This window comes from Brassica napus, chromosome C5 (assembly GCF_020379485.1).
Source record: "Brassica napus cultivar Da-Ae chromosome C5, Da-Ae, whole genome shotgun sequence".
Lineage (NCBI taxonomy): Eukaryota > Viridiplantae > Streptophyta > Magnoliopsida > Brassicales > Brassicaceae > Brassica > Brassica napus.
The window spans coordinates 1,140,461-1,263,859 of NC_063448.1; the positions used below are offsets into that span (position 1 = coordinate 1,140,461).

Here is a 123,399-nt window from a genome sequence, read left to right on the forward strand (position 1 = left end):
TTTTTTTTTTTGCTGAAAGAAGGGTCATGTGCTATAAGTTTCTATCACCGTTTTGATTGTTACATTTTTAGGCCTACCCTACTGACAAATGTTAAAAGTTGCGTTGTTTTAAATAATTTTCTACTAATCTTGATTATTTATTGGATTATTATGTGTAATATAGTTCACACACACATGCCTCACATGTAATGCAAAGTGTGGAGAATGGTGATAATGCAAATGGGTTGGCAAGTAGGCTTAACACACGAACATGTAATACAACACAAAAACAAGGCCGACGACACGTGCGAGGTTTTGATTCAACACTCCAAATTCAGTACATCTTTGGATCCAAATCCCGTTATTACTTCATTACACTAAACACTTTCCAAAAAGAAAAACAAAAACAAAAGTTTATCTAATAAGCTTAAAAGGAATATATATGCAACGCTCACAAAGTTTTAATGTTATAGGGAAGCTTTAATAAATAGCAGTATTTTTGATAAATTTGTTAATCTATAAAACCTAATTTTTAAATACAATAGACAAACTTAAAAATCTTGTATGATATTGTTTGTTACTAAAAATGTATTTCCAATGCATTTGTCAACGAGTAAAATGGTTTATGAATAATAGATAATGAATAAGAGTTTAATTTTACAATGATGCAAGGAAATAAATACAAAATGATAGATTTAAGAGAAAGCAACACCAAATCTCTAATTACGATCTATTATCGTTTTGATTTGAACGACGTCGTTTAAATTTATTGGATAGATATTTTAGTCAATGCATTAGTTGGTCAAACAATTATTACCATTTGTCTACTAACGCAAGGTTAGTCAAAGTAGATTCGGTCTTAAATACTATATTCGGATAATTATCTTAATTGTTTTCAGATTTGTATAGGTATAAAGATCACCATTGCTTGGATGAGAAAGCTCAATTCTCTCAAATAAGTATATGTGATTAGAAGAAAAAAAACAAATTAGGCTGAAGACTATGATATTAAAATTACTTTAGAAAATAAATAAGAAACAGAGGAAAAGGTGAAGGAAAAGTCTCTCCGTTTTCTTCGTCGGCCTTCCTTTCTCCTTTTCTGTCTCTCCTTTGGCACCGAACCAAAACAAAAAACAAAGACAGAAGACAACAAACTACTACCATCAAAACAATGCCTGCGTTGAACAACTTTTCCGCCGCCGAGAAAGAAGACGACCAACTTGGTCGTACCACACAAGCTGAGGAGAAAGAAGAAGATCCGGACCACATGGATGTGATGGAAGAAGAAGAAGCGTTAGAAGAAGAAGGTAAAGGTTTGGTTTATAGTTGCATATTACTTGTGGATACGTATGTACGTGTATGTATAATGAATGTTAAAGTGATCGGCTTCTTTGATCAAATACAGGTTCCAAGGAGAGAAGTCCATCTTCTACATCAGAAGAGCAATCAGAATCAGAGTAACAACAATTCTCTTCCCTTTGCTTCTCGGTTCTCTGTACCAAATATTAAGCTCTCGTTACCAGATTTGACTTTTATGATTGTTAGTGTCACTGTTCTGCTTTGATGGGTTTGAAGCGGAACCAGTGTTCTCTGATGTCCTTAGATCTACATTCTAGAAACTGATCCGATGCATTGCATTGGTTCTTGCTTGCATGGTGTAGTTACTATCATGTTTTTACTCAAATATCAAAAAAAATTATAGCTCAAGTAGCATTGTGCTTACGTTTGATCACTAATAGGTGAGTATGACATTGTGTACATTAATCTTGATATGATTTGTCTTCCATTTTATTTAAGCTTTCTGTGTTATGATTCTCTTTTAGCTTAACGTAATTATTCTTAACATGACTATGAAATTGATTCGATGCATTGTATGGTTCTTGCTTGCATGGTATAGTACTGTCGTGTTTTTACTCAAATATCACAAAGTGTATAGTTCAGTGGCAAAATCGTTCGCCCTAATAAACCTCTCAGGCACAATTCTCGAGAAACTCCTTTGGTCACCGTTTCACGGCGTCGGCGGCGCATTTTCTCGCCAACGTCGCCTCTGTTTCCTTCCTCCCATGCTTCTCTTCACTTTGGTCTCTGTCTACTTAAGTTCTTTTGGAGTTTTTGTGTTGTCTTTTCCGTGCTCGGCTCCTCCCTCCTTTGAGATGACTCGTATGGCATTCTCTGGCGGTTTGGATACCACCGGAATTGTTTGTTTCTCCGGGGGTTCCCGGTCTACATCTCGTCCAAGCGTTTCCTCCCCTCGCTGCAGTCTCTACCTTGGCTCCTCGCTTGTCTCGTGCAGATCTGCGAGCCTTGTCTCCATCAACGTAACTCAGAGACTCTCAACCGAAGATTTTCGACGGATCTCTTCCTCCCTTCCACCGCAAGTCCTCCTTCCGCCTTTAGTTTCCGGTGACCGAACGTCTGCTGTCTGTGGGGCTCCACGCTTGACCCGCCGTTCAGATCTGGAAGCATTTTGGTTGATATGGACAATCTCACCTCGATTCACAACCACCACCTTCATCCCGACAAGGTCCCGTTTTAAAAGACTCTACTATGGATACGGCGAGGTCCGACGCGCTGACGACAGTTCTGCTCCATCTTCGATAGATGGTGGTGTGAGTCTTGTCGACTTCGGGGAGATTAACTTGCCATCAGCTGACACGCCGTGCTTCATAACCGGCGACTGCCCCTTCAAATCCGACAAGAACCCTAAGCTTTCAAGTCTCCCGATCAAGCAGGCGTTCAGTTTAAAGCCAAGAATGTTAATCTTCTGGGCCTGGCCATGTAAGATCTGTGAATCTGTTATTCATCTTGCTGGCCCACCAAATCTTAAACTCGTGTTTGATGATTTGTTAAGTGTGGCAAAGATGCAAAGGATTTCCGGTGGGTTCACCGGGGCCTTTATCTTGAGCTTAATGCCATATTTCCCTTTTACGAAGAATAGTTTACCGGTGGGTTCACCGGGTTGGTCTCTGTCATCACCATACCTCCTTTCTATGAAAGGAGAGGAATTCCCGAACTCGTTGTTGAGTTCCGGTTTCAGCTTCCTCGTCTATGAGAGCTGGTCTTCAAAGTCACTATATGTGACTATTTCTATGCTGTCCGACTTTGTCGTGAAGGTTACCCCGACGCTTTCAAGCTTCGTCTCGAATCCGCTGTCATCTTCATTTGAAGAATTATCTTGTTTAGTTTACATTGTTGTAGTTTATGTTTTCAATCAAAGAGGATGTTTAATTCCCTCTAATCGTTATAATCAAGCAGTTTGAAGAGTAATGGAATTAAGTTGTGTTAAAGAAAAAAAAAAAAAGTATAGTTCAAGCGGCATTGTGATTAGTTTGATCTCTAGAATGTGAGTATGACATTGTGTAGATTGATCTTGAAATGATTTTATCTTCCATGTGATTAGTTTGATCTCTTGAATGTGAGTATGACATTGTGTTATGAGTCTCTAGTAGTTGATCATCTCTGACTTTTGATGAATTATTTGCAGATTTATAGAAGGTATTGATCTAGAGGATATCCGTACGTACGTGCAGTGTCCGATATGTCTAGGTACTTTCTCTTCTGCACAATTTATATTTCAAAGTCAACCAGCTTTAACTGCTCTTGCCGCCCCCATTCGTGTCAGTGTTGACTATCTAATCAATCTGTTGCACAAACTTCTTTTAGATTGTTCTTACATTGTTGTCAACTTTTCTCATGCTCTTGTTTTTTTTTTCCATTATTGCAGGAATTATAAGGAAAACAAGGACTTTCATGGAATGTCTCCATCGGTTTTGTCAAGAGTGCATTGATAAGTCAATGAGATTTGGGTATGCTTTTGATTAGTATTACATAGGGAGCTTCTTGTAAAGCTTCTTGTGAGTTTTGTTTATTAACAAAATGAATTTTCAGGAACCATGAGTGTCCTGCTTGTAGAAAACATGTAGCCAGCCGACGTTCATTAAGACCCGACCCAAAATTCGATGCTTTTATTGCAGCTATATTCGGAAATATCGATAGTTATGAGGAGCAGGTGAAGCATCTAACACTTTTATTTTTCTCCTTTAGATTATAGAGAGAACGGTTTGCTTATGAGTTCACTTTTGTTCAGGATTTGGCTTTTGATGGAGATGAGTTGGCTCGTAATATGCAGGTTCAGAACCAAAGGCTTTTGCCTCTTAAGACACTCACTTAAGTAACATTTAATGCTTCTATTACAACTTGTTCTTCTTTGGCTGCTTTTTTTGTAGATTCAAGCAACTATAGCTCAAGTATCGCAACGACAATCTGAGGCCCTTGTGAAAACAAAGTCTTCTGGTAAAGATGCACCGAGATCACAGCCTAGTGGTAGTGGCTCCAGAAGAAGAAGGAGGAACAGCAGAAACATGGAACATGATACATCACAAGCCGCCCATGATGATGATGGTGATAACAACAGAGTCAACGCTTCGTCTTCTGCTGAAATACTGCCGAGAAAAAGAAACAGGCGCTCTGCAGCTCGTTCTACAGCTCAGCCTTCTTCTTCTTCATGTCCAAGCAACAATGATAATAACTGCGCTAATGATGTCACAGAGGAAGCGCATCATAGAGACAGCAGAGGCATAGCACATGGGTTTGCATGGGGAAAAGGCGGCAGAAGGAGTAACGCAAGACAAGGGAACAATAACCAAGGAGCTAGTAGTAGTAAGAGTGTTAGGAATGCTCGCTTGAACAGACTTGTGGATTATCTCAGTACCTTAGAGAGTAACAGTGTCTAAAGATTACAGATGTTCTCTTCAGATTTTTATTGGCTTGTTTAGTTTCAAACTCAACTAGTTCTAATCCTATTCATTGGGAATAACATAAAAAAAACTATAAGTTTTGGATAACTTCATAATTTCAAATAGTTTATAAACTGCCAGTCGTTACGAGAGTTATGATGAATCATGTAGTTATTATCCAAGTGTTTCCCCTCCGTTGGCTATTTGGTATCCTTCTACTGTATATATCTTATCCGAAGTCTCCGCCATAAACAAATCATTTCTTGTGTCTGTGTTGCTACTTTCTTGCATGATATCGTTTTTCATTAGTAGATTAAGATCATACATTACTTTGATCAGACAACTTGTGCTAGTATATGCCTTCACCAGCTTGTAAATAGTAATCATTTTGAAGCCTTAGCATGTGTACAGTAATGTTTTAAAATTAAAAATGTTTTCCCTCTTCCACTTCGTCCCTACCTCGCTCATATCACGATTATATAATGAGAGTACATTGTTTACTGAAAGGTATTACAATCCATAAGTTTTATAGTCTATCTTGTTTACTTCGGCTCCTACCAGATTGTTAAAGTCCCCTATACATTTCAGGTACGTATGCATCAAAGCATTTTCAGTCACTGTATCGATTTAAGTCTTGATTACTTATTGCATATTTGTATCGTCATACTTGTTAAGACATTAACCAGAAGGTTTGAGAGACAAGATCATGGGGAAGTCTGATATAGAAATTGCAGTTCTAAGGCATAGAAAAGCCAGGATTAGGGAATTACGCCACAGGCAACTGCTTCATACTGCTGACGTTTCACCCCCTGAGGCGATCAACTACATGGCACAAGGAATATATATGGTAGCCACACAAGGTAACATTAACGCATTTAATGCGTTAATATTAGCTCAGGGAAGAGCAGTTTCTGTTCTGACAGAAATAACTCCCCAAGGAAACACAATCCTGCACCTTGCTGCCGTATATGGTCATTCCCAACTACTTGACCGTATCATCAACCATGAGGAAAGAGTTTTGGGAATCCCACGCCTAGTTCCTAATAATTATCAAAGACTTTTGTTAAGACCAAACTCCAAAGGACCCTTCCTCTCCATGTAGCAGCTCCCGGAGGCCACGCACCGGCTGTGGTCGTTCTTATTAACCACATAAACCAACTTCCGCTTGGAATGCAAATTTTCCTGAGAGAAGGAAGACAGGTAGACGTTGGAGATGTTTGGGTAGTGCAGAACAATGAAGGAAACACTGCCCTGCACCTAGCCTTGAAAGCAAATCATCAACAAGTTGCTTTGCTTCTCGTTGGACTCGATCAAAGGGTTTCTTTCGTTCCTAACGAAGAGAGAGCATCGCCCTTGTACATGGCAGCTGAAGCTGGAGATGCGTTACTTGTGGGCCAAATGTTAAATCAACCTGCTACTCGCTTTGAAGGAAAATCAGTTGTGCATGCTGCAATCAAAAGCAGAAATATAGGTTAGTTTTATTTTTCTTCTTTGTGGTAAAAGGTTTCATTCTTAGAATTGTTTCTTGGTTCTTCAGTTCTTCTTTATCATACTTTTTTTGTGTGTAACTAATCATTTTTTTAAAAAAATATGGCAGCTATCTTAAATCTTCTGTTAGTTCCCAACCGCCAAAACCTCTTCAACGCAAGGGATGAAGAAAAAAGGAGCGTTCTCTCATATGCAGCTTCCGTAGGATATGATGATGGAGTACAACGTCTATTACAGGCGTTTGAAAATATTGCTTATGTTAGGGATCCTGATGGCTTCTTCCCCATCCATTCTGCTTGCAGAAGAGGTCATTTGGGCGCTCTGCAGGCTATCTTGCAATCCTGTCCTGACACTATAGAGCTACTTAACCTACAAGGTCAAAATGTCCTCCACGTTGCAGCTGAATGTGGGAAAACCGAAGTTGTCAAATACATTCTCAGAAACGAACAGTATGCAAACCTCATAAATCAGAAGGATCATACAGGAAACACTCCACTACACTTGGCTACAGTGTTCTGGTATCCAATGATTGTCCATATACTTACAAAGGATGAAAGGGTTAACGTGGGTGAACAGAACAAATTGGGCTTTACAGCTCTTGATGCAGCTGAGGAATGTATGGATTTGAACCCCACTTTCCGTGAGGTACACTCTTTAGCTTTGTATATCTTCCCTTGAGTCTCTCTAGAGTCAAGACTCACACTATCTGATAACCGCATAGGGCTACACAGGAAAGGTTTACATTTACTTTTTACATTGCAGCGACTGACATGGATGGCTTTAGTATGTGTTGGTACACCAAGAGCTCTAAAATTGATGCCCTATGACTCATTTTTGGCACCTGTGCCTCAGGAAGGAATCATCCAGTCCAATGAGATGCCATCTGCCAAAAAATACAAGGATAGAGTTAACACCCTGCTGTTGTTGGCTATACTCGTTGCGACTGTTGCATTTTCTGCAGGTTTCAGTGTGACAAAAGTACCTGAGGGAGAAAAACATTGGTATAAACCAGTTGCGTTGCAAGTCTTTGTGGTTTCAAACACAATAGCGATGTACAGTTCTGTTCTCACAACTGTTGCTCTCATATGGGCACAGCTAGGCGATCTGGTGTTGATCCTCAATGTCTTCAAGGTGGCGCTGCCGCTTCTTGGCATAGCTCTTATTTTCATGTCATTTGCTTTTCTAGCTGGTATGTTTGTAGTGGTGGGAAACCAGTTGTGGCTTCATGTGTTGCTCCTTGCATCAGGCGGCATCTTCTTGGGCATGCTTGTTCTGCTGGTTGTTCCTTTTGTCTGCCCTTATACTTCAAAACCATCCCTTTTCAGGTATGTCTGGCGTTACCCTTTTTGGCTTCTTCTTATGCTCATTGTGCGGGATGATAACGACGATGACTTGGAATGAAACCAGAAGCTCTCTATTGTTATATCCGTTTTTGTCTCGAGCATTATTTGATTTATTTCTGGTTTTTAGTTGTTTCTCTCTGCAATCTACCATGTAAAACAAAAAAAAAAATTATTCTAGAACATGTATTTCAAATTTTCAATGGATGAATCAATAACTTCTTCACAACAATTGATCTATTCTCGATGATAATATCAATGTTCTAATTTTGTAAAACCTTAAATCTGTTCTGCAGTTGGAAATTCATGTTAAGCTTATCTAATGAATCTGACAACTTTGCAGTAACATGAGCCTTTATACTTGTGATATCTGAATGCTGAACATTTGATTAAGGACACATAAGAGAACGACAAACATGAAACAAGTTTTTATATCATCACTGTAATCATTTCAAGTTTAATACATTTAAATAAGGGCATTGGGCACATAAGAGAATGTACTACTACAACTATATTAGTAAGTCCTAAGGGAATGTAGGGTTCAAGCATTCATGAACATTTCAGCTGCTTCCAGGAAAAGTCTGCTGCATGCAAACTATCTCATCTGACCAGCTGAAGCACTGGTAGCTGCAGACACAGTTGGAGGAGCCATCATAGTTCTTCTCTCGGTTCTTTTGATCACTCTAAGATTTGGTGATTTTGGTTTCGTTATCTCCTTGTTGGACCTGTGTTTGACATAATGTTTTAATCAATAGGTTTCTAAAACACCAGAAGATTGGTCTTGTTTTTCTTTCTAAAACAAGAGAACTTACTTCTGAGGTAAGAAGGGTTTGTTGAACTTAGGCACAGGTCTAGCATGAGGAACCATCGTCTTTCTCATTTGCTTTAGAAACCTCTCTTCCTCCACCTGGTCAAGAGTTTTTCCAAGTTTTTTTTATTACATTTGAGCAAAACTTTGTGAGATATATATTTACAAGTTAAGTGTGTGTTTGTCCATACCATTTTCGCAGCTTCACTCTCTTCACGGTATCTCTTGTACTGATTCTCCTTCTCTTTGATCTGTTGTTCCAGAAAGAATGATAATTTGTCAGTTCAGAGCTTGTGTAAGCAAGCCCTTCCTTTAATTGTTGAAATGACAGAAAGCCTTACTTTCTGATCAAAGTCTGCTCTCTCAACAGCTCGAGTCTCTACATGGAGGTTGAACTCCTGAATCTCTGTGAGAGGCTTTCGTACTTTCTCTGGAACAGGGATTGGGTCCCTGTGTTCATTACACAAGCTATAGTTAGCTTTTTCGAAAAAAAATTCTGGATATATGAAAGTAGCAAAAGGCGACTTACTCTTTTATAACTGGTTGTGCTTTGAAGAGTCTCTTCTGAGCTTCTTCTCTCTCCATTCTCATCCTCTCTTCCCTTTCTCTACGCACTTCATCTTCATGCCTCACTAGACTCTCTAACTGGAACGGTTCTGGCTTTGTGCATTGCTTGGGTTCTGGTTTTTGTGGTACCTGAGAGAGTTGGAACACGTAAGATTTTCAACACCATCATCTCTTTCCCAACTCCAAAAAATGAAGCAAGGAAGGTATTGCATACCACGGGATAGTCGGTTGTGTAAGGATATGGGTTTGCTTTTGGAACTCTGGCCCTTTCATCTCCTATCAGCTTCTGAGTGATCTCCATTACAAACTTTTTCTCCTTTTCAGCGCCTCGTTCCTGGATGTCACAAAGTAATAAAACAAACGGTCAGTAAAGTTTGGTGGCCAAGTCATGTCACTTTTGTTTGTTCGTAGTAGTACATACTTCTGTCCTTAGGTTGAAGGGATTTGGAGCAGTATTCCTTGGTAGAGGCTTTTCATGCCAAGAGTCAGAGGTCAATGAGAGCTGACAAGAAGAAGTTGTGTCAAACACGATTATATCCAGTCGAACATAAAACTTGCATAAAAAGCAGGTTCTATTAGTTGAAATATACTAAATACCTTGTCGAATATATCTACGACAGGACATGGCTGAGATATCCTCTCATCTGTCGCAAAGTGGAACTCTTGAGGTATGGTTATGTGCTTCTTCATGTTGCAAAAGATGCCCATCTCTCCTTTACTTTCAAATATCTGGATGGGTTTATGTGCTTACAAGTTAGATCGAGATATATATATGAAGTAGATGTAAGTTATCTATATCACTTGTTTAGTAGTACCTTTTTGTTTAAAGGTTTTGCTTTGAATTTTGGTGCCTTCTCTAGTTCCTCTTGCTCAAGTTCCGCAGTAGTTTTTGCTTTAGTAGGACGAGCTCTTAGCATCGTTTGGAGCACTGGGCTCTTTGGTGCAGTAAGGTGAGGAGGCCATAACCTACAATCATTATGCTGGGTGCAAGGAAAACAGATGTATCAGATGGCATGAAACCAAGTGTTATACACATATATAAAACATTTCTGTAGCCAAAGAGTAAGTTCCATACCTGCTTAGACACTTCGGTTGAAGCAATTGAAGATGTCTCTGCATGTTGGCTAGCCCTAGCCATTGTTTCAAGATGAAATTCCTGCAATTAGTAAGATATGAGCGTCTTGTAGATCAATAACAGATTCGTTTCTAAAATGATCACTCTCTGAATGTCTGTCTCTACCTGAAATTCTGGCAGTTGTGGTGTGCTTCTCTGAGGCGCAGGCAAAGCTGGAGCTGCCAAAATCTGCATCAAGAAAAAAGAGAACGCATTGTTTTGTTTTTAGATTACTATTTATGAGGTAGATATATACCACTGTGAAACCAGATGCATTACCTTCTTGTTCACAGGTCGAGCTTTAAATTTGGGAATCTTTGCCAACATCTCTTCCTCAAGCTCTGCACTGCTCTTCACTCTTACAGGACGAGCTCGTTGGGATGTCACAAATTCGGGCTCCTTTGGTCTTGTCAGTGTCAACTTAGTTCGGTTCTGCACAAGGAAAGCAGCAGCGTCCTGGAAGTTAATTGAAGATATTCCAAGAAAACAAAAAGATACGAGTAAATTAAAAGGATCAAGAGATTACTTGTGGAAGAGAAGGGTTGGCATGAGGAAGTGACAAGTCTCGCGTGCTTGTTTGGAACTTTTTCATCAACTCAGCAGTTGACATAAAAGGTGCAACTTGCCCACGGACATAAACCTAAAGAGTGAACATAAGAGTTAAGAACCAGGGCCTATCAAAAAACTTTATAAGCATCCATGAAGCAGAACGTACCTTCCTGTTCTCCTTCGGAGTTTGCTTAGTGACCGAAGGGCATACATTGAAACCGGTGTTAACGAGACCTTGTCTTGTCTTGTGGAGCAGAGTTGTTGGTTTTGGATTTAGAATCTAGAAAAAACAATGAGGAAACAGTTTCAGTCATGGAGTGAGATATGTAGTCAAGCTTGCTGTTATTGAAAATTTTGGCTCACCTGTCTTGATTTTCCATCATCTAGCTTTTGCTTTTTGATGGCTTGGTTATCCTGAATCAGACTGGTAGTGCCAGCTATGTTCTTAGGACTCGTTTCCCTGCAAGGAGGCATCATAACACATAACAAAACGATTAGTAGAGGAACGTGAAACCAGATTCGGGTGTGGAAAGTTTATGAAGAGAGTACCTTTTCACACTTTTCTGATTAGTTCCTTTCAGTTGAGACGACGAGTGTGGCTGATTTTTCGGCCTAAGCGCAGATGGATTCCTCAAAAGACTAGCTATCTTTCTAGCAGTTTGCTGCTTCTTAAGGTCCATTGACTTTCCCCCATGAGATGACTGCAGTGGTGGTTTGGGTGTCCAAGCTTCTGTCCTAGAAGGAGGAATGTTCTCCTTGTTTTCTATCTGCTTAGGCGTTTTCTCCCTGGTATTGCTGTTGAATGAACAAGAAGAAAGAGTATTAGAAAAGCCTCTCATCTCACTAAAACGCCATTAAAAAAAAAGATAAATAAATAACCTTGCATCTGCTGCGTCCTTGGAACGGCTGTGAGTTGGCTTAATTGTGCTTGCTTCAGTAGTATCAACTTCTTCTTTTATAGCCTCAGAGATAATATCACTCTCCGGTTGTGAAGCAATAGTTGCAGCTACTGGTTCTGAAGGCTCTTCTTTATCCTGCAAAGTGCTCATATTCAGAAAGATTACAAAATTGAATACTTGCAATTGATATATAATCATTGTTGAATTGAGGCAAAACCTTTATTCGTTTATCTTCTTCTTCTTCTTCATTGAAGTTACACATTGTCTCTACCTTGAAACATCTCCTTGCTTTGATTCTAGGAACCGATGCTACACACACACACACACACACAAAACTTGAATTAAAACTTTGAACATAAAGTTATCTTGATTCAACTTGCAATCCCTAATTTCGATTCTCAAACAGAAACCCCAATCATAGTTGAGACTCAAATCAGAACTCCAAACCCCAGATCTAACAACGATTCCGAAACCTAGGGATCTAGCGATCAAACGAAGATACTCACGAGAAGGAGCGCAGCTCAGAGCCGATGCAAACCAGAGCTCAGCTCGGCGAGCCTCGTCCTCCGTCTCGCCGTTAACGAAATCGAACCATCGCGGCGCCAAGAACTCGTACGTCTGATCAACGATCGCCGTCGCGGCACTGCCGATTGGTTCCTCCGTCGTTCCTTCCATGCCTATATCAGATCGAATCGCAGAACTAGGGGAGAGAGAGATGTTCTTTCTTTGGCTCCTTCTTTGCAGAGGGAATGTGTCTGCCTGTGTAATAATCTGAATAAAAAAGGGAGAAGGAACGATCACAACGGTCAGATTTTGAATAAAGATTTTTTTTCTTTTTCTGCATCGGCTCCTCCTGTCTCTAACGGCTATATTTTTCTCCAGCCATTCTTCATCCTTGAAACTGCGTCGTTTTAATGCTTATCTCCCTTGTTTCACGACGTCGTTTCATCACCAATGAAATTTTGTTTTATTGATCAACTAGGATGAGTTTTGCGCATGGTATGGTATGTTAATTTTATTTGTATATATTATCGATAATTTTTTTTTATATTTGGTCATTTTATTTATACATATACAATGTTTTTTGTTGTTATTATATAATTTCTTTCCGATGGACCGGATTAATTCTTATTAAAAATTGTGGAACTAAACTATAATTAATATATCATGGGTTGATCGGATTGGACATTAAATAAATTATGACACAAAAACTTTATTTTTTTTCACCGAACACATTTTTGAAAAAGTGAATAGTAGTATTGTTTTCATTTTCTACGGTTTAATTATTTTGACATTTATCTTCCATATGGTTTTGAAAGTTTTCAGATCAACCATCGAATTGATACATGTCATTTTAATGTTTTTGGTCGTATGCTTAAAGAAAACTTACATTTTTGTAATTTAGAGTCATTTTAAAAAATGAAAAATATAACATATAAGGTTTCCTCATTTTTGTAATTTAAAGTCGTTTTAAAACATTTAAAATATAACATATAAAATTTCCTCATTTTTGTAATTTAAAGTCATTTAAAAAAATAAAAATATAACATATAAGAAAAAAAATCTATTTAGTCAGTCATTAACTGTCATCAAATGATAAATTAGTCTTTATTAGTCATAGTAATTAATTGTCATATTGTCATATATATATATGTTAATCATATTATGTAATTTTGTACTCTCTCTGTTCTGAAATATAAGATATTTAGAATGATTTTTATGTTCAATATATAAGATGTTCTCATCTTTCTATGTAACTTTAAGTTTATCAAAAACTGTGTAGTCAATTAAATTTAATAGTTATATTTTGTAATTGGTTGAATATTTTTTAGTTTATAATTTTTATGATATTTTTTAGGTAAAAAGTAACTTTCTTGATAATTGTGTACTACCTAAAACATCTTATATTTAGGAACAGAAAGAGTAGCTTTTATTTAAGGAATTAATACACGCTTCTTATATTTTTGGTTAATATAATGTTCCGTATTAATTGGATTTGGACCAACATTTTTTTTCAATTGATTTTTAAAATGCCACGTAAGTTAAATTACCGTCCTAATTAAGTGACACCTAAACATAATTTTTTTTTAATTAATATAAATTTAAGATTACAACATATTTTAAATGATCTTTAATTAATATAGACGGGATTTGTTGCTTCAATATGTCTCTATTTAGCGCTTTATTACAGCAATCAGTGTCTCTCTTCACTAAGTGCGCAAACGTACTTCAAGGTCCCTCTGAACCGATTGCAATAAATCTTCATCAGATTATTACTACTAAACAAATTTTGCCGTGAAAACAATAAGATTGGATGACAAAGGAAAAAACAATAAAATTGTTTCCCTGATAAACACCAAATTTGAGCTAGTACTATCAATATAGAGTCCCTCTCTTTCCTCCATTCTCTCTCCAAAATCTTTCACGGAAAAGATGATGAGTGTACTCAGATTTTTTTTGTGTTTCTGATCAGTTGATCAGATGTTTGTCTCTCGGAAGCGGTGGTTTTTTCAACACTGTCTTCACCGGCTTTTGACTCCGGGAAGTGGTGAACCTTTTCATTGTCTTTGCCGGCTCACCACCGGGGTTTTTCCGGTTCCATTCGATCAGCGTTCTAGTGAGTCTTTGTTCAATCGATTCTCCCTCTCAATCTTCGATTCTCGATTCCTCTCCTTGTTAAAGGAATTTTTCATCTTCGAGCTTTTTCTCTATCTTTAAAGATGATCGGTGTGCATGTAGGAATCTCGATGATTGGATTAGATTGAAGTCGATTGATTTGTTTGAAGCGCTTGATCTGTCAAGCCTGACTCTTCGGCTGATCTGGGTTGAGAGCCGTTCGTTTTGAACGGTTTCTTTTTCGATTAGGTCTCGCTGACGGTAGAGCTTCGCCGTATCATCTTGCTGGCTCTGGAGAAAGCTGTCTCTTTCGCGTTTTGACGCGTGGCCATTGATTGCTGGACAATCGACCACGTGGTGGAAGCCTGAAGATCACTTCCCCAATGGTTTTTTTTTGGGTTTACGGCCTAAAAATTTTATCTATGATGGTCTTTTGTTTTAGGCTTTTTGTCTTCTTTTTTTTTTGGATCGGGTTTTGTCCTTGTTTGGGCCTTGACCTTTAATAAAAATTTTAGAAGCTTTGGAATTTGCAGAACAATGACGCACGTAAAGACATATAGACAAATTTAAATTCCAAATTAGAGTCACAGTGATGCCAAAATGTATACCGGTCCAAAAACATTGCACTTATTCTAACCGGAAATAATGGCACTAAACAAAAACAAAAAAACAAAAAACAATGTTCCTTTTGCCGTCAAACAATACTAGTATATTTATCGTTTAGTATTATTTACTGTAAAATACCGCTTCATTTGTATTTCTGTTTATATGATTCTATCCAATTCCAAAAGAAAACACATATTCGAACTTGATTTATTCTAAACTTTGGACGTAAAAGTCATCGAAAATATTAATATATGAGCTGAGACCATGAAGGTAGAAACCAAAAATGTATTTGCTTCCATCACAGCCACGCAACCAATCGAAAACGTGACACTTGTACATACACATGCATCCTGTCTTTGAGAAAATACAAGAATATGTATATTTAATTAATCTATAACCCGATGATAAATGGCGTATGAAATATAAAGACGTATTTTATGAAACATCTTTTGTAGCTGGATTTGTATTTAATCTTGTGCATATCCTTTCTGTGTTGCAGTCTTGTTAGATTCGACGTACGCAAATTATGAACCCTCTAAATTTATATAATATAAAATTAAATATGCCACTAAATTATTGAATCATGTACATTAATCAAACTAGTTCATTTTTAGGTTCGTACGATTTACAAATTTAATAAATTTTGTAATGAAAAAGGTTGTTTTTCTACTTATTTATTAATTTGACAAGAAAACAAATCGAAAAAGGAAGAGATAGTTAATGGATAATTGATAAGGGAGAGAGAAGAGGAGGTGGTGACTGCGATGATGAAAACATAAGCACATGTGTTAGGTCTGAAGCAAGGAGAGAAAGGCAGCTCCTGCTTCTTTGCATGAGACCTCTCTCTTGCTCTTCTCTTCTCTTGCCACGACTCCTCTCCCCATACCATATCACACTTCTCCCTTCAACTTTTGTCTTCTTATTACATCTCATCACCATTCATAAAATAAATGTAATAATCTAAATAAGCTAAAACTAACAATATTTTAATGCAAGTTATAACTTATTCTCATGTCTGTATCCATACTCAAACCCCCATATAAATAGACCGCATGCAATATCATGTTCTCTCATCTTGCACTCATCTCTCAAAACTATAACACAAGAATAAACAAAACACGTCTTCTTGTTATTAGTCATGGACATCGTGAGACCAACGGTGGAGATTCCACCTCGAAAGCTTCTCTCGTCTTCCAAGTCTTTTTCAGGGGAGGCTTCCCCTCGTTCTTCGCCGCGTAAACATAACTGGAACAACAAGAGCAACAAGACCTCTACATCTGAACAAGAAGAGGACAGCTTCAACGAAGACAACACCAACACCAACACCAACAACAACAAAGATGCTAAAGAGTATTGTTATGATTCCGACACCGATGATCCTTACGCGAGCGACCATTTCCGTATGTTCGAATTCAAGATCCGACGTTGCACCCGTAGCCGAAGCCACGACTGGACTGACTGTCCCTTTGCTCATCCCGGAGAGAAAGCTCGCCGTCGTGATCCTCGTAGGTTTCAATACTCGGGTGAGGTTTGTCCCGAGTTTCGTCGTGGTGGTGATTGTAGCCGTGGAGACGACTGTGAGTTTGCTCATGGAGTCTTTGAGTGTTGGCTCCATCCCATTCGTTACCGTACTGAGGCTTGTAAAGATGGTAAACACTGTAAGAGAAAAGTATGTTTCTTCGCTCATTCGCCACGTCAGCTTAGGGTTCTTCCGCCGGAAAATGATTCCGGCGGCTCATCAGCCTCTACGTCTCAAGCCAAGAATCAGAATCCTTGCTGTTTGTTTTGTAGCGGTTCTCCGACGAGTACTCTTTTGGGTAACTTGTCTCATCTTTCTCGATCTCCCTCCTCATCTCCACCTCTTTCTCCGGCTCACAAAGCCGCTGCCTTCTCACGGCTGAGGAGTTGCGCCGCTTCTGCTGCAGCCGCAGGGTCGGTTAACTATAAAGATGTTTTAAACGAGCTTGTTAATTCGTTGGATTCTATTACCCTAGCGGAAGCCTTGCAGGTGAGTTCCCCTTCTCCTTCGCCTGTTTCTGCGGCAGCTGCGGCGTTTGCCTCGTCCTGCGGTTTGAGCACTCAGCGTCTCCATATCCAACAACAGCAACAAAGCAGTCCTTTACAATTCGCGCTCTCGCCTTCCACTCCAAGCTACCTAACCAATTCGCCTAGGGCAAGCTTCTTCAGCGATGATTACACTCCTCGCCAGCGAGAAGTGAATGAGTTTACACCCTCGGCGGTTAGGGAGAAGACTAGGTTTGAGGATGGTTCTTGTGGCGACCCTGATATTGGATGGGTGAATGATCTCTTGACTTGATAGATCCACGAGTGTATATTCTGGTGGAGATTAATTTACGTTCATGAATCATGGGGAATATGATCAGTGCCAACGGTTTGGTCAGTATGCATGGAGGGATTGTTGTTGAAATTGTTTTCGAGATTTTATTGTTTTACGGATCTCCACGGGAGCTAATTAAGAATCGTCTGTATTGTCTTTGTTTCTAGAATTCTATCTTTTTGGTTGGATTTTACCCAATAATATGTTTGAACTTGTATCATGTGGACTCGGATTGTATAATGTTTCACTATTTCTATGAATATTTTCGCTTCAGTGTATATTTCTTTCCGTCACATCGTTAACAATGGATTTGGACTATTTACTGTCCATCATTATGGATTTTGATAACAGATGATATATTAGGAATGAAATAAATTGCAGGATGTTTAGGACGCGTAATAAGGACGTACGTATAAACTATAATTGAACAGGCCATGCTTAGGCTTAGTTAGAATCAAACAGAGTTGGAAAGTGGATGTATATGAATATTATACCCGTTCCTTTTGAAGAAAACGATGGTCGATGGTATATCATTCTTGAAAGTGTTCATCTAATTACAAAACGTGTTTGTCCATGAGTAATGAAATAAGTTATTATTGAATAGAATAAAACAGCTTGTTTATTCTCACAACTAAAGCTCTGTATTTATACATAGACGTTTCCTATTAGGATAAGGACTAGGAAACTAAACATCATTATCTATCTAGAAGTAGGAGTTATCTCCATATAACTTGTAGTTATCCCAATACTCCCCCTCAAGTTGGCAGTGTGAGATTGCGAACACCCAACTTGGACACGAATCTTTCAAATGCCGGTCCTGGTAATGACTTTGTAAGAATGTCAGCGAGTTGATTCTTTGACGTGACATGTTCAGTAGTAATGAGTTTAGACTTGAGTGCATCGCGGACATGGTGACAGTCGCGCTCGATATGCTTGGTACGCTCATGAAACACCGGGTTTGCAGCAATATACAGAGCGGATTTACTGTCACAGTAGAGCTTCATTGGCGTTGGATGCGCAATGCCAAAGGACTCGAGAAGGCCCTTCATCCATTTTAGGTCTTTGAGAGCAACAGACATTGCACGATATTCAGCTTCAGCCGACGAAAGAGAGACTGTATCTTGCTTCTTGGTCTGCCAAGCAACCGGAGACTCACCTAAGAAGGTAATATATGCACTCAGAGAACGCCTAGACAGAGGGCAAGATGACCAATCAGAGTCACAGTAGACACTTAGTTGCAGGTTATCATCGGCTTGAAGAAATATTCCCTGGCCTGGACTTCCTTTGAGGTATCGAACTACCCGTAACGCAGCTTCCCAGTGAGGTAATAGCGGCTTGTGCAGGAATTGAGACAGAGTATGGATAGCATATCCAAGGTCAGGACGCGTATTAGTGAGGTAGATTAAACGACCTACCAAACGTCTGTATTGTTGTATGTTAGCGAGAGGTCCTGTAGCCAAAGCAAGCTTGTGGTTGAGTTCCATAGGTGCAGGAGCTGGTTTAGCACCAAGAAGACCAGTCTCTGCAATAATATCAAGAGCATACTTCCGTTGAGAAACATAAAACCCTGTCTGATTCCTAGCAACTTCGAGACCCAAGAAGTATTTTAATGTGCCAAGATCCTTCATCTTAAAGCACCGGTGAAGATAGTCTTTGAATTCTTGTAGAACTTTAGCATCATTAGAGGCAATCACGAAGTCATCCACGTATACCAAGATATGCAAACATGTGGAACCCCGTACTTTAGAGAAAAGAGACTGGTCAGCATAGTCATGAGAGAAACCAAAGTCCTGGAGCGCCTTAGTAAGCTTAGAGTACCAACAGCGTGGTGCTTGGCGCAGCCCGTACAGAGACTTTTTGAGACGACAGACCTTGGTCGGATCGGAGCATTTAAAACCCTGCGGTAGTTTCATATATATCTCTTCTTCGAGGTCACCATGTAAAAATGCGTTTGTAACATCCATCTGGTGGACAAACCAATTCTTGACTGCAGCTAGTTTGAGTATGAAGCGGACCGAGGCGAGTTTAGCAACAGGCGCAAATGTGTCAGTGAAGTCTTCACCTTCGGTTTGATGATTACCAAGCACAACGAGACGTGCTTTAGGTCGTTCTAACGTGCCATCCGCATTATACTTGTTAGAGTAAAGCCACTGGTTGCCAAGGGCTTTCTTGCCCGGAGGTAGATTAGTGACCTCCCATGTATCAGTGGCTTCAAAGGCCGTGACCTCCTTGTGCATTGCATCGCCCCATATCTTGAGTTTAGAAGCCTCGCGATAGCTCTTAGGAACATCATCATGAATAAGAGCAGCCATAAACGCTTGATGCGTAACTGAAAATATCTTGTCAGTGAGATAGCTAGATATAGGGTATGGGGTCATACCTGAGACCGTTTCTGGAGGACCAAGATCAGGCGAGTAGAGTACGTGAGAGGGTTTATTATCATGTTGAGCTGAATGGGTCACATAGTCTTTGAGTAGAATTGATGTAGTTTTATGCCTTTGACCTCGACCAAGAATCTCTGGTATGCCTGGGGATGTAGTAAATTCATCTGTAGTAGGAGGCACATGAGTTACAGACTGGTGCGGTGATGCTGGAGAAGTATGAATAGCTGCTGTAGGCATTACATGATTTGTTTCAGACGTAGGCGGAAGACTAGTACTAACCGGTGGTGGGACTGTGTGATCTGAACTGGGAGGAGGAGAAGGTGGCAGAGGCAGCGAACTCCCCCTTGAGTCCAAGTTCGGTAGTAACCAATCATCTATAGTAGGGTCATAATGATTCATAGGTGGTGTAACATATGCATCAGTATGTACACCAGGGAACTTTGATTCAGAGAAGGCAACATCTCTGCTACTGAAGAACTCGTGAGTGTCAAGATCATATAATTTCCATGCTTTCTTACCATAAGGATAGCCAACAAAGATACACTTTCTGCTGCGATCGCCAAATTTGTCTTTGTCACGCGCCTTCCGATGAGAGTAACACAAACACCCAAAGACACGGAGCTTATCATAATCTGGTTTTGTTCCAAATAAAAGTTCATAAGGTGTTTTTCCTTGAAGAACTTGAGATGGCGTGCGATTTATTAAGTGAGCAGCTGTTAGTATGCTCTCACCCCAGAATGTGACTGGGAGATGTGCTTGAAATAGACACGCCCGAGCTACGTTTAGGATGTGGCGATGCTTCCGTTCGACTCGAGCGTTCTGCTGTGGTGTGTCTACACATGAGGTTTGATGGACAATACCTTGCTGTTTGAAGTAGGACGAGAGGGTGAGAAATTCAGAACCATTATCTGTGCGAACTGTCCTTACTGTCTTGCCAAACTGGCGCTCAGACAGAGCCATGAATTCTATGAGCAATTTCGAGACCTCTGACTTCTCTAACATCAGATATGTCCACACTGCCCGCGAGTAATCGTCAACAATAGTTAAGAAGTATCTAGCACCACACGAAGAAGTTGTTCTGTAGGGTCCCCACACATCACAATGAATCAGAGAGAATGGTTCAAAAGCTTTATGTGAACTATTATTAAAAACTTGGCGCGTTTGTTTAGCGCGAAAACAAATCTCACAACTCGAGGCTTGCTCAGAATCGAAAACCAGTTTATCTAAAACATGTAAAGATGACAAAACTCGAAAAGAAGGGTGTCCAAGTCTCCTATGCCAAAGTTCTGAAGTAGATGAATTCTTGTACTCAGTCCGATGAACACGTGCAGCCGTGACCCCTGTGAAGTAATAAACCCCCTCATGTTCTTCACCCGTTCCAATCAGGGTCTTCGTAAAACGGTCCTGCAAAACACATAAGGTGTCAGTGAAGATAGCAATACAGCCAGTTTGTTTAAGAAGACAAGACACCGATATCAATGTGCAGTTAAAATCTTCAACATATAAAACATCAGTTAGGTAGTAGTCTCGGCTGAGAACAAGTTTGCCCTTCTTTGTTGCTTTAGAGAAGCGGCCATTTGGAAATCTGACCGAGGAAGAATGTATATCAACGACATCACTCAGGATTGAAAGGTCTCCTGTCATATGATGCGATGCGCCTGTATCTATGATAACATCTTTAGGTGTAGGTTTACCCGAAAGTTTTTCAGAAGACAATGATTGTTGAGTGGTCTGAAGAAGTTGAAGTAGTTGAGTGATCTGATCGTTGTTAAGTGTTGGAGAGGGAGCCGCAGAGGCATTGTTTGTTAGTGCTCTCGAAGAGTTAGACCTGCCACGACCCCGTCCTGAGTTCTGAGAACGTCCACCACGTCCACGAGAATTATTTCCTGCATTCGTGGTATTCTTCTGTTCATACCACCATTCTGGATAGCCGTGCAAGAGAAAACATTCACTCTGATCATGTCCTTTGCGAGAGCAATGAGTACATGATCGATTTGGATCCCGACTTCGGGTGAAGACTGTTGTAGGTTGTTGCGTAGTGGTTTTGACAAGATCAGTTTGAGCAGCTTGAGCAGTGAAGCCGACTGCCTCTGTTTTGTGTTCCTTTGATCGTGATGTATTGTTGTGTTGTTCTTCACGGATGACGCGGGAGTACACATTGTTGATGTCGGGAAGAGGGTCCTCATCAATTATCTGAGATCTGATGTTACGAAACCGAGACTCATCCAGTCCAAATAAGAACTTGTGAACTCGTATCTCCGCTCGTTCTTTTTCTATATCTGCGGAAGCATCACAAGAGCAAGATCGAGGTGTCTTGAGATTATCAAGTTCCTCCCATAGTTTCGCGAGCCGGCCATAGTACTCGATCACAGTCTGACCATCTTGTTGACATGTATTAATTTCATCACGAAGTTGATGAATTCGGACCCCATTCCGAACAGAGAACCGACGCTGGAGGTTGTCCCAAAGCTTATGCGCGTCAGGTACAAAGGTTACGGTTGATCTGATTTTAGGGTCGATGGACGTTCTGATCCATCCAACAAGCATCGAGTTTGTAGCTAACCATCGTGAGAGATCTGGTTCTGTCGCAGGTTTTGGGATTGTTCCCTGGATGAAACTTAGCTTTCGCTTGGCTTGGATAGAGTTTGATAACTCTGTAGCCCATTCCGTATAATTATCACCGCGAAGCAAAACAGAGGTAATCAGTGCTCCAGGGTTGTCGGAAGGGTGTAGATAGTATATGCTAAAAGCATCATTAGGAGAGGGTAAGGTTGCCATAGGCGTAGAGGACAGAGCTAAAGTCGTGTCTCCCATGTTTCTTGAGTATCAAGAAACACGTTTTAGTAGTAGAAAAAAAAAATTAGGTTTCAGGTTCTTTTTGCTCTGATACCATGAAATAAGTTATTATTGAATAGAATAAAACAGCTTGTCTATTCTCACAACTAAAGCTCTGTATTTATACATAGACGTTTCCTATTAGGATAAGGACTAGGAAACTAAACATCATTATCTATCTAGAAGTAGGAGTTATCTCCATATAACTTGTAGTTATCCCAATAAGTAACGATCATATGTATAATCAGATTCATTTGCGCTATCCTCGAATTATTCATCTCTCATGTTGAAACGTGTTATGTTTTCGGTTGTGTTTGTCGACTAGAATATAGTTGTATACGGTTCCACAAGGAAATATGAACGATTTTATCATATACTTTTTTGTATAAACAATTCTATTAAGTTCTTTTTGTGGACACCTCACGAAACCAATTAGCTTTTCATAGGAGGCATGTGTATGTGGTGGACAGATGTACACAAATGAGACGTGTCCATTAACACTATAATATGAGATACATTCATGCATGTTTGGGATTTACAAACATGTAAATACTCCAGCTGTGGATTATAGTCCTTATTAACAATGGGGAAGAGAGAATAAAGTATAAATCCACAACTACGTATCGCCATGATTCATTAACTGAGTACCGCCACGATGAGAGAGGCGTTGATGCAGCGTATCTTTAGGAGGAGTTGGGTTTATTTCTTATTCTTTTATTTTGAATTCTAGTTAGTTGAATAAGTCATGTTCCTTTATTTGAGGAAGCGTGAGTTGTGGCTTGACCCGATCGTTTGTGACGGGATCTCTTTAAGTTAGTTTTCCTTCTTTGTGAACTATTCAGTTTTTATAAAATATTCAGAGCTTTACAGCTGAAACTTCCTTTTTTGATCAAGTTTGATCTTAGAGAAGAATCTCTCTTTCGGATATTCAAGTGAATCAACGAGACTTGAGATTTGTTACGCTTCTGCTACACCAGTTTGGTATCAGAGCCAAAGTTCCTTTAAATTTTTTTTTTTTTTTCCATGCCGCCGAGACGAGCGCAACCGATGAATGAATGGGGAGAACTGCGACAAACGTTGTTGGTAATGCAAGAAAACATACAGGCTACCATCCATGACTCGATACATGAGCTAGCTGAGGTATTGTTGCAACGGGAACCTCAACGTCGCAGATCCGTACGTGATGAAGATGAGGAGTCGGACGAGGACATCAATCCTTTTGCGGAGTATCGATCACGCCGTGATGATGAGGGCAGTGATGTGCCGCGGGAGAGAGATGATCGACGATGGGAAGCTGGGTTCAAGGTAGATATACCGGAGTTTCATGGCGGGAGCACGCAGCAGGTATAGCACATATGATGTGGAGTTTTATGCTATCATTCAGGCAATCAAACACTGGAGGCACTATCTGTTTCATCGTGAGTTCATCCTCTACACAGATCATGATGCCTTAAAACACCTGGATAGCCAAGTTAAAGTCTCAGCAAGACACGCCTCTTGGGTGGCCTTCCTGCAGCAATTTACTTTCTCTATTCGCCATAAAGCAGGGAAGTTGAATAAGGTTGCTGATGCGTTGAGTAGGAGACACAGTCTTGTCACGACCTTGCACACAACAGTACCAGGATTTGCTTCTTTTGCAGACCTTTACATCACAGATCCTTACTTTGCCTCGGTTCTGCGAGATGTTCAGGCGGGGTTGCGATCAGATTTCTCACTTCAGGATGGGTTTCTGTTCAAAGCAAATCAGATTTGTGTTCCGGAGAGCAGCCTGAGGTTACGGATCATCGAAGAGCTTCATGCAGAGGGTCATGTGGGACGAGACAGAACACTACAGTTGGTATCACAATCCTATTTCTGGCCGACATTGAGGAAGGATGTTGAGAGGTTCGTGGAGCGTTGCCGTTCATGTCAACTTGCTAAAGGACGTGCGTCGAATGCTGGGTTGTATCTGCCTCTTCCAGTACCCACGCAGCCTTGGACCGATTTGAGCATGGATTTCATTTTGGGGTTACCTCGCACCCAGCGAGGAAATGATTCGATATTTGTCATTGTGGACAGATTTTCGAAAATGTCTCACTTTGTGGCGTGTAAGAAGACGACAGATGCTCAGGCCGTGGCTCAGTTGTTCTTCAAAGAAGTCTATCGGCTACATGGCCTACCAACTTCGATAGTTTCTGATCGAGATACTCGATTTCTCTGTCATTTTTGGAGATCTCTTTGGAAGCTCTTGGGGACGAGCTTGGATATGAGCACTGCTTATCATCCTCAGACGGATGGGCAGACGGAAGTCACAAACCGTGCGTTGGGTAACATGCTGCGGAGCTTAGTAGGGGAAAATGTCAGGTCGTGGGAAACAAAGCTACCACAGGCTGAATTTGCCCATAACCATGCCAACAACCGCAGCTTGGGCTTTAGTCCTTTTCAGGTGGTGTATGGGAACATTCCCCGTGGTCCTTTGGCGTTAACAACATTACCTGACACGACTAGACTGCATGGGACTGCACTGGATTTCGTTACATCGTTGCATGAGGTACATTCTAAAGCCATTGCTAACCTTGAAAATTCAGCAGCAAAGTATAAGGAGGCAGCTGATAAGCATCGGCGTGAACTCATTTTGGAGCCTGGTGATTTGGTGTGGGTGATCCTTACAAAAGACCGTCTTCCTCTTCATGAGTACAACAAGTTGAAGTCGCGAAAGATCGGTCCGGTGAAGGTGATCGAGCGCATTAACCCAAATGCGTACCGAGTAGACTTACCTCAGCACATTCGAACAGCAAATGTATTCAACATCAAGCATCTCAGTCCTTTCAAAGGCGATACAGACACTGCAGATTCAGAGGCGAATCTTCTCATACCCCCGGAGACCTGATGCAGCGTATCTTTAGGAGGAGTTGGGTTTATTTCTTATTCTTTTATTTTGAATTCTAGTTAGTTGAATAAGTCATGTTCCTTTATTTGAGGAAGCGTGAGTTGTGGCTTGACCCGATCGTTTGTGACGGGATCTCTTTAAGTTAGTTTTCCTTCTTTGTGAACTATTCAGTTTTTATAAAATATTCAGAGCTTTACAGCTGAAACTTCCTTTTTTGATCAAGTTTGATCTTAGAGAAGAATCTCTCTTTCGGATATTCAAGTGAATCAACGAGACTTGAGATTTGTTACGCTTCTGCTACACCAGGCGTGAAGACTTTTTAGAAAAGGGAAGGAAAGAAAACTTTTGTTATTCTACTACGTGTCTTGTGGACGGCGAAAAGCACACGTGAACACCACCTGACACCAATACCTCATCTGCTCATCCCTCGTCAATACGAAACCCAAATGGTTAGGACTTTAATTAATTAGGTCCTCTTAAATAATTCAAATTACCATTTTTTTAACTTTTAAGCCTAGACTAAAATGTCACAAATAGTTAAGGTTTTTTTGTTGCTTTTGGTTTCTTTTTATCTTTAGTCTAAATTCGACCAACCTAAGTACAGTAGAAACATATTGACAACAATAAAACCCAAGTACATTAGAAACATGAATCTACCAATAGAAGTACAGACACAATTAAGAAATGACAAAATATATTTCTTCAAGACAAACTGAAAAAAGGATAATATTGTTAAATTAAAAATTAAGCTCGAGTACAAAAAAAAAGATCTAAACGTCCATCGATGGAGCTAAGCTAAGTTCTAGATTCAGATCCCTTCGCAGCTTATAATCAGCTGCATCCCTCTTGACTTCCACGGTGGTTCTGAGACCGATACTCAATCCCATTTCCATTGGCTCGAACCGGACTGGGAAACCTCGAACCAGCTCCTCTCTGGACGCAGTAGCATGCGGCAGATCTAAGAAAAACCCAGTAACCGTTGGAGCTAACACGCCCGAAACATTATTTCCACAAACTCCCTCACGCGCCGTCACATGGGTCCCCAAAGCATTCCCTGCATCGACGCCGCCGCTGAAAGGGAAGTTGGTTGTTGCCTTGGAACCACGGAACTCTCTCGCGGCGGAGTCGTAGGCTCTAGCGGCTTGCTCGGCCGTGTCAAAGGTTCCTAGCCAGACCCGAGTTTTCTTTCCCGGGTCACGGATCTCAGCCGCATATCTCCCCCAAGGTCTCTTCCTCACTCCCCTATAATGCACCTCCTTAACCTTTCTTCCGGCGGCGTCGTCGTGACCCACATTTTTCAGTGTTGGGGACATATCTTCGATAAAAGATGGTAATATTTTACAAAGAGTGAAAGTATCGTTTTATAAAAAGTGACGTAATCTTTAACAAAAGGATAAAGAGAAGGGGAGAGAGAGAGACGGCCAATGATGTAATCTTTAACAAAAGGATAAAGATAAGGGGAGAGAGAGAGACGGCCAATGATGTTTGAGTTTGACTGAGTCCGCCGCTTTAGAGAGAAGATTCAAGAGAGTTTGATGAGCTGTACAACTTGTACTTGTTATTACTTATTAGGTGACGGCTTTTATGTTGATGCGGCGTGACTTTCTTTTTTGGACTCTCCAAATCGCTTATTTTCTCCTAGCGGCTCCTTACAAATGGTATGCTTCTGGATTTGGACTTTGTAAGGACGTCCTAGATATTGGGCTCTTTTGTTTTATCTGAAAGCCTTTTAAATTTAGGGGCTTTAATTTTTTCTTTGTTAGGAAAAATTAATTTGAATAACTTAACAAATCTGTAAGTGTACATTTTTATTAATTTAAATTTGATATTTTAAAATATAGAACTTGCATCTTATACTTGACAGTAAAAAATTGATGAATTGACGTATAATAACACTCAAAATAAGCCTACTCATAAGTTCAAATAATATTACAGTTGAGCCCATTATTATAATAGTTCACTATTGAGCCCATTATGATGGTCAGTTTTTTTTTTTCTTGTAACATTAGAAAGAAAAAAAATAGTACAACTGATAAAATTAAAAGTGAAGAAGCTTTATTGTGAACCATTTTCTTCGAATAGAATTTCGATGCGATTATTTTCAGCAACATACAATCGAAAAAATTCCAAGCTCTACTTTGAGACTTCTTTTGTTATATAACATTGGCCAAACTCTAATTTATATCTATAGATATCCATCGATTAAGAATCCAATATACTGATTTTTCGAAAAAAATTGGACCTACCAATTTTCAACGATTTTAAGAACATTGTCATGCAACAAAAAACTGTTCCTCCAATCTTTGTTATTGAAACATATATACATGGTGATTTTCATACCGATAAGTTCTTTACCACTTACATATGGAAACATAATGATTGTCTCGTTAAATAAAATATATTTTTTATTTTTTAAATATAGCCCATTATGATATTCAGTTTTTTTTAAAAAAATATATAATTTCTTAGTGTAATAAATCTCATTAATTCAGTAAGATTTTCCATATAAATACCAATTAAGAGGATTAAAACCCTAAACAAGAAGACTGCGAGACGAATCTAACAGCGACTCTTGGTCACCCAAAGTCAGAAAACCCCCCTAGAATTCTACGTGAAAGCGGGCGAGTTACACAATGTCAACGACGACCGTGCAGCAGACGAAACCAGTTTTCGTGAAGGTGGATGAGCTAAAACCAGGAAAAAACGGCTATAACTTGACCGTGAAAGTAGTTGAATCCAATCCCGTCACACCAGCGACCCGTAAAAATGGTTCGTTGACGCGGCCATTTCGAACTCATCGTATCGCCGAGTGCCTTATCGGTGACGATACTGGATGCATCCTTTTCACTGCTCGCAACGATCAAGGTACGCTCATAATGGCTCAGTTTTTGCCTCTGTTTAATTGAACATTAATGATGTTCTATTGGGATTTGCTAATGTAGTTGATGTAATGAAGACTGGGGCAACTGTTACTCTGAGGAATGCAAAGATCGACATGTTTAAGGATACGATGAGAATGGCCGTTGACAAATGGGGACTCATTCAAGTCACTGATCATGTTTCCTTCGAGGTTAACCGACAAAACAATCTTTCTCTGGTAGAATATGAACTCGTCACTGTACCTGTTCAGTAACTTATGTATGTCACTGCTTTTCACGTTTTATTTTACTAAGTTTAACTTTTCATAGAATTCTCTAGTGCACCAGTGGATTAAATTCAGTATGGTTATGAATTTCTTTTAATCCGTTGGTTTAGTTTTAAGACGAGATTGTGTAATATATATTTTTTTCTGCACAGCTCTTGATGTTTTTACCTCAGAGCTTGTTGATTAAATTGGTGTTGGTCTTATGATTTTATTTTTAATGGAATTGTGGTTGTAATTGAGTTTAAGATAAAACATTAAAACTTTTAATATATAGTAATTTAAGTGATTTGTAGATTTTACATCTCTCATAAAATAAAGGTAAATTGAGATTTTACAATTACTCCAAAAGTTCTTTTGCATCTCAAACGAAATCGTATCGACTTTTCAAGGCTCAAACTCCTCATGACTACCTTCCAAGCTCTTGTAGTATTCCTCCATAGTGTCGAACTCGTATGGATGATCATTTCCTTGAGCGCTCTCATACCTGCGGCTAGGGGCATTTTCGGAGCTCCGACCTCTTGTGTTGGTGAAGTACTTACCGTTCTCTGCAAACCTTGTATCACGCATCCCTTGTCTCTCTTCTTCTCTACCGTAGCCTCTCCTATTATCATTATAATTGTTTGTAGTGTAAGTGTATCCATTATAGTTGTACTTGTCCTTTTTCTCACTAAGATCTTCTGATTCTCGGGACTCTTCTTCCTTCTCAAACTCTTCCGGTAGTTGGTTGTTGTTCTTTTCTTCGTCAAATGTAGCCATCAATTTCTCGAACTCCTCGTCTGTGGTCGTAGATGAGACCGGCCACGACTCTTTGGTTTGAGGAATCATACCTGAACCTGGTCCGAAAGGCCCATCACCGAGTCTTCCATTGGCTTGTGCTAGGCCCGGAGCGGGAGCTGAGGTTAGAGCTACCTCTTTGTTGTTTGGACGATCTACGTGAGTGAACTTGCTAAAGAAGAGGTTACCTTCTCTAGCTTCAACATTTTCTCCAATGAAGCAAAAAGCAGCAACAAGGAAGCAAAAGGTTAACTGGACAGCAAATGAAGCCATCAAAGAAGAGAGAAAAGAGATTTGAGGGTTTGAGATGTGTTTTGGTGTGTGAGTGAGTTTGTGTATTAATAGAATTAACAAGTAGTAAAATGGCCAAGCAACATGCGAGGATTAAGGAGGGAGATTTGTCATTTGCATTTGATTGGTCAAAAAGAAAAGAAAATATCATTACAAATCTATTAGTTATGTTATTTATACATGCCTTTTGACTTTTCTCTTTACTGTTTAGTGGTTGAGTTAGTTGAAATTGAAGGTTGGAATTAGATCATGATTTGTGGTAGCAGTGCTTAGATAATGTCAAAGCATATATCTACGTAGCTCTAAAAATGTTTCCTTCTATGAGTTATCACAAAGTTATTATGATAACTATGACTAACCAACTTGCTAAATTTTGTTGTTAATATGATTTATCACTGAATAATATGATAGCATTTTGGTAATAACAAGAAAAATTGATAGTAGATGTGATAGTTAGGTAGACCTTAAAGATAAAAAGCAATGAGTAAGAATGGGTGTGGGGTCCAATTTGAAAATAAAGGGGAAGTGTAGGCATTTACTGTGAATTAAAAGACTTTAGGGACCCATGGGACAATGCGTCATGAAGTTTTTTCTAATCTCAACGATTGCTTAGTGTGGAGTCGAAGCTATCACAGCTTTTGTCCCGTGATCGTCGGCAATTATGTATAGGTATTTTCAACGTTTGTCGGGAACAACTGAGCAGAATAAAAAAGTTCTGAGTTCATAATTTTCTCTATTGGGCCGTATTTATCAAAGGACCATAAGCGTAAGCCCATTTCTCATACCTTAGCAAGGGAGCAACCTCTTCTCTTTCCCATGTTTTGTTCTGGTTGTGTATTCAGCAAAAGCAAATACTCGATGACTTACTTCCTTTCGTTTCTTCTCTCGACAATATAAATTTTATAGTAGTAATTAATAAAAACAGCGCAGAAGCCCCGTAACCTATTTAAAGGCTTTTACACCCAGATATGAGGTTCGAATCCCATGCAATTTCTTGCAGATTACGGGAATCCAGGTTTCAAGTCCCGGAGAAAACGATTTATTAAATAATTATGCAGACGACGGAAAAAGGCTTACAAGGGATCTTCAACATGATGCAAGTAAATCTGGTCAAACATGGATCATCATAGGACGGCTCAGGTAATGCAGTTAGGCGTAGATCCTCATAAAACAGATAGTAATGTTGGTTGTCGAATCGTCTATGTAATCTTTCGCATATCATAATTGTAATATTTTAATAAATCACCGTTAAAAAAAACTAATAAAAACAGTATAAAAGAGCTAGGTTAGATGCAAACTTTACATTATCGTTGAAAAACCCACAACTATGATTCTATGAAGTATATATGACCCTAATAAAAATCATACAAGTATTTATTTGTGGTTTTTAGAAGTTTTAGTAAAGTATGTCACGTCATGTGAGATTTGAATATTCTGTTGCCAATAGTAACTCACATATCTAGCTAGCATAATAGCTTTAGATTAGACAAATGAATACACTGACTATGCCTCTTTTTTCTTTTCAATCTGTCTTCATTTTCATTTTCTTATTATTATCCTACAAGACCTCCACTATGAATTGCCCTGCAAGTTAAGCTAGAATTATTGAGCCAAAAAGCCTTCATCTTTCCTTTTGTCCCCACCACTTCTCGATACACTCTTTATATATGCAGATACAAAACTAATACGCACATACAAAATATAATACTATACTGACATACACTTATTAGCTAAGTAGCTATTTGTGAAAAACAAATCAAGACCTTTCTATACCTAATGAGTATGCATGAATCTTATTTTTATTCGAAAATACCAATGTGTGAATCACTACAATGTGTAGGCCTCGGCATTTTTATCCCAAACTCGAAGTATCTACTTAGACTTGAACCGGAAAAACTGAAACCGAATCCAAACTAGTATACAAAAATATCCGAGCGGAACTTATGAGTTTAGTATTTTGGGGTTTGGTTATAATCCGAACCGAACTGAAATTCAAAATAAGATCCGAAGATATCCGAAATTAGTTAAATATGTTAATGTTTTTATATATGTTAAGCTGATTTAGATATTTTAGAGTATTCAAAATATTTTTGTAATTTGTTTTATTTGTTATTTTGAATAATTTTTAGTTAGTTTAGATAATTTAAATTAGATCTGTGAATAATTTATGTATTTTGAAAAAACAAATTGTCAGTTTTTGAAGTTTAAAAAATATATTTTTGGACGATTTCAAATATTTGTTACAATCTGATCCGGAAGGAACCGATTAATAAAAACCGAACGAGACTTATGAGCATAACACCGAAAATCCGGATTAATCGAACCGAAACTGATGGCCCGAACGCCCGGGCCTAGACAATGTGTCATTCTGCTCTTCTCCGGTTGGTGTGGACTCTTTTCTATTTTTTTATGAATGTAGACTCTATTCTGAGACATCATTTTGAATTTGATAAATCGAGATACAGAAGAAATGTATTGCAGAAAAGTCTTCAGATTCTAATCCAAAACAGAGTTAAGAAAATTAATCAAATAATGTCGTTAAGTTAATCAGAATTCTGTACTGAACGTAACGTAACCACTGCATAGTTTCACGTCACCAGACCGTAGCATACCAAAAATAAGTTTAACTTTTAGTCAATAGATTACACTGATACATTACGAAATATCTAAAATCTTTGAATTAATGAACGAAATAACAGCTTTTATAAGCTCTTGACTGCTTGAAAAAATTCAAAAAAGCAAATTCATTACAAGTGTTTCAAATCCATCCATTGATAGAGGATGAATGATGGCACATTGTTTGTACACCAACTCCTAGGAAATCTCGAGTTTGCCCTCCTCCTCCTGCATCCACACTCTCAACTCTTCTACGTTTCAAGGGGTAGTTTTGTAACTCATCAATCCCCGAGGCTACCGTAACGCCACTTCTAGGGTTCTCGATCTCGTGTTGAAGACCATTGTTACTCATTAAACCGACGCTGTTCGGTCCAAACAAAGCGAAGAACTTATCGCTGCCACCTTCTTCTACAGTCTGATGAAACGTGGATTGTTTGGTGGTGATCGTCGTCGGAGTAGAAGAAGTCACGCCCATCTGAGCCGCTTTTTGAAGTAATGCAGTTGCTGACATGTTCGCAACCGCCGAGGAAGCTGCGTTTGCGTCTTGTGTGATGTGGTCGACGCTGCTAAAAAGAGAAGGCACGGAAAGTGAAGTAGCCGCGTTTGCGTTTTCCTTACTCGAAACTATGTTGATATTTTCATGAGTGATAAGTGAATCGCTAGTCGTTATTAACTCGCCGCGATTATTTGCGTTCCCGAAAACCCAATTGTAATCCTCTTGCGGTGCGATACCTTCGTCTACGGTCACTTGATGATGATTGTTGTTTCCTCCCATCCATAGGGAGAGCGAAGAAGCAGGTTTCATGACGTCATGATGATGATGATCGAAAGTGTTGGTCGTTATAGGGAAGTGGTGCTGTTGCAGTGGCTGTGGTGGTCCGAATGGAAATGGTGGTGGTGATGGTATAAGTGTGCCCATGAGATAATGGTAGTTTAGGTTATTACTGGTAAGGCTTTTGAGATGAGAAGCTGCGTTTAGCCTAGCGGTTTCTTCTGCTAAGGCGTCGCAAAATGCTCTATGCGTGATAAAGCTGTCTCTCCTGTATCCAAAAAATTAACAATTAATCAACACAATTATGCACACATACATAGGTTTATGTTTATGTATATATATAGCTACTACGGTTGTACCTCTTACTTTAACCAAAATATGCCAATCCAAGGAACTGTCTTATTCAAGAAAACAAGAAGCATGTACGCTCAGAGAATGACAAATAGAAAGACTAAAACTCTTCAGCTATTTCGTTTTAGACCCTATAAAAGCTGGCCACTTCCCACAAGTCAACAACAATACATTAAACTTATCTTCTCTTAGTTACAAACAACATAATAAAACAAATTTGTTTATATATAGTGTTCAGTGATATTGTAGACTATTTTAGTTGAAGTGATAGTAGTCTTTCATTCTTTTTTTCATTACCAGAATATATATTTACTAACTCAAGCTAATGTTACTAATAATAAAGTTATTCATGTTTGAATCATTGAATGCATATTGATCATGATAAGCGCTTTCACATAAGTTATAATACGTGATGAAGAGATGTAAAGATTTATATATTAAATACCTGGAGAAAATTGTACCACAGTCACATCTATACTCTCTAGTCCCACAGGTCTTTGAATGAGCCTTCCAATCGGATTGAACTGCATATCTCTTGGAGCATTTCTCGCACTTCCACTTCTTCTCTCCATGTTTCCGACAAAAATGTTTCTTGATTCCTGTAAGGTCACCTAGTGCCCTTGTCGGATGGTGATGAACGCAACTCTTCTCTGGACACACATACACTCGTTTCCGTACTTCTTTGGTGGTCCTCTGCTTTAGTTTCCATGGGAGGTTGTGTCCTCGACGGTGAAGCTGTAGATTCTGGTCTCTTTGGAAACCTTTTCTACATATCTCACAGAGGAAGCGGTTTGTGGCCATAAGCGTCGTTGGGGATAGAGCTATGACTTCGGCTTCTGGATCTGTAGAGATCGGAATAATCAAATAAAATTTATGATATTGATAATGGATCCTATGAATGATCTAATCTGTAAAACGTATGCATGTTTGTAGATCAAGATCGTATAGAAAACAAATCAAGAAGATCACTTTGCTGTTAACATTTTTTTTATCTTCTTAATTAGGGTTTAATTAATTGATCTATTTAACTTAATTATTACCAGGGTTTCCAGGGAGGTTTCTTTTCTTCTTAGCAGGAGGAGGATTAAAGGATTCAAGCTCATGATGATGATCAACATGACCAGTTGTTGATGAGCTTTGGACATATCCTCCACTACTTGAAATTGTCCGATCCTCAGCTGTCATGACTTCTTCTGGACCAAAGTTTTGTTGGAAGAGATACAAAAAGAGAAGCCTTAAGATTAGAGATGGGGGTGAAAGGATAATTAAGAGAGAGAAAAACTATAAACACTTAGAATCAGATGTAAATGCGAACGAGAGGAAAATACAAAAGAGAAGTTATGTTGGTTGCATACTTATATAGACACACTTAATATAAGCGCATATGTGCAATAAGAAAATAATATTCATCTTTCATTCAATAAATGTAGAAGCACCTTGATCAGTAAAAAAATTTGCAGCCATTTTATATATTACACTTTCAAAATGTTCTCATTTTAAAATTCCTACTTCTTACTTTAAAGTTAATGGCGGTGGAAACCAACTACATATTACCCCTAAACTTATCTTCAATATTTGATATTTGTTTTTCAGTGGCAGTGCGGTCATGACACACAGAAAGTTACTATGTCTGCCTTTTCTATTTTGAATGATGATCTCATTATTTATTTGGCCTTGTTTATTTTATCTTTATTCCTTTTTTGTCAACAAAAAGTAAAATAAAAATCACTTTTTTTTTCTTTTTCATCTTTGTGTCAATTACCTTTCCTTTTTCTTTTACTCATATATTTGTGTGTTATATTTAGTACTTGACAGAAGTGTTATTTTTAGTACAATATATCACGAACTAATAGCAATTCAGTCTTAAAAAAACATTTGAAAGGTAAAAATTAGTTTCATTCAAAATTAGATTTGGTTGAAGTTTCGTAAGAAGCGGACCAAAGTCTTCAATAACTATGTGGTAAGTACAGAGTTATAGTTATTTTGGTTACTACAACTATGAGAACTGAAGTACTGGCATCGTAATGCAATCTAGATGTTGAATAATGAATTTGTTTACATGATAGGTACTACTCTCTCCGTTTCTTATTGTAAGTAGTTTAAGGAAAATTCTTTTGTTTCAAAATGTAAGTAATTTCCAAATATCTAGATAACTTTTACATTTATTGGATATAGTGTAACCAATCAAATAATATCAATTTTTTTATAATTGGTTGAACTAATTAATTAAATATTATTTTTCTTAAAGTATCAACTTTCTTAATATTAATGTTTTTAGTCTAAACTACTTGCATTGCGAAATAGAGAGAACATTTCTTGATCCTTTTCATAATTGACCAATTGAGATTTACATTTTCCGTAAATTGAGGGTGGTCAAAGAAGTAAACAGATCCAACGGCAGTGATTGCATCTCTTGATCATTGAGAACAAAGCCTGCAATGCACGTGTACCCATGCACGTGTTCATAAGGTAAAATCCAACAACATACGACAAAGAAATTAAGAACCTAAATAGGTAAAAGAGAATAATCGTCTGGTTGACAGTGAAATCAAAACCCATGCGACATACTCCATAAACTCTTCTCAAGTACCCCACTTCAAATATTCTTTTTTCTTTTTATAGTTTCCTTTTAACTGATAGCCAAAATAATTCAAACTGAATTAACCATCATTATTGTAATTTTAAAATATTTCCATTGAGCAAATAAGATTAATATCACGATACAATAAATTTTATTTTGATGTTTGGAACATCATTTTCCTATTTATATGAGATAAAAACAATTACGAATGCTATCTGGAATTGATTTATAAAGTTGTTAGGAACGAGAATCTTTTTCATGCTTTACTACAAGGATCTTTTTGCAATGTTACCTTTTTCTTTAGCAAAGCGTTTTTCCAATATAAGAAAGTGTGTTTTCCTTCATAAAATGTTTATTTTCAACGTAACATGTGACTCTGAGTCGTATACTATCAAGAGTGCCAAATTAATTATATTATATTAGAAAAATATTATGTAGAACATATTTTTCTACTTAAATTAGATACTTTGATTTTTTTTGATATATCAAAATCTCGAATTCTCGATCATATCATTTTCAAACAAAAGTAAACTAAATCTGTTGCCTTTAGTCAAAAAAAAAACTAAATCTGTTTTTACCCCCCTCGCTGAAAAGTAAAATGATTATGGTGAATTAATTAATTGAAAGAAATTGAGAGACAGATAACTGACAAAATGCAGGTGAATTTTTGGAAGGACGAGACGTCGTCAGGTTGTGGGCTGACTTACTCACCAATTCTTTAGGTAATTTCCACTTTAATCATAATGTAATCATGTTTTAAGATTCCTATAAATGATAACGTTTCTTTAATGTTTTAGTTTTGGACTTTTCTTCTTGAACTTTGGCGGCACTAGAATATTCCCCTAAATTATCGAGACTTCGTTATATAGTATAGTATTGTGCCCTTTACCAGATAATCAAGGTACGCGTTTATGTGTGAATATGCATGTATCCAAAGAACGATAATATGACATCGACATATTTATTTAATCATGCAGATGGATTGTAGAGCTCTGTTGATTTGAATTTGATCAACCTAGTTTTGATAATAACAAACCTAGCTGTATACAGACAGCTCATACAGTTTAAATTTCAAAGAACTGTTAATTTGAATTCTTACAGTCAATATTTGTATTAGTTATAGTAAAAACTACAAACCTAGTTAGGCCCTTTCTCAAAAAAAAAAAAAAACTACAGACCTGGTTAATAAACAACAATGATGAAAGTTCGATATTATGGAGAATGCATCAATAGTTTAATTTACTTTAAAAAGATTAATTTACTTCAATTAAATCTTTTAAGTTCAAAAATGATTGTTCACATATCTTTAATAAAAAGTTTTTTTTTTTTGTTTTGAAACAGGTTTGCTAAATGTAAATGAATGTAAACACATGATTTTTCTAACTGGAAAATATTAACTGAAATTTGAAATGATTTTTTTTCGAACAACATGCATTAGCAGATTAATTTTTGTTCTTATGTTCCTAAATGGTTTAATTGATATATTTTTAGATCCATTTAAAAGAGAAAAATCAAATAAAAGTAACATTGATAAGACAGATTTTGATCTAGAGAGTACACTGCCGATATACCACATGCTTTTGGTCCATAAAAGTGAGATAATCATAGCTTATATATATATATACACACACATATCATCATCATAAATGGAAAACACTCTAAATAATAGGAACGAATTACTCGGCGGCATTGATAAATATTGTCACCAATTAAGACACCATTAGTTTGAAATGTTTGATCTTAAAAAAAAAAAACAAATGAGTTATTTTAAAAACATTAGACTTATGAAGTTCCTTAATTTAATATGTGGTTGCTAACTTATAAGAAATTCAAGAATGCCCTTTTTTTAAAAAAAAAAGAACTTATAAGAAATTCAACCAAAGTTTTTGCTAGCAAGTAGGCAAACTGCGGTGAAAATTGTCACTAGTTGAAGATTAAAAGCATAAGTACATGTATATACATTTCATATACATTTTCACATGTTTATATGTACTGTAGAATAATATTAGCATCGACTGTAAAGTCTTAAAATGGATTCACATAAAACAACAGTAGCTAGAATCCATACTCACATTCTTGGGAGGAAAATAAACAAAAAACGTAGCCAGGAATCACAATCTAGGAGATGTCTAAAGCTCTGGATTATTGTGGATACAATTATATATACCTGTTTAAACGTATGCGTATATAAATATAATGTAATAAACGACATTTCAAAGAAGACAAATGATAGATCCATACCATAGCATAGAAACTTGGAGATATATGAAATTAAAAATAAAGATATAATGGAGATATGATTCGACTTAAAGTATACATATGTCACTTAGTGGATGATAATGGCCTTCTTGTTTTTTCTACGACTTGACCAATCCAATACATTTTCCGTCAAATTGATATCGACATTCCACAAATCAGAATTGGTCTATTTCTTTTGTCTTTTTAATCTTTCAACGACCTTACCCTTACTATTCAACATTTTGTTTTACTTTTTTGTCAATATAAATGCACTTGAAAGCGTTACAATATAAACAAGGGAAATTGCACCCAATAGACACACAAAAAAAACAAAATTCACTGACTAACTAAAAACACATCCTCTCTACTAATGTCTCTTCCTATCTCTCTCTACTTTCTCTCTAAAAATCTAATTTTACTTTTTTTTTGCTATTTAGTAAATAAGCCCTATAAACAACTATAAAAACAAGAATAACAGTAAGGAGGACAATTCTCAGAGCATGATTAACTCACAAACTCCATTAGGTCTCTTAATAATTATTTTAGTAATTAAATGTTGATAAAAACTTTAGTGAAGAGACGCCTACAATTTGTGCTCCAATGCAAGTTTTTTATTTACGGGTCCTTAAAAAAATATTAAACATTGTTTTACTAAACATAAAATTTAATTATTAAATAAAACATAATAAAAATAACATTTAAAACATAGATTTTAAAATAAAAATATAAAAACAAAGATAAGTAAAATAAACGATAATAATTTGAAAGAAGCATTCGAGTTCAGTTGTTGTCTTCGTCACGCCCAAATTTATGACATACATGTTCAACCAAATCAGTTTTCAGTTGTTGATGTATTCGTGAAAAAGAAAGAACAACAATACAAGAGTTTATGATTCTTTTGGTATGGACTTGAAACTTTAAAGAGAGAACAAGAACAAGAGATTATGAAACTTTAAAGAGAGAACAAGAGCAAGAGATTATGAAACTTTAAAGAGACAACAAGAGTATTGTGAAGTTATATAGAAACTTTGAAAATTTTGTTAACCTTCACAAATTTCTTTTTTTTAAGGAATTGGATTGTGACTGAATAACAAGAAAATAAGCTTAAACATTTTAAAGATTGATTTTGTAGTTTGGTCAATAATACTAGAACAGGGAATTCAAGATGATAATTCGATATTCTACAAACATTAAAGCAACAAAACTTTGACATAAAACAGCCAAGTGCAAACCAAGAACCAATAGAACAAGCACAACCCAAGTGAATAATACAATATTTAGAAACTTAAAAGCGTTGATCATCAAAATTTTGTTTCAACGTCTGAGAGATCTACGCCTTCTCGGTAAAGCTCAAAGTCATTAGCGCTCCATCTGCAGACCAAGTTGAGTTTGAAATAGCCAACTTGATTCCCAACGGACACTGCAACAAGTAATTATAATAACTAAAGCATAAGCAGATTTTTCATAACACAAACGTGATGAAGAAAGACATTTGGATTCTTATTTACCAAAATACGAGAAAATTTTGGCGAAAGAGGCTTTCCTTCTTCACAAACTACAAAGTCGGAGAGCACCTCCACCGTACCTACATAGTGATTCATCAAGATTACATTCAAAATAGTGTATTGAATGAGAGATGTAATCACAAACCGTTTCTACTGCAGTGCTTCGGGTTCTTGAAAAGTCAGAATTCTCATAAGCGTTAAATAAGCTGCAACGAAGAAGGTTTGTGAAAAGTTGTAACAAAGAGACATGATACAATTCAAGACAAGAGGGGGTTCAAGAGATAAGATACCTTTCGACTTCTTCCTTTGGCATATTCGTAATAAGAAGTCCAGCAACACCATGAAGCAGCTGAAACAACATTCCACAACATAAGTAACTGACAGTAAAAAGTTCAAGTAAGAAGCAGAGTACACAACCTTGAAGGCTTTGAAGATACACAGACGGATTTCATCAGAAGCAGAACGACCTAGAGCAACCTGCATCACTTTGGTCGAACATAGGAAGAACCTAAACCAATAGAAAACAAATTATAAACAAAAGACACAAAGAATAGAGAAGAAGAAACATAGAAGAAGAAGCAGAGAAGAAGATAAATAGAACAGAGACGAATGACACTTAACTGTGCGAAGAAGAAGAAAAACGTGAAATCGCCATGATGAGGAGAAGAGGATTGGCGGAGAAGACGATAGAAGGTAATTAATACTAGATTCCAATCTCAAAATCCCAATACAATCACACGATTCTACCTTTCGATTCACAAAACAGCCTTTTGTTTTAATTGCCATTATTCTTTTTCTTTTAATCATAATTTGTCTTAAGACCCACCTAAAATACAAGGTTAATCTCTTAGAGCTCGAGTCATCAATAGCCACATAAAAAGACAAATAGCACGAACAAAATTTCTAACCACAAGCAGAACCAGGGATAAAGGAAATTAAAAGGTAGGCCTATGCCAACACCCTTAATAGCCGAAGGAACCAAGACAACCCACAAACTAAGAAGATATGCATTGTTGTTTTAATAAATAAAATGAACAAGTTCAAGCTGGCCAAAGGGCTGTTAAGTAGTCTTTAAAAGTTTCTATTCGATGTCAAAAAAAAAAAAAAAAAATGAACAAGTTATATATTCACACCTAAAAGTTATGGAGGGGGGGGGGGGGGAATAAATGCAACTACACGTGGAAAATGAAAAAGATATTCAAAAGATTCGTTCTTCATATGGGTCATAAAAGTTATTAAAAGATAAAGTAACACTATCTAACCATTTTCCACAAAGTTGATTGAAACTGTCTATGAGTGCAACGCGAGGAAAAGAGAGTAATACCTAAACATAGGATCAAGTGGATGTTAATTATCATATAACATAATTAACTGAAATGAGCATTGTTTTTTTGGTACGAATGTTAAGATTTGAAAAGGGCATTGGTCTATATATATGAATCTTCATTGTCAATGGTTTACACTTATAATACACATGAAACTTTGAAACATTTAGAGTTTGCAATAATCTTAATTCGTTTTCCAACACACGTATTAATTTGTTCAAACGTTATGTACAATAATATAGTTCAGTTGACACTGATCAAACGTATGATTCTCATGAACCATGATATCAAATTTTTTTAATAAAAGTTTCTGTGACTTAAAAATTAATATGCTTCATCGACAAATATACCTTACTAAAGTATAAACAATTCTTTATAACAGGTTCGCATATTTTTTTTGTAGATTTCCATATATTTAGCTAAGCAAGTCATATAAATAAGAATATAATCTTCGCCGTGATTTTGTTTGAGTGATCTACAACAATTATTGAGTGATGAGGACATTTTCATGTTACACATATATGGATAAAGACTGGAAAAACACTAGAAAGAATACCTTACATTGCTACTAAACGGTCAAACTTGGCCCACCTTCATCCATAATTGTTCGTAGATGCATTCGAGATTGTAAAAAGCATACTAAAAAGTTGATGATAATTACTTTAAAGCGGTCTTTTCGTAAGATATTATAGTAGTGTCACAAATGTTATTGGCTTCGTGATTGAAGGTAGGCCTCATCAAATATAGTTTAAATCAAATATGTTACGCACTTGTATGATTTCTTAATACCATTATTTTTTATTACAAAAATAATTTAGCACTACTCAAATGTATATGCGTATGTACTAAATTTATGAATTGACAGAATCTGCACATATCACTCAAGAAATATTTAGAAAATAATTTTCTTTTCCCCGTTTCCTTACGCTTCTGGAGAAAACAAAAACCTTACTCCTTCCGTTTCATATTAAGTGTCGTTGTAGAGAAATTTTTTAATTACAAAATAAGTGTTGTTTTCTATTTTCAATGCAAAATTTATTAATTTTATGCAGTAATTTATTTTTCTATTGGTTGAAATATGGTTAAGTATATAGGTAATTGTGTTTTTATATAGGAAATATACAAAATTAATTGTTTCCTTAATCTGTGTGCATGATTCCTTAATCTGTGTGCATGATGTCAAAATGACATTTAATATGAAACAATGGAGTAGTATTTAATGTGCATATGGAGTTCGAACTTCATACATAATTAAGAGTGTAGTATTTGTTCATCATTGAACAATAATGTATGTGAAAAAACTTTCGACGTTGAAAAACTTTTGTAGCTATTCGAGGCTTGTATGTCCAGATTTTTTTTTTTGCAATCTGTGACTTGTTCTTATGAACAAATATTACTTCCATCTAATCTATTAAAACATGAGTAAAAAACAATAACCTTAAATTTTTTTATATAATTACATACCTATGCCACTGTCTTTAAACTCTGTCGTTTTATGTTAATATACCATATCAATTATTTTGCTTTTTATCAAATCGTATTTGATGTTTCCTAGCCCACAACTTTCAGCGGTTTGGTTTGGAATAAAATCAAAAGTTTTGGGTACATCATGACCCAGATCCTAATGACAACTTATAGTATTCAAAATCAAACCGGGTTTAATGGTTGGTTGATTTACATCATAGCAACAAATCAAATAAACTTAGTGGTTAACAACTAAATGAGCCAATTATTAAGATACATGCAACAAATCAAATAAACTTAGTGTTTTTATTTAGGCCCATAATCATACTCTTATTTTAGAAAACTGTTTTTTTACAAAGGGCTTTATATTTAGAAACTGTTCACTCTTTTATTTTTACATTCTTTTTATTTTTGAATGTTGTTGTTTTTTTAACTTGGTTTCATTATTTTATTGGTTTGTCTAACTAATGTATTTGTTTTTAAAATCTCAATACAAAATTAGAATTTTATATTCGACTTTTAAACAAAATATGTATAATATAATTTAGAAATTGATTGTTTATGGTTTTTGGAATAGTTTTTGGTTTTTGTTTCTTCAAAAACCATTTTTCACCCAATTAAGATTTTTGAAAAATAGTTTTCATAAAATATAAGGAAACTAGTTTTTTAAATAACTGTCAATTTCTAAACAAAAACCAAAAACCAGTTTTTTTCTAGTTTTGTTGCTTGAAACTTCTTTTACGTTTATGTATTATTACAAATACAACTTACGTAAGTCATGATTTGGGTAATACCTAAGACACTTTACTATGATATGTATAATACGTAAGACACTTTACTAAGGCATTCTTAATTGCTCACTCCTATAAATTTTTCAGACTTATCAAAAAAATAAATTTAATTATTTGAAGTTAGTCATTACAAAAAAAAAATATTTTGTTGATAATTTATATTGCTTTTGCTGTTTTTTATTTAATATTTTTAACACCTCGAATTTTATTTAAAATAATGTTATTAAATAAGTTTATGTGTGTTTTGATGTTTGTATTTTATATTTTATTTTCAGACATTTTATTTTTATAAAAAATATTTTAAAAGCAAAAACCAAAAACTAAAAAACCAAAATCTAAAACAACCATTCATAACTTTCAAAAAACTAAAATCTACTGCAAAATCAAAAACCAAAAACTAAAAACCAAAATCTAAAAACCAAAAACTAAAAACTAGAAGCCAAAACCTAAAAAGTAACAAAACAATTATCACCTTAATAAAACCAGCAAGTACTTAAGTCTCTAATACTTTTTTTTACCAAATAAACTAAATAAAAACACAATAAAAGAAAACCACAATCTCATAGTTTATACATTAAGGCTAATAACATTGACAAGACACACCAATGTCAAACATGAAAACATGTGAAACTATAACATAATGAGTATAAAAACACTTGTTTACTAAGAACAAACTCCCGCGGATCAAAAGCTGGTTTTGATTTTATACAAAAGGCAGTAGGATTGAACGGGATATAAATTCTTAGCTTATATTGGGCCCTTACTATTTAGGCCACTATTGGGGTCCCATTTTATTAATCCATTAAAATATCAATAATGGGCTGTGAAGGTCTAATCGTAAGTGTCGTATTATGTTTGTCAATATTGCTGTCACAACGAGGCTGTTTAACAAAATTTAAATGGCAAAGCTTAAATTAAGGTCAAAGCTGAACTTAATAAAATCATTGTTTTTTTTTTGAATTTTTTTTATTATCTCTGTTGCCGGTAATCAAATCCGGGTCTCTCGGGTGAAAGCCGAGTACCCTTACCAGCTAGACTACAACGGAATAGATAAAATCATTGTTATCAGCTTAAAACGAAACGATATAATCAAAACCTCACAAGATTGATTTTGGTGTGGTGATCATTTGCTCGGAGAAACAATATGAGTCTTGGTGAAACCAAAGCAGATCTTGCAAAAGCCAAGCTTTATGATGAGTTCTGACCTTTCAAATTTGGCAGCTGGTTGGATGATACCATTTGACTTGTTAATCATTATACAGAAAAACAGATTTCAAGAGCTTTTAATTACAAGAAAAATGTTTTTTATTGTTCTTTGATAAACTTTTATGTGTTTCTTTATGATCCAACCAAATCACATAACAATCAATTAAAAATTCACATAGTTTAAAACATTGCTAAAAATATATTCACAAATAATGCAACACGGAAAAAGATTTAAGAGAAAAATCATATTGAATCAAAGCCATAAAGCCCCAGCTTGTCTGAGAGTAGGCACTAAATCACCATTAATATGAGCAGCCATCAGATTCTCCAATCCTCCAAACAACTTTCCTCCTATGAACATGACTGGTAAGTTCTCTTTATTAATCACAGTTTTACCCAAATCACTTATGATTATATCGTTATTGTCTTCTTCGCCAATCTCAACTACTAGTGGGTTCACGCCGTGTGTCAGTAGCAACCTTTTCACCACATGTCCCATACAACAACCCCTCCTCGCAAACACCACCACAGCATTCTCCATCACCAAAACGTTATAGCTTGATTTCTTAGTGCTTGAAGATGATGGTTTTTGTGGTGATGGTGATGATGTTAGCCATGATAATGATGATGATGGTTTATCTTCATTCTTTGGACGGAAAATGCTATTGGCCGGTGTGGTCTTCGTCCATGATGACTCGTATGGTCTTATTGCTTTCTGCATAATTGATTTAGAGAGAGAAGAGAGAGAGAGAGAGAGAGAGAGAGAGAGAGAGAGAGAGAGAGAGAGAGAGAGAGAGAGAGTCTTGTTTAGTTGTGATGGATTGGTAAGAGATTAGATTAAAGAATTTATATAGAGAATTCTAGAGAGCATTTCGTTTTGAGGTCAACGTAAACATGTCTAAATAGTATTCTCATTAATATCCGAAGCAACGTCACCGTATCTAAATTACATATCCATTACTGTACTTGTGATTATTCATTAATGTTGAGTGTTAATCAACTTAGGAGTGAAAAACAAGTTTTAAACTCATTGTCGGAATTCAAGTGCGACAACTCAATATTTTAAAGTATAATTATCATTATCTTATAACGTAATGTCATTTCTAACCTATTGTAATTTAGAGAATCAATGACTTGCACGATATAGTTTATTTCAAAAAATAATTGATGACGCCGACATAGTAAATGGCTGACGACAAGGCTGATGTCAACCGATTTCTTTAGTTGTTTTCGACTTATGTCACAATTACAATTGTCTTCGTATGGTTACGCCAATGGATAAATGCAAATCATTGAATGGACCATTAGATTTTAAGATCATCTCTATTACGTCATGACGATGACTTATTTTCTTCAACATTAAAAGAAAAATTAAACAATTCGTATATTATATATTCTAGTTGAAATTTGAAAGAAATTATTAAACCTACGTAGAATAAGTAAAAATTGATTTTCTGCATCAAAAAAAGATATATATGGTGACAGTATAGGCACATAATATAGATACCATTTCATCGAAATACCTTAACAACTAAACTTCATTTTGAAGCCTTTGATAGGATTAGTTAACCTTGCATACAATCTGTTGATCGGAAAAAAACATTGCACGAACGTCACGAGCTCCACAAAAGCCTTGTTGATGACGTGGTAATTTGTGGAAAAATCTAAACAACCCACACCCCGTCCACACCCCCTTTCGTCAAAAGGAAACAGCTGAGAAGAACGAGAGAAAATGACAGAAGATGGACCCTCACCGTGAGAAAATTACACGACATTTCCCTTTAACTTTACAAAACAACTAGCCGTGCCTCTTTAGTTTATACTACAACGCGTGTAATTTTGAATCACTTTTACTCAAACAATACAATACGGTCCATCTAATTTGTTTCCTCACGAAGTTAATTGGATAATACATGACATCATTAAGAAGAAGCAGCGGTCGGTTATTATATACGAAGACATCAAATAAGAGTTTTACTTAGTCAAATTTTTTAAATAAATTGTTTTCCATTTGACGTCATCTGACTTTGCCGGGGTATCGTCACCCCCATAAAACTCCACACCGGTAAAAAAGAAAAAAAAAAGACGTCTGTATCATGGTGGCGCCGGCATGGTGTCACCAAATATAAAGGGACCCATATTGCTATGCTCATACGAATCTTATAATACGTATGCGCTAAGATTATTTTTTCGACGATATAAATTTCTCTACAGGTAGATAACGCTGGCAACTAGTTGAGAACAGAAATTTTGAATAGCAAAGTTATAAGATTTTAAATATCGCAAGTAATATTAGGATCATAAATAAAAACGTATCTGATGTACATACACATAGAGAGAGAAGAAGGCAACAATTAAAAAAAGAGAGAGAAAAGAGATCTGAGATCGAATCCGGCGTACGGCCGGCGCGTGAGCGTCCGTGTCGGCGTCGGATCCTTTCTCCTACCGTCAAAGAGGTTTCTTTTTGCTTCTTCTTCGTCGCTTATCACCGAACGCCTTGTCGGAGCTCTGGATTGGAGCCATCCTCCAAAGGTGGTTCCCGCTTGGAGGGAAGACGCGCTCGCGTGGAGGCCCATGGCGTGAGAAGATAGGCTTGCATGTTCAAGTGGTGATTCCGGGAGATGGAGGCTATCACAGATCCGTCGACGCCGGCTTTTCTCCGGGAGGTGGAGGCTTCCTCAGCTTCGCCGTCGCCGGTTCAAGTTCCCGGGAAGGGGAAGTATTCTCTGCTCCGTCTTCGCCGGTTTTAGCTCCGGAGGGTAGAGGCTCACATAGCTCTACGCTGTCGGTTTTGGACCCGTAGTCTTTTGGGGTTTGGTTACTAGTTTGGCTTTGGTGGAAACTGCGTGGTGGCTCTTGTCGTCAGGGTGGTTGTTTGGGTCAGAATGGATGAGATCTCGGTATAAGGTGAAGCTCTCCATCATCGGTGACGACGATAAGAGAAGGAAAACTGAGGTCTTGAGTCTCGGGCTTAACATGCCCAATAAGCGACGTGTGATGATTGGGATGAGCTCTCGGTTAGTCCGATGACGCTCTCTGTGACAAGTTCGAAGGTGGTGAGCCGTTCGGCAGAACCGCCGGGATGAGACAAGAAGAAGATAAGCCGACACGTGCCGCTGGATCTGGACAGTGTCGGTGATGGGCCTTTCGGTTTTAAGCCCGTTTTTCTAGTTTGTTGTTGGTTTAGCTAATCAGGTCGTGGGCCTTTTTATTTTGTAAGGATATTGGGCTGGGCCCGTCTTTATTTAATAAACAAAAACTTGATGGAAAAAAAAAAAAAAAAAAAAACGTATCTAACCATAAGAATATGTTTGTTATTATTATTATTTTTTAAATCCAACCCAACAATTTTCCCGGAAAGCACAAGAAAATATAAACAATCAGTTCTCCACTGAACATGACGACCAAAGCTAATCCAAGTTTCAATGTCTCGACTTACAATAAGCAGTTCCAGGATCGATCACGATAATGGACAAAATAGTCATTTTGAGAGAAACGGCTGGAACTTACTATATAGTTCCTTGTTTTCACTTCTTAGAGCTAGGCTCCAAGTTCATCGCTTGAAGGTTAAGCAACAGATCGTTGGAGCTCAGGTACACCTTGTTAGCTGATTGTGCAATGGTCTGAGCAATCTCTCTCGCAGCTTCGATCTTTCTCAGAGTTATGAATGCCTGATTGTTCGCAATAGCTTGTCCGATTAGTTGAGCACTTTTAGCTTCTCCCTGCACAATGAATCACAACACACACACACACACCAAATGCTTTTAGCAGAGACACCCCAAGGACCTATAATCTCTGTCATTAGATTCCAATTAAAGATCAAATATCATTTACCTCCGCACGGATAACAGCACTTCTCTTGTCTTGCTCGGCTTTCTCCACAATGAACTTAGCACGTTCAGCTTCCTGAGCAGCGACTTGCTTTGCCTCGATTGCAGCTGTGAACTCTTTGCCAAATGTGAGAGTCGTGATGGAGACATCATCAAGAGCAATGTCGAAGTTCGAAGCTCTCTCCGTCAGAATCTTGCGTATCTCTCTGCTCACAGCCTAGAGGCGAGTTAAAAAATAAAGTCAACCATTATGAACAAAACAAAATTGTATTAAGAAGAATGTCGAGTTACATACTTCTCTCTGAGTGATCAGCTGGCTTGCATTGTACTGAGCCACCACAGCCTTCAGTGTTTCATGGATGATGGAAGGGAGCACCCTTTCACTGTAATTCTCGCCTAGGGTTCGGTAAATATGAGGCAGACGGTCACCCATGGGACGTGTGAGAACCCTGAGTCCAATTTTGATCTGTGCAACAACAAACAATAAGTTATTTTCTGTTCCAGCTCAAATAATATAACAAATACACAAAAAAAATAAAGATAAACAGCACACCGTCTGAAGATCATGACTACCGGTACTGCTCTCAACAAGATAGGGTCGTGCACGGACGTCATAGATGATTGGCCTCTCAAACCATGGCAACATAAAGTGCGTACCTTCCGGGTAGACCTTATTAAAAAAAAAAAAAAAAATACAAGAGTGAATTTCACACTTATCAAAAATAAGTACAGTTAAACATCTATAAATTAATAATGTTAGAACTACACCAAAACTATAATTTTTTTATTAATTTATAGAGATATTAATTTATCGATATACTAATTGAACCAAAAACTCAAAAATTATATTATTTTATAGAAATTTTTAGTATATATTAATTTATAGAGTATTAGTTTAAAGAGGCTATACGGTATTCGGATACAAACAAAAAATAAAATAAAATAACTATCCTTAGTTGTGAGGAATAATAATAATACAAAACCTTTTCCTTGATACCAGTTAAACGGTTGAACATGACAGCACGATGCCCACCCTCGACATTGTAGAGGCTGTTAGTGATGGCGTAGACGCCGAGGCCACCGATAACGCTGACCTTGAGAAGCGCGGAGAGAGCAGGAGATCCAGGGATGTTCGGCACTTTGTTGAAACTCATTTTCTTTTAAGATCTACAACAAACAATCAACACGGCACTGAGATCAAACAATCAACATTATAAAATCGATTAGTTTCAGCAGATAATCCAAAATCGATCGAGCCTTTGACCATTATCAAATAGACTTAGTAACTATACAGATCCATGAACATTCTAACTCTAAATCAGGCACATCGTAGACTTTATCGGCATACCAATAAACACGGTGAAGAATTGGAGATACGAACGGAGGAACCAGAGAGAGATAAAGGTACCTTAGCTCAGCTCTTAATCACCGGCGAGGCTAGGGTTTAGGAAGGATCACGATCGGAGATAGTCGGCGAAGCTTAGGGTTTTGGAATCGAGAATTAAAACACCTGTTATTCACACTATCTACGTGTATATTTGGGTCGAATTGAGAGGCCCATTGGTAAATATATACTTCATTCGGCCCATTATGTGAGTTTGCCTTTTCTTTTTGCTACGTGTGTGTGTGTGTTTACTAAAAGATATGCTTCATTAGGCCATTATGTCACTTCATTAGGTCTAAAGAGTACGAGAAAACAGTCACTACATTAAGAAAATGATTAATGGAAGATTATCAGGGCGTGGTTCTTAACGGAATATAAAAAACTGTCTCTTAACTTTTAACTAAAAAAATTAAAAACTGACTCTTAATAACTTTTTTAGTTAAAAGTTAAGAGACGGTTTATTATATTCCGCTAAGAACCACATCCTAATAATTCCCCCGTTAATCATGCTATAAAGATGTCATGACAATTGGTTAAAACAACTCTTGCTGACAATAAAACAACTCTTTGAACTCATTTCCTGTCTTTATTCAATACTAATCTCTAAGCACGTCAAAATATTAGATAATAGCATACAAACCAACAAAGAGTTATATGGTCCATGTCTAGTAATCGCATGTGATTGCTATTATTTCGGATCTGAGGGACCAATAAAAGAATCAAAATCATATTCTATCCATTTTTTAAATAATACAACGATAAATCAATTATTGTATTTTATTAGCTACCAAGTGGCTTAGTAATCTATCAGTATAGCAAGCCCACCGTTCTTTGCTCCGACTTTCACGTAGAGTTGAGATTATTGGTATAAATTCAGATTAGTAGTAACTTGTATTTAAACAAGAAAATATCTAACTTAGACATTACATGTGAACCAAGTTTTCTTCTTCAATATACCGAATTTATGTATAATCAAGTTAACTTAGACATTATACATTAGACATTAGACATTAGGACATTACTAATGACAACCATAGCTAGACTAATGTTAGATGTAGTAAATTAATAATCTCTCATTTCATTTCACGGAATTTAATGAACAAATTTCATAATCCAAACCGGGTGGAATAATCAGAAACAAATACAAGGCAACGAACACAATATAATTCAGAAGAGAAACTTCAAACACAAGACAACAAGTCCAAAACCAAACCCTAGTCCAGCTCTCCTCTCACCAGATGCTGACTTATCTGCCGGCGCTGCAGCCTTTTTAGTTGAGTTAGACTTGGTGTCATCATCGGAAACCCCAGTGGTCGGAGATTTCGGGGCAGGAGCGATCGGGGAAAGCTTGTGCTCTCCGAACATCTCACCAGGCAACAAAACCATGTCCACAACATATACCGCGAGGGGACGTTGTGTTCTCAACGCATTGCTGACACGTGTCTCCACGTAACCCGTTGAGACATTGACTTGGTTAGCTTCACCGGTGAAGTTAAGACCGTAAACACCGTTGTCTCGGCCAGAAGCTTGAGTCCTAACCGGGTTACTTACTGAGAGGAGATCGTCCAAAGTGTAGAATTTAGGGCTGACGTGGTAGAGAATGAGTTTGACCTGTTCGTCTGCGCTCAACTTGTTTAGAGTGCCGGCCTTGAGGTTTTGGAAAGCATTGTCCGTTGGCGCGAACACGGTCATGCCTTCGGATGAACTGTTGACTTGAGTGTTCACTTGTTCCCCAACTTGAGTGATTTTCAAAAGATGGATGAAGGTAGTGAATTGACCGCCTTTTTCGAGGATTGCCGTGAGGTTGATAGGACCAGCAGGGCCTGGAGCGGGTGCTGCCGGCTGAGCTGATGTCTCAGTCGAGAGAATCACGGCGGCGATGAGGAGGAGAGGAGCTAGAGTTAGACGTGTGATAGCCATTACTAGTTTGTTTACTTAATCTCTGAAGAGTGATTGGTAAAGCGAGATAGGAAGGGGATGGTTTATATGGAAGTATAATGTATGGAGGAGTGATGAGTTGTGACTTTGTTGGAATGAGATGGCCAAGTCAATACAAAATGTTAAAGACAAAATAATGTTTCATAGAGATCGTATTATTAATAGTATATGTACATATATAGCCGTTAAGATCCATTTATATGATTCTCAAAAAAAACATTTGAGAACTCTATTATAAATACAATATGAGGTGGTGCATCCGTGGATAGAGCCCACATCACATGTAATGGGATCAAGTGAATAATTCAAATCTACATACAGTTTATATATGAGATATTGAGATAAGGTTACACAAAACTACTTACGGTGGGTGTAAATCAAGATACGAATTTGAGGGGAACAAAAGAAATGAAAGATCCATAGTAAACGTAAAATTTTCTACCAATTGATAGCTCATAAAAAAGTCCTCCTTTTTTATATCATTTTAGAAGTTCCACAAGCTATAATATATACAACCTCTGAGGTTTTTACAAAAATCTTTTGTTACTAGTGAATTTTGACTAGAAGGAATGAATGGAGCAATAACATAAAATATAATTTTTTTGAAGACATTATTTTGTTAAAATTAACATAATGCACTGTATAAATATGCGTGTACATACACATAATGTACATTGATAGGTATAGATGCGTAGACATGTTCATATGTAGAAAGAATATATGTGTGTGTGGTCTGTAAAAAAGAACAAAATGAGTGGACAAACTGACTAATTGACAGCTGGGAAGCACAAGGTGGCATGTGGAAGAGTGGAAGAAGACCCATATATACAATTATACAAAGTGCATACAGTTTGTGTGAACTAGCACAAGGTGACTCATCACTTGCAATTATACAAAGTGCATACAGTTTTTATTCGATATGAAACAGGCAAACAGCACGCAGTTGGACAAAGTTTGTTCCACCCAGAGTTGTATTGGGCCTTGATAGTGGGTTTAGTTACGTTAGACAGTAGTCTGCGTGGAATGCTTATAATGGAATGATTTATAAATGTGGCCCAGATATCACCATCTCTAAATGGAAAAACGAGTTCCCCCTACTAAAGCAGAAGAAGACAGAAGAAGTTTTTAGAAAGTGGTGGCACCTGAGCAGCATGCAGCCCATACACTCGTCACGTCGGTTCGTCGCGTCCGCCACATCATCACGTGGCTCTCACGTGTTTTACTAGATTACACTAAAAATGTTATGACATCGAAGCTGATGTGTAAGAACATGCACTTTGATGAGCCATGCAACTTGAAATGTGTCTAGTGTTTACTCTCTCCATTCATAACTCATAAGCTCACCTAATTCTCATTTTCACTCGTAGTAATTATTTCATATTTCTCCATCCACGATAAATGGTTTCAAACGAGAGCATACATAATTTGAATAGTCATATTTTATAATTTTTCATTGTAAAACATTACGTAGGCTGTAACTCGATGTTAATAAAAAAAAGGGGAATTACAAAAATGATAATTTGTGGAATCCAATGAAATGGAATTAATATTCTATTTGTTCTAGAACTTTTTTTACGGGAATGTTTTTTTTTAAATGTTGTTATTTTTTTAGAATGGCAAAGAATAATGTAGAATCACTACAAAAAAATAGTTATATTGTGACCAAATTATTTGTCACAATAAAACACAATTCGTCACAATAAAAATATTGTGACATATTTGTGACAATTTCATAGTGGTTACAATACCGTCGTCACAAATTTTGTTGGTAACAAAAACCGTTACAATGTTATGACCATTACATATAGTAACTATTCCGTCACAAATAGCAACCATATATAAAAGTAATAAAAATGTTACAATTACCAACTACAATTAACATAACAAATTTGTCACATTTTGTGACTATCACAACGTGCTAATTTCGTCTCTGATTACCACTGAAATAGAGTCTCTAACCGTCACAAACTAATAGTAAAGAATCATCACTAATCCATCTTCATTTGCGACTCTTTTAATTGCTTTAATTTTATAATACTTTATAACTAATATATCACAGATTCAAATTAAATTTGTTATACCCCATCGATAAACTTTGGACTTAATTAGTTAACAATTTTTCATCACGATAAATTCAGAATTCACTAAAATATTGCTTTATTTTTATAGTTAAGATTTGTAATGATAGTGAAAGAATACAAAAGTAACTAGTATTTGAAACTAAATTAGTATAAACAACTTTAAAAGAATATTATAATATCGACAAAAAATTATAATATATGCTACTACATTCAGCTTCCGGTAATGGGCTGCGGTCGAGAGAAAACAGTTAGGGTTTCCTGAATTTTTATCTTCGGTTGATTCTTGCACAGGAATCGAAAGTTATGGCGGCTAAGGCATACAAACTCTTGCAATGACACAACTCCATGATGTGTTCTCGATTGGTGTCCATCTCAAAACAATGGTTTTCTCACCAATGCCTCAAATATTCTCTGCCTCTGTCTGACCTCCAGCTGATTGCCCAGTTCTTTCAAGATCGATCTCTTCCTCTCCTTATTAAAACCCAACGGCGAGACACACATACCACCACAAAACCAGAAACGAGGGTGCTCAACATCGGAAACGCACATCTCTCACTTTTTTTCTATCTCTCATTCCCTCTAAGGTGGTGGCTGCGGCTATTCTCTTGAAAGATATATATATTTATATATGCACACACCGACACACGTATCCTCATTATTGATTAGGGTTATAGGTTAATGGGCTGTAATTAGTTTTGAGTTCGGCTTAATGGATCGATCATACATAGCATCATTTATTTTCAATATGTTTCAGCTTTGAAGATATTACTAGATTTTGACCCGCGCTTAGAAAGCGCGGGTTTGTTTGTTTTTCATTTATTAATCGAAAACTGATTTACAAATTACCATTATTTTTCATTTCGAACCATAACAATTGAGTTTTTAGGTTTTTATCATTTATTTTTTTTCTCTTCAAAATATGGTATTTGTTCGAAATATGGTAGCTGTTCTATAATAATGTTTGAGTTTTAAAATTTGTTTTCATATCTGACCTAGATTCATGTTTGAACCTATAGACCCGATACATTGTATATAATCCTGTTCGGATTTAATGAAAAATTTGTTAATTAAAAATCCGATATAACCCGGTAAAAACCTAAAAACTCACTATTAACCCGCGATCTGATACTATTGATCCGATAACAAAATATCTTATAGTACTTTTTTAAAAAATTGATTAAATTACTCATATATTTATTAATATTACATAAATTAGTGATTCCTTAGAATTTGATAAAATTTTATCATGTTATCTAAATAAAAAATGATAATATAAAATAACTTATTGATATGACAATATTAGTTTATTTTCGTTATTAATAACCTATTATAAGTTTGTGTTTGTATTTTAGATTTAAAAATTTATTTTAAGATAGTTTTTAAAATATTCTTGAACACTCGTAATTGCCATATTAATATTATGTATAAAATGACATTATACACTGAAAAATGATATTCAAATATGTATATGATATATGGTGTAGGATATACGATTTTGGTTTGTATTGAAAATATGTATAATATTCAAATGATCTATTTTGAATATTGATACGTATATTTAAGAAAATAATATTTTCATGTTTCTTAATTCATTTATTGTTCATAATATATTTATACTTATATTAAATTTAAAATTAATATATATTTTAAATATATATATAGGCCTATTATTTATAGATCCATTTAGGTGTATCTGTAGGCCCAAAACCAAAAGACTTAAATGCCATTAATGAATTTTATTAATTCTTTGTAAAAATAAGGGTATTTTTGAGAAAACTGCAATTTTCATTAAGGATATAATTTGAGAATGATCCTCTTTTAATGGTATTGATTTTCTATCTCTTTTCATTTTGACATATGATCGATATCTAATAAGAAAAGTGTATGCTGTTCATATCATTTTTAACACACATCTAAAAAATAGTGACATCTAAAATAGATAGTAAATAACCATATTTTAAATTAGTATGAAATGAAGTAAGTTTAAAAATATTCAAGTATATAAAAATATATACATATCAAGTAAAAAGTATCAAAATATATATATATTTTTAAAATCACTGACTTAATAAAAATATAATTAAATCAAATTAGAAATGTTTTTGTAAAAGGAAGATAAAAAACATTTGTAAATAGATTTAATAATATGACGGATTTGTTATATTTTTCTGTTACATTTTATTACTATTTCTTTTGTCATATATTGTCACATAGTGAGACTATGTATTCCATCACAGGTTCGTAACTGATTTGCGACGGTGTGTATTGTCATAATATTGTCACAATTGTTACGACTGTTAGTTTTGTCTCAATTTTGTCACTGGCTGTGACAAAAGTAGATACGATTTAAAATCGTCAGAATACTGCGACGAAAAAGCTACTCATTTCTGACAAAAAACTTAAGTCACAATAACGTATTTAAAAAGTAACAAATTTGTGACAAATAATTTTTGCATCAAAATTTCGTCACAATAAGATCATTTTCTTGTAGTGAATGAGATAGAATATTTCATTCTTTTTTTTCATTGCAACTGGTAAAATTTTGGTGGAATGAAAATGAATTAAGCATTTAGAAAGTTTATATTCTAAAAAAATTACATCCGTAATGATTAATCACCTGATAGGAATAACCGTAATAATTTCTAAGTATAACATAACATACTAAATCACAACAACTTACGGGAATTACATACTTTATAGAGTAGAAATGTGCGTGTGTATGTTTCTATAAAAGCTAATTTGCCAAAGTGTTATGATGTTCTACTCGGAAAACAAGCTTAATTAATGTACAAACTAGACAACATAATGCATGTTGAGTGTCATTCCCATTAGCAATACCTATTTCATTAATTCGATCGTCTTAAACCTAAACCTTACCAAAACTCAACTCTTAAAGATCTTGATCCGGTTTCATTTTCTTGTATACCACGAAAAATCATATATAAATTTAACCAAGACCTCACTGAAAGCAAACAGAAAATACCTTTTCTTGCAAAATTCAATTAATATTTCGTTAAAAGCAAAATATAAACGGAGACGGTAAGAACATGATTAACCCGAGGTTCTTAAGATGGAGTTCTTAGCGGAAGTTAAGAAACTGTTTTTTAACTTTTAATTAAAAAAGGTAAAAACCGGTTTTTAAATAAAGATTTTAAAAACCGGTTCTTAGTTTTTTTAGTTAAAAATTAAGAAACAGTTTCTTAACTTCCGATAAGAACTTCCTCTAAGAACCTCGGGTTAATCATGGTCTAACAATTGTCACACCAACTAATATTATCAAATTATTTTAGCCGAAACCGTTTAATACTTTTAAACCTCGTTGATTCTTATATTTCTAACAGAATTAGGAAAAATAAAGGCTATTATGGTGTCAAAGGCACGCTGCACAACAAAAATCTCCTATAAATACCGAAACTCCATGCAGGCAAAAGTAGAAGCTTAACTCACGATTAAAGTAAAAAAAAAAGATGGGTCCAACCTCTCTTCTCTCCTTCTTTTTCACATTTTTGACCCTCTTCCATGGCTTCACTGCTCAGCAGTGGCCCAACGAGTGCCAGCTCGACCAACTCAATGCACTCGAGCCGAGTCAGATCATCAAGAGTGAGGGTGGTCGCATTGAGGTCTGGGACCACCATGCACCTCAGCTCCGTTGCTCTGGCTTCGCCTTTGAGCGTTTCGTCATTGAGCCTCAGGGTCTTTACTTGCCCACTTTCTTGAACGCCGGCAAACTCACGTTCGTCGTTCACGGTGCGTTTCCGTTAACTAACATATCGTCGATCCATATATTTAATTATAGTGTGTTACCAGAATTTCTGTATGTTTTTTTATTCATATAATTTTCTATTTCATGAATAATAGTAACCTACAAAATCAAATATACAAATCTATAAGGGTAATAAAATGTGTGTGTATATATTTAATTTTACTATATAAATAATAGTCAACATAAAACTGGTTTGATTATTAGAATAAGTTTGAGGTTAGTTGTGTAAACTTTAGGTTTGTTCTTCTGATGTTTTTAAGTTAAGACTATACGTACGGTAACCAAATGAAAAGTTATTCTCCGGTTCAGATCGGTTTATTTTTGTTTCATTTGGATTGAGCATTCTAATTTCCTTTTTTTTTAATGTTTTGAATAATATTTTTTCCTGTTATAATGAAATAGGACATGCTCTAATGGGAAAAGTGACTCCTGGATGCGCCGAGACATTCATGGACTCTCCTGTATTTGGACAAGGACAGGGCCAGGAACAAGGTCAGGGACAGGGTCAGGGTCAAGGCCAGGGTTTCCGTGACATGCACCAGAAAGTAGAGCACCTACGGTGCGGTGACACCATAGCGACACCACCTGGTGTAGCTCAATGGTTCTACAACAATGGAAATGAGCCTCTCATTCTTGTTGCAGCCGCTGACATCGCAAATAACCTGAACCAGCTTGACCGCAACCTCAGAGTAAGTCTAACAACAACAAAAGAAACACGAAAACGATTTTTTTCCTTAAGAGTGAACATTTTTCGGTTTGTGGTTGGAATAGTTCTTTTTCTTATCGAGAATAAAACTTTTTTTTTTTTGGTTAGCCCTCAACTACTTTTTATAGAAAACAAAGTATTAACATGATAGTTAGTATTAACTTCTAAGAAGATATTGTTTAAACAATTTATAGGACTCGAACATTTATATATCTGCTCGTTGTTCTTAGTTTATATTATTGTATATAATCGATTTAAAAATTGATAAACTCAAATGATTCACATATATTAGCTTTAAATCGACTTTTAATTTACCACCCCCCCCCCCCAATAATTAACCGAAAAATTAATAATCATATTTTTATGTTGAACTGCAGCCGTTTTTGTTAGCCGGAAACAACCCACAAGGACAGCAATGGCTACAAGGCCGACAGCAACAGAAACAAAACAACATCTTCAATGGCTTCGCACCTCAGATCTTGGCTCAAGCCTTTAAAATCAGCGTCGAGACAGCTCAAAAACTTCAAAACCAGCAAGTCAACCGTGGCAACATCGTCAAGGTCCAAGGTCAATTCGGCGTCATTAGACCACCCTTGAGACAAGGCCAAGGCGGTCAGCAACCACAGGAAGAAGGTAATGGTTTGGAGGAGACTTTGTGCACAATGCGATGCACTGAAAACCTTGATGACCCGTCAAGTGCTGATGTCTACAAGCCATCGCTCGGATACATTAGCACACTCAACAGCTACAATCTCCCTATCCTCAGATTCCTCCGCCTTAGCGCTCTTCGTGGCTCCATCCATAACGTAACCTCCACGAAACTTTTATTTAAATTTGTACTGACATTTTTTTCCCAAAAAAATAAATAATTAATTTCACAATTTGGATAAACAACGCAGAACGCTATGGTGCTACCACAATGGAACGTGAACGCAAACGCGGCGCTCTACGTGACAAAGGGGAAGGCTCATATACAGATGGTGAACGACAACGGACAAAGAGTGTTCGACCAAGAGATCTCCAAGGGACAGTTACTTGTCGTGCCACAAGGCTTCGCGGTCGTGAAACGTGCCACAAGCCAACAGTTTCAGTGGATCGAGTTCAAGAGCAACGACAACGCACAGATCAACACACTCGCGGGACGCACCTCAGTCATGAGAGGTTTACCACTTGAAGTTATATCCAACGGGTATCAGATCTCACCCCAAGAAGCTAGAAGTGTTAAGTTCAGCACTCTTGAGACCACATTGACTCAAAGCAGTGGTCCTATGGGCTACGGTATGCCTAGGGTCGAGGCTTGAAGCATGAGTTAGTGATGTAACAGCGTTTGAATGTTCGGTTTTGTACGGTTTGTGATAAAAATAATGTACAAAAGAAGTTCGACGCTTTAAGGCAACTGTTTTGTTTTTGAGCTTTTAAGGACGGCTAGTGTACAACAACGACCGTCGTATAGAAGCGATCGTTGACACAGGCATGTAACTCTTTGCTGAATAAAATCATAGTTAATCTTTCTCCTTTAATTATATATCTTTGTTAATTAGAATAAAATCATAATTAGTCTCTTAAGCTTATATGCTTCCTATGATTTAGGTAGATTTTCCAGAGAAATAAATAAGAATGCAACTAGCAATAGCCAAACTATCACAAAAGCTTTAGTGACAACATTTTAGTTTTATTTCCACCATAAGTGTTGCGAGTAAACAGAGACAAATGCAATAGGTTTCTTCAGGTTAAAATAGTAAAACAGGAGAAACGAGAAACATTTTTTTTTCACATGAAATCCTTCATTGGGTCCTCGTGGTGAACTCTCTTCATTCTGTAAGCTTCCATCTCTTCCGGAGTCACCTGCAATGAAATGTGAGATTATTATAAGCAACCGTTCAATTTAAGAGTATGATTGGATGCTACTAGAGTGCAAAGCTAAGATCATTACATCGTTGGTGTATTTGACATTGTATTTGCGCTTCCTCTCATCTTTTTCTTCCCTCTTACGCTCATCCTCCTGCACATTATTGTATGCGTATCAGATACGTCTGCAAGACATAAAAACGTCTTGACAGAAGAGAAATATAAACGGAGTCTACGGCCATCTTACCTTTTTAAGAGCATTAGCAAGTGCCTCCTCGTTCAACTCCAAATCTTCAGGAACATCGGTTCCCCATGCGGCCATCTTCTTCTCTTCAACCTTCTTTGGGCTATCTGATCACCAAAACACCATTCATTGTTTTGTTAGCACAGGCGTACAAACAAACCAAAAACGTATGCAAGCAAACAAAGTCACAAACCTTCACAGGCTTCTTTGCGAGCAATATTAGCCTTCATCAGATCAAGGGAAGCCTCTGCAGCCTCAATACCAGCAGAACCTGTGCAGTAACTATTGCGAATAGTCTGCTGGCAACATCTATATCCCCATTGATGGTCTCTCCACCACGAGCCCCAAACAGTAGTGTGATTGTTAGCGAGAACATCTTCCTCGTATTTGCTCTTTGGCAGTATAACCTCCTGTGAACAAAAACATCATGTATTAAGAACGAAACGAATCCACACAAAAGCACAATATACCACACGATGAGAAGGTAATTCGTGAAGTAAACCATCATAAACCGTACCTGTCCCTTTATGATCCTCCCTGCTCGGTCATACTCAACTTGTCGTTCGCTCTGCCCAAGCAAAAGCTCCATTGGGATTTCATCTTCTGTAGAAGCGTTCCCGTACTTCTCCATGATTGTGTCCTTCGTATGAGTCTTCAGCTTGTCCTTAGCCACCTTGAAATTCTTGTAGAGCAGCTCAGCTTGGGATGGAGCAGCTTGCATGTGCATGTCCTGCCCCTTGTCAAATGCTTCCCATGAGTGGATGTTCATCTGTTTGAACTCCAAAGCTTGGCCACTGTTTCTATACTGATTATCTCCCTGGATAGATGGTTAAGCAAAAATATGGTTAGTATCTTAGATTACCATAATATGAGATACAATAACGATGAACTACAACTAACCAAATAAAATTTATCATTCGGATCTGCATCTGGAAGTGGGTCTTCACGCATGGATCGAGTTTTAGGGTCATAATGAGCTGAGTTGATATCAAGGTTCAACAGGTATTTCGCTGTGTCTTCTCTGATACGCAGATTCCTGAAGTTAAGAAAAGGTTACATCGTTAGTGCATCAAATAAAAACACACCCAAATAAACATATGATAATAATTATAGAAACAGAGTAGTCTCCATACCTTACAGTTCCTGTACTACCACCACCAGTTGTCCGAACACGTTTTTCAACCTTTGCGAAGTCCATCTGCCTGCTCTCATCAACCTTAGCTTCATCGACCCTCAAGTCATCATCTTCTTCGTCCCCATCACTGGCTGCATCATCGCCTTCCTGATTATTGTTCTTCTCCTCTAGCTTCTTAATCTGCTGCTCCTTGAGATACTTCTTCCGCGCATCCTCTTTTGCTTCATAAAGGTCTACCACGCGATGGTAGGTCGAAGTATCGTACCCATTCCACCTGTCCCTCTTGCCATCATAGTCGAGCTCAAAACTCTCGATCTTTTCATCAGGCGCAATGTTCTTGTTCGTGTACTTCGCTCCAATCTTGCGAGGCCTATCCATACACGCCTTCGCAGTATGCGTCATCGCACCACAGCTTTAAAAAAAAAAAAAACGGGAAAAAGTTAGAAACTTGAACAAATTCAAAACAACTTTAACATCTTCAGAATCAGAGAAAAGAGATATACTTTTGACATGCTCCCTTGCGGTATTTCTCAGCTTGGTAAATCTTTGCACCTCTGTCGTACCATGACTTTGTGTAATTGGGATCACTCTTCCATTTCCTTTGATGCTTCAGACTCGGCTTCTCAGAGTTGAGGTACCATGGAGCAGAGGACATATACTGAGGAATGTGAGGATTGATCTCCTTTCCATCCTCATCTACCTCAGCTGGTGCAAGCCCGGCTTTACGAGCCTCCTCTAACTCTATTTGCTTCCTATGGTCTTCCCTAGACTTAAAAGCAACTGCAAAAAAAAACATTCAGAAACTTCAAACAAAATTGACAAGACTAGTGTTAACTACAAGAAACCCCCTAAATCAGATTGCAAAAGATCATCAAAACTAACCTAACAACAACACCTAAGCTAATAATCAAATCAGATACTCTAAATCAGTCTCTCTTTTAAGAATCCCAAACTGGATCCAACAAAAACAAAAAACCCCAAATTCCTGATTACAAAATACGAAAAATAAGATTATCAGAACCGAGATTCATGGCCAGCAAAGGAAATTTCACAGCCAAATCAAGAACCCAGCTTCCAAGTGGATCTAATGGAATCGTAGAAGAAAAAGCTGATTGGGATCGGTACCTGAAGCCGTCGCCATGGTTATCGAATTGTTATCCTTCGACTCCTCTCTCAGGCCAACAAGAGATATATAAAAGTGCGAGGAAACAAGGTTGATAAAGAAAAACAAAAACGCAAAACGGCATCGTTTAACGTAAGGCGGTCCACCGCTAAAACGGCATCGTTTTGTGATTAAGTTGATTAATATGTTTAGAGTAATTAATTAAATCTCTTAAGGATAACTAGATTTTGATCCGCGCTTGGAAAACGCGGGTTTGTTTTTCTTTTATAGATCGAAATCTGATTTACAAACTACCATTATTTTTCATTTGTTTTTTGTTTTGTTTTTTCTTTGGTATTTGTTCGAAATATAGTGATGTTTGAGTTTTAAGAATTGTTTTCATATCCGACCTACATTCGTGGTTGAACCTATAGACCCAATACACCGTACATAATCCAGTTCAGATTTAATGAAAAATTAGAATTAAAAATCCGATAGAACCTGATAAAAACCCAAAAATTCACTATTAACATGCGATCTGATACCATTGATCCGATAAAAACACAAAATATCTGATAGTATTCTTTTAAAAATTGATTAAATTACTCATATTTTTTTAATATTACATAAATTTGTGATTCTTTAGAATATTACGAAATTTCTTAATTTTGAATATTATGAAATTTCAAAATTAGAATATTACAAAATTTTGGTTAGAGTAATTAATTAAATCTCTTAAGGATATTGGTAGCACTTACCAAATAGTAATAACTAAATTTATATGAAAATTATTTAAGAAATATCGTATGGAAAAAAAATTATATTATTGATCGAATTAATATATTTGGCCCTTAAACAATTTTTTAAAAACTTTTTTGTTAATTACATAATTTGTTTACTAATGAACTGATCTCATTTTTAAAAATATTTTAGGTCAAAAAATTATTTATCGCATAAAAACCTAACGTTTAGGTCGAAGAATTCCATGTCTACCATTTGGTTACAATGAAACTATGTCAGCTCGGTTTTATATCATGATTTAGCAATTTAAAAGTTAATTATGGTTATGAGAAGTTTACGTTCACGTGTCAATCCTATCTATCTTCGATATTTTTTGCTCTTTTTGTATCATTTTGGTTATTGCTCGATATAAATATTTATTTTTGAGTTTATTCTCATTTTTTTCTTTTATTTTGGCCTAGGATTTAGAAAATGTTTAAGATTCAAAATTATTAAATAGATACATACTTAGTTAATATTTGCGTCTTGTGCAGAATAAATAATTATTTTATATTTTCCTGCATAATATAAAATAATAAAATAATAATTATATATTAAATAACTAAGAAATCAGTTACTATTATGTAATAAATTGACTTGCATATATAAATCAAATGACCGTTCTTGTTTATTCACAACCATTTTAGAATAAATAAATCCAAACAATCAATTTTATCTATCGTATATGATATATAGTTAAATTTAAACGATATGAAGTATATATATTAACATAAATACCTATTAAAATAAAATTATTTATTTATATGATTTTATTATCATTGTATATTATTATTGAAAAAAAATTAAACATTGATCACAAAAGTTTATGTGAGACTTTTAACATTTTAGTAATTTATACTCGTTTTGAAAAATTCAAAATACAACATATACAAAAAAATCTAAATTTTTAATATATGATTAATGTAATTGTGTAATTTATTTTAATAATAAATAATTAAACAAAAAAGATAGAAAGCATACATATTATTCGTAAATTTTCATTATTTAAAATCATTAATTATTATATATATCATAATCACATTAGGTAATTCAGTAGATTTTATTTAAGGAAATAATATATAATAAATAGTCACTTTACTTTAGTTAATATCATATGATATCATATAGTTGATATTAAATGTTTCTAGTGAGATATAAAAATCGAATTGAACCAACATGTTTTTAATTTCAATGTGAAGCTGACACGTATGATTAATTAACTAACTAATTGATTGACATATAAGCAATAAATTTTTTTTTAAATTATTACAAAATTGAGGTCACACGTATTTTTTTTGAGAGAATTCAATGTCGTATATGCTTCAAAATATTCCTCGATTAATAAACAGGGAATTCATTAAATTAAATTAAATTAAATTGAAAAAAAGGGTTCGTATATGCTTCAAAAGTCCGCAGCGATCGTCAAAGCTTCACACACGTCTTTCTCCATAACTCTCGTCTCAGCAGAGGTCACGCAGATTCTTCTCCGAGAATCCAATGTCGTTCGAGGGGGAAGAAGAGGAGGAGACCTTCGAGCACACGCTCCTCGTGGTGCGCGAGGTCTCCGTCTACAAGATCCCGCCGCGAACCACGTCCGGCGGGTACAAGTGCGGCGAATGGCTCCAGTCAGACAAGATCTGGTCCGGCAGGCTCCGCGTCGTCTCCTGCAAGGACCGATGCGAGATCCGCCTCGAGGACTCGAGCTCCGGCGATCTGTTCGCGGCGTGTTTCGTGGATCCCGCCAGGAGAGAGAACTCCGTCGAGCCGTCGCTCGATTCGTCTAGGTATTTCGTGCTCAGGATCGACGACGGGCGTGGGAAGTACGCGTTCATCGGGCTGGGGTTCGCGGAGAGGAACGAGGCGTTTGATTTCAACGTGGCGTTGTCGGATCATGAGAAGTATGTGAGGAGGGAGAAGGAGAAGGAGGCTGGGGAGACGAGTGAGAGTGATGATCACATTGATATTCATCCCGCTGTTAATCATAGATTGAAGGTAAGCGGATCTGTTCATAAGCTTTAGGGATTAAGATAAGATCATCAATGCGTAAAGCTGATGATCACTTTATGAAAAAAAAAACTGCCAAATTTAGTGTGAAGTTGATTCATTTCAGATGCGTTTTGTAGCACCGTTGTCATTGCTAGTAGATCTGCTCTTGTCGTCGTCTTTGGATTACATTGTTAGTGTAATTGGTAGTATTTAGATTGCCACAGGGTAAGTATTTCGCTGTAATTTTTATGGTTTGTGCTGAGATTTTTATGGGTAATGTCACCATGTGTTAGTCTCTGATCAATACTTTGTTGCATAAACGAGAGAATGTCCCACTTTTATATTCTGGTAAACCTTCATACTCACTATGAACGTCCGGATCCTTAGGCTATAGTCTTTATTTAAAAGAAAAAAGAATTGTTTTTGATGTGACTGGAGTTCCTGCTCATGATTTTTGGGTTATAAGTCGTGGAATCAAATTGAATGCTGCAAAAGTTCTCATTTTGCTCGTTTAGTCTTCATTAATGGTTCAGGATCTAGCATCTTTTCCCAGGAGTAGACATTGACCTTTTTGATTTTGTTGAGGTCATGCTCATATTAGTTTATCTGCTTTTGAAACCTAACTGTGGATTCAGTATCTTGCTACAATGAGGAGAGTCTCTGTTTTTATACTTAAAACTCTCTATATCTTACCTGCAGCAAAATTTTCGTATTAACTCTGTAGAAGCTAAAAAGAATGTTTTGTTTTTGATGGGTTTAAAGGAAGGTGAAACCATAAGAATCAACGTGAAGCCCAAACCAACGACAAGTGGCACTGGGATGCTCTCAGCTGCTCTTTCAGGGAACGGGAAGCCTAAACCTCTAGCACTTGCTCCACCACCAAGTGCTGCTACAAAAACCAGGTCTCCTTTACCGCCTCCACCAAATGATCCTATCGCTTCAAGGATTGCATCTGGTGGTTCAAAGGAACCAACGGATAACACAAGACGCAGGGACAATCCTCTGTCTGATCTATCTCAGCTCAAGGTAAGCAAACCGTTTTCATCTTAAAGCATCTTAACTCAACCAAAAACGACATTTGAACCACTGAATCCTTCATTTTGGTGTGTACTCGCTCTGCAGAAGAATCTTCCTTCAACAAAGGGATCAGGATCGTCAGGAGCTGCAGGTTGGGCAGCTTTCTGATCACAAAGGAGTGCGAAATATCTAAGGTCTTGGACCCGTCCGGCTTCATCTTCTTGTGACTTGAGAGCAAGAGACATTAGTGCACCAGGACAAACAGCAACCTGAAGTTTTTTCAATATAATGTATGTTTACTGGTAGATTGATGTGCGCTTCTTTGTGATCCCAACACTCCCTGTTGTATTATTTTTTTTTCCTTTTCAAATCATGTTTGTTACATCTGCTGGATCTTGAGATTTAATAAGTTTACAGATAAGAAGATTGTTACTTGTTCCAATTTGGAGAAAAAATTATAAGCACTCACGGCTTTGATCGGTGTTAATGCTGGTTAGTTAAAATACTTAAAATCCGATTGATTAGTCATATATTATTTGGCCAATTTTCTGGTAACCCAGTCGTTAAGTCTCTTCAACGGCCGGTTTTCTCTTAACCGGGTGATTGGTTCCACATGATTGTATTTTTGGTAAACGAACTTCTAGAATCTCCCGGTTTTCCATTAACCGAACTCGTTAAATCTTCCCCTTTTGTTTTCCATATCTATCGGGGAGGAGAAGTCTCTGCAACCTTCGTCACCGCCACTGATTTCAAATCTTCCGTTTCCGATTTAGGTATGCGTTTTCTCTTCTCTTTACGCTGTTTTTTTTTGGCTCTACAGTTTCGCGTAGGCTCCATTTCTGGTGGTGAAAGTTGTTCAACAAGGATCTTTTACTTTTCGCTTTAGCTGAATCGCGTTATCTGGATTAGTTTTCTTGGGAAATGAGTACCGCATGAGCGTTTCTGATTCCGCTGGTTTCTGCTAATTCACAAGAAAATTTCGGAACTGAGTTACTTAGACCATGATTAACCTAGTCTGGGTTCTTAGCTTCAGCTAAGGAGTCTCGGGTTCTTAGTTTTTCTTAGATTTTAAGAGATAAGAGCTGGCTCTTGTAGCCGTAAAAAAAAAAAGTCAAGTCATGAGTTAAGAATCCGGCTAAGAGACCGGAGTTAATCATGCTCTTAAGGTTTAGATGTTCGTTTCGAGGGACTCTGTCTCTTTGAATATTCTTTATTGTGAATTAAGGGTGAGCGACTGATTATATGTTATCTTTCGACGACAGAGGGGATACTGTTTCAAATATGGGTTCTCATGGTAAGAGTAGCAGAGACAGAGATAGATATGCGAAGCAGAAGAAGCGGAGAGATGAGTCTGAGTCTGAGTCCGACTCTTACTCCTCTGAATCGGACGGTTCTGATGATTTGTCCCCGCCCAGGAGTTCCAGGAGGGGGAAGGGCAGAAGCAGCAGCAGCCGTCGACGCCGTTATTCAAGCGATGATTCCTCTGATAGCGATGGTGGGCGGAAGAGTAAGAAGAGAACTTCTTCGTCTAAGAAGCCTTCAGAGGAAGAAATCAAGGAGTATATCGCCAGAAAGGCTCAGAAGAAGGTACTTGGTTTGCGTGCTTTGTTGTGTTAAACTCTTCTATGTGTTGGAACGTGTTACTAAATTTTTATGCTATTCGTTTAATTCTTTGTAGGCATTACGTGCAGCAAAGAAACTGAAGACTCAGTCAGTGTCTGGGTACTCCAATGACTCAAACCCGTTTGGAGATTCGAATCTCACGGAGACGTAAGTGAAATCACTTTAAAGAAAATGGTTAGAGATGATTATTTTCTTTTCTGATTTTACTGGAGGATTGGATGTAGGAGGATTATAGAGTATGTAGTTCATTCCTAGTTGTAACATAGACAAGTACATAATCATAAGATGCAGCTTCTTTTTCTCTACTCGTTCAATTGGCAGTTATAAGTTTGTTATCTTGATTGCATGTAATCGATTTATACTTAAAGAGTAACCGGTTCTGAAGAGTACGCAGTTCTCATGCGTGGAATTCTATTAATTTCAGATTTGTGTGGCGGAAGAAAATTGAAAAAGATGTTCACCATGGAGTACCGTTGGAGGAGTTTTCGGTTAAAGCTGAGAAAAGAAGACGGGGAGAAAGAATGGTAAGTACAATAAGCATTCTTGATTACAAAATAAGGACAGAGGAGATGAGATTTTTATGTTCTCGGTTAATTATGTGTTATTTTGTTTAGTGGAATGAGCTTTCTGGTCTATGTATTTATCACTTCGGCTGAATGTGCAGACAGAGGTTGAAAAGGTTAAGAAGAGGAGAGAAGAGAGAGCAGTGGAGAAAGCTCGACATGAGGAAGAAATGGTAACTTTTTTTTCATGTTGAAAATATATAGAGGCCTATCTCTTTCACAAAATCATTTCGTCCAGGAGGATGCATACGATTAAATCTAGTAACCAACTAGCTTTCTGATTTGGTTATTACTGTCTAGCTATCGACCTAAAAATGTTATTCTCTGCAGGCATTATTGGCTAGAGAACGTGCACGAGCTGAGTTTCAAGACTGGGAGAAGAAGGAGGAGGAGGTATAATTGCGTTTTCTTTGTTTTTGCAAATAATCCTCTTGAATATTAGCTTGGCATACATTCTTTGATATATATGTTTGATCTACAGTTCCATTTCGATCAAAGCAAGGTGAGGTCAGAGATCAGATTGCGTGAAGGGCGACTGAAGCCTATTGACGTCCTCTGTAAGCACTTGGATGGTTCAGATGATATGGATATCGAGCTCAGTGAACCTTACATGGTTTTCAAGGTATTTACAAAGATGTTGCTAGATGGTAAAACCAGATGGTAGGGCTTTTTCACTTCGGTCTTTACTTTGTCGGTGTTAGGTTAGTTCCATAATATTTTCAGTGTTTGGAACCAGTTGGGTTGTGGAGAGAGGGAAGAAGCTTCAGATTAGATAAGTTTTCTGCAAGTCTGAGCCATTAGCAACTTAGATGTTTAGGTAGCACTATGTTGGTTACTTTTAAGGGTATCTCTTGTAAATGTAACCAACATATGCATCAGCTAACTGACCCCAAAAATCTATATATAGGATATTGGCTGAAATCTGAGCTCAGCATAGACGACCTCTATGTCGTTTAGTGTAAAAGCTTTGATAAAAAAAATGGGGAAGCAGAATGCGAGAATGATTCTGGATTAATTGCTTTTGAAATCGAGTGTAGATTTCTCGTTAAACAAAGATATGTGGTTGTTCTCTTTTAGTGAACAATGAGAGAGTATTGTTGTGACGCTTTTTTACTAAAATTAACGTACTCTTGATATGTGTAATGCAGGGACTCAGTGTTAAAGATATGGAAGAGCTTCGTGATGATATCAAAATGTATCTGGATTCAGATCGGGCAACTCCAACACGCGTACAGTATTGGGAGGTATTTTCTTCAACGAGACTCAAATTTCGGCATTCGAGGTGGTTCATAGGTTTGAAGCGATTGTGCATGTGTGGAATTTTGATACCTTATATGGACCCACATGTTGACTCTTTTTGATGCTATTACACGTATAACATGCATTGGAGTAAACTTGTGTACTTAATACCATTGAATTTTTCCAGGCACTTATTGTGGTATGCGATTGGGAGTTAGCTGAAGCTCGTAAAAGGGATGCTTTGGACCGTGCTAGAGTTAGAGGGGAGGAGCCTCCTGCAGAATTGCTTGCTCAAGAGAGGGGACTACACGCTGGTGTTGAAGGTGACGTGAGAAAACTTCTTGATGGGAAGACCCACTTGGAGCTTGTAGAACTGCAGTTGGACATCGAGTCCCAGCTGCGTTCTGGGTCAGCGAAAGTAGTAGAGTATTGGGAAGCCGTTCTTAAACGCCTCGATATATACAAGGCAAAGGTATCTGCGTGTGGATGAACTTGAGGTGTTAGATTTTGAAAACATAGTATCTATTTTTGCATACTCACTGACTATCTTGATGTTCAAATAGGCTTGCTTGAAGGAAATACACGCTGAGATGCTGAGGAGACATCTACACCGCCTCGAGCAACGTTCAGAGGATGTAGAAGTTAATCACCGCTTATCACATGTGGCTGAAGGAAACGAGGAGGAGATAAACGATATGAATCATTCAGATGCTGAAGAAGCATTCTCTCCAGAGCCTATTGCGGAGGAAGAAGACGAAGAAGCTGATGTGGAAGCAGAAGCGGCTGGTTCGTTTTCGCCAGAGCTCATGCAAGGTGATGATCGTGAAGAAGCAATCGATCCCGAGGAAGACAAGAAGCTACTGGTACTCTTTTAACTGTTCCTACAATCAACTTTTGCCCATGAATTGTTTGCCGTTGATGCTTTTACTGACCTAAAATATGATTGTGACTATAACAGGAATTGAAACGGATGGTTGTGCTGGAGAAACAGAAGAAGCGGATGAAAGAAGCTATGGTGTCAAAACCACCACCTGTGGAAGATAACTTGGAGTTTAAAGCAATGAAAGCAATGGGAGAAATGGAAGAAGGAGATGCTGTATTTGGCTCTAAAGCTGAAGTGAACCTTGATTCTGAGGTACCCCTTTTGCTATATTACTAATCTTCTCTGTTCTTCCCAGAGTGGAAATATTGAAATAGAATCTTCTTCTATAGGTATACTGGTGGCATGACAAGTACCGGCCAAGAAAACCGAAGTACTTCAACCGAGTCCACACAGGTTACGAGTGGAATAAGTATAACCAGACTCACTATGATCACGATAACCCGCCTCCAAAAACCGTTCAAGGGTACAAGTTCAACATCTTCTATCCAGATTTAGTAGATAAGATCAAGGCTCCCACGTTCACTATAGAAAAAGATGGGACAAGCTCCGAAACTTGTATGATCCGGTTCCATGCTGGTCCGCCTTATGAAGACATTGTGAGTACTCTCAGAACCATCACCTCTGTGTTGTTTTTCACTATCACCTCTCTGTGTTATCATGGTGATCAATTTGTTCTTTTTTGTTTTGCAGGCGTTCCGGATTGTGAATAAGGAATGGGAGTATTCTCACAAGAAAGGTTTCAAATGCACGTTTGAGCGTGGGATTTTGCATCTGTACTTCAACTTCAAACGACACCGTTACAGGCGATAAACTGATTGGTGTTTGGCCGGAGAATACGATGTTGGCAGTTTATTAAGCCTTGTTCGTAACAAAATGGCAAAATACACACTCTTGATTGTGGGAACCAGATCTGGACTGTTGTTTTCTAAGATGAGAAGAATATGTACTATGCTACACTATTTTCATTGAAACTGATTATCAAACATAATAGAAGAAAGTCAGTTTGTCTCAATATATTAGGATGTAATGATGATTACTAACAACTGGATGTTGATCATTGACGCAAAAATGTGGAGCTGGTGATTCTGTGAGTACTTTTTTGGTGAGTTATTACATTAGTTTATGTGGAAAAGTGGGTGTGTAGACATGAATGTGATATATCTTGTTGCTGACGAGGGACGAAGAGAGTTATGTCGTGAAGTTTGTTTAGGTTGAGATCTCAACATCATAATGCTTATAAAAAGATTCTGTTGGTAACTTAAGTAGTGGAGTAGAAGATATTATTTAGTCCGACTTTCATTTCCTTTTCATCTCCACTTCGATGTCTCTTTTTCTCCAAACTCCACCACCCCAAGACAAAAAAATAATGATAACATATTATTTATATAAGACTTTTCTTCGAAATTAATTATTCTATATAGTTTCTTTGTTTGCTGTTATATTCACAATTCATATATACCAAACAGTTAGCTCAATGCTAGTGAAAGTTTCTAGTCTCAATAAACCAGTAAACCAGAGTTGGAATACATGCAAACTGAATTGAATTTGATGAGTTAGAGTTATATTAAATACAGTGTAACGATACACGATTGAATTATTTGAATTTTGTAGTTTATACACAAAAACATATCATCATATACGGTATATAGTCACACATGATATAACAAGAAATTAGACCAATAAAACATAACTATACATTCTTGGCTTCTCTATTCATTTTAGTTCGTAAATTAACTAACATAACAAGTTTTCCATATTTATAACAACCATTCGTGTGTTTAATGAAGCTTTTTGAAAATGAAAAATTAGCGCGTAAAGGGAGTAGAGACAACCACTAAATTAAATGATGATCGTCAACATCAGAACCATTTGTAAACAATTCCCTATGCAACTAAATAATTATACTTATTAGCTCCACGTGTGGCCACGCGGATATGGGCCCATACTTACGGCCCATTTGAATGTCCGGGAGAGGATCCATCCGTGGGTTGCACCTCCCACCCGGGGTTAGGTCTGTGTCTTTAATAGACCCGGGTTTAACCCTTTTTTCGTCAAAAAAAAAAACTAAATAATTATACAAACAAAATAACCTACTAAAAATGGAGATTATAATACGGAGTTTGCGCTGTATTATTTCTTATATAAACAATCTCTCATCTTCTATATGATCAGATCGCTTTCAAAACTTCTACGGTAACGCGACGTTTTCTATTTTTTCGATTGTTTTATTTTTCTAGGCAACCGTATCTTTATCTCCGATCTTTCTGCTTCTTTGTAAATTTCAGATACGATGAACGCAGGTACGTTGAATCTCTTACAGTAAAAAAAAACCCAGGAGATCGGTTTTAAATCGTTCTAGGGTTTTATTTCATCTTAACTTGTCATAACGATTTTTTTTTTAGTTTCGGTTATTTTTCAGATTTAAATATTAGGGTTTCTCTCTTTTTAGATTAAGAGTTTATGGTTGAGAAAAAAAATATGGATTCCGCAAGAAGTTGGTTTCATAAGTTTCAACCTCGAGACAAGCCTCGTAAAAAAGACATGTTATCCGGTAGCACTTACGGCGGTGGAACAGAAACCACCGTCCCCGGCGGAGGAAATGAAACTGAGACGGCGGGGAAACTTCCTCCTCTAGGCGGAGATGGAGAAGCACTCTCCAGTACAACCAAACAGAAAGTTGCGGCAGCCAAGCAGTACATTGAGAATCATTATAAGGAACAGATGAAGAATCTCAACGAGAGGAAAGAGAGGTATATATATATGCATAGAATTTTTTTTTGTAACATTTATATGTATAGTATACAACACGTACATATATACAAACATATTAGAGTCTTGATGGGTTATTTATTTAAATATGGCAGACGAATAACGCTAGAGAAGAAACTAGCAGATGCAGAGGCATCTGAAGAAGATCAAAACAATCTTTTAAAGTTTCTTGAGAAGAAAGAAACAGAGTACATGAGACTCCAAAGGCATAAGATGGGTGCTGATGATTTCGAACTCTTAACTATGATTGGTAAAGGAGCTTTTGGAGAGGTTCGAGTTTGTAGAGAGAAGAACACTGGTCATGTTTTTGCTATGAAAAAACTGAAAAAATCAGAAATGCTACGGCGAGGCCAGGTTATACATAAAGTTCTAACGTTTTAATTTCGTTTATTTGTGGTTTTTATTTATAAGTTTTTGAAAATTTTGTTTTGTAGGTGGAGCATGTGAGGTCAGAGAGGAATCTATTAGCAGAAGTAGATAGTAACTGTATAGTGAAACTATACTGTTCTTTTCAAGACGATGACTACCTTTATCTGATAATGGAGTATTTGCCCGGGGGCGATATGATGACTCTTCTGATGAGGAAAGACACTTTAAGTGAAGATGAAGCTAGATTCTATGTTGCTGAAACTGTTCTGGCTATTGAATCTATTCATAAACGCAACTATATCCACAGGTTCATATTGGATCTTTGTTCATTAATGATCACAAAGAAGGTGTGTGTGTTTGAGATGTTTTTTGTTTTGTTGAGACAGGGACATAAAGCCGGATAATCTGTTGCTTGATAGAATTGGACATTTGAGGTTGTCTGATTTTGGACTATGTAAGCCGTTGGATTGTAGTGTCATTGAAGGTGAAGATTTCACCGGAGGAGGCTTAGAGAGAGAAGAGATCACACCAACAGCTCCTAAACGCTCGCAGCAAGAGCAGTTGCAACATTGGCAAAAGAATAGAAGAATGCTTGTATGTACCATACACTCCTCTTTGCCTCTCTTTTGCTAATATGTAAAAGCAAATACAAATTTAAACGAATATCATATTATAATATATTCAATTAGAAAATTTCTCTTAAAAATATTATATACATATAATTAGAAGTTTCTTTAGTAAGGTGAGTAAACACTTGCAGGCTTACTCAACCGTTGGTACACCAGACTACATTGCACCTGAAGTCTTGGTAAAGAAAGGGTACGGCATGGAATGTGACTGGTACGTCCACACGTGCCTAATTATACTTTGTTAATAATAGTTATAAAATTTTCAAGTATTTGAAAAGTAGTATGGATATTAATAGGTGGTCTCTAGGAGCCATAATGTACGAGATGCTTGTTGGATATCCACCGTTTTACGCCGACGACCCAATGTCAACTTGTAGAAAGGTTGCAATCTTTTTAATAAATCATCTACTTGAATTTTCTATCAGTTTCATTTATTTATTAGTTATAGACTTATGATTCTGTATAAATCAGATAGTGAATTGGAAAACACATTTGAAGTTCCCTGACGAAGCAAGGCTATCACGAGAGGCTAAAGATCTCGTTGGTAAGCTTTTGTGTAACGTCAACCAACGACTCGGTGCCTCTCAAATTAAGGTGTCACTCTCTCTCGTTTTTTGTTGTATAGTAAACAATAATAGTTCAAGTTGAAGTTTGGAACATAATAGCTAACGAGATACGATTGTTAATGTGGTAGGCACATCCATGGTTCGAAGGTGTTGAATGGGAAAAGATTTACCAGATGGAAGCTGCTTATATCCCTGAGGTCAACGATGATTTGGATACTCAAAACTTTGAGAAGTTTGATGAGGTTTTCATTCTATCTTTTTGCTTTTTTTTTCCTAAACTAATGCCCAATATTCCTTGAATTTTTATATATTTTACTGTATGTTTAGGAAGATCATCAAACTCTGACACCCTCCTCTAGAACAGGACCATGGAGAAAAGTAAGTCGAGTTTCATTATCTTTTCTTTTCAATAACATAACGGCATTAAGCATGATGATAAGCAAAGACAACAATATAAATGCATATATATCATAATCGAATAATTATTTTATTATGTTCTTTAATTTTTTTATCGAGGCTAGTTTGAATCTGAACATTTCGAATAATACAAGAACTTCGTACATAACTTCACTTGCACTCTTTCTCTTTAATTTGTCTCTGCAGATGCTATCTTCAAAAGACATAAACTTTGTTGGCTACACATACAAAAACTTCGAAATCGTCAACGATTATCAAGTCCCTGGGATAGGTTTCTTCATTCATCTTCTTTTACATATTAAATGCTTTAAATAATTCAAGATTATTAGACCAAAAAAAAAAAAATTCTTGATTAGCAACAAAACACTAACTAATGTCACGGCTTATTTATTTTAAAATTCCAGCGGAACTGAAGAAGAAAGAGACAAAAGCAAAGAGACCATCCGTTAGGTCACTATTCGGTACGTGAAAACCTCTCATGCAACCAAAACTCTCACATCCACTTTTATATCTATTCGTAGCCCTAATAACTGGTTTAACGTGTGTGACAATCTAACAGAGAGCGAATCATCAGAGTCGTCATCGGACACGTCACAAACGGTGGCTGGTACGGAGAAACATACAATCAACCGTTGTTTCTCGAATCCGACATCTCGTGAAATTGAACGCAAGCTGAGACGTCAAGAGTCCAAGTAGATTATCTATCTATTCTACATATGTGCCAAACTAAACCAGAACTATTGAATTTAAAGTTACAGTAAACCGAAATTAGTCCAAAGAAGATGATTATCTATATACGATATGGAGATTCTTTTTTCTCTCCCTCTCTTACTTTTCACTCTATATTTTCTTATATTAGCCCTAATTTGTAAGATGGAATACATTCCGTATTTAATTAATGTAATTACATAATCGGTTGTTTATTTAGTTAATTAACCCCAATCAGGTTATTAATAATTCCATCGTTTTTACTTAGACGCATGCAAGAGAACCAAATCACTAGATATTGATACAAACACTAAAACGAGTTCTATAATCACCAGTTAGACCTAAGAAACAAACATTAAAACCAATAGAATAAAAGTTGATATAAAATAAACATTGAAAAGAGTTCAAGTCTCCAATGTGGAAACCCTATAACCGGAAATAAGAACAACTAATAAAGGAGTTACATACAAATATCAAGAACTATTCATCGTAACAATCTTTAGGCATGACTTGATCCGCATGTACTCCAGAGTCTTGAGCTTGAGGAACCGGTTCCAGCAGTTTTAATATCTCTTCTTGCACTTCTTGTTGTTCTTGTTGAGTCATGCTTACGTCCATATTTTGCATAATCAAATCAACCTCCGCGCCACCAAAATCACAACGTAAATCATCCCACTCAGGATCAAGGAGAAGACTCTGTAGATCTATATGCTGTTGCTCTTGATCTTGTTGTTGCTTGACGTCGCCATGTTCTTTTGCTACCATCATCGTCATGTCATTCTGATTAGCAAAGCCAGCTTCTCTTTGCTCTTGGTTCGGTAAGACGGTGTTGTTGTTGTAGTAGCTCTCCACCTGAGATGGTACAAGAGGACGCTGTCCATGGTTGTCGTCGCTCTGAAGAGGAGGCATAAAACATAAATCATGCCACTCAGGATCATAGAGAAGACTCTGTAGATCTATATGCTGTTGCTCTTGATCTTGTTGTTGCTGATATTGTTGTTTGATGTCGCCATGTTCTTTCTCTACCATCATTGTCATGTCATAATGATTAGCAAAACCAGCTTCTTGTTGCTCTTGGTTCGGTAAGACGGTGTTGTTGTTGTAGTAGCTCTCCACCTGTGATGGGACATAATTAGTATCCCACGAGAGACATGGTTCTTGGTTGACATTGCTCTGAAGAGGAGGAAGGGGAAGAGTGGGTGAATCTTCTTGCTCTTTTCCTTCGTCTAGAATTTTCAAGAGGTCGTCAATGTCAATTGTAAGATTATCATCTGCGCCATCAAAAGCAATATCATCCAATGGATGACGTTCTTGGTTGTCGTTGCTCTCAAGAGGAGGAAGGAGAAGAGGATCTGGTGAATCTTTTTGCTCTTGTTGTTGTTGCTGATGTTGATTGACGTAGCCACGGCCACTCTGATTAACAATATCTTCCAATAGATACTGTCTTTGGTTGTGGTTGCTCCGGAGATGACGATCTACAAGAATATAATCTTCTTGCTCTTCTTGCTCTTGTTGTTGTTGCTGATGTTGATTGACGTAGCCACGGCCATTCTGATTAACAATATCTTCCAATAGATACTGTCTTTGGTTATGGTTGCTCCGCAGATGACGATCTACAAGAATATAATCTTCTTGCTCTTCTTGTTGTTCTTGTTGTTGTTGCTGAGGTTGATTGACGTCGCCAGCTTCTTGTTGCTCTTGGTTTGGTAAGACTACGTCGTTGTTGTTGTTGTTGTCGTTTTTCACATCAACCTGATGAGCAGTAGGGACATGGGGTTTGAATCTCTCGGCACTATAAAGAAGTCTGACATGACACAAGACCAAATCATGGAACTCATCACCATTCCTGTGAAGGGAATACTCATCCATGTGCCAGTCAGTCTTCTTCTTTTCTAACTCCCCAGCCACGTTCTTGTTGAACACTAGTACCGTCTTGTAACCCATCAACTCCTTGTCTTTCTTCTTTATTTCTTTTCTCTTACCTATTGATTTCCACGTGCCTCCCAAGCTTTCTCCGTTACTCGGTACCATCCGGCTCACGGTCTTGACACCTCTTATCTTCCTCGGAACAAAATAGTACCATTCGTTTCTACTATACAGAGGGTTCGTGTCGTGATGGAGAAGCCACGGCGCGTCTCCGTAGACGTTCAACGTTTTTATGAAACCGCTAATGTTATTCTCCACCTTGTCCTTAAGATGAAGCTTCACCAACCCCAACTCCGTTGGTAGAAATCGCGAACCAGGAGGATACGTACGCATAGTTATGACAAATAAGAAGAACGAAGGAAGGAATCAATCTGTGCTCTTTGTTTCTATTCTCTTTTGCTGAGAGTTTGACGAATGAGTTTCAGGGAGTGGGGAAATCAGTATATAATTACATCCAGTTTCCATTTTTTTTTATGTCGGTTAAAGGAAATTTTTTTTTCATTATATCAGATCTCTATAATATTTTTTTTTATATTGGTTAATTATAATGTTCACCTTAATGAATTAAATTTATTATTAAAATATTATTATTAATTACTTTTATTTGAATTTTTGTTAATAGTTGTTTCCAAATCAACTTATTATCAAAAAGGCAAATATCTTTATAAATATGTATATATGATTTTTATATAGAACATTTATTTAATAAAAACGAATCTCCTTTTATAAAACTCAAAACGAATTTTCTATATCAATTTTTATTATTTAAAGCATTTAAATAATAAAATCGATATTATATAAATTAAAATAAATATAATATAAAAAAGATAATATCTTTAGTATAAAAACTATAATTTAAGAAAAACTAATTGTTTTATATTATATATCAAAATATATATTATCCAAAAGGAAATATATTTAATATATATTTCAAAAAACTAATTATTACACTAACACATATATTTATTTATCTCTAACATATATGTTGGATGCTAATTGCTACGACTTAGCCTTATAAAGTAGAGTTTGTTCTGATGTGTGTCATGGATAATAAACATACATGTTAACTGCTACTATTTAACCTTATAAAGTAATAAAGAAATTAGGAAGTCAACGAACAGTTATTCTATTTTTCATCAATGGTAGCTGCTATGGACACTATTAAATCTATATCCTACAAATCCACCACATCGTCGGCTGATGAGCTTTTAGAGCATGATTATCGCGGTTTCTGCAAGAAATTAATATGTGAACCCCACTTTTTTAAAAAAATGGTCCCAAAGTCGCAAATTAAGAATCGATCTTGGGCTAGTTGCGGATCCCACGACACGTGGCGGCCCGCGATTGGTTCAATTTTTTTTTTAGAACAAAAAAAATCAAAAAAAAATAAAAGTTTAAGGACCCCAAAACGATTCTACCGTTAATCATGCTTTTATACAAAGATCAAATCTTCTATCTGCTTCTTGGTTCCAAAAGGTTTAAAAGCTTCAAAAGCTTCTCACATCTTTCTTCTCCGCCGCCGTAATAAATATTTTGGGGTTGATACAAAATTAGAGAGCGGCGCTAAATGATAATTAGTTAACTGTTTGAAAATATGTTACTTCTTTAAAACTGGTTGGTAAGAGCATCTTTATCTCTAAAACATCATTCGGGGTTCTTATTTATTTATTTATTTTCCTGATTTAAAAAAAAAATTAAAATCGAACCAATTGTGGGGCGCCACGTGTCAGTGGAGCCCGCGAACAGTGCAAGAAGCGTTCCTTATTTCGTGACTTTTAGCAACGTTTCTTGTTGTTTAATTTGTGGGGCCCACACCGACTTTTTTGTTAAAAATCCTCTCTAAAGACCCCCGATAAAAATGCTCTAAGACCATGTTTATCGGGGCACTTTAGGAGTTTCTTAGAGGGGAGACCCACAAAACACCAAAAACCGGTGACAAAAGTCACTAAACAATAGTCGACTTTATTTGGGTTCTTGTACTGTTCGCGGACCCTACTGACACGTAGCGGTCCGCGATTAGTTCGGTTTTAATTTTTTTTTTTAGTCAGACAAAAAGGAAAAAAAAATTAGAAACCCAAAACCCAAATCACCGATAATCATGCTCTAAGATGTCAAAAAAATATATTTTTTTCTTATACATATAGCATGTTAGATGGTACAACCATGGTTGTTTTTAACTGATAAAATTTTATTTACGAAGATGCATATAATCTTTAACATCAACAAACAACACATGTTAGTTTCAGTTAATGTATTATGTTTGCCGGTAAGTTATAGTGTTATTTATACATGTACGATCTCTTATTGGTATGTATTATACTTACTTAGTAGACACTAATTCATTCAATTACCAGGTAAGGTTAATTTGTAACTGGCAATGATTGCCGTAGAAGTAACATCTCCTAATATAATATGATTGCACACATTTTATCTTGAGGCTCTATTTTTCAGTTACTAGTAAAATATAGTACTACCTACTAACATCCACATTTTCAAATCAAAGTGTTACTCTAATGATAAAGTTAGTCGTTAAGATCATATGTCTACTAGAGTAACACTTTGATTTGACATGATAGATATGAGATCAGAATCCTACGCTGTATAATCTCATCACAATATCAAAGAGGTTTTGTACATTGCTTATGGGAAAAGGTTCAAAGAAAAATATAGTCACTAGCATTAGTTTAGTTGTTTATAGATATCCCACAAACAAACTGTAGAAGAAACATTGAAACGTAATGAATTTGTTTGGTCTGAAACGTTTTCTTCAAGCTCACGGCACTTGTTTCTCTCTATCTAAGCGCCGCCAACCGTTTCTCCAGATCATCCATTTCAGAACTGCGCAGAAATAACAAGATAGTTTGACTTAGATGCTGACAAAATCACATATGATTTGTAATTATAGTGGATAGATACCATACCTGCTGCTCACATCTTCCGCATTCTTTCTACCAATTTTACCTTTTGGAGCAGATGATAACTGCGAACGGATCAAAACAGAGTCAGAGAATCAATCAATCAATCATATCACAGTGAAGCTGTCAAGAGAAGGAACCAATGAACAACATGTTTTAAAACAAACCTGTGAGGCGACATCAATGCCGATTTCATCAAGAACCTAACAAGCAAAACATAAAAAGAAAACCTCGTTAACAAACCTTTGAAACAGTCCATATTTTTAGAAACTCAAACGGTTGGTATTGAATTTGTACCTGGTTGGTCAAGTCCTCTGTTTCGTCTTCAGCTTCGTCATTGTCTAAAGCATCATCTATGGAGTCTGACATCATCTCAGTCTGAACACCACACACATTAGTTAGAATAGTGATCTTTGAGTTTCAGAAAAGATGGGATTTGATACAACTTACAGTCATGTCCATTTGGGCAGACTGTTTTTGGAATTCTCTCATAACCTTAGCCTGTTTAGCTGGATCCATATTCTGGAAACATAAAAAAAAAAACATCTTAGTTAGATTATAGAAGCAAATTCTAAACACAAATTTAATTAATTAGTGTTAGAAAAAAGGAGTCAGACCTTGCTCATAGCTGCCATTGCCTTAGTGGCACCTTGTATTCCTGCAGCAACAGAAGTATGTGCATGCATAGCCTAAAAACACCAAAGTGAAAATATTTAGGGAAAAAAAAAAGATGCATAATTTTTAGAATGAAAGGAGCGAAGTTTGAATTCAGCAGACCTGTGTATGAGTAGCAATGCCTCGCATTTGAGCTCGGCTACCTTGCAAGTTAGCTATTTGCTGCCTTAACCGGATCAATTGCCTGGCAAGAATCTTAGTCGCTCCCTACATTAAAAAAAAAAACAAACAAAAGGATGTAGAAGAACACATCAAAACATGGTGCTATTAACAGAGAAGTAATGCTTGAGAGGGAAGCTACCTCATTCCCTGTTTTAGCAGTTCTTTTAATCTCAAGAACAAGCTTTTTCTCCTGTTTTAAAGAAACATTATGTCAGAGTTGTTTGTACTTTGAAAAGAAACAAAAAGAAAAACCTGAATGTATTACTTCTGATTGCAGAGATGAGATTTCCTTTTCGATTCCTGAAGGAGGAGACAACACGAAAGAAGGAAAGTTTCATCAGTTTGAGACGAGTTAATGTAACACAAGCTATTGATATAAAGACAATGACAATATACCTCTAGTAGCTTGAGTCATCTCTCTCTTACTCTCCCTAAGCACTTCTGCATCCAATTCACCAAAAAAAAAAAAACAACACATTCAGATTCCATTAATGTCGTTTCATAAACAGGATTCTCCATCCAGATTCCAACATACGATCACGATCACGCCATGAAAGTAACAGATAAAAAAAGTCAACAGCTTTTAACAAACCCAGACGATATCAAAATTCCATTTAGGTTTCAATAAATCGGATAAACATGAAACCTAATTTATAAAAATTGAGAAATCGAACCTCTGGGATTAGGTTTCTTGGAGAAGATGTTCATGTTTTTTTAAATCTCCACAGAAACTATGGGAGTTGTTGTTCTCGAAGGTGGTCTGGTCTGAAAAGCTCCACAAACGCGGAGGAGACTTTGGCTTTGGCTTCGACGTGTCCAAAAAAAATGGATCTTCTATCTGATCGCACCAAATTTATATTTCCTTATCTTATCGATTACGTTTTATTCTTCTCTTATATACTCGGTTTGGTTGTGTCACCTTTGGTCAACGAGAAATATGTGAAAATTTAACACAGCCGGGAAAATTATCTCCTGTTCTTCGCCATTTAAGCCCAACATTTAATTGGGCCCTTAAGGCCTGAGCTATTTTTCGCTGACTTTTCCACGGTCTAATGGACAAAAAAAAAAATTGGAACCGAGAAACCGAACCCAAATACCTAAAAACAAAACCAGACCTAAACGCTCAAATACATGGATCGTTTTTATGTTTCTATATACAAAATACCCGAATCGAACCTGATCCGAACGGATACTCGAATATATAAAAATATTAATTGTATATATACATATAATATAACTAAATGTGTATTTATATTTTAAAAATCTGTGAAAAGTATCCAAAATAGTCGAAGAAAACTAAATTATTATAGAATTTTAAATTATCCTCCGGATATTTTTATCCTGAATATCCAAAATAATCTGAAATATCTGAAATTTTTGTCTTAACTATCTTAATTATTAGATATTTTATCCTAAATACTTAATATTTAACCTGAATTACCGAACTGTCCAAACTAACCGAACCGGAGCTGGAACCAAATGAGAACTATATTTTTTCGGGTTTCCGATTTTAAGTTTTACTAGTTGAACTGAACCAAACCCGAAACTACGTGAATAGAACTCAAACCAAAAATAAAACAATTACTAAACGGATCCTCTAGTTCTTGTTCCTAATCCGAACCACCGATACCCGAAATCCGCCGGCGTCATATAGTTGGATTGGGCCTATAGTGAAAATTCAGTTTGATTTGGAGTTCTGATTTGATTTTAACTACGAGGTGGGCTTTTTGGGCTGTTCCTATAAAATTTTCTAGTATTAAAATATTTATTACACAAATTAAAATCAACCTCCTCCAATGTACTTTTTTTTTTCCCCTTTAAACATCAACTCCAATGTACTTTGATCTGTGTCTAGTGGCTTTGTTACTCATGTACAGGTAAGCAAGTTTTTGTCGCTACACGTTACATTAAAAAAAACATTTAAAAATATAAGATGCAGCTCACGCGATTATGCACGCCTAGAAAGATCTCTCCACTTGATGATCTCTTCTCTTCCTTGTCCGAAAAAGATATCCACAACCAAACTCCGATTGTTTCCCAGTTTTCTATCGAGACATAGATGGCATCCTTTAAGATGATGTCTTCTTCCACATCCAGAAACTCCGATCTCTCTCGCCGCAACTCCTCCTCCGCCTCGTCTTCTCCCACCGTAAGATCCAACCATCTCAGACGAGATCCTCACGCCGATCACTCCAAGATCACTTTCGCTTACGGAGGAGGGAACGACGCGACGCTTCACGATTACAACTTCGCGTCTGATTCGTTGGATGTTGATCGGAGCAACGGAGACAGGAACAGCGTCAACGGAGGAGGGAGGAAGAGTGTGGACGACGTCTGGAAAGAGATTGTGTCAGGAGAGAAGAAGACGGTCTTGAAGGAGGAGGCGCAAGATGAGTACATGATGACGCTTGAGGACTTCTTAGCGCAAGCAGCGGAGATGAACGGTAATGATGATGAAATCGATGTGAAGATTCCGATGAGTCCCTCCGGTACATTCGATTATCCGATGATGCCTCAGCAGCAGCACAATCAGGTTGAGATGGTTGAAGTATCGACGAGGAGAAAGAGAGGGAGAGTGATGGTGGAGGCGATGGACAAAGCAGCGGCGCAGAGGCAGAAGAGGATGATCAAGAACCGTGAGTCTGCCGCGAGGTCGAGAGAGAGGAAGCAGGCGTATCAAGTGGAGCTGGAGACTCTGGCTGCGAAGCTAGAGCGAGAGAACGAGCAGCTTTTGAAGGAGATTGAAGAGAAGACCAGAGAGAGATACAAGAATCTTATGGAGCAGTTGATTCCTGTTGATGATGAGAAACGAAAACCATCGTCGTCGGCGTCGAGGTCGTTAAGCAGGAGCCACTCTTTGGAATGGTAAAAAGAGTTATTTAATTAAAGTCTTTTGGTAAGTGGTGAAATAATGATTTGATGTAGTATGGCTTTTGTATATGTAAATAAAACATATGGACTTGATTACTATATAAATAATATGTAATCGATATAGTAACGTGATGGTTGTATGGTTAGTGATATCTATAGTTCTTACCTTTAATTTCTCAGGGATGTAGGAGTGGATATTGTTGTGGACCATAATAAGGAGTGGTTTCATAACGTTTTGATTGGTTGTTTAGAAGGAAAAAAAATGGGAGCAGGGAGGTCTTCGTTTTCTTTAGGCTTCTGGCATCGTTTTAGCATCTTCAGTTTTTGTCCTAGATGCAACACCTGTACCAAAACCATAGGAAACTAATTTTAAGTGATCCTTACTACTTGTTTTGTGGAGTTTACTTAAGCCTCGCGAGGTAACCCTCAGGACTACAGAAAGTCTTTTTGAATAGTTCAATTTGTTGCAATTGTTTCAGCAAACTCTTGTTATGGTAAAACGAACAACGAAACAGTTATAAATCATGCTGATAACAATATAAGCAAGGAAAAATGAATTCAGGAGCTAATCAACAATATAACACCTTTAGGTGGAGCTTGCTGTCTCTTCTGAGCTGAGATTTTATTTTACATCCTCTGTTTTGAAAATATCAGTCATCCATCTCATAAATTTGTCGAAATTGTAAACCATGGAGGAAAGCCCACATTAGCACCCTGTTTATTTAGCCGGTCCGGTTGGTTTTGGAATAAATTCGCATGAAGGCAGGTTAAAACTTATTTTTAAATGCCAGTTGACAACATTAATCATAATGTATTCTCTAGTTCATCATCTTTTAAAGACTTTAACTACACGAATATTTAAAATTTAAACTATTAAAAACCAAAAATAAACCTTTTTATTTTTTTGTTAATCAGGATGGGTTCGGGCCTTCGGCCTTAATCCCCTCTAGACCCGGGGCCGGCCTGTGATGATACCGATAACATGGCGTACCAAAAATAAACCTTTTAAATAGCGTAAACAATTTGTTCTAAAACATCATGAGCAATTGAGCATGATTATATATTTATATCTTTGTGAAATCAGTGATAATATCCACATCCGGATTCAGTTGATCACCTCGGTTGGTAATATAATGATAAATCATATTTTTCTCTAGAAAATCCGAAAACCCCATGCAAGCTTGAATTTCCTCTAGTAACCAACCAAAGCTGTATATGATATCTTGAGACCACACTTTTTTGAACATTATGTGTCCTTATAGATCTTCAAAGGAGAGTGATATCAATGATTCTCCATCAGAAATTGAACCGTTTAAAGATTCTGTCTGAGAATCACGTGCTCTCCGCGACGATCTTGTAGATCCACCGTTCACGGAATCTTTAGACTTCTTACGACGAGATCTTACAGAACCATCTTGAGAAATACTTGAAGATTCTTTTGATCTCCGTGAAGGTTTTGGATTCCCACTAGAGTTGGAAGAACCACGTCGTGATCGTTCTTTTGCTGGTGATTCCAAATTGTTCGAACGGTCTCTCGACGATTTTGGATATCTTGGTATATCACGTGATCGAGTTGAATCTGCATGTACGTTAACATCTTCACGTTAAAATGTTCTTACGAAATATTCAGCATATTTATTAAAATGAATTACAAGTAGGTATAATTAGATTTACCTTCAGAAATGCAAGAGCCATCCTCCTTGTTATTTCCTAGAGGCGACGATGAATATCCACCGGATGCATTGAAATCATTCATCTACATTTAATTTATATTTATTTTATTATGATACTATACGTTGTTACACCACAATTTATTGAAAATATAGAGGAAAAAAATAATGTGTAAATACCCAGCTCGGTGAATTTTGATTGGGAGATCCTCCATCCCAACCAATGTGAGCAACATGTTTTACATCTGTTGGTGTTCCAATTTGCATCTCTGGCTCTTTCTCGTTTTCTGCATTTTGCAATTTCACAAAGCTTAATATACTAATCATTTCAAAAAGTATGCATTTCTGAGAAGATAGTATATATATATCCACAAAAAAGAAAAATAACTCACCGAAGATTTGAGAAATGTATCTAAGACCCTTGAAGAGACCCTTCATTTTGTAGTTTGACATAAAGAAATTGCCAAACCAAATCAAAACAGTTGCTAAGAAAAAGAATGATGAAAAAGCTATTTTGTATGCTTATTCTTTTTCTTCTTTTTTCTGAATACTAGAATGAAAGAAATCAAAATCGAAAAGAAATGTGATTATTCATTTCGACTCGATTAAGAGCGATTGTTTTAGATTTCTTTGAAAGCATTTTGATTTGAAAATCTATGGCCTATACTTTTTGTTCTCCCAAATAAAATGTTGAATCAAGATACTCGGTTATTAACAAAGAAAAAAAAAGAAGGAAGAGGAGAATGTTAAGAGCTAATTTTCTGGTTTCCAGATATATTGAAATAATAACGTGAAGGTGATAAAACAACCAAATAGAAACTAATTCAGTGAACGACATTTTGTTGGAAATGTATTTAAACGTATGAAGCTAATTTTATTGCTTGTTCTGCATTGCAATCTTAATTTGGTAAAACTGTAAAGAGAATCAGCAGCTGTCAATAAAAACAAATCAATTATTGGCTAATAATTGATAAAAATAAAATATGACTTCATATTTAGATTGTTCTGTTTAGGGACGAGCCACTCAAATTTGAAAATCTAGAAACTAGAAACGATTAAACAAACAAATGCCTGAATATTGAAGGTAAACAAAAACACTAGGCTACATTTCTTGAAAGAACACTATACTATACATATCGTGATATCAGAAATAAACAAAAAATCTGAATCTAAATTGATGTAAGCCATGACGCAAGAAAAGAAAACAGGTAACAATTAAAGGTGGCCGTTAAAGTTGGAAAACAATTAACAACATGTACGTGGATTTCGACTTATATAACTATGATTTTTGTGGGGTCAAATCACACACTTTTATTGATTCTTAGTCTCCATCAAAGGAGAAGATGTTCAAAGTACATGAGAAGAAAGCCAACATGGCAATACCAACGGGTACAACAAAAGCTGAGCAAAGAGAATAACAGAGGTAGACATATACATACATAACACATAAGCAACTAATGTTGTATAAATTATGATTTAACTACAAACTATTGTACTCTAAATTCTGGTTTAAGTACTGAAAGTTTATAGGACGTGTCAGTGCCAGTCTACAACATATATTCGTATTGTCAGTGATTTCAAAATTTCTGTATGATTATCGTACTTTAGAGAACAAAAGATTAATCGGTATGAATTTTATCTCATCACCGTTAATAATATCTAAAGTGAAATATTAAAGTAATGATTTTATATTGTTCTACAATAATTCTTCACACCTGAAACAAAGAACACTGTATGACAGAGACAAATAATTTTTGTATTGCCCACATATGTTAATGGAAGATCACAAGTTTTGGTCACTTTCCAAGAAAACACTTGTAGCATATGTACAATGTAGCAGTTGTCACGTGGACCCTGTTGTATCACACACCTGAAGAGACACATATCATACGTAAATACCATAATACATACATTTATTGCGTCATTGTGATTTCTTTTTCTTTACAATGCAACACAGACGCAAAACGACAAACATATAAATCTAAAACTCAAAAAAGAAACAAACTAATTTCCCCTCTTTCTTTCTCTCTTTCATTTCATTTTTTTTCTTCTTCGTTCTGATTACCCAACACTTAAGAAACCGCCTTCGACTTCCCGACAAACTTTCTGCAGAGAATCAAAAAGAAGAATTTTTATTTTAACAGAACCATGAGGCTCCATGCATGTCTATATATGTATGTGTAAAGCAAGAAGAAGAGAGATAGATAACTTACAATATGAATGCAGAAAACAGAGAGATGGTAGGAGGAACAAGAGGCAAGAAGGGAGGGCACCCGTTGCTGAGATGGAGTACGAAACAAGAAAACTTTAGCCATGGCTTCTCACAATCTGACCTCCAAGCTCTCTCTGCGATTTGCGAGGCTATCATGCCTCCTGTTCCATTACTGAGCTTAGATCTTGACATGAAGCTGAAAGTCTTACGCAACGATGCCCTCCTATCTTTCTTCAAGTCTTCTGGCTCTCATGTCAGACCCGACGAGGTATATTCTCTATCTAGCAAAACATTTTTGAACATGAACAACCACCTTAGTTCCTTAACCCCTAAATGAATATAAGCATCAGGACCCTACTGAAGTAAAATATGGAGAGTGATGCAAACAATACATCTTAACTACTCCAATTAACTTCAATGTACACGTTAAGTTATTTTATGCAAACTAATGATGATAATTGATAAAACAGGTAGCAGAGGTAATGGCGACAAAGGCAATGCCAGTGACAGTTACAGTGGTGAGAATAGTTTTGAGATTACTCACCTTCAGATTGGGAACTTTGCTGCTATGTGGGTTTGTCTGTCTTGATAAGAAGAATTGGTCTTCTCTTCTTCTCAAATTCTCTGACATCTCGCTTGAAAAAAGAGAAAAAGTACTCCAGAAATGGAACAAGCAGTGGTATAACCCTCTAGCAAGAATTGCTTTTATGATGATCAAAGCCATCTTCCTGTTCTACTACTTCACTTGGGTAAGTTAGTATGAACATAAACATGAATCACCTGAAAAATACACTAAAATTTGACTCTATTGGTTTGGTGATGATGATGTGTTGTTCTATTCAACAACATGGTTTTGTTTCTAATCCACATCATGAACATAATAAACATGAATCATCTGAATAATATACTTTAAATTCAACAGTATTGGTTTGGTTATGATGATGTGTTGTTCTATTCAATAACATGGTATAATAAACTAACTCAATACACATGAACAGACAAATGAAAATACAGAGAACCCTGCATGGGATGCAATTGGTTATAAGGTGGACATAGGTGAAAACGAGGACACGGAACACAAGCAAAGGCCTCTAGAGAAAGGAATCATCGAGACCGCAAAAGAAGACGAGGCAACCATCAAGCAACTCATGATCAGCAAAGGTCTTAAACTCAAAGAGGACAAAGAAAGCAACACTTTCAAGATCGAGTGCGATGCAGTGGTAATAGGCTCCGGCTGCGGAGGAGGAGTCGCAGCAGCGAACCTAGCGAAGTCAGGCCTTAAGGTAATAGTCGTCGAGAAAGGGAACTACTTCGTGCCGCAAGACTACTCAACTCTCGAAGGCCCTTCCATGTTCGAGATGTTCGAAGCCAACGGGCTGCTGATGACTCACGACGGGAGGTTCAGGTTCATGGCGGGGTCAACTCTCGGCGGCGGCTCGGTTGTAAACTGGGCGGCTTCGTTGAAAACACCTGACGCGATCATCGAAGAATGGTCAGTTGATAAAGGTATTGCAACATTCGCTAGAGAGGGATACACAGCTGCTATGGAGAGTGTTTGCAAGAGGATAGGCGTCACTGAGAGAGTCATCAGAGAAGGTTTTCAGAACCAGATACTGCGTAAAGGCTGCGAGAAGCTCGGGCTGGATGTGACGGTAGTGCCGAGGAACTCGTCAGAGGAGCATTACTGCGGTAGCTGCTCGTTCGGTTGCAAAACTGGCGATAAGAGAGGGACGAATATAACATGGCTAGTTGATGCAGTTGACAACAGTGCAGTGATTCTAACACAGTGCAGAGCTGAGAAGCTGATCTTGGCTGATACAGAGACTGGACGAAGGAAAAAAAAAAGATGTTTGGGAGTCACAGCTTCGATATCAAACACAACCATAAACAAGATTGAGATCAATGCTAAAGTGACAGTCGTGGCATGCGGCTCGCTTATGACACCGGGGCTGTTATCTTCGAGCGGGTTGAAGAATCATAACATCGGTCGGGGTCTCCACATCCACCCTATACTAATGGCGTGGGGATACTTCCCTGAGAAAAACTCGAGCTTCAACGGAGCAGCTCACGAGGGAGAGATCATGACTTCGTTACACTACGTGTTCGAAATAGACTCCACAACACCTAACATAACGCTGGAAACTCCAGCGTTAGGCCCAGGGACCTTCGCGGCTCTCGTCCCGTGGGTCTCTGGGAAAGACATGAAGGAGAGATTAGCCAAATACGCGAGAACGTCTCACATCTTCGTTATGGTGAGAGACGAAGGCGTCGGGGAAGTGAAGGGAGGCGTTGTGAAATACAAATTAACGAAAGCTGACGAAGAGAATCTAACGACGGGGTTGAGGCGAGCGCTGAGGATCTTGGTCGCCGCGGGAGCTGAGGAGGTGGGGACGTATAGGAGCGATGGGCAGAGGTTGAGGTGCGATGGAGTCGAGGAGGAGGATCTGGAGAAGTTTCTGGAGACGGTGGATGCGCCGCCTGGAGTTGTGTCGATGAGTAGGTGGTGGACTCATTCGTTCACGGCGCATCAGATGGGGTGTTGCCGTATGGGCGCGACGGAGGAGGAAGGAGCTGTTGATGGATACGGAGAGAGCTGGGAGGCGGAGGGTTTGTATGTGTGTGATGCGAGTGTGATGCCTACGGCTCTTGGTGTTAATCCTATGATCACCACGCAGAGTACTGCTTACTGCATATCGAAGAGATTAGCTGCGTTGATGAAGAAGAAGCAAGATTGAGAAAAATGTTTTTTTAAGTTTCAAATTTCTATCATCAGATCATTTACCAGTTCATCTCGGATCGAGCTCTAAGAATTCGAATCTAAGATCCATCGATCCAATTATATAATTCAGTTGAGATTAATCAAAATTTTAGCGTCATGAATGATCAGATCAAATCAACACAAACGGATTGAAGTTTCTGATTTCAAGATATAATGATGGATTGGCTAATTGATATATTTTTTTTTTTGATGTACAAGAACATGAACAATCTACCTCACAACAAACTCTGGACTTTCTCGATCGATTTCGAGGAAGAAGACGATGAAAGAGAGAGAGAGAGAGAGTCAGCGCTTTACATACGAGAAGATTTGAAAACAAAAAAGAAATGATAAGAGAGAGAGAGGAGCGGCGGATTCTGGTTTTAGGGCTGCCTTGCTTGCTGGGCGACGGACCAATGAGCTGCCTCCACGTGTACGCCGGATTACGCCGATCACAGTTTGAGGAATCGGGCAAGCTGGGCAGGATTGACGATGCCGGGCATGTGGGCCCCATCTGACCTGAGGAGATTAGCGACTTCCATGTACCGCTTCCGTTTCGGCTCACTTTCCTCAACCGGCTCAACTGCATGGTTCGGCTTCACCTTCTTTGGCTCGGGTGGACAGGCTTGGGCTCGAGCCGGATTCCATTGCTCCCCGAAGAGTGTGCCGCTGGTGAGAAACTCGTGACTCAAGTAACCGGCTAACATTAGCTGGTTCGAGCCGACCGGCTCGGCTGCGATTAGAGCTTTCTTGGAAATGGAATTAACCGCCGGAGGACCAAGATTCGGCGGTGGAGGAAACTTCGTCACGGTGGATTCCGGCGGCTTCACGACGGAGGAGATAACGCCGTCTCTTTCTTTGCGCTTTTCCGTCGTTAGAACGCGACGTGGGGGTAAACGCATCGTTTTGGTGTTCATTGTGCTTCTCTATTGAATGCATGCCACGTCAGCACCCAACACAAGAAAAATGTTTTTAACTGCCGTAAAACAGTAAAATCAAAATATTCGGGTGAAAAAAGGAAGAAAATTATGGATTTTTAATTTTTTTTGTCGAGAAAATAATCGGAGCGTCTAGAGAGAGGGAGAGAGGAAAATAGATTGAGAGAAAGAATAAGAAGGGATAACAGAAAGGTCACGGGAATGGGTAGATTATGACAATTTATAGAGGCGGGGTGCTTAGATTCCCCTTGACGTTCTAGGAAATTACTAAAGTGCCACTCACCCTGAATTGACTAGATTACCCTTTTTTCCTTTACCGTTTCTTCAATTTTGGGTTACCATCAAAGAGGAATTGACTGAATTATCCTTTTTGATAATTGTAGAATTGTGAGGAATCATATTTATCGAAAAAACTGGCTTTTTTGGCATAAAAGCTTACAGAAGTAAGTGATAAATATCTAAATTGCAGGACTCGGTATCCAATCCTTGTAAAATCATAAAAGATGACTTTTAGATGTCAATTTATATGCTAATCTGTCTTCAGTTAAATCTAATATGAATATGGATATCTTCTTTTTCATATTTAGGCAACAAACCACTACTTATTATTTTCCAAAAATTAAGTTTTTATTAGTGATTTGAGCAATTCTAATCACTGTGCGATATGTATAAGGTCTGATGACTATCATTTAAATTGACAATGCGATTATTTATACATATTTCATTTTTTAACGAGTCTGTTACTTCGTAATGCGGTTTGATCAAGAATAAATTCTATTCAAAAAAATTATATTTTGATTAGAACACGTTTGTACATTATCTTTTACTATACTTTAATCCACAAGCCTTGCAACTTTGTTGCGTGTAGGCACAAGATCATTACAATACAATTAATTTCTTTGGTGTCAAAATTAACCCTTTCTATTTGTGGTTATATGTAAATGAAGAGACGCGCACACACGCTAAATATAACAGGAGAAAGAATATTGATTCAGTTATGACTTTTTCCTGGTTTACGTTTTCATTCATTTATTAATTATCACCTACACTATCAAATTCAAGAAATGATCAACTTAATACAAAACTTAACCAACACCTTAATGACTGTAAAATCTGATTTGTTTATATATTTTGTAATTGGTTTGAGTTTCGTTTTAGGATTTATCTTGTTATAGAAAAATTCATACTATTATGACCATAAAACATATAATAGACAATAATAACTGTAAGGCCCGACCTCAATCAATTGTCAAGTAGGATGTAGTAATCATATATATATATAGATATTATAGTGTAAAGCTAAATATATAAAAGTCTAAAAGTAAAATCTAAATTTATATATGAAATAAGTTCTCATATTTTTTTTGTCACAATCAAATTTATAGTTATAAAGTTCAGTATTTAACATCTATTTGAAGAAATTTGATTATATGTTAATTAAAAAACTGGTAACATATTGATGAAAATGGAGGCAAATACATATAGGTAGCTCAAATTTCATATAAACTATAATCTTTAATTTTTGCATAGTTAACAAGAGCTTAAACAGAGATTTGATAGACGTGAGAGCATGCAATCTGTTTGGGTTTTGGATAGTTAGGCATTAAGTTTGCCACCTTTCATCCAACTGACTGAGAGAATAATGCCAACCTTAGACCAAAATATATTATATAAAAAACACCACGAAAATAATGCATGTCTACAATTTAATAAAAGGAAGCAAATTTGAGAGGGACCATAAAATTGACTAAACATTTAATTTCGATATATATATATATATATATAAAGTATGAACTCTCGTAGAAAAGTTCAAAACTCATGTTCAACCAAACCATCAAACCACTGATCAACTTTAATTCTCCCACCTAATTATTCCTTGTTCCTTCTCTCTCCCAATTTTTTTTTATCAAAAACGTAAAACCTTAAAAAGTAACACTTTAACACCTATTTTATAATTATAAATATAAATATTTATAAATGTATCTATTTATATAAATAAAAAGGATCATGAATCTTTACATATCTAGTAATAATTCACTGGTGATATATAAAAGGTATAATTGACTGCCAGCTCAAAGCATTTGAAACAACCAAACACTTAGAATTCAAATGCAACTAAACTTCAAACATTTTTGTGAACACAGAAAGCTTGAGTAAATGGGTTTTAGTACCTTAGCAGATGTAATCAACAAAAATACCTTTTAATATGGGTTTAGCCGTAAAATTCAAAGTAACTGCACTCTAGCTACAAATCACAAAAGAATACCTTTGCGTGAGAAGGCAAAAGTGTAGATATAGAACCAATAAGAATTCAACGTTTAGAAGCTTTTTTCTCCTCTTACTGGGAGGGAAAGGAATTGTTGTGACCTGAACGAGGAGATCTATATGTACTGGAGCAGCATATTAGCAGATGTGTTCCTCAATCTACAACTTTGTCCTAGGTGAACATCCCCAAAACTGTATCTGCATTCGGTTTCACAATATTTAAAGTTAAAGATTTCAGAATAATAGATATGAAACTTTGGATGGAAGATGAGAGTGGAAAACCTGTATTCACAGTATTCTTGCCAAGCACAACATGCTTTCCCGTAATCCCAGTAGCAGTCCGCATCTCTAAGTGGCCCGCGCTTGGCTGTGACAACGTATTTGTATTTACAACCACAAGCAATAGAAAGTGAAGGTATAGCCAATATAATTTTTGTTACCTTTGGTGACAAATTTGGACTTTGCACCAGGTTGAATGTCATGCCACATCTGAAGCCATAACTCTCTCATAAGAACTGGAGATCTAACGATGTTCCTGTGATTCGCTGCCAAAAAATGATTGGCCAAAAGTCAAAACCAATGCAAGATACTTTGATTAGTCTCAACAGTTTTGATATATCTGGTACTCACCTTTATCAAGCTCCCAGACTGCCGTTCTCTTTCCTGGAATACTCTCAGAGTCTTCGTAGAAGGTTATGTATTTCACCCTTGGTGCTTTTGTCATGTTCGCTATGATGTCTGACCCATGCTCATGTTCAACATTCAATTCGATTTGTACATCACTTCCATCGTGTTCTGGCTGTTTTTTTTCAATGAGAATTTCTTTTAGCTTTAGATACATTCTGAGGGGTACAGAGATGTGTGATTTTATGGAAAGGAAAAACTGTTGGCGACTCAACATATAATCAGATTATCTATACGCATAAAAGGTCTTTGAAATATAGAAACTTTTAGTGGAAGATAACAAATGCACAAGACAAGAGTACCTGGGGAGCCATTGTTATGTTGACTTTAGGTCCGAGCCAATTCTTGCACCAAGAGAGTGAATGATAGGGTACCTATAAGAGATAAAGTTAATAAACAATAAAAATCTACGGAGAGCGCAGTAAAATACACAACACGTAGTGATCTTGAAGCAAATATTATACTGATCTTCAGTAGTTTTGCAACAAAATAATTCGAACACACAACTTCTGAGATTACCGTCTCATCCCCAGTTATAGGCCCAGCGTTCCCATCAACCACAGTTCCAGACCTGAAGAATTGCAACATAAAGATGTGAGCTAGTCTACGGTTTCTTGAGCGAAAATATAGAAAGACTATTTTTTTGTTCTGCCAGTTATATCTGACGTTAGTGACATTTTTCATGCAAGAATTTCACACCTCTTCCCACCTTTAGCCACTGATCATACACTAATCTTAAAATCAGATGATAGAAAAACTAACGAAATATTGTTATGTAACAACTCGCTGATGCAAATGAGATATTACACATCCAAAATATTGCGAAAATTTACCTTGACACGAGGGAACCTTCAGTTTCGTAAATGACATCCGTAATGATCCAATTATCAGGATAAGGTTTGCCACTTGGGGCAAAGTAATAGCCAACCTATTACAACTTCAAACATTTAGTATCTTTCACGTTTAAAAACATATGATGCACTTATGCAAGGGAGAAGATAAGAACACAAATAAAAAGGATAATGCAGAACAAAACGAGGAATATAATAACAAAACAGACACAAAATGTCATTTGGAGAATGTAGTCACACCTCTGTCTTTAAATGAGCACCATATATGCAAAATACATTTTTTATAGGTGGTCTCTCCCAAGGAGTCAGTGGGTTCATAACAGGGTCATCATGATACAACCTGTAAAATATAGTTGGCATGTTATACACAACACACACACACACATATATACACTTCTTTGACGATGAACAAACATTTGCAAATAAATTTGACATGTTAGTCCGTGCCAGAGTCTAAATAACTACACAAAGGATTAATGTTCAATGTGAAAATCAATCTGAAATACAATCTTTTGCATTCATAATGCAAGCAGAAAGAAAAAAGACATTCCATAACATTAGTAAGAGAGCACCATTAATAGTCAAAACCAAGAATTGTGATTACACTTTTCTGACAAAGAATATATCACAGTTGAAGTACAAGGAGCCAACAAGTGATGATTGAAGAGAAATATAAGTCTTCACAGAAAAAGGTACTTACTTCTTTAACTGGTGTAGCATCCTCGCGCTATCTGGATCATAGTCTTTAATTGCTTTGAACAGAGTCCCATCTGCTAATTCACGGGCTGTGAAAGACAATAGAGTAGGGAGACCACATTCCATGTTGGTCATGTTGGCTTTAACTGCTTCTGTAACTGATGGATACGCATCAAGGCCTACAAAATTATTGGTGTTGAGTAAAACAAACGAGATATAACAATGAACCATTTACAGATGCATATACAAAGCCATACCGTCAGGGGAAGGAATTTCAATGTTGATGATATTGGTGGGCCAGCCAGAATATTTCGATTGATATTCCTCGTCAGTACAGTGGTATACATGCTTATTTTTCTTTGCAGCACCACCAGAAAAATGCTTCCAGAACGTGTTATCACCCTTGCAATTCTTTGAAAATGGCATAAGCCACAACGAAGAAGCAAAAGAATTGGACAACAGTCGAGCAGTTCCCTGAAGCCTTGCCAACAAAAAACATGAGAAGCGCATGTCAATATGTCACTAATATTAATAAACAAACCACAGAATATTGAGTTTAAAGATCTCAGTAAAAGCTTCTTTTCAACTAGGAATCTACCATAATAATATGGAAATTAAATCTGCGTACATGTTGCAGATCAGTTGTATTAGAGAAAACATATTACTCAATATTTTCTTTGATAACTAGCTAATTTTAAGATCTACATATACCATATTGAATACAGTAGCTCTATTAGCAAAAGCCTGGTGGATATTAGCTACTTGGAACTAAAAAGAAGTCAGAGGTAACCTCAGAAACAGGAAGGCCAAACGTTACACCAGAGAGAGTAGATTTGATTGCCTCAACTGAACCAAGAAGAGGAGCTCCTACATAAACATGACGTCAGTTAATGAATATAGACTCTCCAGTTTAGACGGAAAGAAAAACGGCAGCTTAACAATAGAATTGGCCAGTACCAACAGCGAAATAGGCATGGATGTGCTGATCAAGCCACTCCAAGTAATGTTTTGGTGCAATTTCTAGCCTCAGCCACTCCAGAAAGTATCTGAAGACATTATTACCCATAGAATGGGCAAACACTATAGAAGGACCACCCCGTAGTTTTAAAGCAGTTTCAAATGTCAACCTGCAAAAAAAAAAAAAGAAGAAGACCAGAGTTTTTAGCTTACCTTACATCAAAAGCAAAAGCAAAAGAAAAAGAGAAGGGGATATAATAGCCTAGCGTTACTAACTTGAGCTTATGAAAGTACAGGTCACGCTCTTCCAATTTGGTTGGCGACAATCTCCAATCGTAAGGAACAGCTACAATTGCGTTAGCCTCTATGCCAAACTCAACACACCACTTAAGCCACTCCTTCCAGACTGTAGAAAGAGGACCTGAAGATCAGCTCAAAGTGTTACTTTACTATCACAACAAAACGTTCGTATTCTAAGAAACACTTTAAGGAAAGAAAACAAAATAAACTCAGTACCTGTTATGTAACCTGGATCCAACTCTGTGATCGCTGAAAGACCACTATCAGGGCGTGACTTACACTCGGGATGATCCGTTTCATTATAAGGATCTAACACCATACACTTAAACCAGCAGTTGACAGCAGAGAGAAGCTGCAAAAATCATTCATATCCATTACTGAATCAATCACAATGCAGAGATGAAGAACACTTCACGAATTCAACAAGCGCTAACTCCATTAACCTTAACGATGACATAACGTATCGATCTAAGAATACGCAGGAGATTTTCTAACTACTAAGCAGTAAACACTAAGATCTAGTCGAAGGGAAACAACGAGGACTATATTTACTGAACCGAAGGCGATGGATCGAACTCTAACAAGATCAATCAGATTTCTTCAACAAACGGAAGCGAGAAAACAAACGAAGATCACGTACCTTAGTGGAGTCTAGCCAAACGAGGTCGAGAGGATTGAAGTCCAACGGGGAGTAAGGACAGTCGAGGATCGACCACGCTCTCAGCTGCGTTGACGCGAACCCGGGGATGATTATACCTGAAAGCTTCGAGTAGTCGCCGTGGAACTCGTTCTCATCCTCCTCCACCGCCGCACCGCCACCGCAGAGCAGTAAGATAACGGCGATGACGGTACAGTAAGCCGTTACGGATTTCAAATCCGCTCCCATCGGTCGCTGTCGTATCTAAGCTAGCGACGACTTATTATTTCATTCGCCACTGAGGAAAAGTAAGAGAGAGGAGAGAGGGTGTGTGTATTGTTTGGACGAGTTGAATAGTCTTTGGAAGCGTCCTATTAATGCAAGACGAGAACCATCGCTGTGATCTAGAGGGTTACATCTGACGCCAACGCCAAGACTGAGAGTTACATCTGACGTACATCTGACGCCTGTTAATCCAAATGAAAGAAAGTTTGAATCATTTAAAGTGACCAATGGAACCAACTCTACGAATATTGGCTTTGGGGTAAATGAAAGAAGAATAATATGGGCTTTGTTGTCCGACCCAAACTCCCTGCTGATCGTTCAACAATAAAAAAAAAACGATACTTTGAAGATAGATAAACACTCGACTCCACAGCCGTGGCCCGTGGCTAATGATGATAGATCCATGAATAAAAAAGATCATGCCATATAACACTGATTAATGAAACATATGTTCATGAGAGGAATCAATACAATGAAGGAAGCTCAACCAAAAGATTATTCCTTTATACTAGTGGACGAAACTAATAGAAACTAATCGGTAGCTGAGAAAATTTTAAATCCCAAATTAAATAAATATGATATTGATCGACGGATTAGAGCTTCTACATTTACTTATTATAGAGCACCGGGAGGTGGAGGTCCGAGAATGCTGGCTTGCTGAAACTCGATCTCGCCTAACATCTGATCTCGCTCCGCCTGGATGAACAAAGGCACGACGAGGATGAGAAAAGTCGTTCCCGCGATCCACGCAGCTTTCCCCGTACTTCGTAACAGCTTCTTCGACACGTAGACGGCGTCGCACGCTGCGCGTCTCCCCTTAGAGGCGACGTCGTGATTTATGATCTTCGCTAAGATGCTCGAGTCTATACCGCCGGATTTGCCTGCTCCTTTTCTCTTAGGCGCCATTGATGATGCTCTATCGAACTTTGAGAAGAGAAGTCACGACAAGGGTTTTAATCAAAGGGTTTTACTGTTTAATGAGGCTGTTAATCAAAGTTTAAAGGCCCATTAATATATTTTCTTGACTGTGCAGCGACAAACACAACACGCATAATCCTAGATAAATGGGCCTAATAATGAAAGTTAAAAGGCTCATGTAGACATGGTCCTCGACGGTTACTGTGCACAAACACAACACGCGTAACTCTATATAAATGGGCCCATCAAAAAAGTTCGAAGGCCTATTTATATTTGTCTATTGACGGTCCAGATTAAATCTCTCACAATCTTTACAGTGCACCGACCAACACACAAGCACAACCCGTTCGTTTTAATCCGTCGTCTCCATCTCCAACCCTACAACCCCTCTCTTCCTGTAAACGAAACAAACACGAAATCGGAAAAAAAAACTTGAGAGCTCCGAGCGTTTACTGATTCCAATCACCTCTTGAAGCGAAGCGAGCTTCCTCTTCAGCTTCCGAGGTTCGTATCCTTCCCTCTGTATACTACGAATTGAGAATACCACTAGTGTTAGCTCATATCGATTCGGTTTGTGAATTACTTGGATTATAATTAAGGTTTGCTTTGTCCTGTGAGAAAATTTCGTATTCAGCTATCCGAATTGGGATTAGTAGGAAGATATAGTGAGTTTTTGTTTGCTTACCACTGATATTGAACTTGCTTTCTTCGAGCTGAGCAGTTTCGGTTTACGAGTCTGATTCAAGAAAGTTATGGGAGACAGCGAGGCTATGGTTGCCCAGGGCTATACCTCTGCACCATATGGAGATTATAATGCTTCTGCTGCTACTGCTACGGTGGAATCTACAGGGCAAGAAAACGCTTCTTTGGTCAATGGGAATGGCCCTGAAGGTGGTTCAAGTGCGCCAGTGGAGAATGGAAAGGCATCAGATGAGGTGGCGGTAACAGCTCCAGGAGCTGAGCATGGAGACAATGCTGGTAATCACTTGTTCTTTCAATCCTGTGTATGAGTCTTTACGAATTGAAACAGAATTTGAGGGGACATTATCACTAGAACCTGATGTTAACTTCGATGATAGGATCCTTTGCTTATTCCTTTTGTTGTTGTTACAGTCTCTACTCTTTCACCGGAAGAGGAGCGCCTGTGGAGTATTGTACGGGCTAATTCTTTAGAGTTCAATGCTTGGACTGCCTTAATTGAAGAGACAGAGAGGATAGCTCAGGTATGTGTGAATATAACACTCATCTTTTCACAGCCATTAGTCGCCTTCATCTTTCTATATCTTTTGCCAAGTGTTGTTTCGGTTCCTTTCTTACTTTGATCAAGATTGGTAATGTTTTCCTTGCTGTTTTATTACAGGACAATATAGCAAAAATCCGGAAGGTGTATGATACTTTTCTAGCTGAATTTCCTTTGTGTTATGGCTATTGGAAAAAGTATGCGGATCATGAGGCTCGTGTGGGGGCAATGGACAAAGTCGTGGAGGTTTACGAAAGAGCAGTGCAGGGGGTGACATATTCAGTGGACATTTGGGTTCATTATTGCACTTTTGCCATCAATACATATGGAGATCCAGACACCATCAGAAGGTAACGAATACTTATTCTTCTATTTGTATGTGTATTTAACAGCCTGGTTGATTTTTCAGTTACCTTGACAAAATGATTTTACCGTCTAACCCTTTTCTTAGATTGCTACAGCAAGTCCTCTCATTTGTGGCGGAAAGATCTGATGGAATTAATTTAGAAATACTTCTTTTTAATGCATTTCACTAGCTTTCGCGCCTTTCTTCATAGCTATCTGATATCTTTATTTGAAATTGCTCTTTTTTTGGTGCTCTATACTCTCTGGTTTGAAATTTTTTATAAAAAATATACTGTTTAATTTTCACCCTCCCCCGAAGTGCATCCATGTGCAAAACGCTGCTTGGAAGATGTCAACCAGTTTTGGGCTTAGGTAGCCCCTGATTGCTCGATTTTGGCCATGGTATGCTTTTTCTAGGAAGGTAAATGCAGTGTTTGGCAGCGTCCTGCATTCAAAGAGTGAATCCTTTTTTATCCATAGAACTTGTGTGTTTTGATTGGACGTGTCTGTGTCTTTCAGCATATATGACCTTCTTTTTACTCTTAATGGTACTGCAGGCTTTTTGAACGCGCTCTAGTTTACGTTGGGACTGATTTTCTGTCATCTCCATTGTGGGACAAATACATTGAGTATGAGTGCATGCAGCAGGACTGGAGCCGAGTTGCCAATATTTACACCAAAATATTGGAAAATCCTATTCAAAATCTTGATAGATACTTCGCCAAGTAAGTTCAAGTGATTTCAATGAACATTTTCTTCCACGCTTAATTGGATAGTCAATTCATTGTATTGCAGTTGTTAAGTTGAGGATACATTATATTGATGCACTATGGTCATACATTTGATAAACTGAATTGAATTGCCAAATCTTATTTTTAAATCCATCTGCTTCGGCTCCTTACTTCCCTGTCCTTTCCCCGATTATTTAGTACTAGCCAAGGTTCTCAGATTATGCTCAAAATTTTTATCGTCTTTTTGATGTGTGTTACCCCTTTCGCTTTGGCACTTTTTCATTTGTTGATAAGTGCTATTCTTGCTACAGCTTTAAGGAACTAGCCGAAACAAGGCCTCTGTCAGAACTAAGGAGTGCCGAGGAATCTGCGGCAGTTGCAGCTGCTAGTGATGCTTCTAAAGCTTCACCATCTGAGTCTGATGGAAAGGCAGATGAAGAAAAATCTCAAGCTGATGGTTCCTCCGAACAATCTCCTAAATTGGAAACTGCTGGTTCAACTGACCCCGAGGAGTTGAAGAATTACATTGCCATCAGAGAAGCCATGTATATAAAAGCCAAAGAGTTTGAATCCAAGATCATTGGTTTTGAAATGGCTATAAGAAGGCCATATTTCCATGTGCGGCCTCTCAATGCTGCAGAGCTAGAGAACTGGCATAACTATCTGGATTTCATAGAGAAGGATGGGGACTTCAATAAGGTACCGGTGCTTAACTCTCTTATATGTGAAGATACAAGTGTTTTGTAGATTAAGTCGTACCTCTGTAATATCACTGACTTACAGTTAAGTAGTATCTGGTGCATCATATGCTTTATTGGGTTTCCATTGGATCAAGCAAGTTTTTAATGGGAAATAACTGAGACCAACGCATGAGCCTCAGATTTGGTAACTTTAAGGCTAAATATTTCACATTGGATATTTAGGTACATGAGTTATCTTTGTTGTTAAAAGTACCAATGTTATTAATGCAGGTGTCTTCCTAACAATCTGTCTGTCAGGCAAGGAGGGTCCCTCCATATGTGAGGGGCCCTCTGTTCGACTTGTAGAGTATTTCGTGTGGATTTCGTCTTTGTGGTTTCTATATTTACATATCTATTTTTTTGGCGTAGTGATCATCATATATGTTTTACATTCGATTATTTTCCAATAGGTTGTCAAGCTATATGAAAGATGTCTAGTGGCATGTGCAAATTACCCTGAATACTGGATTCGATATGTACTAAGCATGGAAACAAGTGGAAGTATGGACCTTGCAGACAACGCCCTTGCTCGAGCAACTCAAGTGTTTGTCAAGGTATGAAATGTGTTTCGCTAGCCTTTTTGAGTAGTTTTATCGCTTTTTTTATAATTATTTTGTTGCGTAACTTAATATTCTGCTTTGGCTTTCTTGGTTATTGATTTCCTTCGTTTCTGTGGCAGAGACAACCAGAAATTCACCTTTTTGCTGCTCGATTTAAAGAGCAAAATGGGGACATAGCTGCTGCAAGAGCTGCATTCCAGTTAGTGCACTCTGAAATTTCTCCCGGACTTGTTGAAGCAGTGATTAAACACGCGAACATGGAACATCGACAAGTAAGCTTTCATGACCATGTAGTAATTGAAGGACTATTATAGACTATCACCGCTGTACTTGTTCTTTACCGGTCTCCTAATCTTATTCATAGGGAAAGCCAGAGGATGCTTTCGCATTGTATGAGCAAGTGATTGCTCTTGAAAAGGGAAAAGAGAACTCCACAGTACTGCCGCTGCTGTATGCTCAGTATTCAAGATTTTCATATTTGGTATGTTACGTTGTCTACTGACGAAGATTTCATAAAAACTAGTTCTGAACTTAAGTTTGTTTAGTTTTGTTGAAGGAGTATTTAATGGGTTTGGCCTCTTTTTCAATAATGCTTTCAGGTTTCAGGGGACGCTGAGAAAGCTAGGAAGATTCTAGTCGAAGCACTTGACCACGTGCAGCCTTCAAAACCTCTCCTGGAAACAGTGCTTCATTTTGAGAGTCTTCTGCCAGCACCAAGACAGATTGATTACCTTGCGCCATTTGTTGAGAAGGTTATAAATCCAAATTCAGATGCCCAGAACGTTGCAAGCTCCACTGAGAGAGAAGAGCTATCGTTGATATATATAGAGGTAACAGTAACAGAAAGACCAATCTTTTCTTCTAAAAGCTTATAAGTATCTATTTTACTGGGTTTAATACCAAATGTGTGTATGGCTTTGCAGTTCTTGGGCCTTTTTGGAGATGTCAAGACCATCAAAAAGGCAGAAGATCAACACGCTAAACTCTTTCGCCGGAGCACGTCAGAGCTGAGAAAGCGCAGCGCAGATGACTTTCTATCTTCTGATAGGACTAAAATGGCGAAAACTTACAACGGCGCTCCTCCTGCTCAGCCAGCGTCTGCACAAGCTCAGTGGTCTGGTGGCTACGCTGCACAGCCTCAGACTTGGCCACAAGCACAAGCCGCTCCTGCACAACCACAACAATGGAACCCCGCCTATGGCCAGCAGGTAATTTATTAAAAAAATAAACCAAATCATCTACTTCCTTAGTGTATATGTTTTTACTCTTCTAATGGTTCACATTATAAACGTTTTAGGCTGCGTATGGTGCATATCCCGCTGGTTATACTGCTCCACAAGCACCAGCACCCGTCCCACAAGCTGCTGCTTATGGCGCATATCCTGCTCAGGTAACCAATGTTCATAGTAAATGTTTAGAACTCCTAGCCTAACCACGAGGTTCTAATGGAATCAGTTTTTTTATTATTTTTTGTGAAAACAGGCATATCCAGCACAGAGTTACGCACCTCCTGTTGCTGGTGCAGCACCGGTCCAGCAACCCACTGCTGCTGCTCCTCAAGCTTACTACAACACTTACTACTGAGTCTGTTGGTGTTGTTCTTCTTTCGTTTTTGTTATGAGATTTATATAAATCATCTCCTCCTTAGCTACTCAAGTTTAGCATATCTGACTCGCGTCTGAATGTTTACATGTCTACGTTCTCGGTCAGTGACGTTAGATTTACTTTTCAGTTGGTTGATCCGTAAAAGGTTCTTGAATTTCGCTGGTAATGATACAGATTGTAACAGGAGACTTTTGATTCGATGAACCGGTTAGTTCGGTTTAGATGATGTCTTTTTGAAAAACGTCGGAACAGAGTAACGATATCCGCGCGTTAATTCTTACACATCCGCTTATTTGGAACAACGACAAAACCGGTCAATCTATAACCTCTCTTGCAAGCTAAAAAATAGTTTTCTTTTTTAGCTAAAACATAGTTTGTGTGTGATTGTTAAGTTATTTGTCGTGAAAACAATTGCGATAACTTCTTCCCCAAGAAGTAATGTACAACATGTTTCTCTAGTTAGAAGAAACTTTTAATCTCTCCCTCGTTAGAATTTCTCGAGATCAGATAGAGGAATGTTAGGTTACAAATGTCTCCACTGGGACAATGTCAGTGATTCGCGGCCATTGAAGGACCCTGAAACCTTCTCTCTTCCGGCTCCTATCCCTGAATGGCCTCCAGGTAACTCGGAATCCAATGATTGTTCTTGTCAGCGATTTCAAATATCAAGTTTTCAATTTTCGGTTTCCTCAGCTAAGATGGTTTCTGCTTCTCGATCTAATAATATACCTATTTGCCTGGCTCAGTTTCTTGAAACATATTATTCCATGAGATCTAGTATCAACTAATCTAATTCCAACAAATGGATAATTAGAATCTTGAGCTTTTAACAATTTTATCCTTTGAAACTGATCATCAGGTCAAGGCTTTGGCTCCGGAACAATCAACCTCGGCAAGCTTGAAGTCATAAAAATCACGGACTTTGAATTCATATGGCGTTACAGATCCACAGAGAACAACAACAAGTGCATTTCATTCTACAAACCAAAAGGATCGTTACCTAAAGACTTCCATTGCTTAGGTCACTACTGTCAATCTGATTCTCATCCCTTGAGAGGCTACCTTCTCGCTGCAAGAGACTTAGCAGCTTCACTAGAACAAGAACCTGCATTAGCCGAACCTCTTGATTTTACACCGGTCTGGAGCTCGAATGATTCATCAAATGGTTACTTCTGGTTACCGCAGCCTCCTGAAGGTTATAGATCAATGGGGTTTATCGTCACAAATAGCTCCGCGAAACCTGAGTTGAATAAAGTTAGATGCGTAAGAGCTGATCTTACTGATAAATGCGAAACACACAAACTCATCCTCACAGCCGTTTCAGAATCTGTACATGTTCCTTTGTTTATATGGAGAACTCGTCCTTCAGACCGGGGCATGTGGGGGAAAGGTGTCTCTACAGGTACTTTCTTCTGCAGAACTCGCCTTGTCTCCAGAGAACATCTCAGTATCTCTTGTCTGAAAAACCTAGATTCCGGTTTACACGCAATGCCGAACCTTGATCAGATCCAAGCGTTGATACAACACTACGGTCCTACACTAATCTTCCACCCTGACGAAACTTACTTACCATCTTCTGTCTCGTGGTTCTTCAGCAACGGTGCAGTCCTATGCCAAAAGGGTAATCCAGTTTGCGAACTCATCGATGAAACAGGCTCGAACTTGCCTCAAGGAGGAAGCAACGACAAGGAATACTGGATCGACTTGCCGTTTGATGATGATCACGTCAAGAGAGGAAACATCGAAAGCTCGAAGCTTTACGTGCACGTCAAGCCAGCTCTTGGAGGGACGTTCACGGATCTTGTCTTCTGGATCTTCTGTCCTTTCAACGGACCAGCTACTTTGAAGCTAGGACTCATCGATGTCTCGTTGGTAAGTATAGGCCAACACGTCTGCGACTGGGAACATTTCACTCTCAGAATCAGCAACTACTCAGGTGAACATGGCCGGATCTGGGCCAAGCCAATGAAACATTGGTTTTAGTACTCAAAATTTATGGAAAACTTTTATATTGGGCTGCTGGTTCGGGTTATTCGGTTAGTTTGGGTCAGGAATTAAGTTAGTTTGGGTTGGTCGGTCAAAATCCCACCGAACTGAACGTAAAAAAAACTTGGTACGGTTTGATTCAGTTTTCGGTAAGTTCGGTTTTAAAAAAAATTACCAAAGTTTTAAACTTACGGTTAGTTCGGTTAAATTTTCGGTTTAAATTGAATAAAATTCAAAAAGTTTCGGTTATTTCGGTTCAGATTTTGGTTAGTTCAGTTTGAAATTTTGGTTAAGATGAATACTGTTCGAATTTTTTTTAGAAAACTAAACTAACTGATTACCAAATAAATTATCGAACCGAAACATAAAATTATTTAGTTGCCGAACTAAGCCGAACTAAACCGAACTAATCGAAAAACAAACTTTTCGGGTCGGTTTGGTTCGACAATTTTGTGTCGGTTTATAACCACTGGCCTACTTTTACATATGAATATACCCTCAAATTATTAAAAAAAAAAAAAAATTTAATTCTTAAGCAATTTTAATGGCCTCTAAATTTTTGGCCGTGCAGGTGAACTCTACTCAATCTACTTCTCTCAACACAGTGGCGGCGAGTGGATCGAATCTCACGACCTAGAGTTCATCCCCGGAACCAACAAAGCCGTTGTGTACTCGTCAAAACACGGCCACGCGAGCTTTCCTAAAGCTGGTGTTTACTTGCAAGGATCAACGACCCTTGGGATCGGGATAAGGAACGACACTGCACGTAGCGATCTCTTGGTTGATTCGAGCTCACGGTACGAGATCGTTGCGGCGGAGTATCTCGGCGCGGTGGTGAAGGAACCGCTGTGGCTGCAGTATATGAGAGAGTGGGGGCCGAAGATTGTGTACGACTCGAGGGAGGAGATCGAGAGGCTGGCGAGTCGGTTTCCGAGGACGGTTGGTGTCACGGTGGGTAACGTGTTGAGGAAGCTTCCGGTGGAGTTATCCGGCGAGGAAGGTCCGACGGGACCTAAGGAGAAGAATAACTGGTACGGTGATGAAAGATGGTGAAACTGTAAAAAAAAAAAAAGGTTAAAATTGGTTGAAAAGGGACATAGAAAGAAAACTTAATTTACGTAAAGCATTAATTACGCAAAGGTTTTAGTTACGATTAGCGTAGGATGAACGATAAGACTTAAAGTTTGTTGTCGGAAGAGTATACATGTGGGTCCCATATTGTTATATTTTAAAATTAATTTAATTAATGAAAACGCTTTACTGATTACTTATTTAGACGAACAAACCCGACCAAACCCACACATTCGTGTACCGTGTCCTTGTTTCTTTATTCTCTCTCTCTCTCTCTCTTTATGAGAAAAATAGTTTCTTTTGATCTGTTTCGTGGATGCTCTTTGCTCTGTTGTCTCTAGAGGAATCTTAAAGTTGAAACCTTTTTTGATCGTTTGGGTTTGATCGGTGATTTGAATTTGAATTCCAGCTTGTTTATTCTCTTTTGATTGATTTTTGGAAACGATGAGTGGTTTCCGAGATGTTTGTTCATCAAGCGGCTCGGTGAATGTGATGATCGGAGTATCATCACCAGCTGAAGGAGAAGACGACAACGCCGCCGCCGCGGCTCTGTCGTCGGAGGATTCGTCTTCCCCCGACGAGACGGTGGCGGGAACAGAGCTCGACTTAGCTCTGGGTCTAAGCATTGGTTTGAACAGAAGTAGGAATCACTCATCAAAGGTTCGGTCTTTTTCTTCATCTTTGTTGGCTTCCTCTTCGTCTTCTTCTCCGGCCAGAGAAAGTGGAACGAAACGGTCTGCTGATTCCTCTGCGGCTGCCTCAAAAGGGTAAATTCATTTTCACAGACTTTATATTATAACTTATGTATATGTATTTGATTTTGTCTCAGATTTTATTTTTAGATCTCTTTGTATGGTTAGATTGAATTAATCACAGGATCAGATCATTATAGTAAGATCATCTGAAATGTTTTGAATTATACTTGTGAATAACATTTTTTAATGTTACAATGGGTCTTTTGGTAATGGGGAGCAGACAAGTTGCTGTAGGGTGGCCGCCTCTAAGGACTTACAGAATCAACAGTTTGGTCAACCAAGCAAAGTCCTTGCCCACTGAAGACGGCTTGAGCTCTAACATTCAAAAGGACACGGCGACGAAAAACGGCGTGGTGGCTGCCAAGAACGATGAGGTTGGATTCATCAAATCTCCAATGCTTGTGAAGGTTACAATGGACGGAGTTATAATAGGAAGGAAGATTGATCTCAATGCTTTTGATTCTTATGAAGCCTTGGCGAAAACTTTGGAACAAATGTTTTTCCACACACCTTCTTCTCTAACAACAACAAGTCAGTTCTTCATTCCATTTTTTTTTTCTTTCGTGGTGGATCGGTTTATGATTGATCAAATTTTGTAGGATGCAAGGAAACACGTGGTGCTTCAGAACTGCTGGATGTGTCATCAGAATATATCATAACGTATCAAGATAAAGACGGAGATTGGATGCTTGTTGGGGATGTTCCTTGGCTGTATGATATTTTATTGTCCCTAGTATATCATCTGTATTTTGTTATGCGTCACATCCTTTTCTCATGTTTTTTTTTAATTGTTCTTTCTTTCTTTCTTTATCAGGATGTTCCTTGGGTGCGTGAAAAGACTGAGAATCATGAGAAGATCAGGTGAGACTGGAGGTGGCAAGTAGGGGTTGAGAAGATATTCTCAGCTGAAGGGTGAAATCATCTTCTTTGTAAGATGCAAATGATGGAACGTGGAGATAAAAAAAAAAAAAAAAGACAAGAACACATATATATTGTTTTACTCGAGAACGAAAGTTTATGGTTAACCTGGTCTGTAAATTGGTAAACTCTTGTTCAGATAATCACATATATATATAATATATACATGTATTTATGAGTATACAAGAATGTATGTGTGTCTGGAGTGGTTTGTGAAATATCAAACAAAAGTTTCATTTATAAGAATATGGAAAATGAAATACAGCTATTGCTGAAAATAACAAACAACAATCAATAATCAGCTTCACTCACAACTCAAATGTAGCTTTCCTTATTTATTTTTCACTACTTTTCCTTAAGGTTTTATAGCATAAAAACCCCTAAAACCAACTTTTGAACAGAGAATGAAAATGTTTCCTTCCTTGGCTATCAATGATTCTTCAAGGTCACAGAGATTGGACTCCTAACTCGCTGCATCGAATCACGAGAGTTGACCCAAGTCAACTGTCCATCCGCAAAGGTACCAGCCACCTTCTCTCCTCTGCTGCTTCCCTTCTTCAACACGAACCAAACTCTATAGCTCAACGTTTGATCAACGTGACTAAACACAAGCCTCCTAGGCTTTACAATCACATTAATCCCCATAGGAGCCTTAACATTCACAGTGTACACCGAGTTAGGACTCCCAACGTTAGTCACACGCCTCGTGATCATCTCCTTAGTCCTCCCACGTCTAAAAATAACCGAAATAGACGGATAATTAAGACTAAAACCGGGTCTCTTCCTCAGTACCGCACCGCAGCTAACGTTCCTGTGAGTGATCGCTAAAATATCCGATCTAGTAAACCCAATAGTGCATAAGTAAGCAATGTAATCAACCGGTTGGATGTTGTAAACCAACCCCGGGTTAATCGCCTTAACCGGATTCACATGCCCTGCTCCAATAGCAAACACTCCCGCCGGTTTGTCCCCGTCCCTAATCTCTTTCCCTCTCCGATCGTACAAATCAGCCGTCGTCATCATCGCGGATCTGATAGCAGCTGGAGACCAGCTCGGATACGCAGACCGGATCAGAGCAGTGATGCCGCTAACGTGCGGACAAGACATCGAAGTCCCCGACATCACAGTGAAGTTAACTCTCCTCGAATCATAAGGAAGCCCCGTCGGTCCAAGATTCTGAGGCCAAGCAGCTATAATATTGACACCTGGCGCGATCAAATCCGGTTTAAGCACCGAGGGGTTAGCCAAACTCGGTCCTCTCGCTGAGAACTGCGCCACCTCAGGCCCTCTCGACCTCCCAATCACCGTCCCGCCGAAAATTAACCTAGCTTTTGCCCTTACCGTGTCCCTCACGTAACCTTTCAAAACAACAGACTCTTCGTAACCAATCAATGTAGCTGGTATCAAATGAACGTCTACAGAATCCTCCTCTTGGTTAATCTCTGTATTAACCAAGATCATCGCGACGCCGCCCGCTTCTTTAACCGCCTGTCCTTTCTCAGATCTCCCGTTGACTCCACGGTCGCATATCACCATCTTGCCTTGGACACTCTCTCTCGGAAGCGAGCCTCTCAAGCAAAACTCGCTTCCTTTGTCTCCTCCCGCCACGTAGACAATCTCCAACTCTCTCTCAGCCTTATTTATCCCTTTCCCTGGGTACAACGACTCTCCGTAGAGTAGCTTCCCGTTGGCTAACCTAACAACCCCCGGGAATTTTCTATCGAGCGTTCCCGCTCCGATGGTTGAGACCCAAGGAGCTGTGTTCGCCACCGAGCTAGCGAGCGGACCGTTGTTGCCACCCGCGCAGACAACGGAGATTCCATGTTCCGTGGCGCGGAAGGTACCAATGGCGATAGTGTCATCATACAAAGGGATAGGGAAACCGCCTAGGGAGAGGGATAGAACGTCGACTTTGTCTTGTATCGCTACGTCTATCGCCGCCAGAATGTCTGAGCTGTAACAGCCGTTGAACCAGCAGACTTTGTAAACCGCCACGTGAGCTCCTGGCGCCATCCCGCGGGCTACCCCGGCTCCGTTACCGAGAACGCTCGCCGTCGAAACAGAGGAGCCGCCAGCAGTTGAGGCGGTGTGGGTCCCGTGCCCCGTGGAGTCTCGTGCCGATATGTATTCGCGAGGCATGTTTGGTGAGTCCAAAGGAGAGTTGGCTACGCGGTGGCCTCTGATGAAGAATCTAGCGCCGATTAGTTTCTTGTTACAGTTTGAGGAAGTGAAGCTCTCTCCTTCTTGGCAAACACCTTTCCATTTGCTTGGGACTGAAGGCATCCCTGTGTCGTCGAAGCTAGGGCTTTCGGGCCAGACTCCTGTGTCGAGAACGCCGATGATCGTGCCTTGGCCGGACCGGGATTTAGACCATACGCTGGAGGGTCCTGGACCGTTGAGTCCTAAGAACTTGTAAGAGTAAGTGGTTTGGACTTGGAGAACATGGTCAGGTCTTACTGCAACAACTTCAGGTAAGTTCTTGAGTGTTTTGGCTTCTGATTCGGTTAACTGAGCTGAGAATCCTTCAATGGCAGAGGCGTAAGAGTAGAGAATCCTTGTAGAAGGGTCTTCGTTTTCTTCTTCAATACCTAGAACAGCTTCTTGAAGAAAAGAAAGATGCCAATCAAGCTTTGAAGGAAAGGCTTTAGCTGATTGGCTATTAGGGTGAAGCTGAATGACGTAAGTCTGTTTCTTTAGGGTTTCTGAGGAAGAAGAAACAAAGAGGAGAAAGATAGTGAAGACAAAGAGAGTCTTAGGTTCCATTATTGCAGAGAAGAGCTTTTGTTTTAGTGTTGTGGTTTTTGAAGTGCATGGTTTGAGTATTTAAAGAAGAGTGAAGAGGATTCAAAAGATGGGATACGGATTCAAAGGAGGAAGAAGATGATGAAGCTCGTGAGGAGTAAGAGCTCTTCATCACGAGTTTCATTTGTAATGTTGCAGATGTAAGAGCTCTCTCCTACCGCTCTCTTAGAGTTTCAAAGCTTGGGAAAGGAAGGACATGAAACTATTAAGTGGAACTGTGGAAGTTGTTTTAAGGTTTTTCACTTGTAAGGGTTACTGACTTACTGTCTGACTGTCTCTGTGTCATTGTCTTTTTGTTCACGAGATGTTCTGGTTAGAGTTTATTGCATTGTAGTATTAGTTTGTGTAGCCTTAGTGTGAAACAAAAGATTTATTTGGTTGGTTAAGCTTGCAGTTTCATCTAAAAGTCAACTAAACAACCATATGATATTGTATTTAATAAAATAAACCATCAGCAATGGGTTTAAAATCGAAAAAGAAAACAAAGAGCCATTTTGCTTACAAACACTCACAAGTATTTTTTTTTAATAATAAGTCATGTCTTTAATAGTAAAAAATGTGACCGTTGAAGCCTTGAAAGAAATTTAATGCAGCAGCGGGCTGAATGTTCTGTTCACTCACTACGTGCATTTATACATGCACGCTGCACACGCCTTGTCTTTTCCCTCGGGTACTGCGCCTTTCGTACAACGTCGTGTATGAGTGTATCTATCTTATTGGACTCTATTTTATTATTTCAAGCCCAATTTATTGCCCATTTACACCACTGCTTTGCCTTGTCTTGTTGAGTATGGTAAATACCAAGGGGCGGTTATTGGTTTAAGAATTCTGAAAGAATTATAAAATTTTGAGAATCCATTATTATTGGTTTACAGATTTAAAAAGTTTTATCATAATTCATTGTTATTGGTTTAAATACTTTTAAATTCTATTCAAATCATTTGTTATTCATAAAGTTTAGTTATTATGGATTTTATCATTCTAATGAATTCTATTGTTATTGGGAGGTGAATTCCTTATGTTTTTACTCATAAAACTAGATTTTGAAAATATCATCTATTCTCATAAGATTTTTGAAATCTGTATAATAAGAAAAACATGCATATATTGCAACTAAACTCACGTTAACACACCAAACCAAACTCAATAATGGTGAATCAACTAAACTCACATGATCTGTAATTCATTATATTTTTATAGTTTCTTATTTGATAAAACAACCGTTTGATTCAATAATAATGAAGAAACCAAACTCACATTGATAACAAGAATGGTGTTTCAAAAAAATCACAAATCACATAAGTCAAAGACTGATTATTATCATAAGAAAACTAAGAACATGAAAACACAAAACATAACACAGTATCATAAAATTTATGTGTCTACGTGAACACACCAAACCATAATATCAATAAATAAATTATAAAAGTCTCACCATCACTGTTGACTTCTATTTCCTATCACTGTTGACTTCTATTTCCTACTGCATCGGTCCACATATTAGAAGCTATCATATTTCTCGTGTTATTAGCATACTTTCGTTGCTGAGATTCAAGAATACCTACTTCTTCAGTGCTTACTTCTCCATATTCTTCTTCTTCTTCACGGTTTTCATTGATCACTTCTCCTGGAAAAGCATCTGATCGGCACTCTTTACGTAAGAAGTTATGCAATCCAGCACATGCCAAAACTAACTCCGCTTGTGTCTTAAAAGAGAAAGGATGAGCAAATTTAAAAATCAGAAACCGAGATTTGAAGATACCAAATATTCTCTCGATCACATTTCTTAAAGACGCATGCCGCAAGTTGAATAACTCGTTCTGGTTACTGGGATCACGACCTTCGCCCGTAAAATCATGTAGATGATACCTAGTACTTCTAAATGGAGCTAAAAACTTCTGACGGTTGGCAAACCCACAATCTGCTAAATAAAATTTTCCTACAAAATAAACATTTCAGAATTACGTGATGTTTATATGTATATGGTTTACATCGAGATTTTGTTTTTGGAAATGTTCTGAAGAGATTGTTATACATTGCCTTATAAGAAGAAATATTTTGAAAATAATATATTATGCAAATCCATAAAAATCAATAAAATCTACAAAAGTCAATTCAAAGTATTTGATAGAAATTTAGAGAATATTTGTTAACTCTACTCAACTTCTAAAAATCTGTCAACTTTTAAAATCACTTAACTCTTTCTAAATTCTGATTTCAATAACCCCGTTTGATGATAGACATGGATTAAAATGACGATAAACGCAGACGTCATTGTTTAATATTTTTTCACTGCTTCATGGTATGATTTATTGCATAATAACAATTAATAATAATCATTTCTAAACGGCAAAAAGACATATTTTTGCAGATTACCGATAACATTTTAAAAGATCACCACAGAAGCTGTGTTCCTTACAAAAAGGTCTCTTTCAATGTTCATAAGAACAGCTTTAAAAGTATATGAGCGCAAAGACTGCATCATGTCATTCTTTTTTTTTGTACCCAGTGGGAAGTCTCTCTTACTTAAGAGACTGTAAGCTTTGTCACATTTTTCAGTTTTAACCCCTAACCTCAAATTTTTAACATCAATGATCACAAGTCAGGCATCCCACTAGATCTTGAGGAGTATTCGCTCACCAGTTTCAAGAACATGGATGATTTGTCTTCTAAGAGCCGCGCAGGAGTATCAAACTCTGCTACTCTACCTGCAACCACATACCACATATAAAACAAAAATTGAATTATATGAAGAACAAAAATACATGTTTCTTGGTTTTGTATTATAATATGACTAACCATCGCTGAGAACCAAAACAAGGTCACTGTCGATTACAGTTGGGATCCGGTGAGCAATGGTGCAGACGGTGCAGTCTTCAAACTCAGTTCTGATAATCTTCTGGATTAAATTGTCTGTTGCTGTGTCTACTGATGCTGTTGCTTCATCAAGAACAAGTATTTTTGCTTGTTTAAGTAATGCTCTCCCAAGTGACACAAGCTGTCTCTGTCCAACACTCCAGTTATCTCCATTTTCCAGCACTTCATGTTTCAAATCCAAGAATCAGTACAAAGAATCGAAAAAAAGATCTATAACATAAGCACCTTATTGGTGCAATTAGATACCTGGAGAGTCGAGTTTTAGATCTTTTCCTCTAACAACGTCACCAAGCTGGGACTTATCAAGAGCCTCCCAGATTTTATCATCTGAATGTTCTTCAAGAGGGTCAAGATTAGCTCGGATTGTTCCTTCAAACAATGTAGGATCCTGAGGTATGATACCGAGGCGGCTACGGAGATCATGAAGACCAATCTGAGAGATATCAATGTTGTCTATAGTTATTCTTCCAGCGGTTGGCTCAATCAACCGAAACAAAGCTTGAATCAAAGTAGACTTTCCGCTTCCCGTTCTTCCAACTATACCAATCTTTTTTCCTCCAGGGAACACACAGCTTATCCCGTGGAGCACCGTTGGAAGATTCTCAGCATAACGAACCTTAACAAAGGAAATAACAATACAATAAGAACACATTGAAAGAAAGAAAGTGAATACAGAGATGTATTTGCTTAGTAAGTACCTTAACGTCAAGAAGCTCGATTGTTCCTCTCTCAGGCCACGTGGAAGGCGGTTGGGAATCTTCTATAACTGCTGGCGCTTCACTTAAAATCTGACTGTACTGATAGATTCTTTCGATAGAGATGATTTTGTTTTCAAGCTTACAGAAGCTAAGTATCCACCGTGATAGACGTCCGTTCAAGTTGAGCCCGTATGTCACAGCAAGCCCTGCCATACCTATTATCACAACACAAGCAGCTTAGATTAGGAACTATGGATTGCTATTTTGCCAAAGGAGGTAGAGATACTTACTAGGATCAATGGTTCCATGTGGGAAACTGACGAGCAAAACCATACAGAAAGCAAACACAAGCGTGGAAAGCAACTCCATGCGCAAACAAAGCCACTCTATTGCAACGATGCTGCAGAAGAAAGGTCGAGCAAAGCAATCGAGAAGGTAAAGATTCCTCTTGATGAATCTTTTCTCCTGGCCAAATCCTCTTATCGTGGCTGCACCAGCTATTGATTCCCCAAAGAGATGAATTATTGGAGACTTCTGGATACTAACAATGCGGACCAGCTCTCTCGAAGAAGCCATGTAATATTTCTGCATCCAGAAGCAAGCAACCGCTACTGGAACAACAAGAAGGAAGACTTGCCAGGTGACGTTGGTCATTACACCGACTATTCCAAATAGTTGTATCGTTGTTGAAGCAAACCCGCCGAGTCTAAATGGAATGTCAAGGTCCACAACGCTTTGATCAATCGAAACCTGTACACAGTGACAATAATCAGAAGGTGATAATAACATTTTTAGTTACAGTTACTTACTCGATTCAAGATTCTGCCTGCAGGAGTGGAATCAAAGAATGACATTGGCGCACGGAACACACTTCTAAGCATATTCAAGAAGAGCTTCTGAGCAGCAGCTAGACCAAAAGTTGCAACCAGAGCAGCTCGCACAAATATAAACACGGCGCTTCCAAAAGCTAAGGCAGTATAAACAACGAGAAGAACCGTAGGATCTACTTTAGACTGGTCGCCTTCAGTTTGAGGATTCGCCCAAGCCATCCACCAGTTACTAGCAATCTGGAGAAACTGAAAAGAAGCTTGCGCCAGTATAATCAGAGGAATCAGAAGCCCTTTGTACGCTGCTCCCATGTATGACAAGTACACCTTCATGCTGATTTTTCCCTTCACTCTCTCTTCTTCTTGAACAAGCTGCTTTTTGCGGGAACGCTTTGCTTTCTTCTTCTTCTCTTTGATTGCCTTTTGATCCGAAGCGGATCCGCCGTCTTGAACTTCCTTGGCCAAAGTCTCGATGTCGTTTTCATAAATATCTGACTTTGAGTTATGATGCATGACCAAACTATCCAGGATTGGGTTTTCGTCAGAGTCTTCTGAGGATGGACTTGGGATGTCCATTGCCTCGATTGCTTCATGGTGGGCAGACACTAAGGCCTTGAAGTCAGTACCAGCTTGTAGCAGATCATCGTATTTACCCGATTGAATAACCCGCCCTTCCTTCATAACCTTTAAAACAAAACAAATAAAAATATGTTCAGAGCTTGTCATAAGAGAAATGGTTTGAACAACAGTTTTACCTCTCTGCAACAATAGAGACAAGTTCATCATAGCCACCTATAGGAGACTCTTTAGCATTTCTAAAGGACCAACAGTAGAAGAAGTTAATGGGTAGTAAAATCAAGAAAAGGAGTATCTTACCAATATTAGATCAGCTGCAGGAAGAAACTCAACTTGATGCGTCACAAAAACAACAGTCTTCTCAGCTAACGCAGATAGAATATAATCCTGTATAAGCCATTAACTACAGCGTTATGCAAACGTTCACAATCAAAATATTAAAAACGAGATTTGTGGTTATGGAATTGCTTATTTACCCTAAACAAATCAGAGCTAGTGTGTGCATCAAGAGCACTAAAAGGATCGTCTAGTAAATAAATGTCAGCATCTTGATACAACGCCCTCGCAAGCTGTACACGTTGCTTCTGGCCACCGCTGAGGTTTATGCCTCTCTCTCCTATAATGGTCTGGTCACCATGTGAGAAAAGCTCTAAATCTTTCTTTAGGGAACACGCTTGTATCACGTTCTTGTACTTTGCTTTCTCCATTGGACTGCCAAATAGAATGTTTTCTTCAATGTTACCAGACTGAATCCAAGCCGACTGTGACACATACCCAGTAGTACCACATATTCTAACCTATACAACAATCATCATCAAAAAGATTAATGGTTTTTTTTTCAGAGAATAATAAAGTAAGTAACTATTAACTTACTTCACCAGAGATTTTCGGTATTTCTCCGAGGATGCAGGAGATGAAGCTTGATTTTCCAGAGCCAACTGTGCCGCAGACCGCCACGCGCATACCTTTCTCCACTCTCATCTGAATCCCAGATAACGTCGGCCTTGAAGAAAACGGATCCCAACAAAACACACCGTCTTTAATCTCAATGGCTACATTCGAATTCCCACGTGGGATAACAACAGTTGCGTCTTCTTGAAGCTCTTCCTCCTGCAAGAACCCGGAGATCCTATCAAGAGAAACTTTAGTCTGAGCCATCATCGAAACCAGATCAGGAAAGTTCCTGAGCGGCTCTTGGAGGATCCTGAACGTCGCCAGAGCGGAGAGAACACCTCCAGCTGTCAGCTGAGTGCCTAGGAAGATCGAAGTAGCGAATGTAACGGCTGATACAAAGATCGGTGAGCTCCAGAAGATGAAGGTAACAAAAGCCTGTGAGTACAACGCTCTCCGAAGCCATCCGTACTCCTCTTCCCTCATTTCTTCTAATCTCACTCTATACCGATCCTCCCACGCCTGCAGCTTCAGAACCCTCATGTTCCTAAGACACTCCGAAGTCTTCCTCATTCTTTCGTCTTTCGCAGCCATCAGCTTGTCTTGATACTCTTCCTGAACCTTAGCCAACGGAATGGTGACAAGGATTGAGATTATCGTCGCCACCAACGTAGCTACAGACGCTATCCCCACGCTTTTGTACAAGATCGCGAGAGCGAGGACTATCTGCATCGGAAGCATCCAGATATCGTGAAGATACCACGAGTAGTCTCCTATCCGCTGGACATCAACCGCCATGTAGTTCACAATCTCTCCGCTCGTGTGATTCTGCTTGGCTATGCTCGAGAGCTTGAGACCTTTTCTATACACCATAGCCGTTAGAGCTGATCTAACGTGCATCCCCAAGATATCAACCCCCATGTACCACTGACGCGTGGTGACGGTCTCCGCGAGCTTGGAGGCGAAGAAGATCCCCGCGAGGACGTATCCTTCGTGAGGGAAGATCTCCTTCCCTCCGAGATAGTCAACGAAGTAGCTGATCATGTAAGGTCCCACGTAGGATAAGAGAGTGTTCAAGCCAGCAAAGACTGCATTGCAAGCTGCTTCTTTCCAGAAGGACTTGAGAATGGCGCGTGCTAAAGAAGGATTATTCTCCGACTTGGACCTCTTCCAGTTCGACTTCAGAACCTTGTAGCTCGACTTGGCTCTATCCCTCGGCGCGAGAAGAGGGATATCTTTAAGCTCAAGCGGTCTTTTCGAACCCGCGGAGAGAAGGGGATCCAACCAAGACAATGTCACTAGGCTAACAAGTCCAGCTGTACTATAGGGAGTCACTTTAAGACAAGCGGCTTCTTCTTCCACAAGCAGAGGCTCTTGAAGAACAGAAGAGGTTAGACGAATTTCGATACCGGAAACACCTCTCAGCGCGGCGAAGCAGAGAAAACTAAGAGCAGGCGTAACGGCTAAATTCGCCACAACGTGAGAAGAGCATCCACCTCTCCAGCCTTCAACCGCTAGCCTTCTCCCGTCCACATACAAAGTACATAGACAAACACTAAACGCTACAAACCACCATACCCTCAGCAAGAAAGGTAACTTCTCCGACGGTTTGTACTTCAAATGGAGAGCTAAGAAGGTAATAACAACCCAAGCTAAACACTGAGCAGCTGGGAAGCAGAGAGCAAACCACCAGTCACTAGCTCCTCTAATAACACTAACTCCATCGAACACTAACACCAAAACTTGGACGGCTAACACATAGACGCAACATAGCAGGGAAAATTTAAACACGGTCCCGAAACTAACATCGTTAGCCTCTCTTTCTAAATTAACGTCTTCCTTAGAGAGTCTATCTCTTCCTCCTCTCCGGACGCAGACGAGAATCTGCGTCGCGGAGAGAGTGAGTAGAGACGCTAGAAAGAGCGCGAGGTTGGTGAGGACCGAGCAGAGCTCCAATAGTGGGAGATGATCTATAAAGAAGGACGAGATCTCGTTAAAATCCATGATTGAATGATCTGTGACTGTGAGAGAGTTATCAGCCGGCGGATTCTACAAGCTATAACGACGAGCATCCCCAAAGACCACAAGCTGCAAAACAAAAAAAAACACGCATCGACACATTGCGAATCAAAACAAAATAGAGTTTCTCTGCATATGTAACACGTAATAATCAAATCACAGATGGTGCTTTTGGTCCTTACCAGCTTTGGTTAGATCAGAGAGAGGGAGAGAGAGAGAGAGAGACCAATCAGCTGAAAGCAGACGAAGAAGCAGAGAAGATCTCTCTTTCCGCTTAAATTGAAAATTAACTCGAAGAAAGAGATGATTGTTTCTTCTCTTTCTCTCTAGATCGATTCGATTGTAAAAATAACGAAGATTGGGGATTAATAAAGGCCTCTTCTGTATTAGTTAGTGTGTTAATCCAATACTTGAAGCCACAAGCTTCCTTTCTTTCTTTTTTTTTAAGGGTCGTGCTTAGTTACGATGGGTGTCTTCTTTTGACGTCTTATGTCACAAATGTGAGTGTGCTTGCTTGTAAATTTGTAATCCGACTCTTTATGCTTTCGTTTTCCATTTGTCTTTATGATGATTATATATTCATTAACTAGTGTATTATTGACCACTATTTTCAATAAAAGCGTCTATGATTAATACTTTTAAGCTTTACTAAGCAATGAATCATGTTTCGCTTTTTACGTTTTTATTCTCTTGATTGATTACATTTTGATAGAATGGAGGACGGTCCATGGAATTAGAATATTCGTGCTACACGTGAGTATATGTATACAAGTATTAATTAAACTATTCAGATGTCTGTCTCTATTTTTTTCGAATTACATTACTTAAATCATATATTTAACAATTTATATATGTGATTTCCGTGCGGTACTACACATATATTGAACGTTCTATTAATCCATTTGTGAGATAGATACGTTAGCAATATAATAAGAAAACCAATCTAGCTCTGCATTGAACAACGAGACAAATGTGTCAACTTGAATTAAACTAATTAGAATAACTTTAAGAGAGTTTGTAACAAGGGTTTATAGTCCACATACTGAGTATGCGAAATCTAAATATTCAAACATATATTTCTTGCTAATCACAAATCCAATACGTTTTTCAGATTCAGGTCAATCTTTAATGATGTAATTATCAGTGCAAACACATATGTATCCCACCAAATTAACCGTATCTTAGAATATAATTTAAGTTATGCTCAATTCATTTAATTTAAGTCAAATTCTACGTACCACTCTTGAACAGTTGCACAAGTGAGAGCATGATGGTATATTCAATCGAAAAGGCGGATCTTAATTAAAATATTAACCATTATGCTATGATGAGTATGATACCGAAATTATTTTCTTGTCTAGTGCCCGTATGTTTGTTTGTGGAGGCAATATTCGATGATGTGCAGATGACGACTTACTACACATGCCATGCAAAATGTTTCTCATACGTGGCATACCATTTTATAATACTAATTAATGTCAATTGTTGATGACTATATATTTTGAAATATGTACGTGATGTCATTTTATACATGATTGATACAGTTTTCTACTGCCTACAGAGTACACGGTACGTACGTTGAACCATCAACAATGTTTTTTTTTGTAAAAAACCATCAACGATGTTTAGTCAGTGATTATACGTTTAATTCGTGCATATATATATATATATATATATATATATATATACATTTAAAAAAAAATATGCATTATTTCCTGGCAGTATATTATCCAATTATTCTGCTCACTTCGTTTTCATGACATTATATTTTCAAATGTAATGGCTCATGTAACTTGAAAGAATTGGAACGATGATGTAAGAATCTACAAGCCATGATAATGTACTATAATCTTACAGAAAATAATGACGATATAAATACAATATTCTCACGATGATTTAATATAACTATTGATGCATAGTTTGTCATTTGCGTTTGTTTGGTATCGAATGGCTTTGTTCAAAACTTTTATGCACCACTTCCAGCCTAGGCCAGCTCACTTCCCACTTCCTTTATTTGTTCTGTCATTACTTCTTCGTGTATAAAAAATAAGTAAAAGTACTTTTTCTTAGATGAAAATAAATAATGTGTTACAAAGGTAAAGAACAATATATATGGATCAAAATGTCGCTTATGCAGAGGTTCATCGAAGACAAACAAAAAGGTGAAATCTAGATGTCAATCGATCTGTGGAGTTTTCTCTTTTGAGATAAAAAAGATGTATTTCTAAATCCGAATCGATTACAACGATGAATGTTGAAAATGATTTTTAAACGCATGATAACAAGACATTTGATTAATTAAACAGCTTAGTAATTTACATTATTTTGTATCCTAACATAATACGTATACGAGATGATTGAAAACCATACATTTACTGATAAAATACTAATGAGATAACATAACTATTTACCTTTTCATCATCACCTATATATTAATCCGAGAATCATTTAAAAAGTTGTAACTTTAAATTTGTACTAATTAAAAAGTGTCGCTTAATTAAAATGTCAATTTAGCTTACGTGACAGCTTAAAAATCAATTGAAAAACATGTTTGTCCAAATCTAATAACTAGGGAACATTATATTAACCTAAATATAAAAAGTGTGTATTCTTTCTTTAAATAAAAACTACGGAATTACCTAATATAATTAACATATATATGACAATTAATGATTATGAATAATAAAGATTTGAAAACAATTTTTGCATCCTTCTTCATTTTTGTTTAATTTTATATTATTTAAAAAATTAAACAATCACATTAACCATATAATAAAAAATTAGATTTTTTCTTATATGTTATATTTTGAATTTTTTAAAATGACTTTAAATTACAAAAATGAGAAAACTTTATATGTTATATATTTTTTTTAAACGACTTTAAAATATAAAAATGAGGGAACCTTATATGTTAAATTTTTCTTATATGTTAGATTTTTTCTTATATGTTATATTTTAAATTTTTAAAACGACTTTAAATTAAAAAAAATGTAAGTTTTCCTTAACTATACGACTACAAACATTAAAATGATATGTATTAATTCGATGGTTGATCTGAAACCTTTCAAAACCATATGGAAGATAAATGTCAAAATAATTCAACTTTGGAAACAATACTGTTCACTTTTTTCTTACGTGACAGCTTAAAAATCAATTGAAAAACATGTTTGTCCAAATCTAATAACTAGGGAACATTATACTAACCTAAATATAAAAAGTGTTTATTCTTTCCTTAAATAAAAGCTACGGAATTACCTAATATGATTAACAT

General features: G+C 37.5%; 29 protein-coding genes across 42 annotated transcripts; 13 read left to right on the forward strand and 16 right to left on the reverse strand.

Moving 5' to 3' along the window:
- The first annotated feature begins 936 nt into the window (after nt 1-936).
- Nucleotides 937-4,776, forward strand: LOC106401059 (putative E3 ubiquitin-protein ligase RING1b). Of its 2 annotated transcripts, XM_013841490.3 has the most exons (7): nt 937-1,286; nt 1,385-1,436; nt 3,464-3,525; nt 3,704-3,785; nt 3,868-3,988; nt 4,067-4,108; nt 4,206-4,776. In XM_013841490.3, exons 1-7 carry the CDS (start codon nt 1,151-1,153, stop codon nt 4,710-4,712), a joined length of 1,002 nt encoding a protein of 333 aa, XP_013696944.1. In that variant the 5' UTR covers nt 937-1,150; the 3' UTR covers nt 4,713-4,776. The 2 variants fall into 2 exon arrangements, with proteins under 2 accessions (XP_013696944.1, XP_022559169.1); XM_022703448.2 differs by lacking the exons at nt 937-1,286; nt 1,385-1,436; nt 3,704-3,785; ... (1 more) ...; nt 4,067-4,108; nt 4,206-4,776 and adding an exon at nt 1,462-2,757 and having other exon boundaries at nt 3,464-3,526.
- Nucleotides 4,777-5,421: 645 nt separating this feature from the next.
- On the forward strand, nt 5,422-7,604 carry LOC111206451 (protein ACCELERATED CELL DEATH 6-like). Its single transcript, XM_022703332.2, has 4 exons — nt 5,422-5,575; nt 5,818-6,186; nt 6,313-6,848; nt 6,966-7,604. The coding sequence occupies exons 1-4, from the start codon at nt 5,422-5,424 to the stop codon at nt 7,602-7,604; spliced, it is 1,698 nt and encodes a 565-aa protein (XP_022559053.2).
- A 345-nt stretch (nt 7,605-7,949) lies between these two features.
- LOC106397326 (protein TPX2) lies at nt 7,950-12,284 on the reverse strand. The gene is made up of 19 exons (XM_013837914.3): nt 11,987-12,284; nt 11,698-11,789; nt 11,461-11,615; nt 11,131-11,376; nt 10,945-11,041; nt 10,748-10,861; nt 10,559-10,672; nt 10,312-10,464; nt 10,159-10,221; nt 9,994-10,074; nt 9,734-9,898; nt 9,516-9,647; nt 9,340-9,420; nt 9,133-9,252; nt 8,881-9,047; nt 8,693-8,801; nt 8,543-8,602; nt 8,356-8,450; nt 7,950-8,268 (listed from the first exon to the last, which is right to left on the reverse strand). Exons 1-19 carry the CDS (start codon nt 12,153-12,155, stop codon nt 8,139-8,141), a joined length of 2,343 nt encoding a protein of 780 aa, XP_013693368.2. The 5' UTR covers nt 12,156-12,284; the 3' UTR covers nt 7,950-8,138.
- A 3,473-nt stretch (nt 12,285-15,757) lies between these two features.
- LOC106400479 (zinc finger CCCH domain-containing protein 2-like) lies at nt 15,758-17,315 on the forward strand. Its single transcript, XM_013840837.3, has one exon. The coding sequence runs from the start codon at nt 15,841-15,843 to the stop codon at nt 17,017-17,019; it is 1,179 nt and encodes a 392-aa protein (XP_013696291.2). The 5' UTR covers nt 15,758-15,840; the 3' UTR covers nt 17,020-17,315.
- An 8,427-nt stretch (nt 17,316-25,742) lies between these two features.
- On the reverse strand, nt 25,743-26,670 carry LOC106398162 (ethylene-responsive transcription factor 9). The gene has a single exon (XM_013838756.3). The coding sequence runs from the start codon at nt 26,439-26,441 to the stop codon at nt 25,899-25,901; it is 543 nt and encodes a 180-aa protein (XP_013694210.1). The 5' UTR covers nt 26,442-26,670; the 3' UTR covers nt 25,743-25,898.
- A 763-nt stretch (nt 26,671-27,433) lies between these two features.
- Nucleotides 27,434-28,487, forward strand: BNAA03G07690D (uncharacterized protein At4g28440). Its single transcript, XM_013863719.3, has 2 exons — nt 27,434-27,993; nt 28,071-28,487. Exons 1-2 carry the CDS (start codon nt 27,762-27,764, stop codon nt 28,259-28,261), a joined length of 423 nt encoding a protein of 140 aa, XP_013719173.2. The 5' UTR covers nt 27,434-27,761; the 3' UTR covers nt 28,262-28,487.
- A 26-nt stretch (nt 28,488-28,513) lies between these two features.
- On the reverse strand, nt 28,514-29,478 carry LOC106422934 (protein E6). The gene has a single exon (XM_048757709.1). It carries the CDS (start codon nt 29,318-29,320, stop codon nt 28,658-28,660), a length of 663 nt encoding a protein of 220 aa, XP_048613666.1. The 5' UTR covers nt 29,321-29,478; the 3' UTR covers nt 28,514-28,657.
- Nucleotides 29,479-31,993: 2,515 nt separating this feature from the next.
- Nucleotides 31,994-34,535, reverse strand: LOC106401669 (zinc finger protein MAGPIE-like). The gene is made up of 3 exons (XM_013842224.3): nt 34,118-34,535; nt 33,523-33,919; nt 31,994-32,994 (listed from the first exon to the last, which is right to left on the reverse strand). The coding sequence occupies exons 1-3, from the start codon at nt 34,260-34,262 to the stop codon at nt 32,097-32,099; spliced, it is 1,440 nt and encodes a 479-aa protein (XP_013697678.2). The 5' UTR covers nt 34,263-34,535; the 3' UTR covers nt 31,994-32,096.
- A 9,717-nt stretch (nt 34,536-44,252) lies between these two features.
- LOC106399480 (monothiol glutaredoxin-S13) lies at nt 44,253-45,179 on the reverse strand. Its single transcript, XM_048757710.1, has 2 exons — nt 44,978-45,179; nt 44,253-44,926 (listed from the first exon to the last, which is right to left on the reverse strand). The coding sequence occupies exon 2, from the start codon at nt 44,906-44,908 to the stop codon at nt 44,441-44,443; it is 468 nt and encodes a 155-aa protein (XP_048613667.1). The 5' UTR covers nt 44,909-44,926; nt 44,978-45,179; the 3' UTR covers nt 44,253-44,440.
- Nucleotides 45,180-47,481: 2,302 nt separating this feature from the next.
- On the reverse strand, nt 47,482-49,566 carry LOC106397084 (prohibitin-2, mitochondrial). Of its 3 annotated transcripts, none has more exons than XM_013837636.3 (6): nt 49,426-49,566; nt 49,001-49,184; nt 48,571-48,687; nt 48,313-48,483; nt 48,022-48,234; nt 47,482-47,909 (listed from the first exon to the last, which is right to left on the reverse strand). In XM_013837636.3, exons 2-6 carry the CDS (start codon nt 49,169-49,171, stop codon nt 47,715-47,717), a joined length of 867 nt encoding a protein of 288 aa, XP_013693090.2. In that variant the 5' UTR covers nt 49,172-49,184; nt 49,426-49,566; the 3' UTR covers nt 47,482-47,714. The 3 variants fall into 3 exon arrangements, with proteins under 3 accessions (XP_013693090.2, XP_013693091.2, XP_022559372.2); XM_013837637.3 differs by having other exon boundaries at nt 49,366-49,545; XM_022703651.2 differs by having other exon boundaries at nt 49,001-49,208; nt 49,426-49,536.
- Nucleotides 49,567-50,463: 897 nt separating this feature from the next.
- On the reverse strand, nt 50,464-51,628 carry LOC106401841 (fasciclin-like arabinogalactan protein 9). The gene has a single exon (XM_013842446.3). The coding sequence runs from the start codon at nt 51,319-51,321 to the stop codon at nt 50,569-50,571; it is 753 nt and encodes a 250-aa protein (XP_013697900.2). The 5' UTR covers nt 51,322-51,628; the 3' UTR covers nt 50,464-50,568.
- A 5,208-nt stretch (nt 51,629-56,836) lies between these two features.
- LOC106400498 (cruciferin CRU4) lies at nt 56,837-59,397 on the forward strand. Its single transcript, XM_048757711.1, has 4 exons — nt 56,837-57,167; nt 57,586-57,872; nt 58,267-58,695; nt 58,789-59,397. The coding sequence occupies exons 1-4, from the start codon at nt 56,888-56,890 to the stop codon at nt 59,188-59,190; spliced, it is 1,398 nt and encodes a 465-aa protein (XP_048613668.1). The 5' UTR covers nt 56,837-56,887; the 3' UTR covers nt 59,191-59,397.
- A 143-nt stretch (nt 59,398-59,540) lies between these two features.
- Nucleotides 59,541-62,369, reverse strand: LOC106400496 (pre-mRNA-splicing factor SLU7-A-like). Its single transcript, XM_013840853.3, has 9 exons — nt 62,242-62,369; nt 61,620-61,896; nt 61,115-61,528; nt 60,882-61,017; nt 60,499-60,798; nt 60,175-60,391; nt 59,985-60,088; nt 59,823-59,891; nt 59,541-59,734 (listed from the first exon to the last, which is right to left on the reverse strand). The coding sequence occupies exons 1-9, from the start codon at nt 62,255-62,257 to the stop codon at nt 59,660-59,662; spliced, it is 1,608 nt and encodes a 535-aa protein (XP_013696307.2). The 5' UTR covers nt 62,258-62,369; the 3' UTR covers nt 59,541-59,659.
- A 2,043-nt stretch (nt 62,370-64,412) lies between these two features.
- On the forward strand, nt 64,413-66,443 carry LOC106400497 (uncharacterized protein At1g03900-like). Its single transcript, XM_013840854.3, has 3 exons — nt 64,413-64,990; nt 65,747-66,010; nt 66,107-66,443. The coding sequence occupies exons 1-3, from the start codon at nt 64,496-64,498 to the stop codon at nt 66,167-66,169; spliced, it is 822 nt and encodes a 273-aa protein (XP_013696308.2). The 5' UTR covers nt 64,413-64,495; the 3' UTR covers nt 66,170-66,443.
- A 108-nt stretch (nt 66,444-66,551) lies between these two features.
- LOC106400495 (cactin-like) lies at nt 66,552-71,405 on the forward strand. The gene is made up of 13 exons (XM_013840852.3): nt 66,552-66,774; nt 67,264-67,588; nt 67,680-67,771; nt 68,049-68,148; nt 68,289-68,360; nt 68,518-68,580; nt 68,669-68,809; nt 69,336-69,431; nt 69,614-69,898; nt 69,990-70,289; nt 70,385-70,561; nt 70,639-70,905; nt 71,000-71,405. The coding sequence occupies exons 2-13, from the start codon at nt 67,283-67,285 to the stop codon at nt 71,117-71,119; spliced, it is 2,019 nt and encodes a 672-aa protein (XP_013696306.2). The 5' UTR covers nt 66,552-66,774; nt 67,264-67,282; the 3' UTR covers nt 71,120-71,405.
- Nucleotides 71,406-72,371: 966 nt separating this feature from the next.
- LOC106397894 (serine/threonine-protein kinase tricornered) lies at nt 72,372-76,009 on the forward strand. 4 transcript variants are annotated; one of them, XM_048757712.1, is made up of 14 exons: nt 72,372-72,502; nt 72,595-72,609; nt 72,759-73,059; nt 73,174-73,432; nt 73,513-73,754; nt 73,834-74,041; nt 74,208-74,287; nt 74,373-74,457; nt 74,548-74,670; nt 74,771-74,884; nt 74,970-75,020; nt 75,246-75,330; nt 75,464-75,520; nt 75,619-76,009. In XM_048757712.1, exons 3-14 carry the CDS (start codon nt 72,770-72,772, stop codon nt 75,753-75,755), a joined length of 1,731 nt encoding a protein of 576 aa, XP_048613669.1. In that variant the 5' UTR covers nt 72,372-72,502; nt 72,595-72,609; nt 72,759-72,769; the 3' UTR covers nt 75,756-76,009. The 4 variants fall into 4 exon arrangements, with proteins under 4 accessions (XP_048613669.1, XP_048613671.1, XP_013693974.2 ...); XM_048757714.1 differs by lacking the exon at nt 72,595-72,609 and having other exon boundaries at nt 72,374-72,502; XM_013838520.3 differs by having other exon boundaries at nt 72,451-72,609.
- A 238-nt stretch (nt 76,010-76,247) lies between these two features.
- LOC125586854 (putative uncharacterized protein DDB_G0271606) lies at nt 76,248-78,026 on the reverse strand. The gene has a single exon (XM_048756632.1). The coding sequence runs from the start codon at nt 78,024-78,026 to the stop codon at nt 76,248-76,250; it is 1,779 nt and encodes a 592-aa protein (XP_048612589.1).
- Nucleotides 78,027-80,272: 2,246 nt separating this feature from the next.
- On the reverse strand, nt 80,273-82,347 carry LOC106397023 (vacuolar protein sorting-associated protein 2 homolog 3). The gene is made up of 11 exons (XM_013837559.3): nt 82,120-82,347; nt 81,842-81,886; nt 81,711-81,745; nt 81,585-81,635; nt 81,386-81,490; nt 81,226-81,297; nt 81,059-81,130; nt 80,906-80,986; nt 80,776-80,811; nt 80,615-80,673; nt 80,273-80,531 (listed from the first exon to the last, which is right to left on the reverse strand). Exons 1-11 carry the CDS (start codon nt 82,151-82,153, stop codon nt 80,486-80,488), a joined length of 636 nt encoding a protein of 211 aa, XP_013693013.2. The 5' UTR covers nt 82,154-82,347; the 3' UTR covers nt 80,273-80,485.
- Nucleotides 82,348-83,310: 963 nt separating this feature from the next.
- LOC106397022 (G-box-binding factor 4-like) lies at nt 83,311-84,443 on the forward strand. The gene has a single exon (XM_013837558.3). It carries the CDS (start codon nt 83,505-83,507, stop codon nt 84,312-84,314), a length of 810 nt encoding a protein of 269 aa, XP_013693012.2. The 5' UTR covers nt 83,311-83,504; the 3' UTR covers nt 84,315-84,443.
- Nucleotides 84,444-85,303: 860 nt separating this feature from the next.
- Nucleotides 85,304-88,424, reverse strand: LOC106397024 (CRIB domain-containing protein RIC8-like). The gene is made up of 5 exons (XM_013837560.3): nt 88,200-88,424; nt 86,379-88,092; nt 86,167-86,273; nt 85,991-86,072; nt 85,304-85,895 (listed from the first exon to the last, which is right to left on the reverse strand). Exons 2-5 carry the CDS (start codon nt 86,437-86,439, stop codon nt 85,573-85,575), a joined length of 573 nt encoding a protein of 190 aa, XP_013693014.1. The 5' UTR covers nt 86,440-88,092; nt 88,200-88,424; the 3' UTR covers nt 85,304-85,572.
- On the forward strand, nt 88,165-91,081 carry LOC106402173 (long-chain-alcohol oxidase FAO1-like). Its single transcript, XM_048757715.1, has 3 exons — nt 88,165-88,466; nt 88,669-88,947; nt 89,197-91,081. Exons 1-3 carry the CDS (start codon nt 88,203-88,205, stop codon nt 90,931-90,933), a joined length of 2,280 nt encoding a protein of 759 aa, XP_048613672.1. The 5' UTR covers nt 88,165-88,202; the 3' UTR covers nt 90,934-91,081.
- Nucleotides 89,077-98,614, reverse strand: LOC106370945 (phospholipid--sterol O-acyltransferase-like). 6 transcript variants are annotated; one of them, XR_007323656.1, is made up of 17 exons: nt 98,288-98,614; nt 97,864-97,999; nt 97,624-97,768; nt 97,348-97,517; nt 97,181-97,257; nt 96,648-96,864; nt 96,395-96,569; nt 95,935-96,034; nt 95,677-95,771; nt 95,363-95,414; nt 95,146-95,217; nt 94,790-94,958; nt 94,600-94,704; nt 94,442-94,526; nt 94,093-94,357; nt 91,192-93,525; nt 89,077-90,884 (listed from the first exon to the last, which is right to left on the reverse strand). XR_007323656.1 is itself a non-coding variant. In XM_048757719.1 (16 exons), exons 1-15 carry the CDS (start codon nt 98,531-98,533, stop codon nt 94,276-94,278), a joined length of 1,926 nt encoding a protein of 641 aa, XP_048613676.1. In that variant the 5' UTR covers nt 98,534-98,614; the 3' UTR covers nt 93,973-94,139; nt 94,262-94,275. The 6 variants fall into 6 exon arrangements, 2 of the variants coding, with proteins under 2 accessions (XP_048613676.1, XP_048613675.1); XR_007323655.1 differs by lacking the exon at nt 89,077-90,884 and having other exon boundaries at nt 91,119-93,525; nt 94,093-94,139; nt 94,262-94,357; XR_007323657.1 differs by lacking the exon at nt 89,077-90,884 and having other exon boundaries at nt 91,119-93,525; nt 94,600-94,694.
- LOC106402174 lies at nt 91,119-91,873 on the reverse strand. The gene has a single exon (XM_013842857.3). It carries the CDS (start codon nt 91,871-91,873, stop codon nt 91,409-91,411), a length of 465 nt encoding a protein of 154 aa, XP_013698311.2. The 3' UTR covers nt 91,119-91,408.
- LOC106397130 (mitochondrial import receptor subunit TOM9-1) lies at nt 98,612-99,526 on the reverse strand. Its single transcript, XM_048757720.1, has 2 exons — nt 99,176-99,526; nt 98,612-98,751 (listed from the first exon to the last, which is right to left on the reverse strand). Exon 1 carries the CDS (start codon nt 99,473-99,475, stop codon nt 99,185-99,187), a length of 291 nt encoding a protein of 96 aa, XP_048613677.1. The 5' UTR covers nt 99,476-99,526; the 3' UTR covers nt 98,612-98,751; nt 99,176-99,184.
- Nucleotides 99,527-99,805: 279 nt separating this feature from the next.
- Nucleotides 99,806-104,934, forward strand: LOC106401177 (pre-mRNA-processing factor 39-2). 3 transcript variants are annotated; one of them, XM_013841638.3, is made up of 13 exons: nt 99,806-99,991; nt 100,209-100,465; nt 100,601-100,710; nt 100,848-101,077; nt 101,630-101,797; nt 102,115-102,502; nt 102,954-103,097; nt 103,223-103,375; nt 103,468-103,584; nt 103,703-103,933; nt 104,027-104,311; nt 104,401-104,493; nt 104,586-104,934. In XM_013841638.3, the coding sequence occupies exons 2-13, from the start codon at nt 100,240-100,242 to the stop codon at nt 104,685-104,687; spliced, it is 2,247 nt and encodes a 748-aa protein (XP_013697092.1). In that variant the 5' UTR covers nt 99,806-99,991; nt 100,209-100,239; the 3' UTR covers nt 104,688-104,934. The 3 variants fall into 3 exon arrangements, with proteins under 3 accessions (XP_013697092.1, XP_013697093.1, XP_048613674.1); XM_013841639.3 differs by lacking the exons at nt 99,806-99,991; nt 100,209-100,465; nt 100,601-100,710 and adding an exon at nt 101,392-101,493 and having other exon boundaries at nt 100,845-101,077; XM_048757717.1 differs by lacking the exons at nt 99,806-99,991; nt 100,209-100,465; nt 100,601-100,710; nt 100,848-101,077 and adding an exon at nt 101,512-101,530.
- Nucleotides 104,935-105,070: 136 nt separating this feature from the next.
- Nucleotides 105,071-107,775, forward strand: BNAC05G02270D. Its single transcript, XM_013842922.3, has 3 exons — nt 105,071-105,329; nt 105,568-106,644; nt 107,266-107,775. The coding sequence occupies exons 1-3, from the start codon at nt 105,224-105,226 to the stop codon at nt 107,745-107,747; spliced, it is 1,665 nt and encodes a 554-aa protein (XP_013698376.1). The 5' UTR covers nt 105,071-105,223; the 3' UTR covers nt 107,748-107,775.
- LOC106402229 (auxin-responsive protein IAA10) lies at nt 107,217-109,619 on the forward strand. The gene is made up of 4 exons (XM_013842923.3): nt 107,217-108,532; nt 108,741-109,051; nt 109,120-109,231; nt 109,335-109,619. The coding sequence occupies exons 1-4, from the start codon at nt 108,210-108,212 to the stop codon at nt 109,402-109,404; spliced, it is 816 nt and encodes a 271-aa protein (XP_013698377.1). The 5' UTR covers nt 107,217-108,209; the 3' UTR covers nt 109,405-109,619.
- A 37-nt stretch (nt 109,620-109,656) lies between these two features.
- LOC106402227 (subtilisin-like protease SBT1.2) lies at nt 109,657-114,395 on the reverse strand. The gene has a single exon (XM_013842921.3). The coding sequence runs from the start codon at nt 112,199-112,201 to the stop codon at nt 109,868-109,870; it is 2,334 nt and encodes a 777-aa protein (XP_013698375.2). The 5' UTR covers nt 112,202-114,395; the 3' UTR covers nt 109,657-109,867.
- A 207-nt stretch (nt 114,396-114,602) lies between these two features.
- Nucleotides 114,603-120,605, reverse strand: LOC106400738 (ABC transporter C family member 5-like). Its single transcript, XM_013841112.3, has 10 exons — nt 120,311-120,605; nt 118,092-120,197; nt 117,695-118,015; nt 117,519-117,605; nt 116,625-117,326; nt 116,106-116,565; nt 115,816-116,030; nt 115,364-115,733; nt 115,040-115,279; nt 114,603-114,948 (listed from the first exon to the last, which is right to left on the reverse strand). Exons 2-10 carry the CDS (start codon nt 120,111-120,113, stop codon nt 114,836-114,838), a joined length of 4,530 nt encoding a protein of 1,509 aa, XP_013696566.1. The 5' UTR covers nt 120,114-120,197; nt 120,311-120,605; the 3' UTR covers nt 114,603-114,835.
- Nucleotides 120,606-123,399: the final 2,794 nt, after the last annotated feature.

Bases quoted from the DNA above. Each gene is read 5' to 3' on its own strand.
- LOC106401059 (XM_013841490.3), top strand. From the start codon at position 1,151: ATGCCTGCGTTGAACAACTTTTCCGCCGCCGAGAAAGAAGACGACCAA. The intron at 1,287-1,384 runs GTAAAGGTTTGG...GATCAAATACAG, and splicing joins AGAAGCGTTAGAAGAAGAAG to GTTCCAAGGAGAGAAGTCCA. The intron at 1,437-3,463 runs GTAACAACAATT...AATTATTTGCAG, and splicing joins GAAGAGCAATCAGAATCAGA to ATTTATAGAAGGTATTGATC.
- LOC111206451 (XM_022703332.2), top strand. From the start codon at position 5,422: ATGGGGAAGTCTGATATAGAAATTGCAGTTCTAAGGCATAGAAAAGCC. The intron at 5,576-5,817 runs GTAACATTAACG...CTCTCCATGTAG, and splicing joins ATATATGGTAGCCACACAAG to CAGCTCCCGGAGGCCACGCA. The intron at 6,849-6,965 runs GTACACTCTTTA...TTTACATTGCAG, and splicing joins TGAACCCCACTTTCCGTGAG to CGACTGACATGGATGGCTTT.
- LOC106397326 (XM_013837914.3), bottom strand. From the start codon at position 12,155: ATGGAAGGAACGACGGAGGAACCAATCGGCAGTGCCGCGACGGCGATC. The intron at 10,862-10,944 runs GTGAGCCAAAAT...TGTTTTTTCTAG, and splicing joins ATGATGGAAAATCAAGACAG to ATTCTAAATCCAAAACCAAC. The intron at 9,421-9,515 runs GTATTTAGTATA...TCTTCTTGTCAG, and splicing joins TCGTAGATATATTCGACAAG to CTCTCATTGACCTCTGACTC.
- LOC106400479 (XM_013840837.3), top strand. From the start codon at position 15,841: ATGGACATCGTGAGACCAACGGTGGAGATTCCACCTCGAAAGCTTCTC.
- LOC106398162 (XM_013838756.3), bottom strand. From the start codon at position 26,441: ATGTCCCCAACACTGAAAAATGTGGGTCACGACGACGCCGCCGGAAGA.
- BNAA03G07690D (XM_013863719.3), top strand. From the start codon at position 27,762: ATGTCAACGACGACCGTGCAGCAGACGAAACCAGTTTTCGTGAAGGTG. The intron at 27,994-28,070 runs GTACGCTCATAA...TTGCTAATGTAG, and splicing joins CACTGCTCGCAACGATCAAG to TTGATGTAATGAAGACTGGG.
- LOC106422934 (XM_048757709.1), bottom strand. From the start codon at position 29,320: ATGGCTTCATTTGCTGTCCAGTTAACCTTTTGCTTCCTTGTTGCTGCT.
- LOC106401669 (XM_013842224.3), bottom strand. From the start codon at position 34,262: ATGACAGCTGAGGATCGGACAATTTCAAGTAGTGGAGGATATGTCCAA. The intron at 33,920-34,117 runs GTAATAATTAAG...CGATCTCTACAG, and splicing joins AAACCTCCCTGGAAACCCTG to ATCCAGAAGCCGAAGTCATA. The intron at 32,995-33,522 runs GTATTTAATATA...TTTTGGATACAG, and splicing joins TGTGGTACAATTTTCTCCAG to GAGAGACAGCTTTATCACGC.
- LOC106399480 (XM_048757710.1), bottom strand. From the start codon at position 44,908: ATGCAGAAAGCAATAAGACCATACGAGTCATCATGGACGAAGACCACA.
- LOC106397084 (XM_013837636.3), bottom strand. From the start codon at position 49,171: ATGAGTTTCAACAAAGTGCCGAACATCCCTGGATCTCCTGCTCTCTCC. The intron at 48,688-49,000 runs GTTTTGTATTAT...TTTTTTAATAAG, and splicing joins TAACTGGTATCAAGGAAAAG to GTCTACCCGGAAGGTACGCA. The intron at 47,910-48,021 runs GTAAATGATATT...TTCATTGTGCAG, and splicing joins GTGCTGTTATCCGTGCGGAG to GGAGAAGCTAAAAGTGCTCA.
- LOC106401841 (XM_013842446.3), bottom strand. From the start codon at position 51,321: ATGGCTATCACACGTCTAACTCTAGCTCCTCTCCTCCTCATCGCCGCC.
- LOC106400498 (XM_048757711.1), top strand. From the start codon at position 56,888: ATGGGTCCAACCTCTCTTCTCTCCTTCTTTTTCACATTTTTGACCCTC. The intron at 57,168-57,585 runs GTGCGTTTCCGT...ATAATGAAATAG, and splicing joins ACTCACGTTCGTCGTTCACG to GACATGCTCTAATGGGAAAA. The intron at 57,873-58,266 runs GTAAGTCTAACA...GTTGAACTGCAG, and splicing joins AGCTTGACCGCAACCTCAGA to CCGTTTTTGTTAGCCGGAAA.
- LOC106400496 (XM_013840853.3), bottom strand. The intron at 60,799-60,881 runs GTTAGTTGTAGT...CCATCTATCCAG, and splicing joins CGAATGATAAATTTTATTTG to GGAGATAATCAGTATAGAAA. The intron at 60,089-60,174 runs GTTTGTGACTTT...TTTGGTGATCAG, and splicing joins TCGCAAAGAAGCCTGTGAAG to ATAGCCCAAAGAAGGTTGAA.
- LOC106400497 (XM_013840854.3), top strand. From the start codon at position 64,496: ATGTCGTTCGAGGGGGAAGAAGAGGAGGAGACCTTCGAGCACACGCTC. The intron at 64,991-65,746 runs GTAAGCGGATCT...ATGGGTTTAAAG, and splicing joins CTGTTAATCATAGATTGAAG to GAAGGTGAAACCATAAGAAT. The intron at 66,011-66,106 runs GTAAGCAAACCG...CTCGCTCTGCAG, and splicing joins CTGATCTATCTCAGCTCAAG to AAGAATCTTCCTTCAACAAA.
- LOC106400495 (XM_013840852.3), top strand. From the start codon at position 67,283: ATGGGTTCTCATGGTAAGAGTAGCAGAGACAGAGATAGATATGCGAAG. The intron at 70,562-70,638 runs GTACCCCTTTTG...CTTCTTCTATAG, and splicing joins AAGTGAACCTTGATTCTGAG to GTATACTGGTGGCATGACAA. The intron at 70,906-70,999 runs GTGAGTACTCTC...TTTGTTTTGCAG, and splicing joins GTCCGCCTTATGAAGACATT to GCGTTCCGGATTGTGAATAA.
- LOC106397894 (XM_048757712.1), top strand. From the start codon at position 72,770: ATGGTTGAGAAAAAAAATATGGATTCCGCAAGAAGTTGGTTTCATAAG. The intron at 74,458-74,547 runs GTTGCAATCTTT...TGTATAAATCAG, and splicing joins CAATGTCAACTTGTAGAAAG to ATAGTGAATTGGAAAACACA. The intron at 75,021-75,245 runs GTAAGTCGAGTT...TTGTCTCTGCAG, and splicing joins GAACAGGACCATGGAGAAAA to ATGCTATCTTCAAAAGACAT.
- LOC125586854 (XM_048756632.1), bottom strand. From the start codon at position 78,026: ATGCGTACGTATCCTCCTGGTTCGCGATTTCTACCAACGGAGTTGGGG.
- LOC106397023 (XM_013837559.3), bottom strand. From the start codon at position 82,153: ATGAACATCTTCTCCAAGAAACCTAATCCCAGAG. The intron at 81,636-81,710 runs GTAATACATTCA...TCTTTAAAACAG, and splicing joins TCTCATCTCTGCAATCAGAA to GAGAAAAAGCTTGTTCTTGA. The intron at 81,298-81,385 runs GTCTGCTGAATT...TGGTGTTTTTAG, and splicing joins GCATTGCTACTCATACACAG to GCTATGCATGCACATACTTC.
- LOC106397022 (XM_013837558.3), top strand. From the start codon at position 83,505: ATGGCATCCTTTAAGATGATGTCTTCTTCCACATCCAGAAACTCCGAT.
- LOC106397024 (XM_013837560.3), bottom strand. From the start codon at position 86,439: ATGTCAAACTACAAAATGAAGGGTCTCTTCAAGGGTCTTAGATACATT. The intron at 86,274-86,378 runs GTGAGTTATTTT...TGCAAAATGCAG, and splicing joins ATACATTTCTCAAATCTTCG to AAAACGAGAAAGAGCCAGAG. The intron at 85,896-85,990 runs GTAAATCTAATT...ACGTACATGCAG, and splicing joins TGGCTCTTGCATTTCTGAAG to ATTCAACTCGATCACGTGAT.
- LOC106402173 (XM_048757715.1), top strand. From the start codon at position 88,203: ATGAATGCAGAAAACAGAGAGATGGTAGGAGGAACAAGAGGCAAGAAG. The intron at 88,467-88,668 runs GTATATTCTCTA...TTGATAAAACAG, and splicing joins CTCATGTCAGACCCGACGAG to GTAGCAGAGGTAATGGCGAC. The intron at 88,948-89,196 runs GTAAGTTAGTAT...ACACATGAACAG, and splicing joins TGTTCTACTACTTCACTTGG to ACAAATGAAAATACAGAGAA.
- LOC106402174 (XM_013842857.3), bottom strand. From the start codon at position 91,873: ATGAACACCAAAACGATGCGTTTACCCCCACGTCGCGTTCTAACGACG.
- LOC106370945 (XM_048757719.1), bottom strand. From the start codon at position 98,533: ATGGGAGCGGATTTGAAATCCGTAACGGCTTACTGTACCGTCATCGCC. The intron at 97,258-97,347 runs GTACTGGCCAAT...ATGTTTATGTAG, and splicing joins CCATGCCTATTTCGCTGTTG to GAGCTCCTCTTCTTGGTTCA. The intron at 96,865-97,180 runs GTTACCTCTGAC...GCAAGGCTTCAG, and splicing joins TTGGCCTTCCTGTTTCTGAG to GGAACTGCTCGACTGTTGTC.
- LOC106397130 (XM_048757720.1), bottom strand. From the start codon at position 99,475: ATGGCGCCTAAGAGAAAAGGAGCAGGCAAATCCGGCGGTATAGACTCG.
- LOC106401177 (XM_013841638.3), top strand. From the start codon at position 100,240: ATGGGAGACAGCGAGGCTATGGTTGCCCAGGGCTATACCTCTGCACCA. The intron at 104,312-104,400 runs GTAATTTATTAA...TAAACGTTTTAG, and splicing joins ACCCCGCCTATGGCCAGCAG to GCTGCGTATGGTGCATATCC. The intron at 104,494-104,585 runs GTAACCAATGTT...TTGTGAAAACAG, and splicing joins ATGGCGCATATCCTGCTCAG to GCATATCCAGCACAGAGTTA.
- BNAC05G02270D (XM_013842922.3), top strand. From the start codon at position 105,224: ATGTTAGGTTACAAATGTCTCCACTGGGACAATGTCAGTGATTCGCGG. The intron at 105,330-105,567 runs GTAACTCGGAAT...ACTGATCATCAG, and splicing joins TATCCCTGAATGGCCTCCAG to GTCAAGGCTTTGGCTCCGGA. The intron at 106,645-107,265 runs GTGAACATGGCC...TTGGCCGTGCAG, and splicing joins CAGAATCAGCAACTACTCAG to GTGAACTCTACTCAATCTAC.
- LOC106402229 (XM_013842923.3), top strand. From the start codon at position 108,210: ATGAGTGGTTTCCGAGATGTTTGTTCATCAAGCGGCTCGGTGAATGTG. The intron at 108,533-108,740 runs GTAAATTCATTT...AATGGGGAGCAG, and splicing joins TCTGCGGCTGCCTCAAAAGG to ACAAGTTGCTGTAGGGTGGC. The intron at 109,052-109,119 runs GTCAGTTCTTCA...CAAATTTTGTAG, and splicing joins TTCTTCTCTAACAACAACAA to GATGCAAGGAAACACGTGGT.
- LOC106402227 (XM_013842921.3), bottom strand. From the start codon at position 112,201: ATGGAACCTAAGACTCTCTTTGTCTTCACTATCTTTCTCCTCTTTGTT.
- LOC106400738 (XM_013841112.3), bottom strand. From the start codon at position 120,113: ATGGATTTTAACGAGATCTCGTCCTTCTTTATAGATCATCTCCCACTA. The intron at 117,606-117,694 runs GTAAATAAGCAA...TGGCTTATACAG, and splicing joins CTAGCTCTGATTTGTTTAGG to GATTATATTCTATCTGCGTT. The intron at 116,031-116,105 runs GTAAGTATCTCT...TTGTGATAATAG, and splicing joins ACATGGAACCATTGATCCTA to GTATGGCAGGGCTTGCTGTG.